Here is a 112,376-nt window from a genome sequence, read left to right on the forward strand (position 1 = left end):
TGTATTAAAAGTTCAAAGGTTTTAGTCACATATTGCAACCAGTCCTGTGTTCTCAGCATTTGAAGGTCAAAAGGTCACTGATGGATTGTAAGACAGTGTAACTCTATTCTTACCTTCGTTTTCATTACTCATGTCACACACTCCTAACGGAGCACATCTAAACTCCAAACCTCTAATTTCACAGCCGTCATTGTACATCATTAATAAGCCCCCACACAGCACGTGCTTCATCCTAATGGAGGGGTGTAATTCACAGAGAGGAGTGTGGCAGATATGAGGTTTGAGCAAATGTTTCAGTCATAATTAGATGACGCATACTCTGACTCTGATAAACCTGTGACAATGGTGACGCATGTACAGTAAATTATAATAAACATAGCGCTAAAATGCAGGTTTTGCATGCAGATGATTTATCTTTTAGATCATTTGCATACTTGTCCACGTGAGCGTGTGCTTTCTTGCCTGCCATATATGTGTTTGTACATAGTATGTGGAGGTGGCACACATGGCATTAAACTTTAATCACCCACAATTGCTGTGGGAGTGAGTCAGCATCTCTAGTATCATCAGAGGAAGGATGCATCTGAGGCCAGCTGCCACCGCCGCACCATGTGCAATTCACCATCAACCACCTCACTCTCTCCCCTTTGTTGTGCCACTGGGCAACTTAATGCACAATTGGCTGGCTTCTGTATATTTAATTCAGAAACCACGTCCAGTGTAAATTCATCCATCCATCCATCCATTATCTGTAACCCTTATCCAGTTCAGGGTCACGGTGGGTCCAGAGCCTACCTGGAAACACACACACTCACACATTCATTCACACACTCACACCTAAGGACACTTTTGAGTCGCCAATCCACCTACCAACGTGTGTTTTTGAACTGTGGGAGGAAACCGGAGCACCCAGAGGAAACCCACGCAGACACAGGGAGAACACACAACACTCCTCACAGACAGTCACCCGGAGGAAACCCACACAGACACAGGGAGAACACACCACACTCCTCACAGACAGTCACCCGGAGGAAACCCACACAGACACAGGGAGAACACACCACACTCCTCACAGACAGTCACCCGGAGGAAACCCACGCAGACACAGAGAGAACACACCACACTCCTCACAGACAGTCACCCGGAGGAAACCCACGCAGACACAGAGAGAACACACCACACTCCTCACAGACAGTCACCCGGAGGAAACCCATGCAGACACAGAGAGAACACACCACACTCCTCACAGACAGTCACCCGGAGGAAACCCACACAGACACAGGGAGAACACACCACACTCCTCACAGACAGTCACCCGGAGGAAACCCACACAGACACAGGGAGAACACACCACACTCCTCAAAGAAAGTCACCCGGAGGAAACCCACGTGGACACAGGGAGAACACACCACACTCTTCACAGACAGTCACCTGGAGCGGGAATCGAACCCACAACCTCCAGTTCCCTGGAGCTGTGTGACTGCGACACTACCCGCTGAGTCACCGTGCTGCCTTGTCCAGTGTAAATCTAGCAAAAAAATGTCCAGGACTTGTAAAATATACATTATTAAAATGTACATTATACATTCATTCATTCATTGTCTGTAACCACGGTTCGTCCAGAGCCTACCCATCATCACATAATGAATTGGGCACCAGTCCATCACAGGGCACTATGTATACTCTCACACATTCACACATATAGAATTCACTATCACAACTAACAGAATTTTGCATGGCCATTCCATCTGCCAATATGTGTTTTTGAGAGAAACCAAGATTCAGAAGAGGCACCCAGGCTCTAAACAGGAGTGAGACCAAAACCATTGTATAGAAAATGGCAGTTTATAAACAGAGACCAGTACTAATGATCAATTATGAACAATGAAATTATCCTGATGTACTGTGGTTTACTATGCGATGCTTCATAACACAAATAAAGTTGACTCTGAACTGTGGGGAATGACCATTTACAGATTTATACATCAGCAGCAAAACTTTGTAATATATTCTTATATTTCTTTCATGGTCAAACTTCCTAGTTCATGGCTACAGTGCCCTGGACTAACTAGGGCTTATTCAGTCTTTTACTGGAACACAATAATAGCATGTAATATTATCTATACGTTAACCAACAGACAAATCAGAGTGGTGTGGTATGCCAAGTTTGCACAAATGGGCCTGACGCAACTGAGAAATTATTCAAAATGAACCTTTTACATGACAGTTTACTTCTAACAGGTTTTAGACCCAGAATAAAAACCTCTGAGTTGAGAAGAAAAGTTACTTTATATCCATTTTACATCTTTCACACAGCACTCCTTTTGAGTATATTGTAGTTCATCATTTGCTTTTGCTGATATAATTGGGTAACATCAGCATAACAGTGAAGTTAACGCCATATTTCATTCTTTAATGATAACATTTACAATGCACATAGTAGAGGTCCTAAAACAGAACCTTGTGGCACACCACATTTAACATTAGTAAGTACTGATGCTATTCTATGTAAATTTACAAACCGATAATGATTGGTTAGGTTGAAACGACACCTAGACTGTCTAGTAAAATGGCATGATCTATGGTATCGAATGCTGCACTCATATAGTGCTGTCTCTGTGCTGAGGTCTGAACCCTTATTGGATTTTTCAGATATATGATTTGTATTCAAATGCAAAATTAATTGTTGGTCCACAGATTTCTTTAAAAGTTTGGCTATGAAAGGTATATTTGAAAAATGTCTAGTTTAACAACATGGATCAAGCCTTGGTTTCTTGATTAAGGACTAATAAATCTTTTTGGCACACAGCCAATGCTAAGAGATGAGTTTATTATTGTCAGTTGAGAGAGTAGAGTCATTTCTGCTAAAATGTTTATTGAGTAAACTGTTGTTGCACTTTATTCAGGCAGTATAAAGCTGGGTAGTAGCTGGGGTTACTTGTGTGGTCGGGTTTTTTGTCTAAAACCTTTAATTTTATAGTAATATGTTAATTTATTACTGTTAAAGGTGTCTGAGGGTTTTATTGGTTGATTCATGGTTTACAAATTGTACTAAACAGAAAACTAGGATTATTCTTACTACTTTCAATCAAGATGATAAATTAACATCATAAAATGAAAGACAAAATATTACTAGATTTGCCATTAGACTGTTCTTTAACATACAAGCTACATTTCTTCACATTTTCTCACATTTTTTCTTTTGTCTGGAAACTAAATCAATAAAAGATCAAGTCTCTGAACTTTGTGTAGTACTGTATTAGAGTAAGATAGTGAAAGGTGCCCCGCAGTTTAAGGGGTTAATTGGTTAAAACTGGACTAGACTGACACTTAGACAGCTGTTACTGTGAAAACCTCTGAGACATGAGCCTTTGTATCTGGCTGATTCCCACCTATAAATAGGACATTTCCAAAAAATAAAAAATAAAAGTAGACAACAAGAAACAGGAAGCCAAAATCAGGATGGTAAACCTGAAACCACACTGCATGCCAAAGCCATGTAAAATGAATAAGCATTAAAAGACATCCAACTCTGTTCACATCTTTGAAAGCCCCCTGTTCTGAAAGTGAAAAACATACTTAAATCAAATCATGATCTTCAGGAGTACAACTCGTGATGTATGCGCCACATTTCATTTTACTTAGTATCATTACTGTGTGTGCACACTTTGCCCTAATGTCATTTACCACTTATTTTGTGCTCTGCCAAGTTTTTAAAATGCTTCCTCCACAAATGCTCCAACATGTCCTCAAATGACTCTTGAAACTAGATTGTAATCAAAACTGTTCTGATTTTAAAGATGCAAAAGGTTTTGGCCGCACGTCGATGTAAAATGCCAAGTCGGTTTTGCAGCACGGAGACAGGGCTTCTGAAAAAAAAAAGGCTCAATCGAATAGCGCTCAAAATATTTGAGAGAAATAATATTTAGACAGTGGCAGAGGGAGCCTGAGGTCAATGTGGCAGCAGACAATGGCTGCCTATCTCACCCACGTCACTTCCCCCTGGGCCTAGAATAACATGAGGGCAGCACTCGGCCGCAATGAATGAGGCTCACATTAGAGCCCTGTCCTCAAACCTGGCTGCTATCCCAACAGGCCAAGTGAAGCATGAAGAGTTTGGACATTAAAGAGAGACACCTCTCCTTTATTCTCTCCAAAGCCAAACTAGAAATATTTGTCCGGGTCGAATGGGGTCTGAGATCATTAAGAGATTGTTCCTGTTGGACTCAGGTAGAGCAGATATGTTATAATATATTTATCCTTCCGTTTCATTACCGAAAACCATTTTAAATACGTCACATTTTGGTAATTGACTGAAAGCATTCAGTTTATAATTTGAATATTGTCCCAAAATGTATTATTTTATAAATTCTTTAAAAAACCAAATGGAAAAAAATGAAATAATGGCACTTTTACACCAAATTTCCATTTTCAAATTTAGCCTCAAAACTGATGTTGTTTCCTGTGAAATGAAAAGGGAAACTTTTCCAGACTTTCTTATAAAAGTGTGTTATTTGGGTTTCGTTTTAGCTTTTAGAGTTTAACTAAAAAAAGCATTCACAAGGATAAAGTGTCACTAATGACTGTCAGAAAATGACATAATCGTTGTCATTACTGACATCGAACAATACTGCCTTACAGGTTGACAGCAGGAGTGGTATCATTTAAGATCCCTCAAGACTTAATTCTTAGCCATCAAGCTTAATTCTGCCATTTTGTGCATTAGTGCTCTACTCTTACCAGCCGGCAACACCTCAATCACCCACCAGCACCAAGACGACTGAATCAAGGAAGAGTACTCAGGTTGGCTTGAGTGAAAAGTAGAATCATCAAATCCCTGTGATGAGAACCGCCAAGATCAAGTCTGCGTATGGCACCCACTTTATATGTCATGCATTTACATTTACTCATTATTTACACATTAGATTCTGGAAATAAGTTTTATGCACTCTACCATTTTCACCAGCATTTTTATATCGTTTGAAAATGCCAGCTTTACATCGTGTTCAATATAAAATTGCATTGACTAATTCAAGAACGGGGCGGAACGGTGGCACAGCAGGTTAGTGTCGCAGTCATACAGCTCCAGGGACCTGGAGGTTGTGGGTTTGAGTCCCGCTCCGGGTGACTGTCTGTGAGGAGTGTGGTGTGTTCTCAATGTGTCTGCGTGGGTTTCCTCCGGGTGACTGTCTGTGAGGAGTTTGGTGTGTTCTCCCTGTGTCTGCGTGGGTTTCCTCCGGGTGACTGTCTGTGAGGAGTGTGGTGTGTTCTCCTTGTGTCTGCGTGGGTTTCCTCCGGGTGACTGTCTGTGAGGAGTGTGGTGTGTTCTCCCTGTGTCTGCGTGGGTTTCCTCCGGGTGACTGTCTGTGAGGAGTGTGGTGTGCTCTCCCTGTGCCTGCGTGGGTTTCCTCCGGGTGACTGTCTGTGAGGAGTTTAGTGTGTTCTCCCTGTGTCTGTGTGGGTTTCCTCTGGGTGACTGTCTGTGAAGAGTGTGGTGTGGTCTCCCTGTGTCTGCGTGGGTTTCCTCCGGGTGACTGTCTGTGAGGAGTGTGGTGTGTTCTCCCTGTGTCTGTGTGGGTTTCCTCCGGGTGACTGTCTGTGAGGAGTGTGGTGTGTTCTCCCTGTGTCTGTGTGGGTTTCCTCCGGGTGACTGTCTGTGAGGAGTGTGGTGTGGTCTCCCTGTGTCTGCGTGGGTTTCCTCCGGGTGACTGTCTGTGAGGAGTGTGGTGTGTTCTCCCTGTGTCTGTGTGGGTTTCCTCCGGGTGACTGTCTGTGAGGAGTTTAGTGTGTTCTCCCTGTGTCTGTGTGGGTTTCCTCTGGGTGACTGTCTGTGAGGAGTGTGGTGTGGTCTCCCTGTGTCTGCGTGGGTTTCCTCCGGGTGACTGTCTGTGAGGAGTGTGGTGTGTTCTCCCTGTGTCTGCGTGGGTTTCCTCTGGGTGACTGTCTGTGAGAAGTGTGGTGTGCTCTCCCTGTGCCTGGGTGGGTTTCCTCCGGGTGACTGTCTGTGAGGAGTGTGGTGTGTTCTCCCTGTGTCTGCGTGGGTTTCCTCAGGGTGACTGTCTGTGAGGAGTGTGGTGTGTTCTCCGCGTGCCTGCGTGGGTTTCCTCCGGGTGACTGTCAGAAGGATAAGTAAATCAACGCATGCTGTTAGCATTCAGATTTAAAGCATTCTTTGAATTCTAAGAGTAATATAAGTAGGAGTGATATAAACCCAGAATACAATGAGAAGAACATGACTTCTAAAAAAGGGATAAAAAAAGAAGTGGGCAACTTTGATGACATGACCTGTTAGTGTTGCACAATTTGATTTAGTTTGAGCTCAATTCATCCAAGTATTTCCGACACTGGTGTTGGCTGTTGAACAGGAAGGTCAATGCACTCTTTCTGTTTGCAGAATGTCTTCCTTATTTCCTGTGAGTTCACTAAATACACTGGCTCTGCACACTGTATCTACACCAGCACCACTTTTATCAGCCCAGGTCCACACTGCACACAGTCCATTAATGAACTTTAGAATATGGGGGGGGGCGCTTTAGAGTTTACTGGAGTACAGCTATTCACACTCGTAGTTATCAGCGAGATGGTAGTTGTGTTGCTTTATATCTATCTTTTCTTTCCTTAACTTTGTGTTAGGCGATATGTTACTATTAGATTGGAATACAATAATGTCTCATTGAATCCCAGGGTGTAGAGTGTTGCTTGGAACGTCTTTATTTATTATATATTTATTTTTTGTGGACTCAATTTGAGAAGACTGACCCACTATGTCTAGTCAAGGTGAATACTATGTCTGCTTATCTGATAAACGCATGGAAATATGATATTTGATCAAAAGATTAAAGATAAATTGTACACGTCTTGGAGACAACACAAAGGATCTTGTTTCACATCTGGCTCTCATTCCACTTAATCACTAAACAAAAATGATCACTACCAAGTGGGGGGTTTTGTACATATTTGGCTTCCTACATAACATCTGTGTTTAGAATACAATGGGGTAAGACATCTGAAGCCCATTGCTTTAAGATATTTACTTTCTCACAGAAACACTTCCTTCTAAAGATATTTTTTAATCTAATTTTACAGTTTGCATGATTCAAAAATAACACTTTCAAGCTGACGGTTTTGATAATTCACTGGATTCACTGGCTCCGCATGTTGGTGTTGCACTGACGACACATTTATCAGCTCAGTTCCACCTTGCTCTCATGGTGCAATAGTGGACTTTAATCATTTGTGAAACTAGACAATCCCAAGAGTTAACAAGAGTAGATTGATATGATATTAAAAGGGTTCCATTTTGTAATCATTTTGAAGTTTTAGTCTTTCTAAATGTATACTCAAATAACAGTAATGGTACTTCCTGAAACATAGCATATTAAAAGCACAGAATAACTTACAAAGCTGCAATCAAACTTCTTAACTTGTCCAGCATCCATCAGCACAGGAACTGTAGAACAATATTCTTTTCTTCTGTTCATCTAAAAAAGATTAGTACCAATATATTAATAAATAAAATTCAAACAAATAAAAACTATGTTTATTTGCTAATACATTTAAGTCTCTGTTGGGCCATATCTGTCATGATCTTCAATCATTATCTGTAATCTCTTATCCAATTCAGGGTTGTGGTGGGTCTGGAGCCTACCCAGAATTATTGGGTGCAAGGCGGGAACACACACTGCACGGGGCACCAGTCCACACTGCACGGGGCGTCCCACAAGACGACAGACACATTCACGACACTTTTGAGTCGCAAATCCACCTACCAACGTGTGTTTTTGGACTGTGGGAGGAAACCCATGCAGAAACAGGGAGAACACACCACACTCCTCACAGACAGTCACCCGGAGGAAACCCACGCAGACACAGGGAGAACACACCACACTTCTCACAGACAGTCACCCTGAGGAAACCCACGCAGACACAGGGAGAACACACCACACTCCTCACAGACAGTCACCCGGAGGAAACCCACGCAGACACAGAGAGAACACACCACACTCCTCACAGACAGTCACCCGGAGGAAAGCCACGCAGACACAGAGAGAACACACCACACTCCTCACAGACAGTCACCTGGAGGAAACCCATACGGACACAGGGAGAACACACCACACTCCTCACAGACAGTCACCTGGAGGAAACCCACGCTGATACAGGGAGAACACACCCCACTCCTCACAGACAGTCACCCGGAGGAAACCCACGCAGACACAGGGAGAACACACCACACTCCTCACAGACAGTCACCCGGAGGAAACCCACGCAGACACAGAGAGAACACACCACACTCCTCACAGACAGTCACCCGGAGGAAACCCATACGGACACAGAGAGAACACACCACACTCCTCACAGACAGTCACCCGGAGGAAACCCACGCAGACACAGGGAGAACACACCACACTCCTCACAGACAGTCACCCGGAGGAAACCCACGCAGACACAGAGAGAACACACCACACTCCTCACAGACAGTCACCCGAAGGAAACCCACGCAGACACAGGGAGAACACACCACACTCCTCACAGACAGTCACCCGGAGGAAACCCACGCAGACACAGAGAGAACACACCACACTCCTCACAGACAGTCACCCGGAGGAAACCCACGCAGACACAGAGAGAACACACCACACTCCTCACAGACAGTCACCCGAAGGAAACCCACGCAGACACAGGGAGAACACACCACACTCCTCACAGACAGTCACCCGGAGGAAACCCACGCAGACACAGAGAGAACACACCACACTCCTCACAGACAGTCACCCGGAGGAAACCCATACGGACACAGGGAGAACACACCACACTCCTCACAGACAGTCACCTGGAGAAAACCCACGCTGATACAGGGAGAACACACCACACTCCTCACAGACAGTCGCCCGGAGGAAACCCACGCAGACACAGGGAGAACACACCACACTCCTCACAGACAGTCACCCGGAGGAAACCCACGCAGACACAGAGAGAACACACCACACTCCTCACAGATAGTCACCCGGAGGAAACCCACGCAGACACAGGGAGAACACACCACACTCCTCACAGACAATCACCCGGAAGAAACCCATGCAGACACAGGGAGAACACACCACACTCCTCACAGACAGTCACCCTGAGCAGGACTCGAACCAAGAACCTCCAGGGACCTGAAGCTGTGTGACTGAGTCACTACCTGCGGCGCCACTGCATCTCCCTGTCATGATCTTAAATTTACATATTTAAATACACAGTACCTGACAATTTTGATAATACATTTAAAAACAGTATGATAACATTTGCTAGCAATGAAGTAACGGAGAGTTCTTAAGCAATGAAATTAGGATAAAGCCAAAACAAGATTAAGCAGGTAGCACTAGGAATATATATTATGCACATACACATACGCATAGTCCAGAATGTTCTTCTTAGTGAGGGTTGTGTCCACTCATGTAAACATGGCACTCTAAGTGGTATATTGCTAATTGTAATGAACACGATGGCCTGAAAACTCCTTTGTCCCTGTGTTAATCACACGGCAGATGCACTGAAAAAATCTGAGGTCAGCGCACAAACGGGCCGAGTCATGTAGGCTTTGCTTTTCCGATGCCAGCCTGTGTCTTATCTGGGCCCTTTCTCTTGTCCTGAATGCACTTTCTGTGCCCCCGGGCAGGTATTACTTTCCCGTTGGCCATGTGCAAGTTCCACATACTGCGCGCCATAAAGGAGTTCACGTCTCAGCAGAGAGAGACGAGAGGGAAAGAGGAGAGAAAGGTTCGCCGTGATAACACAGGAGCCGCGCAGTCTGTAGGCTGTCGCTCTAATTTTTCCCCTCAAACAAAGGGCCGAGTGTTAAATTTCCCAGCCACTCTCACTCCCATTGTCAAAGTGAGAAAGCCAACCAGACCGGCAGACATGATACGTTGTTCTCAGCCTTGAAAACAACAGACCACCTTGTGTGGACTCCTACTACAGGTCAGCGCGGCATGGTCGGCTTCTGAACCAGTTTTCCTTCTTTATGACCTTTTTTTTTTTTCTCGCCTGAAAATAGTGCCCACAGCCCTCTTGGAAGGCCAGTCCAAGATTAAGCTCTTGACAGCCTTTAGATAACTTTCACATCTAAGGCATTCCCAGTGGCTCAGTCACTTCTAGGGCCAAGAGTACTGTCGAATGGCTTGGCCTCAAATGGTACAAGGATGAACATTGGGCCTTTTGATCATTACGGCTGATTATCAATACAAGGATCTACAGTGACAAAACAAGCCTCCTTTGTCAAGTGGTCACTGGGTCTACAACCCCAGTGGGACTCTTAAGATGAATTAATTAACACTTTGAACTCTAAGGGACCAGCATTTTAATTCCTTAATCTTACAGCTACATCATTTATTTAACTTTCATTTTTTTAAACATCAGAAAACAGGTCATTTCAAAGCACAGATTCAATATTTCACTTACGATACATTTTCTTGTGTACGCACCACACAGACAAGTTAACGTAACCGGGTCTTTAATAAACCTGTCATTACTCTTTTACCTTTTATAGGTTTGGACTATGTTAAACAGGTTATAACTAAATAGTTCAATTGAATACAACTGTTTATGAAAAAGGCTGCTATATTTTTCTCACAGCTCATTAACAAGAACATATTGAATAAGGTAATATCGATTTTGCTTCGGTCTGTGACCATTTAGAGTCTCTCTCTGTTAATATGAATGGGAGGACGCTGGTCAAACTATGCTCTACTCCTGGACTGAACTGTGTCACACTGTGCAATATCTACTGTAAACAGGGCCTGAGTTAGGAAAGACATAATTACTCATCTATATCTGTCTTCGGCTGAACTGATTGGGCACTACAAAGACTGTCTCTAGGTGCTCCTCTGTGTTTCAGGGCCAGTGGGATGACTATATTTTCAAGACCTTTTGGACATTTTTTGGGTGGGAGGATGATATCAAGCCGTTCAAGCATGTGCCCTTGAGGCAAAGGAATGTTTGCGCTGATTTGTTTTTTCTGTTGCCCAAAAAGGTCTACCAATATGATTTGCTGCCTCATAAGGGCTCGTCTATCTCCATGCCCATCCCTCAGCACGGCCTTGCACAATCATCAGTAAATACGGACTACGGGACCGACCGATATTAACATTTTGGTGCTGACATAAATACTGATTTTAGAGGGATAAAATTACAGTCAGGGTGAAATACTTTTATGTTTTGTAGTTACTGAATATTGAAGGCTTTCTTCAGCACAAATATTTCATTAATTAAAAAAAATGTTAACAGTTTACTCAAGTAAAACACTACTCAAGTAAACCTTGGGTTTCAGTCGTGTGATTTTTTTTATCTGTGGATGAAATTTTGGGGACACAGTGTCTGATTTTGTAGCATAACATAAATATAAAATGTGTGGAAGAATGATATACTTACACAGTCCCTATCCGTTCACTGAAGAAGGTCTCACTTCATTTGAATCTCCTTATGTCAATGGAGTAAAATAAAATTTTGTCTCTTAATGAGGAGCAAAAAGCCATTATAAACTGTTAGCCACATTAGCATTTTCGTTCTAATGTCCTAATGGAATACTGGTAATATGTTAGCATTTCACTGTGACTAAATCCGAGTTATTCTTACCTAGATCATGTACAAATTTCATAACTTAATTTCAAATGTCATAAAATAACACTTAAACCATTTAAAATAAAGTGTAAAACCATTTACAGTTGGCTATATGCTTCACACCTCCCATTAAAGTAGTGCATTGTATCAGTGTAGTTGTCTTACTTTTATTATCCGTACACAGCAAAATTTCCAGTGTTAAATCAACACTATTAGTGTTAACTTTACACTGAGAGTGTTAAATTATGACACTAACAGTGTTAATTTAACACGGGTGTATTAGCTGTGTGAAGTGCACTATGTAGGGAATATGGCGCTATTCGGGACGCAGCCTGAACTTTAATAAGTGACACGGGCGGAACTGGGCTCTGTTTACAAACATGACGCAGATAAATTGGTTGGGGTTCCTCACTTTAATTTACTTAATTGTAACATCTAAATAAGAACTGGCACGTCGTATTTACATAATGTACGCTTATTACTTTACACTGATGAAGAAATTTAGGACTGAGCTTTGTCAAATTAATAGGCTAAGGCTGAGAGGTTCACTGTTTTGCTAATATGGCGAATACCATTTTATGAATGCCCCATTATGCTTTACATTAAGGATCCTACCATACACACACACACACAGAAATTCCAAAAGTAGAGAATTCTTTCCTTTTCCAAAGGAGTGTGTGGAGGACTTGGCATGTATCATTTGCTCAGTGATGATAGGAGTAATTACCTCTCCACTGCTGGGTCAGCCACTCTTATCCTTACACCACAAGCAGAGCTGCTGAAGTTGTCTCTGAAAAAAAGTGCAGAGATCTACAATCAAAATCTCACATGGACTCTAATAAAATGATTAATATCTACCCAAATCTTCAAACTAATAAGTCTTAAGCTTAGCCTATGAGCCTTTAACAATACTGCTTTCTACTACACGACTGACTGGAAAAATGACCAAAAAACCCTACCCATTTACCCTAGATTTCAGCTCTTTTACAAGGTAAGAGGTTGTAAGACTTTACCTAGTTTCGGCCACAGAGAGCCAAGAGAGTCTGGCAACGCGAGACTAGCCTTTACTCAAAGTACTGTAGTAATTAAGTTTCAGAGATTTTTAAATGAATTACTCTCCTGTTAAATTACTTTTTTTAGTTAGAAAAAACATTTGACTTCAATGTTTTACTTATTTACATAATATTTACACTTTTATACTTTTCAATACTTTTCTTAAGGAGTGAACCACTGTTTTTGCTAAGTATTAAACTTTTCTAACAATCTTCCACAGATTTAAAATAACTTGTGTGATACAGGATTGTGGACTGTTGTCTGCAGTGTGTAGGTTATTGTAGTGAACACGCTCGACACTCTAAAGAAAAGTCTTCTTTAGCAACTGCCTTAATGTGTTCTATCAGAAATCATCCTACATTTTGTTCAATATTCACTCAGAGATAAATAAATAAATAAACAAAATCTTTTGAGCCACGTGGAGAAGTTTGCAGTTGTAATAATTTTAAAGCCTTACTGAACATTGGAAATTTATTCAGTAAAAAAAAGGTACAAACATTAATTTTACGTTTTGTCATGTGAGTACAACAAAATGAGGAAATTAATATCAATAGAACAATGTTATTTTTAGAACTTAGCTTTAATGGTGAAGCAAAGAATATGCTGCAAAATAAATTAGATATAAAACATAACAAGCACATTTTTCCCATTTGTACATCAATGTATTTTCACCACCTCATGTCGGATATCTGTACATACAAAGTTAACATTTTTAATGTCCAAAAGCTTCCTTCAACGTTGACTCGTTTGTTTTTTTTTGTCAGAACAAACGCAGTTAGTTGTTCGTGTGTCGTCTGGCTCAGATACAGTTCGTGTCACCAGACTGTGCGCTAACTGGAAGTATATTCATGGACAACAGGCAGAGACCGAGAGAAAACATTGTACATTGAGAAAGTTGAGACAATGTTAAAGAAAAAAACAAAAATGAAAACTGGAATTTTGTGACAGAGATATATTTTGTTGGCCATGTCGAGTTGCTAATTTCAACTAGTACCACAGTCAGGTGGGGTAGTCTGAAGAGTTGTTCTGAAAGCTAGTTATACGTAGGTTCTTTGGTATACTCTATATATGATCCAAATGTACATATTCTTGTGTGGCTGATATGACAAGAATGTTGGTTTAGTGCAAATTCTCATCATTTTCCATCAACATTCATAATTTATAGGACATGGATAATAATAACAATAATAACAAAATAATAATAATAATAATAGTTTGGCTCCAGTAGCTGGTCAAACTACTTATTTTTCAAGTATTTTTCCATAAAAAGAAAAAGAAAAAGAAAGAAAACCAACTATTTTCTTGTTGAGAAATGGTATTTAAAAAAAAAAAAAAAAAAAAAAAAAAAACATCCAATGACAACACGACAAGTTGCATAGTTCAATTTTCTCGGGGTCATATTTCCGAGACGCTTCTCTTTATTGCAGCGCAGAGAACATGGAATGACATTTTTATCTTGACCATGCACCCATTCCCTCACACCCACCCACCCCCTTCAGATAACAAAAATATATTACGTTTTTGAGTCTTTTTTACATTTATATGAAAGTGCCACAGAGATCAAACCAAGAGTCCCCAGTAGAAGGGTCCACAAACATAACGACAAGATAAACGACAGCGTTAGAAACTGTTCGTGGGCTCACGCAAACTGTTTGTCCACCGAGGAGAAGGTGTGTTAGAGGTTCCTGGCAGCAATTATGAGCAGCCGCACTCCTCTACGATCATATTCTGAATGTCCTTTTTGATGATCTTCTGTTCTTCATTGTAGTAGAGCATGGACATGGCACGAAGGCGCGTTGGAACGCAACACGATTTGATGTTGGTGAAGGGGCTGTAGCCACGCATGCGGTAGTGGTTGATGACGGTGGAGTGGAAAGAGAGTGCTGAGCCTGTAATGCTGGACACATGACTGGGGCACTCGCCCTCGCAATAGTTGGCATGGTAGCCAGACGGCGCGATGATCCAGTCGCTCCAGCCGATGTCCTTGAAGTTCACGTAGAATTGACGTTTGCAGCAAGTGCGGATCTTGCCATCGCATTCTAGGCCACGCTTGTTGCGTCTGTGCAGCAGGTGATCCTCTGCTGGTCTTAGTGCCACCATCAGAAAAGGTCGGTGAGACTGTTCTTTCTCCTTCCCATCCCCTGAGGCGTATCCCAGGATGGGCATAGCTCCAGCGCCAGCGCACAGAGGGCAGGACACCCTCAGCCGGAGCTCAGTGGTGCCTCCTCTGTCCAGCAGCTCCTGGACACTGCGTCCCACAGGCAAAGTGTGCCATCCACTGCGCCGGGCGTCTACCGTCTTTTCAGACAACACCTCCTCCTGCTCCTGGTCATCCGGACTCGAGCCTGACCTGGGACTTCGAGCTTGTAGGAGCTTCAGGGATACCTTGCCTTTGCCTCGAATGCCTTTGGCCAACTTCAGGAAAAGCCATACGTTTGCTTGCTCCACCACGGACATGGTACCACTGTCTTTAGTGACATCGAATTTCACAACATCAGGAGCATCTCCTGCAGAGAACAGAAGAGAAAGGTTCATTAATCACCGAGGGTTGCTACCAACTCAAGTCGGAAAACTGTCACATCTCCAAATTATAACAGTTGCCTTCTTTCTGTCAGCAACCGATACTTGCAACATGTGAATAATACATGTGTCCACAGAGATGGACCAGTACGATTGCCTTGTTAACTTGGAAAATGAAGCAGAGGGGCGAAAAGAGGTCATGGCTCATGGGAGGCTACTGACCTGTGGTAATAAGGACAACAGAATACTGCTGTACCACTACAAAAGAGAATTTCCATTAGCACTAAAACATCCCTCACCTTACCACAGGCACCTTTAAAACAATTATCTGTTCCCAAACTACAGAAACAGTCAACTGATTTATGGTAAAGCCGCACTAATAAAGTGGTATTTGTTGTGTGTTTTGGAGGGCAGCCAAACGGATGAGAAACAGCTGAATGGAATCAGGACCCCAGGGGGCTTAGTAAACCAGCATAAACCAAACTCTCTCACTCTCTCTCTGTGTGAGAGTCAGATTTAGGAGCTTTCACAGTCGTTCTCCACCATCTGCAGTCCTTCGTCAACACCTAGCCCTTCTCCATAAAAACATTTCCTGCTGCTAAAATCCTGGCACTCCATTTGTGTACATAAAGTCTGTCATGTTATGACAAGGGCCTTCCCAATAACTCGCACATGACTGTGTGCTCTAAGCCCGCTCAGATTCAGTTACCACTGATGATTTATTGATCTGTGATACGCGCCGCTCTCGGCCGGCCAGACCCCACCTCCCAAAGAATAGCTGCTAATTCAATTATTTAGTCAACATGTCTGGATAAAATACATGATCTGTTATCTGAGATCGGTGAGCACGGCCCACTCACAAAACATCCCTGTTTTTAGACCCCTTTCTGTCTGACAGTGCGATGCCTCATAATGGGAACACAGGTGAGATTTTTACCAGGAATCCATGATACTTTCTTTCACCTCGTCATCTGATACAGCTCTGAAGAAAAGAGCTCTATGAAACTAAAGGAGGATTTCCTAAGCATCATTCATTCATGATTCAATCGCAACAGGTTGTCCATGCACTTAGAACAATGTCAGAGCGGATTTCTCTACTCCCTGCAGAAAAGTTGGCATGATAAGCCACCGATTACATTCAGGACTTTGTGCTCGCTCGGTGACCTACAGGGTCTGTCAAAAGTTTGGGGACACCTCCGCATCCTATTGAAGGTATGAGAACTTTGGCCACAGTTTGCACTTATATTCTGTTGCAATAATAAAGAAATGTTACTGTCCCCCAACTACAAATTTTGAGAACTTCAAAGGCACTTCACACATATGACAGAAGGAATTATTTTTGAAGTTTAAACAAAGATAGAGTGGGCCACTTTACCCATCCAATGGCGGATAACGCTGTCAAACACACAGCTTAGTGAAAGATCGAGTGTCACAACACTGATGGTGGACTGACTTTACTCAGCTTTAAATTTCCATGACACTCTCTGTGACTGATGAAGCTGTGGACCTCTGCCTTCTTCTGATTTTAGTTTAGGAAGTGTTGGAACAGTCTGAAGGGTCATTGGAGTGGTAGCTACCAGACAGTTTGAATTGTAAACATAAAAATTGCATGTGTGCCATGGTCAGTGTCTTATGCCTGGGCTGCACTATGCAAGAACTCAACCGGATTTGAGGCCAATCTCTCACAGTAATCGCAAATGGCAGATAGTTGTGTTGTGAGGAAAATCCAGTCTTTAGATCTCAGAATATTCCGTATTTAGGACCCAACATTGTGTCGTTTTTTGGGGGGGCAGGGGGCGTGAGGATATTGTGTAGGTCTCTGGTGTATTGTTCAGGGAGAATCTTGTTGTGAGTGTCTCTGATGATTAAAGAACTACAAAAAGTAAAAAACAAACCTGTGGAACCACTATTTGTGGTCCTCAACAATAAAATCATTTAAGATTTAAATATATTGTGTTAAGGGCCCGGTCTAGGTGTTAAAGACAATAAATATTTTGCCATCCCTGCAAATCATTCATGCTAAGCCATTGCCTAATTTTTTATCAATGGGTGCAAACATACACACACACCCCCCAACAAATGATAGCAGAGGGACTCAATATGCTGTTATCTATTTGCAGATGAAATGCCAACTTATTTTATCGACTCTGGTTCCTATTTGAACAAGACGTGACATTTGAGACTGCGAGTTGGACTTTATATCTTAATCTAGCAGGACCTTTTCTGTTTGTTCTCACAAATACTGAGTTTGCCGCATTTGTCCGTGTGTGTGTGTGTGTGTGTGTGTGTGTTTTATTAACCTGTGCCCCATGCATCCTCGGTGAGAAGGGCTCTTTAGTAACACTTAAGTGGCAGGGGCAATGGCAGTGGCAGACAGAGGTCATCTGTGCATGTCGTCACGTAAAAACTCAGGGGCATGACCCTACAACGTCTAATAAACACACAGTGACCGGTGAATGATTATCACTGCAAACTGCCTAGTTTATCTGTGGAGAATGAGCACACTGACCTGCATTTATGGGCAAGATTCAGCAGAGTATTAAAAAATACAACATTTCTAGCTAATAGCTGGTCACCAGTTTGTTTGAAGATTAAACCAACATTGGCGTTCAGCAAAAACAACGTCTGGAAGATCCTCCGGATCAGTCTGAGAACCACCGTTCCCATTTACATTCCTTTAAGTAAGCGCATGAATACTTGAGACAGTCCCCCACATGGTCAGGCAGATGTTCTCCACAATGGAAAATCCCATCTTCCTAAAACCTGGTTCAAATGCACAGGGTTGAACAGGCAGGCGGGGGCATCGCAAAGTGGCCCTGTTATTATTAGTCACTCTGAAACACTCTCACCCTTCTTCATGAATGAGCAGGCAGGTTCAATAGATGGGTTGGAGCGCAGAGGCCACACAGGGTAGTGGAGAACATCACAAATAGCCGTGCATCTTTGGCACAAAGAGAACGGTCCTGACTCAGAGAATGTAAAAATTCCGTTAATGATGCCTTTGCTTCATTTGGGAAAAATGTGGATGAGTCTTCATCTTTCTATTTCTCCCCTGCTTTTCTTTTTTCTTTCAGTCAGTGCCGACACTTTGAAAGAAACCCCCACCACTCCCCCCGGACCCGGCTGGGCCCAGAGTAATTATCGGGGCCCATATTTTGATGAATGGAGTAATTATGTTCGACTAACAACCCTGTGTGTTTGTATGGATTCAAATCAGTCACCCTCCGTTCCGCCTTCCCGGGTGCATCGTAACGCCCTCTACCCTCATAAAGACACGGCGAGGTCCTTTATTTAATCTCAGGTCCACTGAAATGGGCCTATTAATAGCTATGAGCCTTTATGCATATTTATGTAAGCAAGTGAGAGAAAGCATTGTCACGTGCTTTTGTGCACTCAAAGACAATTAAACTAGGTGCCGTTGCAGGACCAGCAGTGGTCACTCCACAGAGGGAAAACATACATGAGTGCCTATCGGCAGCGTCACCGATGGCCACAAGGCACTAAATATAGACGCGCCCCTTGTTATCTTTAGAAACGCTCTCCTGCCACTGAAACGGCTGTTCGCCCTATAAATGAGATTCCGTAAGCTCATTCGTTTGTGCCTATAAGACCGGGTCTGATAGGATAAATGGCGCTGGACTTTTCTGTAGGAATGTCATATTGATTTGTGGCTCTGTGACATTGTTATAAAAAAGTCATGAGGAACCAATTAAAAATGGAATGCCTTCGCAGAACCTTCCCATCCCACACTATCTCTGTTGAACCCACTGGGATAGAGTAGGGCTATTAATGGCTGCTGCAGTGCATTCTGCAAGCCTGCATGCTATTCTTTAATGACTGGTCCCCCCCTTATTTTGAGGGCAGCAAAGACATCCTCTTGTCTGTAGGCTGCACTGTGATTAGAGGATTATTGCTCAGCTTGTCACACATGGGAGAGCACCGTGGACTGGAAACCCAGCAACTCCACAACAGATAGACGCTCTCGTACAAATTCCTGTAACATTTCTTTCTGATGATCTGCTGATTCTATGTAGGGGTTTGTTTAATCATTAACGTGCATCCAGGTAAAATTCTACTAAATTCAAACTTTCCTTTATCTTTCTCCAACACACATGCGAAGTTTTACCTTAATGCATTTCTAGAAAACTCTAACAGGGACCAGGAGAATAAAGTCCAAATGAAATGTATTCTTCACGCCCAACATGAAAAAGCAGACAAATAAGTCAACACTTGTAAATATGTTCAGAAGCCAAACAAAATGGGTAACAACTTGGCCAAAGCTCTCATCTTTAGAGGCAACTTCACAAGGACACAATCCTACTCCAGGAGGTTCAATTTCCAGTCTTTTCCCTACAGGCTTCCCTTTTTACCCACTGGTGTTTCACCTAAGCTGTCTGGAAATCTGAGCCCACATCTCGAAACCTTCTGCCCTCAAATTTACACCTAAGCAGCACAGATACGGATCTTGTTCATGAATGCCCCCTCAAAAGGAACTGGTTTTAAGAGCTGTTGAGAGGAGCACAGATATCTCGCCACATATCGGTAGCAGAGCAGAGAGTCAGGCAGAGTTTCCTGGCTGGATGTTCCACAGCTGGAGAGCATGTGTTCACCCATAGCAATCTTTCTCCCTTTTTTCTTTCTCACAGTTTCATCCTTGGCCTGTTAATAAACAGACGATACAGAGAGTGCTTTTGAAGCTTGATAGAAACAGTGGCCAGTGTTTAGTGATTGATACTGAGCATCGTATATACACAATCCTTTAGTGGCTGTGTTATGATGTCACAGAGAAATTGAGGTATTGAGGAGAATCTTCAGCACCCTACTTAGCATATTTAGGTATTTCCCCTCTCTAACACGACTTATTATTGCTATTAACTCATTTTTATATTCATATATTATTGATATATTATAAATCACAATGAAAGGCTATGGGATTATTTTGATACTGAAGTTTAATGCCAGCACATGCCTAATGGCAATATTCTGCATGATGATATTGATTGTATTGCTTGTAATAAATAGGAATAAATGCAATACTACAGGGACCTGATCTAAAAAAAATCTCTCAGAACTCCTACATGAAGGCATCATTATAAAGTGTTCACAGATACATTTCAAAACCCAAATTCAAAAGTGGGACTCACCTGGCTCTGCAAAGGTGATGATTTCAGAGGGCTGCTCATCCTCGTGCTCTCCAGTCTCCTCTGCCTCCTCCTCAATCTCCACCGTGCCATCCCGGGACACACGGCCCATGTGCAGCTTGCGGAGGGCGTTGAGGAGGGCAGCACGGGGTACCGGATGGCTGATGTTGGGCCGAGCGTTGAGGTGCAGCATGCTGAGGATGTGCCTCTTCACTGCCTCCACCATACCGGGCTCTGAGGCTGCTGGTTCTTGCTGTAACTGCGCGAGGGCACAGGATGGGCATGGGGTGACTGGGTCCCCTGCGTCCCAGGATGCAGCCTCGGGCTCCTGCTGCTGCTGCTTTCGCTGCTGGGTCTGGATTTCCGGTCCCGCAGGTGTTGGGGAGCAGTGGCTGGGCAAGCAGCCGGACAGCAGAAGCAGCAGGGTCAGTGTTAGGGCAAGGGAGGAGGAGAAGGAGAAGGAGGAGGAGGAGCAGGAGGACATCCTGGGCACGGGACAAAAGGAGGGTCAGATGCGGCCACAATCTCACGACTGATGGGTCCTGGCTGCACTGCCAGCAGCAGCAGTGGACAACTGACTGCCCAGCCTGTTCAAGAACTGAGCAGGCGGGAAACGAGGCACGAAGGCTAAAATAATCCTTATCTGCGAGAAGCAGCCATGGTGACAAAAGCAGAAAGACTCAGTCAAGAGGCGGGAGGCAGTCCTGGACAGGAGCGTCCCGGTCAGTGGTTAGATTCTGGTTTGGAGGTTTTGGTTCTGCTTGAGTACCTCTAAGGTTTTAGTCCCTCAGTCCTGCTTGTGGCGCTGGCCGTGGTCCTGATGGTCCTGGTGGTCCTGGTTCCGGTCCTGGTCCTGCCAAGCTTTGGACAGCAGAGGTGCGGAGCTGTGGAGAAACCTGACAGAGTGCAGCTCCCTGTGCCGGAGTTGAATGGTTTTGTGGAAAGTGGGCAGGGTTAGACAGTTCTCTGACTCTTTCTCTCTCTCTCTCTCTCTCTCCCTCTGTCTTCACTGTGTGTACCCTCTCGCTTTCTCTCTCTCTGTAATTATACCTTCCTCCCCCTGCTTTCCTCCCTCTCAGTTTATTACTATCTTCCTCACTACTTCTGAGTCACTAACTTCTACTTTCCTTTTTTCTTCTCTCTCTCTCTCTCTCTCTCTCTCTCTCTCTCTCTCTCTCCTCAGCAACTCCCCCGGTAATATGTGTAACAGTTTTTTTTTCCTTCGTTGGCAAAGGGTTCCTAACACTCACGCGTGCGTTCTCTCTGTCTCACTTTCCTCCTATCCGTACATCTCTATCTCTCTCGGCATTGATCCATCTGCTGCTGTTCTGTGGTGTTTTAACTATGTGTCGGGATGCTGCGTTGGGGGAGGTGAGGTGGTGAGGGGTGGACATGGCTGTGTACACAAAGCACACATCTGCAAACATACAGATTCATTCATTCTCTCATTCTCTCTCTCTCTCTCTCTCTCTCACACACACACTTCCTAGAAAGAAGCACAGCTTGGGCATTTCCTCTACCAATGGGGGTGTTCTCTGCACCAAATTAACTACTCAGCATGATATTACCATAGGCCACATGGCTCAAACCACCAGTTTGCTACATATTTAACATTTAATCATTAAACTGAGAGTCCGACTGCTCCGAGTGAGGAGTGACGCAAACATATGTTATGTCACCTGTTGGACTTTGCTAAAAATAGCCCCACTTTCAGCCCATTGCTCATGATGACTACAGGGAGACTCAAGCTAATTACCTCACTACATCCATGAAGGCAGATGGTTAGCTATCATTTATCACAGATGCTTCAATTACATACAAAGCTTGTAGAGAAGAACATGAGCAAAATACCTGAGAGCACATGCCAGCCACAGCTACACTCCCAACAGGAGGCACGGCATTACTCCCTCTTGTGGTAAGAGTGTACCTTCACTGTGAAAGGCTGCTTTCATCCTTTCCTATGCAGGAGAGAAATAAAGAGTACAAAGACATAAAACAAGCAAGCAATAATCGCTCACTCACAGCTGTAGGGATCCACTTTTCAGTAACACTCTATTTGAGGCCTGCAGAATGTCACTGACCTGAGCATGCCATAAAGATATCATGTCATATTTCACAGGCTGTTATGAGTTCTTATGACAGAGTATGTCAAGGAATATAACAGTATCATGTAGTTTGAAGTCAGGATGGTTAACCTGCAGTGTGTGGGCTGGGGACACCATGTACCAGCGTTTGACAATGGTCACTGTGAACCATGTAGAGTAACACATCATTGCGGTATAAAAGTGAGTGACGGATAGACAAACAAATGAGTGGACAGACAAAAAGACAGCCAGCTGGACCGCTCCATTCCGCTTGCCAATTTTTGTTCCAATTTAGCTTTTTTTTTTAGAGATTATTTTTCAGTGACAATCAAACAGAAAGAAAGAAGCCACAGGAGAGGCCACATCATGCTTTTGAATGGTGAGGATTTTGCTTACATTTAATTCAGCGTACATGAAATTTCAGAGTGAACATATCAATCTTTTTTTTTTCTATTATCTGCAAAGCATGGGGGTGGCACAGTGGCGCAGCAGGTAGTGTCGCAGTCACACAGCTCCAGGGACCTGGAGGTTGTGGGTTCAGTTCCCGCTCCGGGTGACTGTCTGTGAGGAGTGTGGCGTGTTCTCCCTGTGTCTGCGTGGGTTTCCTCCGGGTGACTGTCTGTGAGGAGTGTGGCGTGTTCTCCCTGTGTCTGCGTGGGTTTCCTCCGGGCGACTGTCTGTGAGGAATGTGGTGTGTTCTCCCTGTGTCTGCGTGGGTTTCCTCCGGGTGACTGTCTGTGAGGAGTTGGTGTGTTCTCTCTGTGTCTGCGTGGGTTTCCTCCGGGTGACTGTCTGTGAGGAGTGTGGCGTGTTCTCCCTGTGTCTGCGTGGGTTTCCTCCGGGTGACTGTCTGTGAGGAATGTGGTGTGTTCTCCCTGTGTCTGCGTGGGTTTTCTCCGGGTGACTGTCTGTGAGGAGTGTGGTGTGTTCTCCCTGTGTCTGCGTAGGTTTCCTCCCACAGTCTAAAAACACACGTTGATAGGTGGATTGGTGACTCAAAAGTGTCCGTAGGTGTGCGTGTGTGTGTTGCCCTGTGAAGGACTGGCGCCCCCTCCAGGGTGTATTCCCGCCTTGCGCCCAATGATTCCAGGTAGGCTCACTGAACTGGATAAGCGCTTACAGATAATGAATGGAAGGATGGATACAAAGTATGGAAAAAACAATAAGGATAATGACTGCTGATAGGGATAGGTTTCCTTTTATAATTATTATTATTTATTTAGTAAGTCTGATTCATCTTAAAATTCTACAAGACCCTCTGTTTTTCTACAAACATCCATTAAAATAAAATGATTTTCATAAACGTACAGTGCACTGTAGTTTAATAGTTCCAGAATCATCTTTCACCAAATACCACCCACCTCAGGTTAGTTCTGATTGCTCTGAGCCCCACCTTGAAACAATGTTTTTGCTCAGAGACAAGAGAAGACATAATATATTATGATTTTATGATTCTGAAATGTATGCATTAACTGTAGCATTAAGTGTAGAACTTACTAGATTTCAGCTTTCACTGTTTCCTCTGCTGCTACAAGTTTACAAGCACCAAAAAGGACTCTCAGTGCAAAGGTCTCAGTGAGTGTTGTGCTGTTGTGGGCAGAGCACATGGGCTACCCCTCAACCCCACCCCACTTCAGCATCGTCACATCTATTCTGGGCCATGTTGTTCGGAAGTAGATAAGGACACGATGCTGTACTAGATCAAACATACATATAACTCTTAAAATCTTATTCTTAGCACAGCCACATGTTTGCCTGGGCAGTGTGTATGACTGAGTGTGTCTGCGTGCGCATGTGTGGTGGTGAGTATGCTATTTCTGAAAGCTGCCCATAAGGTGCCATCACACATCCCACTGACTGCAGTAGCTCCTCTCTAAAGCTGACACACACACACACACACTCTCTCTACACTGCGTGTGAGTAAGAGTGTCCTTATTAGTCCTATGGCTCACGTGTTTCACTGTTATGTGTGTCAGAGAAACTTTTTGTCTTGTTCTCTTTTAATATATTTACTTTTAAAAACATTATTGAGATATTGTTTATAAGAATGAACTTACAGCGTTTAATCTTGTGAACGTAAGAATATAAAGCGTCACCGATGAAAAAGTCCAGAGATGTTTTTCGCCATTCTTCCGTGAGACACCTATGAGAAGACAAGTCAATGACACAGGTCTGAAAGCATGTGGACCTGTCAAGGATTTGCAAAATCAAACAAAGAAACAATAGGCTAGCTGCCCCAGAGCCCACACCTCAACATCATTGAGTGTGTTTGATAATACTTGGACCATCAGAAGCATAAAATATAACCTTTTTCTAAGACGGAACTTTGGAGGAATTAATTATTTTATCAGTGTTATATTGCCCATGCTCAAACTGAGACTAATAACTCTGCAATTACATTTATTGAGATACTGAACAATGGGATATTGCAATAATTTGCTGGGTTCCCATGAAATTTTATAAACATATTGGTGTTCACATAAAAAAACAGAATACCATTCCACACCATCAGGCCAAAGCTGAGATTAACATCAGTGTATCTTGTGTATTAACAATGTTTAAATTCTCAACACATTGCCCTGGAATGCTTAGCTGATAATTAGGAGGAAGCAGATGTGGAAATGGACAGAGGAGCCCATGATGTTTTGAGATGGTTTAAATTTAAAAAGAATCTGTCTGCATCCTTTGAGCAAGGCTTCTTTTTAAGTAATAGTCATTTAAATCATTCAGTGTGTTCAAAGCCACATTGTGACAAGGTGCTTGGGCCCCTAGAATTGCTGCTTGTAGTTATATTCAGACCTCACTGGAGTGACACTTAAACATTAACTGACTGTTAAAGCATGTTTATTTCTTTTTATATAAACTAGTGAGTTATTTACTGTTGGGATTGTTTTTTGGGAGAAAAGGTGGAATCCATTCTTATGACACTGTACCTTTTGCAAAGAAGCTGCTCCATATCGTGACGTCTCCACCACCATACTTAACTGTAGGTGTAGTGTTCTTGGATTCCCATCAAACTCTCGTATCTTCAAACATGTGCATTTATTCATTATCTGTAAGCGCTTATCCAGTTCAGGGTCACGGTGGGTCCAGAGCATTGGGTACAAGGCGGGAATACACCCTGGAGGGGGCGCCAGTCCTTCACAGGGACTTCACACAGACACACACACACACAAACGTATGGACACTTTCGAGTCGCCACTTCACCTACCAACATGTTTTTGGACCGTGGGAAGAAACCGGAGCACCCGGAGGAAACCCACGCAGACACAGGGAGAACACACCACACTCCTCACAGACAGTCCCCCAGAGGAAACCCACGCAGACACAGGGAGAACACAGCACACTGCTCACAGACAGTCCCCCAGAGGAAACCCACGCAGACACAGAGAGAACACACCACACTCCGCACAGACAGTCACCTGGGGTGGGACTCGAACCCACAACCTCCAGGTCCCTGGAGCTGTGTGACTGACACCACCTGCTGACCCACAGTGCCGCCCTCCAGCACAGAACACTTTGCTCCAAAAGAGTGCTGCTTGGTGTAAATGCATGGGTGGAAATTTTAGACTTTCCTCTCTATGCTTTTTTGATTAGGGAATAGGGACGGAGAATTAGAAATAGTTGCTTCTTGAAATAGCACTTTCACTGAGAATACACCAATGAATTACATTTGTGGTATAGTGGGTTAGGAGATACAGTATAAATAATGTTTGAGTTAACGGGAGTACAGCCATCCATATTGTCCAATAAGGGATCTCTTATCCTTCTAAGGAAAAGGTAATGATTCTGTCTGCTAAAAGGAATCAGTTGCCAGTTTGACTCATCCAAAGTGAGAGGTACTTGCCATGCCTCTGTAGAGACAAGCCTAGAACTCATTAAAGGTTAACAAAGAAGAACAATCCAAGGTTGTCTAAGTTACTACACCAGTGTATGCCTTATTTAATGTTATTTATCTGAATAAATCTTTAACAGGAGGTTTGACCAACAGACACAAACTTGTAAAAAGAACTGGGAACATGGCTGTGTTACTTGATAGTGGTTAAAGGATCGATAAACCAGACCCTGCATTTTACTCACGTTATGGTGAGGTGTAACTGGTGTATGATGATGATGATGTAAGATGCAGTAAGGAGGTGGCGTGTGAGTTTTGGCAGGATAGTCCTCACCCACTGCTGCTTTCCTCTGAGTCAGAGCCTACGTACTGCTAGAAAAGGCGGGTAGGCGGGATCCCTCGATCTCTCTCTCTCTCCCCCTCCCTCTTGTTCTCTCACACCAACGCTCCTTCTACCTTCGCCTCTCACTCTCTCCCTCTCTCTCTCTACCTGTTCCTTCACACGCAGTGCTCAGAAGCTCCTTGAACACCGCGGATGATTCATTGCAAGTCATGTTTGCTCTCTTTCACCTCCGACTGCCTCTGCATCTCCTGTGGGAATGACATCTTCATCTGTGTTCATTGGCCCTGCCACCAACAGGAAGGAACACCAAACTTTATTATCTTCATCAACTTACATTCAGCATACAAAAGCATCTCAGTTGCACTTATGTAACGCGCACAAAACAACAAAGCAACACCCTGCACTAGACGAGTGGAACAGCCCTCACCTCCAATGAATCACTGAGGTGCATGACACAAACAGATGAAAAACAGCTCGCATATTGATGTTAAGCTCAGTAGCATTCTCATGGCTTTGTGACTAATGTTGCTTCAGCCCGCCTCAACTTTCCCTGCACAAAGAAATAAACAAGAGGCAACAAACACAACCCAGACAGTGACTAAGACTCACACAGAAAGTCCACAGAGTGAACTTCTTTTTAAAAAAAATACTCTCAGTCACTCTGCTAATTCAGAATCCACCTCTCGAGCAGGACGATCTGCATGCAGGTGATGTCATCAGCTGGGGGGGGGTGGGGTGGGGGTGTTGGAGGGGGGCATCCTCTCAGCACTGAGTCAGAGAAGGCAGTGAGGGAACCCTCTTCGTGTCTGTCGTGTCTAAATGTGGACGTCCTCCTCGGCTGCTGAATCACGCCTGCTCTCTAATCTGCACTGCCGCTGTGGGGGGGCTATTTCGGATCACTGCGTGTTTTGATGACATAGCTCGACACGTAGACTTGAGCAGTAAGCCCAAGTCGATCTGGCTGTAAGTTTTTACAAGGTTCTCGTCCATGTTCTTCCACAGGGGCCACAGTTTAGATCCTACTGCCAAAAGGCCAGCCTGAAAAGACATTGAGGGGAAAAGCAAAGTCCTACAGCGCTCCCTTGTGGACAAAAAAAAACCTGATAGGAAAAAAAATTGCTGTAACTTCACTAGCAGAATACTTTCACTTAACAAACAAAGTTCTTCATCCATAGAGTAAACATCTAACCACCAACATAAACAAGTGAGTAAACACACAACACTAATATAAAAAAAAAAAAAAAAAAAAGACACCACCCACAGATCGTGTTTCGTTTTTTGGTTGTAGATCATCAACAGATAAAATATAATAACAAAGGAAAAACTGTCACAGATAATATGACTGGGCCATGACATTTGCACAGTACATATATTAACAATAAAGAAAAGGGTAAAATCATATAGCGTTTAAACCCATGTACATTTATTCAAACATTCAAAACCATTTTCACAAAATACACATATTCACAAAATATTACAGAAGTCATTTTTGCAAAAGCACCTCACAAGCGATCTGAAAACAATCAGACACTGGTGAGATGCTGTGGATTGAAGTATTCTGAATTACAAGGTTTGTATTCACCACATTAGGCTCTGTACTGCTGAATAAATAATGAATTTAGAGATGCTTACTGGCAATCTACAAACTATTCTAGTCACTTATTTTGCAAGCCGTGTGATTTATCGTGTAAACTGCTATCAAATCAATGAGTGAAATCAAAGTAAATATTAATAATGTGAAAATCTTTTACAAGAATGAATACATCCATAAAAGCTGATTTTGGCGGGCGTTAAGAGGCGGTTTGTCCAAGTACAGTACATCATCCCAAAGTGTAACCCATGATTTACCGCGGATGTGTAAGTACACTGACGTACCAGTAAACCTGTAACAAGAGGGGGGCATGTGGCATCTCTGGTTATTAGATGTAGACCTAATAATGTAACTAGTAAAGTAGTTTTGTAGTTTTTTTATTGATTCTTTTTTGAGCTGTATACGTTCATAGCATTGGACAAAGTAACTGTGTATAGTGACTCAAATAAAGTGTTACTAACTTTTCCAAAAGCAAAAATAAAGCTTGCTAATGAGAATGATGTCATGCTCTTTCTGCTGTCTGCCACAAATTAAATGTTCCTCACATCTAGAATATACCAACAGTGCATCGTCACCTGTTTAAACCAGAAACATATTTCATTTGTCGTCTTTAAACTGTGGATCTAATTTACAGAGCTAGAACAATCTGATTTATTTGTACAAGCTCTTGAGAGAAGAAATATTGACTGCAAAATAACAAAAAATATATAATATATTTAATAGAAACACTTATGTTCTTCATATACCTTTTCATAATTTTCTCTCCTACGTGGCTTGGTCAGTGTTGCAAAATTCAGATATTGTGTGGCTAGAGTATTTTAACTGTGGCTTTCTAGCACAACAGAGCAGTATCCCATAAACTCGATCACCGTTTCAGCCTGGGGTTCACTGACCAAGAGCTGGCACAATTAATGACTTTCCACAAAGCATCTCCTTTAGCACGTACCTCTGCATTCAGCTGTGCAACAGTATGGATTAGCAAGGTCATAACACCAGCCCTCCCAGTGGAGAGGGGCAGAGGCTCGGTTACGGTCCTCTGCCTCGGGTAAGACCCAAGCATCAGAAACATTCCCACTCAGAGCCCTGACGTCATCCTCCTCCTCTAGAAATGCTTTTAGAAAGGCATGCCGCCTGTGATTTGTCGTGCCACCTGCTCGTCTGTGCTCTCCTCCTTCTCGCTCCCACGCTCCTTATTCCAGTCCTTTAGGCCCTCAGGGAGCGAGGTGTCTTCATCCATCCCTCCCGTGCCCTCCACGAACTCCTCGTATGTCGATTTCTCCGCAAATGGGCGCTTGCCCAAAAGCTCCACCATGTCGTTCTTGTCCAGGACCTCCTTCTCCAGTAGGCGCAACGCCACCTAGTTGAAGCAGAAACCCAATCGAACACAATATTTAAAATTTAAAGACAATTTAAAGAGCAGACCATCACTCACAGTAAGTGAAGAACCAACATACTTTGTAGTCCAGGAGTCCGTAAATTTGTGTATGCTCAATAGACTTAACCCAATAAAAGTGTAATTTATTTAAATAATGCCTTAAACAGTGTGTATCATGTTTTCCGCAATTCGTCCATACCTTCTCCACCTCTGCCTTCTTCTCAATCAGCAGTTGCTGTGTGCGTTGATATGCTGCGTTAATGAGGCTTCGCACCTCTGTATCGATTAGGCGAGCAGTGGCTTCACTGTATGGCTTCTCTAGAACCATCTCTCCCTGCCGAGGGAGGTCAAAGGACACCTGACCCACCTTTTCATTCATCCCAAACTGCACTATCTGTGGAGGCAAGCAAGCATATCAGCTCATATATCATCAGTTAGGTTCATTTACACAGGAGAACTATCTAAATATTCAATAGAACTGACTTATGACAAGTCTATTCACTGCATCATTGTACTTTTTATCAAAAACAGTTAAATCCTATCAAACCTGTGCGTATGCACTCTGAGTCACTTTCTTTAGATCATCTTGTGCCCCAGTGGTGATGCGACTGAAGAAAATCTCCTCTGCGACACGCCCACCCAGAGTCATGCACATCCTATCCAGCAGCTGCTCCTTGGTATACAGGTATTGCTCTTTGGGGAGGTACTGAGCATAGCCCAGGCCTTTCCCACGAGGAATAATCGACACCTGAGGAAAGATTTCAACATTAAATATTACAGTGTGTACGAGAAACAGAATAGGGCTTAGTTAAGGAATTTAAGAAGGCACAATATCAGAATCCTATCAATTGCTTTAAAAATATCACTTTTAGCTATACACACAGCTCCAGGGGCCTGGAGGTTGTGGGTTCGATTCCCGCTCCGGGTGACTGTCTGTGAGGAGTGTGGTGTGTTCTCTCTGTGTCTGCATGGGTTTCCTCTCATGGTCCAAAAACACACGTTGGTAGGTGGATTAGCGACTCAAGTGTCCATAGGTGTGAGTGTGTGAGTGAATGTGTGTGTCTGTGTTGCCCTGTGAAGGACTGGCGCCCCCTCCAGGGTGTATTCCCGCCTTGCACCCAATGATTCCAGGTAGGCTCTGGACCCACCGTGACCCTGAACTGGATAAGGGTTACAGATAATGAATGAATGAATGAACTGTTAGCTATGTTTAGATTTTAAAGATATTTCAAAACGATATATTATTTCTTAATTTACAGTTTAAGTGACACTGATAAATGGCTGAAATATCTTGACTAAAATATTACTTTTAGCTACATTTCTCCATAATGCTAATTAAGTTACATACAGTACAGATTTGTACATTTTATGAATGCATTTTAATCTTGATCAGCATGAGATATAATGAATATCAGAATGAGTCCACACTTTCCATATCAGTGCATCCTTAAAGCAAGCTTAAACAAAGCTGTGTCCCTACACATACATATCCTAATGAATCCAGTAATATTCTGTGCATTAGTCATATCCTACAGAGTCATGATTTTAAATGACTCTGTATTTTGCTTTTTGAGGTGAATGATTGACAAGGTATGCCCACACAAAATATACTGCATTGTGAGCATTACAGCACTGCTATAGAAATGCAAAATTACCTTTAAAAGAGGGTCTGCATGTTCCAGGAACCACCCAGCTACCGCATGTCCTGCCTCATGGTATGCCACAGTCTTCTTCTCCTCAGGCTGCAATACCTGTGTCTTCTTCTCCAGGCCTGCACACCCACAGAACATCCATAAATCCTCCGCACTTTTATTACAACTCAAGAGGTTAAACACTGTTCTTACCCCACGAGACATTGTAGGGTTTTGAAGCAGTATGCAGCATTTTTTTTCCCATATCAGGCTGTGCTTACATAAGAAACACGTTCATGCACTCACCTCCGATCACGCGCTCGATGGCCTGCTCAAAGTGTTTCTGGGTGATGGCATCGGAAAGGTGGCGAGCTGCTATCAATGCTGCTTCATTACAAACATTAGCGATGTCAGCACCTGCCAACAGTAGAATAATAGGTGAGTTAGCTGGAATTAATTGCTCATGTTACAAAAGATGAACATCGGATTTGCACGGATTTGCCATCCCTTAATAATCTGATATGAGCGCAATACACCAGCTTCAGTGTGTGGAAACAATTGTCCACATTATCTGCAAACAAAACATCCCAATTTACTCTAATATACATTTAGCATAAATGATTCATGCAGAGGTTTCAGCAACAACTCATGAAACAATTATCATCTTCATAGCAGAGAGTGAGTTTGGGGAGAGAAAAGAGTGCATTTGCCACTCTATTGGCAATACATTAAATAGCTGAAAAATATCACACAAGAACTACGGACTGGCTTTACTTGGTATGGTGGAAGGATGTGATATTGTGATGTGAATATTTTCATTAAAAAACTAGAAAAACAACAAATTAGCCACTTACCTGAAAAGCCAGGTGTAAGAGCTGCCATTTTTCTGGCCAGAGTTTCTTTGTCCAGCTCTGTGTCTAGCTTCAGGGGTCTCAAATGTACTTTGAATATAGATGCTCTACCTTTAATATCTGGAGGACCTGGACAGTGAAGAAATGCATCACAGAGAAATGGTTAATGCTCTAATCCATGCCCTAAAGTTGCTTATATTTATTCCATAGACATTCATTAACTCCAGCCATAGATAGAAAGTATGAGTTTATTAAATCTGTGGAGGAAACTTGTAAAAATCAATGCTTAACTAACAAGGGGAAAGATTTATCAGAATATTTCAGGAAAATGTTAAACGTAAAGTCAATGGATCCAGTGTGGTCTTAATAACTGCTTCACACACACAAACACTGAAGGGAAAGTTTCCCCAGATGCAGGGGATAAACCTTTAAATTTTTAACTGTTTGAATCAGATCTGAATCTGTGGTGAATCTGTGGTGAATGACCACTTGCTGTGCAGTTTAATGCAAGACAAGGTTTAAACCTGATGTATGGGAAACTAATGTCCCTAAGAGTTACAATTCTAGACCACGTACCTATATATATCTGCCTGTCAAATCGCCCTGGTCTCATCAGTGCTGGGTCCAGGATATCCGGTCTGTTTGTGCCAGCGAGAACCACCACATTGGTGGCAGTGTTAAACCCTAAATGGAGCAAGTATAGGACAACATTATTATCCACACCATTGATTATGTTCAGGGATGGAAGCTAAAAATACAGCTTCTGTTTAATAACAGTCCCTCTGAGTAATAACATCAGATACATACCATCCATCTCCACTAGTAACTGGTTAAGTGTGTTCTCCTGCTCACTCTGCCCACCAAAATTGCCCCTGCCTCTCTTTCTTCCGACAGCATCGATTTCATCTATGAAGAGGATGCAGGGTGCGTTCTTACGAGCCAAAACAAAAAGGTCTCGAACCTGAGGAAAATAAAAAACACAATGCAGAGTAGGACTCACACACTGATCTAAAACATGTTCAATAAAATTAACGCCATTGTTCAATTCAGATCAATTCCCTCTGTTGTTAACACAACACTTTAACGACAAAAAAGAGGTCAGTCATGAAACTGGTTCATGAGCTTTTGAAAACTTTAAAGTCTTTAAACCCAGCTAAAACCAATCATTCCTCAATTACCAAGCAGAAAAAGATTATCATTGGAGCTATAAGAAGATAAACACAGAGACTGAAAGAGTTGTAGGCATTTATGGAGAAATGGACCAAAACAACCCAAGTAATCTACAAATCTGGCCCATCTTGTAGACTGGCATGAAGGAAGCTATAGACCACCATGGATGATGTTTAAGTATGCATAATAAATACCCACATGCTGCAAATATTTTTCATTTTGTATAGATTCATTGTCTGTAACCCTTATCCAGTTCAGGGTCGCGGTGGGTCCAGAGCCTACCTGGAATCATTGGGCGCAAGGTGGGAATACACCCTGGAGGGGGCGCCAGTCCTTCACAGAGCAACACAGACACACACATTCACTCACACACACCCCTACGGACACTTTTGATTCGCCAATCCACCTACCAACGTGTGTTTTTGGACTGTGGGAGGAAACCGGAGCACCCGGAGGAAACCCACGCAGACACAGGGAGAACACACCACACTCCTCACAGACAGTCACCCGGAGGAAACCCACGCAGACACAGGGAGAACACACCACACTCCTCACAGACAGTCACCCAGAGGAAACCCACGCAGACACAGGGAGAACACACCACACTCCTCACAGACAGTCACCCGGAGGAAACCCACGCAGACACAGGGAGAACACACCACACTCCTCACAGACAGTCACCCGGAGGAAACCCACGCAGACACAGGGAGAACACACCACACTCCTCACAGACAGTCACCCGGAGGAAACCCACGCAGACACAGGGAGAACACACCACACTCCTGACAGAGAGTCACCTGTGACACTACCTGCTGCGCCACCATGCCGCCCATGAAAGTTAAAATTGTTGAACCTAAATGTGAAGAAAGTCTTTTGGCAATAATACTATATCCTTGCAGATATTAATTACCCTCACTGTCAAAATACAAACAAACTAGTTCTTCTTGTGATTGTGAGTTCACCTACCCTGGCTGGACCAACACCCACAAACATCTCCAAGAACTCGGAGCCATTAACAGTGATGAAGGGGACGTTAGCTTCACCTGCTGTGGCCTTCGCTAGCAGAGTCTTTCCAGTACCAGGAGGTCCAGTTAGAATGGCCCCCTAAAGTCACAGTGTCAGAAATTAATCTATTTGACGTTTATTCTTGGGGAAAACAACATGCACAATTTGAATTTATTCAAAGGTCAACTTCATAAGAATGTAATAACAAGGCTGACAATGTAATTTATATTCAATAAAGTATTTGGGAATGTTTTGAAAATGATCAATTTTCAAGACATTTCAGCAACATATTTAGCAGCATACTTAATTTGCTACCTTGGGAATCTTGGCACCCAGGTCCTGATACTGCTTTGGGTTCTTCAGGAAGTTCACAAACTCCATGATCTCCAGCTTGGCCTCTTCACAACCAGCAACATCCTTGAATTTAACATCTATTTCATCCCGCAGCACTTTGGCAGTAGTCTCACTCACACTGAACAAACCACCCATGCCTCTGCCGGGCCGCCCAGCACCTGCTGGTCCCCTTCTCAGCATGAAGAGCAGGAAGCCGATGATCAGCACAGTGGGAAGCATGCTCAGGAGAAAAGACCTGGGGAGAACAGGTCATATTTGAATTCCTCTACCACAATGATAATTATTTTCCTTTAAAGTACTGCAGAAATATCAATGTCAAAAGGCTTGGCCTTACCCATCACTCTCGGTGGAGTAGACCACCGGCAGTCGGTTCTCACCCTCAATACCCAGCTCCAGCTGAGCGTTCTCTAGATTTCGCTCAAAGGTGTCCACACTGCCAATGTTGAACCACACGTATTGCTGTTAAAAGAAATTTGTTTTTTTGTATTTTGGGTGAAGAACAATAATACAAAATCTATATAGAAATTTTAATGCAACAACATGGAGTGTTGTTAGTGTAGCATAGCGGACAACACCACAGGCCCCAACCAGAAGACTATGGTGTGATTCCCAGCCCTGATAATCATATCACGCTACACCAACACCAGCATTTGGGCAAGGCTGCTAACATCACAGACATTTTGTGACATAAGTACACTGCTCTGGACCAAAGCACCTCCTCCCCCCAGATGATACAAATTAACTCTAGAGCACTTGTTATGATTTCAGTTCATATTTAAAGCATCAGAAGAATGTTCTAAATGAATGACATAAGAATCGTCTAAAAAGAACGAAGCAACTAACCCCATCCACTGGTGCTTTCCCTGGAGGGAAAATCACTTTCACATAGCGCTTGTTCACAACTTCCAACCTGTCAACCTGAGGAAACACAAAACAAATTTCAGTCCTACGCTTACAATCAAAATGACTTATATTAATTATGAAATCTACAACTACAAACTCACAACTCCTTTTGCAAGGTAACCGTTCACAAAGTCTTTCCAGGTAACTTCTTTCCCACCGTCCCGTAAGAAGAAGTAATATGTCACCGCCGTCCAGAAAGCTGCAGCACTTATAAAGTACATACGGAACTCCTTATCATCCCATGGAATCTCACCCTGCGAAAAATAATACGACAAATAAAAATCATTATCAAGACTGAATAATGGTAAACATATGATGTACTGTAACAACTGACTTTATTAACGTTTAGGACAGCGTATCCATGGAAATATCAACATCAATCCAATACAACATTAAAGAATGATTCTCGCCTATAAATAAAATTATAGTAGCAGTAAATTATAGTAAACATTGCAGGCATCTTCTAGCACGCTGTATAACACTGTTCTTGAAAAATAACAGACAAACCTTTTGGAGACGACTGTACCAAGTGGAGTCTTCCTTCCTTCCTCCTCTTTTGCCTCCACTCCCTCCTCCACTCCCTCCACCGCCTCCTTCTGATTTCCCAGTTGCCTTTTGGGCATTGCTTGGCTTGCCCTCTGAATGCAAATAGTAAAATTGAAAATACAATAGAGCATTGTTTTATGCCTGTAATGGTGCCTAGCCAGTTGATTTATATGAATAAACTACTTAAAAAAAGAATGCATGCTACTAAAGAAACGATACCTTTGGCCTCTGCACTGGGTGGTTTGGGCTCGCTGTTCTTTGAGCTGCCGTTCTTGCTGTTTGGGAAGTATTTTTCAAATCCTTAGAGGAAAAATAAACATAAGAAAACGGGAAGGAGAACAGTACTGCCTAAATGGAGAGCAACATTTTATGTAAATTGCATACCTTTTGGAGGCTTAGAGCTTAACCTTCTGTAGGCTCCCAGGAACTGGGAGAGCAACATTCCCCTGTCAAAAGTCTGCAGCACCTCTTTGTGAGCATTTATCTGAAAAACAGGCAATTGGACCCATCTGTGATAATGAACACACACAAGGGCAGTAGAGGCAATGATCGTGCACACACATATAGTGATGGGCAACCGGTGCCCAGGGAGCAGCTGGGGGGTTAGGTGCCTTGCTCCCTGGATGTTGAGGGAGGACTAAGCTCTGGTCCATCAGTCACCCAGCCAACAACCTTCCAGTTCCAAGCCAGGTTCAGTATCCATGAGGCCTGTGCCACAGCGGCTGGGTTTACATGAATACATAGTAAGATGCTAAATATTAAGATACTTAGCCAAAGACAATATTTAATTTTAACGCTGATTGATTGTACTATATAAACTTTTTAAACAGAAAGGCATCTAAGAAAGCTTCTGGAGCAGTTAAGCCCAGCCCATTCTTGCTGAAGCTAAAAGGAATGTTTCATCCTTGGATGCATCTTAAAACTAACTACAATATAGGGCAGCCAATCAAAACAGAACTTATTTACATACATGAGTCTTAAAGGAACCGTAGCATAACCTGTGTAATTATAACAGATAAAGAGAGTTGGGAATATGGTCATGCACATTCTTAAGATCAGTAAACCAAACAAGCATTACAAACTGGGCTCCAGCAGAAAATGTCAAAAACATATAATTAAAATTGGACCGTTTTAAATATTAGCATTTATTTTAATGAATATTAAACAAGTGTTTTCTTTTATACGTAGTCCCTACAGCACAGCCAGGGAACGTTTGTCCTCAGTAATACAATCATTAAGTTGGCTCTTCTTCGCCAGCTTTTAATTGGAATTGTCCGTTCCACCTTAAATGCTGCAGCACCGACTATTGGAATTGAAGCTAACTTCAACTCTAACGTTATATCAGCAGTAAGAAGCTTCAGAGATCAAAACAAGAATATTTTACCACTATTGAAACGCTGAGATAGTAATATATAAAACATGGGAAAAGAGGTTTATTACAGAACACTCAGTTATATTACCGTTAGTAAGGTTAACGTTAATGAAGGTTAAAGCTCAGCTGTCATTGCCCAACGTTAGCCTACAGGCTAAAAGCAATAAAATAGCACCTTACCACTTTCCCGCCGTTTGCTGCTCTGTAATGAGGCAGAAAAGCACTGAAAACGCTCCTGCAGCCTTTGGAAAGGCGCAGAAATGTGTGTGCCATGTCAGCACCACACAGTGAAGCCCAAAACCGAACACAAAACTGGACTTAAGGTGGAGGGTGCGAAGCACAAACAACTTCAGGAGCCATACTAACAAGCACCAGCTAAATAATCTACTGCGCATGCGCACTTTGCCTTTTCGCAGATTTTCAAATCATAGATAAATATAGTTTTCCAAGCCTATGATGTGTAAATCGCAGGATTTACACAAGTCTCACGATTTGACCATGCTATGAATGATTTAAAGTGCCAATTTTCTAAATGTCTTAGTGTTTTTCTTTTTCTGAAGTAAACTAATATTCAATTTGTCCACTGAGATGTGTATGGCTTTATGTAGCAAACATAATCCAAGCAATATTTTTTACAAAAACGCTTTTTGTCATTATTTTTGTTTGAGTTTAAACTGCACTATTTTTGGCAGGTCTGGGGAATTAGCATTTTGTAACATGAGTTGTACTATCTTACATTTCCCTGAGAAGGTAAATTTGATTGTGAGCCCATTCATATTTATATTATGGAATCTTATTGATTCAGATCACTTCAGTTGACAATATACACCTTTCAATGTTAATTTAGTTTTTCTGGTTTGTCATTTTACTCAGCGAGCAAGCCTATTGAACAGGACCAATTTTTGAGCCTACCTGTGACATTAAAACATAAAGATGTCTGACATGTCCTGAAATAATTAAAAACTTTTAAAAAATAATATCCATAATATAATTTGCGTTATGACCTTCTTGTGGCCAAATAATCAGTGCTAATACAAGACCTGAGAGCACTCAAGAAAAGACTAATGTGCTTTCTTTACTTAAATCTGTGTTTAAGACCTCAAATCCTGATTTTCTCAAGTTACCAGTCAAACCTTAGGTTCGGATTTCACGTGTGAAATCCTATAATGAATATGATTTGTTGTAGTAAAGACAACAGCTCTTTAAAATGTTTTTATCCACAAAAGTCTCATACACAAAATTATAAAACCAACTACTGATGATGTGTGAATGAAAAATGCTGTGGCTTTTCCTTGAGAAAGCCTAAATAACCGGCTTTTGCTGTCACCTGCTGAAGACATGAATGAACATAAGGTTATTAAATGTAAGCAGCTTAAAAGTGTAAGCTGCATGTTCATATTTTACTTGTGAGTCATACATAACACACTCACTGCTGGACATGTGATTGACCACAGCTGGCCAAACGAGCAGACCACAGGGTATGTTACTAATGCAACAAGGTGACTAATTGGGTAAATAAATGTTAATTACTATTTGATCTATACACTGGTCCTATAAATTGCTTTCATTGATCTGTTCACCCAATTTAAATAACAGCTGGTATTTATAAATGATGTCAAATCTATGTTAAAGTATGTCTTAAGTAAACCATTTTGCATTATTGTTTACATTTAATATCGGAGGAAGATTCACTGCAAATCAATTCAAAGTTATTCTATTTGATCACCTACTCAACAAAAGACAAAATCCTATGTAGAAGATCAGAGTGGGCAAATTCAGGTCCGGAAAGTAAAAATCCATCCCAGGATTGTGTTTCAACTGCTTTGCCATCTGTGAGGCCATTTCGAAATGATTGAATGATGATGCCAGGTATTTCGAATAAAATTATGGAGAACATATTCCATTTTAGTGGTGGCATGGTGGCGCAGCAGGTAGGTGGCGCAGTCACACAGCTCCAGGGGGTTGTGGGTTCGATTCCCGCTCCGCGTGACTGTCTGTGAGGAGTTGGTGTGTTCTCCCTGTGTCTGCGTGGGTTTCCTCCGGGTGACTGTCTGTGAGGAGTTGGTGTGTTCTCCCTGTGTCTGCGTGGGTTTCCTCCGGGTGACTGTCTGTGAGGAGTGTGGTGTGTTCTCCCTGTGTCCGCGTGGGTTTCCTCCGGGTGACTGTGTGTGAGGAGTGTGGTGTGTTCTCCCTGTCTCCGCGTGGGTTTCCTCCGGGTGACTGTCTGTGAGGAGTTGGTGTGTTCTCCCTGTGTCTGCGTGGGTTTCCTCCGGGTGACTGTCTGTGAGGAGTGTGGTGTGTTCTCCCTGTGTCTGCGTGGGTTTCCTCCGGGTGCTCCGGTTTCCTCCCACAGTCCAAAAACACACGTTGGTAGGTAGATTGGCAACTCAAAAGTGTCCGTAGGTGTGAGTGAATATGTGTGTGTCTGTGTTGCCCTGTGAAGGACTGGCGCCCCCTCCAGGGTGTATTCCCGCCTTGTGCCCAATGATTCCAGGTAGGCTCTGGACCCACCGCGACCCTGAACTGGATAAGGGTTACAGTTAATGAATGAATGAATATTCCGTTTTACTTTTACTATTTTTGTTGATTACTAAATGTGCAGGTAGGTGTCGCAGACACACAGCTCCAGGGACCTAAAGGGTGTGGGTTAAAATCCTGCTCCACTGTAAGGAGTTTGGTGTGTACTCACTGTGTCCATTTGGGTTTCCTCTGTGTGCTCCATTGGAAGGCGGATTGCCAATTCAAAAGTGTCAGTAGTGTGTGAATGTATGTGTGTGTGTGTGGCCCTGTGAAGGACTGGCGCCCCCTCCAGGGTGTGTTCCAGCTTTGCGCCCAATGATTCCAGATAGGCTTCGGACCCACTGCGACCCTGACCTGGATAAGCGCTTACAGACAATAAATAAATGAATAAATGTGCATTGTAGCCATTATGTAGTGAGAGCATTTTAAATCCAGTCAGTCATTGTCCCAAAGACTCTTTTTCATGATATTCTTCATGAAAGAACCATAACAGTGACATCTAGTGGCCTGAATGCATCAGAGATTCTGGTCTATTTTCAAAATAGTTAGTGAGGTTATGGAAAAAGATGCAAAAAAAAAAAAGGAAATAACTATTCACTTTCAGAAATATTGTTTGCTATTTTTAATTAATGTGTAAATTAATATTCTGTAGTCACTTCATCGTGATCAGTGTTTCAATCAGGTGCTTACTTATAATATTTGGGCTTGAGGCTGAAAAACACTCAGGACAGGGGGCTCCTTTCATATTGCTCCTTTACATTTGATCAGAAAATGGTTTATTACACTTTAGTGCCACCTGATGGTCGAATGAACAAACACCAGCAATAAACTTAGGAATGGGTCTGGGTCAGGTTTAATGTCAAAAGTCTTAAACTTCACTGTCAGGTTCATGGTCTTATAAAAACATAGGCTTAGACTATTTATAGTAAACGTAAAGTGGGAGTGGGACCTATACAATTTTCTCTGAAAGAAAAATAAAGTAAAAAGATAATTGTTTTTAGTTTTATGTCAGTACTCAGTCACAGTTTCAAACAAATAAAACTAGTTAATAGTAACTATTCACTTTTCCCTCAAAAAAACAAAATATCCCTCAAAATATCAGTTCCTTTTACATTTTCTGACCAATAAAATAACGAGTTTACAACTCAATGTAACCCTGCCTCAACACTTTTACATTACAGTTGCTCTTAATCTTTTAATAAACATCCATCCATCCATCCATTATCTGTAACCGCGTATCCAGTTCAGGGTCGCTGTGGGTCCAGAGCCTACCTGGAATCATTGGGCGCAAGGCTGGAATACACCCTGGAGGGGGCGCCAGTCCTTCACAGGGCAACACACTCACTCACACACTCACACTTTTTGAGTTGCCAATCCACCTACCAACATGTGTTTTTGGACTGTGGGAGGAAATCGGAGCACCCGGAGGAAACCCATGCAGACACAGGGAGAACACATCACACTCCTCACAGACAGTCACCCGGAGGTAACCCACGCAGACACAGGGAGAACACACCACACTCCTCACAGAGAGTCACCCAGAGGAAATCCATGCAGACACAGGGAGAACAGACCACGCTCCTCACAGACAGTCACCCGGAGGTAACCCACGCAGACACAGGGAGAACACACCACACTCCTCACAGAGAGTCACCCAGAGGAAATCCATGCAGACACAGGGAGAACAGACCACGCTCCTCACAGACAGTCACCCGGAGGTAACCCACGCGGACACAGGGAGAACACACCACACTCCTCACAGACAATCACCCGGAGGAAACCCACGCAGACACAGGGAGAACACACCACACTCCTCACAGACAGTCACCCGGAGCGGTACTTGAACCCACAACCTCCAGGTCCCTGGAGCTGTGTGACTGCGACACTACCTGCTGCACCACAGTTTTTTTCACCTAGTTTTGTTTTCCCCATTTGTTGTCACCATTTAATGTAATAACATGTGAATGAGCATTTTGAAGCATTGAATGCTTCAGATGTTTTTTTTTTGTTATTATTTGTTTGATACATTAGACTAATAACTCTTTTTCAAAACTGACCAAACAAACTCCTGCAATTAAACATGTCCTAGCTGATTGTCTACGTTTGGGCTTTGTTCACACCCCAAGGCAACTTTAGACTCAAGTTGAATTTTGTCACTTAGCAATAATGGTTGTCATAGTAACACGGCATGAAGCCTGTAGCGTACATGTACATGAGCTGAAAAAAAATCAGATCTGATCTGTCCATGTGAACAAGGCGTCAGAATGAGAGGGAAATGTTTGATTGATTTTTGACTGAACCCTGTAAAATAACCCTCTGCTCTTGTAACCTAAGCTTCAAAAGCTTCTTCTCCCCATGCCTGGCCCCTCAAACACATGGCTGATTCGGAGAAGCTGCAGACCGGTCCAGTGTTAAAACGCACTCAGCCCAGAGCTGACTCTGCGAGGGGAATAAGCCAGGGATAAAGGGAGTGCTGAGTGGCACAAGAACACACTGACACCCTCCAGTTCACTGCTTTTGTCACAGCTGCCTCAAGCCCGCACATGGATGGACATGGACAGAAATGCAAGACATCTGCACTGAGAATAGTGCACCTGTTTATCACTGCTCCCCTGTGTAGGGATGAATATATTTCCTGAGGCACAGAACATTTCTCTGAAACAGTGACAACTACAAACCTCATTTACAGAAAAGTCCGGACACTTAATAAAATGTGAGAATCAAGGAAATGTAATTACGGGCTGCTGGTGAAGTCTTGTATCAAACCAGAATGAGAAACATTCCGCTTTCAAATTTTATTTGTGCTTTTGTTAGTTAAATACAATTAACACATCACAAAGTTTTTATTGCATTTTACAAAATGTCAGACACATTCTGCCATGATGAGGCCTGGGCTGTGGGATCAGCAGCTTCTGTTTTTGTTTGTCACGTGATCTCGTTTTATGTCTATTTCCATTTCTCAGTAAGAGCTTCCTGACAGCTCTTTCACATCCACAGCATGGAGTGCTATGGTATGGTCACACCTCAGACGTCTGGTTCCTATTACCCCTATAAGGGTCATAGAACGGAGTATTTCACATAAAAATCACCAGACATTAAACTGTTAAACGAGACACTAAACTGTGCTGAACATTTTATAAAACACTGTAATTTCTCTTAAACCCTGCCTTTCAAAAGGAGGCGCTGTTTCGCATAATTTACACTACGCAGGCTTTAAACTCGTCAGTTTGCCAACGCTGGGCAGTGTGTGTGAACTTCTAGGAAGAAAGTGTCATGCAAACTTCGTCTCTGTTTAAACTTTTACTACAAAAATCCTAGTTTTGATCCTGAGGTAAAACTGTGTGGATATTTACTGGAAAATGGAGTCCAATGGCATTATGAACAAACACGGTGAGTAACAATGTACATCTGAGTGTTAGGAAGATATCCATGAGATATGCAAATTTGTTTGCTTTACTTTAACAGAGAAGATATATATCGAAGAGGTTTTATGATCCTGTATTTCCATTTCTGTGAGTTCACATTCTCATCAGTCTTGCTCTGAACTGTAGTCTGTGGATGAATTCATTTGAAATCAGTTTATTCTTAAAGAGGGAAGCCACCGACCTTTATACATTTCAGTGTAAATCAATCACTGTCCTGTAAAGTCATTGTAAATGATGTGGTGTGAAATGCTCTGTTCTAAAATAAAAGAAATGGTTTTCATGGTGGTGTTAATAGGAACCAAATGTCTATATTTAGTTTATTGCTTCTAAAAGCTTCCACATCAAAAGCTGTGATATGTTCATTTAACAAATGTATATTGTGTGAAGTATCTTACTTTGTTGGATGAAAGGATGTGACTTTAAATTTATTTTAAAAACAGTACAGGATTGAGAGGCAAAATAGCCTCTAAATAAGTTTTTGTTTGTTTGTTTATCTCCGCACTTCCCTCCAAAGATATACCATTATATTACTATTTTCAGCATTACATATGAAACTGATAGAACTGCAGATGGTGTGCAGGTTCACTGGTGGTTTCGGATCATAAATAAACTCTTTATATTCGCATTCCTCTCATCAGCACTGTATAGAAATTAGAGTCCGTTAAACTCCATTAAATTTATGTTAGTTTTTTTTTGTAGAAATGCTGAAAGCTGAAAAAGAAATTCATAAAACATGGTGTTAAAACCCCTTCCATAATTTCAGAGAGGTACCATGGACAGCTCCAAGGGGGACGTGTTCATGTTTGACATAATTCATCAAATATTGATGTTGGGCATCATTTCATATTACAATGAACGCAACATCATTGGCTTCACTTTACTCGATAACTAGCAAGGCACCTTGAACACAGTGCGCTCTGTTTTTCTCCTATGGATGATTAACTGTATTCCTCTGTGGCTAAAATGTTGGTTAACCAAAGCCACATACATAACTGCCCTACTTCAAAAACTCCATTGAAAGAGTGACTCCAGAGTTGAAGAGTTGGCCCCTGAGGGAGATTCCAGCTGAGAAGCTGGCGGAGCGGGTCACATAACACATAATCCACTCAGTCACTCCCTGCTCCTCTCTCATTCCCCTGTGGGACAAAGCCTAAAATCATAGGCTCACCTGGGTGATTACACTTGCTTCTTCACAACATTTTACAAATAATTACAAGCTTAGACACACGCCACAAAGCTGTTCTGTGTTGTTGTAGGGAAGTGGACTGTAAAAGAAGCAGGTCACGTTTACCACCAAATATTAGCAAACACTATTCATGACTTTATTTATAATTTTAACACATTTTGTACCTTACATGAAGGAAAAAAATGACTTGCATTGTACTCCCTGAATGAATCGATTTATGCTCCATGCAGCGGGTCCCTCTTGAAGGGCCCGCCATGTTTAATATATGTTTAAATTTTAAAGTTGTGATAATGTAAATAGAAATCATTGGCGAAAATGATTGACTTCTCCTTTAATGCACATAAGCCTCAATATGGTGCACACTGTGGCCCTACCTTATTAAAATATTGTCACTATTTGAATAAAAGTACCTTCCCATTGGCATCTGTTACAAGTATGGTCAAAGTCAATGGAGCTTTTTGCTAAGCACACATACTAAGTCTGTGAAGTTTACAGAGAGGAACACCCTGGTGGAGTGTGTGATAATACGTCTGTTTGCAGAATTTACCAACCTTTCAAGTCGGTTATCATAGTAAATACTTGGTATTTGACATTAGCAAACAGTGGATGCTAAGGAGTTATTTGTGACATTAATTAACACAAAGATGCAAACATGGCACGGCAAAATCAACAGAGATATATTAAGAGCCACCGCGTTAAACTGGTTTCCCTGGCTTTGTTTCAACAAAAACCCTCACATCTACAAAACGGTAGGTTTATACATGACAAGGCAAAATCGTACCATTTTTATTTTTATATTTATATTTTATTGTTTGTTTGTTTGGGCCATTTCTTACCTCTCTTTTTAAATAATCTGCATAGAAATGCATTATAAATTAAAATAGAGCAGCCACACATAAGCCTAAGGTCACCACTCCCAATGTATGATCTAATGTTCTCACAGCTGAATGCCATCAAATCCTCACATCAGTGTTCCAAAATCTAGCGTAATGCCTTCTGAGAGGATGAGTATGTTTTACCATGTGTTTTAACAATTTTCTTTTAGTTAGAAAGAAATGTGATGGCTGAAAGTGGGTCGGTTTATGACCTTTTATCTCAGGACAGGCCACAGCTTATATTTATTTATAAATGATATCAAACATTAGTAAACCACAGTGAATGTGTAAATATATTGTACACGTTACAAAATGTCTAACTAGTACTCATTGGTCCAGTGCTGCCTATCGTTTAAAACAATTTGCATAATTCATTCATTGTCTGTAACCGTTATCCAGTTCAGGGTCGTGGTGAGTCCGGAGCCTACCCGGAATCACCGGGCGCAAGGCGGCAACACACCATCAAGGGGGCGCTAATCTTTCACAGGTCGACACACACTCACACATTTGGACACTATTAAATAGCCAATCCACCTACCAACGTGTGCTATTGGACTGTGGGAGGAAACCCACTCGGACACAGGGAGAACACACCAACAGTCACCTCACTGACAGTCACCCCGAGGATCCTGGAGCTGTGTGACTGTGACACCCCTTGCATAATTCAGTCACTGACTAATCACTTTATGTGGTTGTTATCAGCATTTTCTATTTATGAGGAAGTGCACAGATTTTAATGTGAAATAAGCTGTATATTTCTAAAGAATTGATGATGATTAATGTGCATTTTTTATTCCTTATGCACATGAATTGTTTTGTATTTTCTCAAAGATTAACGTGAGTAAAATGTAATGAGTTAAAATCCCATGTCTTCTGATATGAGAGTATTATTGCCTCGCACTTTAAAACTGTTGTGATTGCTAAAGCGGCCTTTCTCTTGGTGCCCTAAAGGGTTAATTTAAAATGTGTATAAAAAAATAAAGTATAAAAATAGCAATATCCTCCGAGGTATAATCATAGGGTGACCAGACGTCCTCTTTTACCCGGACATGTCCTCTTTTTTTAGACTTAAAAAATGTCCGGGCGGAATTTCACAAACGTCCGGCTTTTGTTTTTCTAGAGCTTACATAGAACTTCGAGAAGTTTCGTTCACAAACTAGTCCCGCCCTCCCCTACTCCGATTGGTTCGCTTGAGTGAGAAGGGGGCGTGGTGAAGTAGCCTAAAATCTTCTGATTGGACGGTCTGACTGTAGAGCTACCGTTATTGGTCGATAACCTTCTCTGTAAACATTTAATTGGTCAGTCTGCACGTCAGTAGTCCTTGTTTACGTCAGGCAAAGCTCATGTACCCACCCTCATCTCGAGCAGCTATGCCGAAACGTAAATGTAAGTTCTCGGATGAATTAAAAAAGAAATTCCCATGTTTTGTGTAGCAAATAAAGGTGTAAAGGACCTAAAAGCACACATAGGTTTAGACGTGTCCTCTTTTTCACCATCTCAGATCTGGCCAACCTTTATAACCTTAAATCGCCTTTATTTTCCGGGTGGCTGCAGTTCCCACAACATAACATCACCAGTAGCAGCGAGAAACCATGTATTACATGCTTTGAACTGTAGGGGGCGCCAAAGCTTAAATATTCAACAGCGAAAATATAAGTATGTTTTTATAGCAGCGCTATTTTATCAATTAATTTTTAATACAGTGGTGGCCTTCCTAGGGCTGTTTTTTTTCTTACGTATAATTAAATATTAGCGGATGCCTTAAACCTACTGTAACCTCGAATAATCAACTAATCTACGGTTAGTACCGGGCTGTTATAATTTCCAGCACTGTGTGAAGTGCAGGAGTTTGCTGACCAAAGATGACTGGGCTCCTCAGAGCTGTGTAACAGGCTGCTCTGAAATACAAGGAGTGAACTTTGGATAGTACACGCCCAAAAGGAAAAAGATACGAGTGCAGACTTCCTTCTGTGAAAACAGAAGCGCGTATTCTCGGTGATATTTCCCGAGAGAAAAAAAGCGCCGCGATGCAGTGCATTAGAAAACAAGCAAGCAGGAGCAAGTCTGAGGAATTACTGCATCAAGCTCAAAGCAAAAAGGTGGCAAGTCTGAACTCGAAGATTCTGGGTAGGTGCTTAACGTTTTCACCTTTCCCTGGCTTTCGTGTCACAGCTGACTGAGCTGTTTTGGGCTGTGTTTTCGCTTAGTCTGGGATTTCTGTTGGTTTCTTGGAGTGTATCTTCCTGTTTTCTTACAGCAAACTGAAATGTGTTTGTTAATTTGCCTCAGCTCTTGCCTTACTTCATTTCTAAGACTCTACATGACACCTTTCAATGGTATTCAGGATAGATAACAAACCACAGAAACATGTATAAACGCTCATTTCAACAGGTCATAAGACTCAACAGCTTTCATGACTAACACTAGAGCTTCATGAATGTTAATATGCTTATACAGATATCATATATGAATGATAACCTAGTCAAGTGTTAAAGTCATTCTTCTATTGTCCTTTGAGGTAAACAGTGTTTAGTGTTATTAACTAGTAACAGACACAGTTCATTTCAGGGCCATGTTGCCAAAAGGTTGTGTTGTTATCATGCCTTATAAAGTGGAATCAATAGTTTGAAGTCGTTAACACATCCTCATGATATGTCTGTGAGGAGTGTGGTGTGTTCTCTCTGTGTCTGCATGGGTTTCCTCCGGGTGACTATCTGTGAGGAGTGTGGTGTGTTCTCCCTGTGTCTGCGTGGGTTTCCTCCGGGTGACTGTCTGTGAGGAGTGTGGTGTGTTCTCCCTGTGTCTGCGTGGGTTTCCTCCGGGTGAATGTCTGTGAGGAGTGTGGTGTGTTCTCCCTGTGTCCGCGTGGGTTTCCTCTGGGTGACTGTCTGTGAGGAGTGTGGTGTGTTCTCCCTGTGTCCGCGTGGGTTTCCTCTGGGTGACTGTCTGTGAGGAGTGTGGTGTGTTCTCCCTGTGTCTGCGTGGGTTTCCTCCGGGTGACTGTCTGTGAGGAGTGTGGTGTGTTCTCCCTGTGTCTGCGTGGGTTTCCTCCGGGTGACTGTCTGTGAGGAGTGTGGTGTGTTCTCCCTGTGTCTGCGTGGGTTTCCTCCGGGTGACTGTCTGTGAGGAGTGTGGTGTGTTCTCCCTGTGTCTGCGTGGGTTTCCTCTGGGTGACTGTCTGTGAGGAGTGTGGTATGTTCTCCCTGTGTCTGCGTGGGTTTCCTCCGGGTGACGGTCTGTGAGGAGTGTGGTGTGTTCTCCCTGTGTTTGCGTGGGTTTCCTCCGGGTGACTGTCTGTGAGGAGTGTGGTGTGTTCTCCCTGTGTCTGCGTGGGTTTCCTCCGGGTGACTGTCTGTGAGGAGTGTGGTGTGTTCTCCCTGTGTCTGCATGGGTTTCCTCCGGGTGACTGTCTGTGAGGAGTGTGGTGTGTTCTCCCTGTGTCTGCGTGGGTTTCCTCCAGGTGACTGTCTGTGAGGAGTGTGGTGTGTTCTCCCTGTGTCTGCATGGGTTTCCTCCGGGTGCTCCGGTTTCCTCCCAGAGTCCAAAAACACACGTTGGTAGGTGGATTGGCGACTCAAAAAGTGTCCGTAGGTGTGAGTGTGTGAGTGAATGTGTGTGTGTCTGTGTTGCCCTGTGAAGGACTGGCGCCCCCTCCAGGGTGTATTCCCACCTTGCGCCCAATGATTCCAGGTAGGCTCTGGACCCACCGCGACCCTGAACTGGATAAGGGTTACAGATAATGAATGAATGAATGATTAAACTTAATGTTGGTAACAGATCTCACATTCATACGTTTCCCCCAGGTAGTTTGACCTTCCTGAGATCTAACGTGTCCCCTCTTGTGCCCTTTCCCTGTCTCCAGACATGGAGGATGATCTGGATCTGCAGTTCCTGCTGAACGGCGCTGGGCTGGTGAAAGTACGTTCCGGCTCCTGGAAGAAGACACGTTTCTATAAGCTGCAGGAAGACTGCAAGACCATGTGGCACGAGTCCAAAAAGACACTGAGATCTAAACAAACCTGTAAGTTTGCACGTTGTTTTTGAGGTATCGGTATATTAGCTACTTATTCTCATGGGCCGTTTACATTACACGTACATCAATAGTTGGAACTCCTTATAATTAGTGAATTATGCCGCTTTAAACTGCACAGAAAAAGTTCAGCTGCACACATAGCTTGTATTATCTCTGTAGAAAAGCATGAAATTGGAAGCCCTGGCCTGGAGCAGCACAGAGTAGAGTAGTAGAAAGCCTCTTACTGGAGCTGTTCAAACACTTGCTTCCCAGATGTTATGAGTCTGATATGGTTGATATTGCCATAGGTCTTGTATTATTATCCTGATTCATAACACAGAAATCATTAGTTAGATTAGGTGCTAAAAGTCATGGTTTATTTGGATCGACTTCTGTGTTGTGATATTTTTTAACATAAGCCTAAGTAGGGTTTTGATTTTGTTGTTAATCATAGGTCAGTAATATTCATTTAACCCTGAATCAGAAGGTGGGTGTCAAGCCAGAAAGTGTGATAGTTGCTATAGAGATGCTGTTATCGCTTTAATGCCTGATAAACCAGTCAGAGGAGGACTGACTTATTCTTTTATGCTGATGATGACATCGTCTGGTTTAATTTAGTGTTCAGATATCAGACCCATTTGGAAAATGTTGCACTAAGCACAGTGCGATTGATGCTGTTAAATGTATGACATGAGTGTGAAAATAAATTAGGTTTATTGTGTTAGACCAAAGTTCACACACATGTTAATTGCTGAGGTTGAGCGGTCACTGTGTTTGTTGAAGCTAATCTCACCATCCAGTAAAGCAGTGTGTTCTGATGTGCACTATGTTTTAGCAAGAATGTAAATCTCTGGGATAATTTGCTTCAAGTTGATTACCATATTTTGGGAAATGCATTCGAGGTAGTGTCGCTGTCACACAGCTTCAGTGTCCTGAAGGTCTGGATTCAAGCCCTGCCTCATGCCACTGTTTTGTGGGTTTACTCCAGGTGCTCTAGTTGTGACTGGGTGAGTGTGTGATGCCCTGTGCTGGACTGGCAACTCAACCAGGGTGATTTCCTTCCTCGTGCCCAGTAAATCTGGTTAGGCTCTGCACCCACTGTGACCTTGAACAAGATGAAACTGTTATACAGGTTGCTTTTGTCAGTTCAGCGTACACAATTTAAAATTAAGTATAAAAATATTAACATTGACAAAGCCAATAGGTTTATATTTGATGTTGATGTCATGTTTCTTGTTTGTTTTTGGAAGTTTTTTAGTGGATTTGTATTGTTCATATCAGTATCGGAATTATATCATATCAACCAAAATTAAGAAATATATCGTGATATAAATTTTGTCCATATCGCCCAGCCCTAGTCTCTCCCTAACACTCTCTTCAACCAAGCTGTGAAACTGAAGATTTGCACATGCATCTGTGAGATTTATGAAACCAGCCACCTCTTCTTTTTGAACCGCTGGTTAACACTGGAACTCAACACACTTGGAGGAGAACACTAGCTGCTCAGATCTGTTATACTAGCTGATAGATGCTTGCATTGGCTAACATTGTGTTGAACAATGAAGGGCAAAGCAGGGCTGTGCTACTCACCCAGAGGATTGTTGCGAGGATTATTGTGTTCTCTTAGACATCATCTCTCTATCATCAAGGTTAATACTTAAGAATATTCATTCATTCATTGTCTGTAACCCTTATCCAGTTCAGGGTCGTGGTGGGTCCAGAGCCTACCTGGAATCATTGGGCGCAAGGAATACACCCTGAAGGCACCAGTCCTTCAGTGCAACACACACACTCACACCTACAGACACTTTTGAGTCGCCAATCCACCTACCAGCGTGTGTTTTTGGACTGTGGGAGGAAACCGGAGCAAACCCACACAGGAAACCCACAGGAAACCCACACAGACACAGGGAGAACACACTACACTCCTCACAGACAGTCACCCGGAGGAAACCCACACAGACACAGAGAGAACACACCAACTCCTCATAGACAGTCACCCGGAGGAAACCCACGCAGACACAGGAAGAACACACCACACTCCTCACAGACAGTCACCTGGAGCGGGGATCGAACCCACAACCTCCAGGTCCCTGGAGCTGTGTGACTGCGACACTACCCGCTGCACCACCGTGTCGCCCTTACTTGAGAATATACAAAATTTTAATAAAAAAAAAAAACAGTTTAATAAACCAAATTGTTATCCTTTATCTAATACTACTTCAGGTGACTTCAGATCAACAATCCACAATCAATGCTGTTGAAATGCCACTTTCAGTCTGACGTGACGGTGAGTGTTTTTCTTGTTTTAACTAGTTTCTGTTGATGATATTGAGTCGGTGCGGTCGGGCCGTCAGACTGAGGGCCTGAGGAAGTTCACAGAAGAGGGTCTGGAGCCGAAGGCTTTCTCCATCCTGTTTAAAGGCCGCCGCAAAAACCTGGACCTGCTCGCCAGCTCAGATGAGGAGGCCAAACACTGGGTGAACGGCCTGCAGAAAATCATCTCCAACATGAATAAACTCAGTCAGCAGAGGAAAACCCAACAGTATCCTTCTGTACAGGCTGGAAAGGCATGTGTTTATGCCTGTATCTTCTTGTAGCATGCAGAAACAGTCTTACTCTTTCCTTTATATTTTCAAATCACTTCATTTGACATTATATTGAATAATGCTACATCAGTCCCATCCATTTCAAGACAACATTCTGTAAAACAGTTGGCCTTACATCAAAGCGTTAAGCTGGATCTTCAACTGTTTGCGGAAAGCTGATATAAACTGTGACAACAAGATGAGTCCAGAAGAGCTAAAGAACTTCCTGCATGATATTAATATAGAAGTGGATGATCATTATGTCAAAATGCTCTTTGAGGTGAGCTTCCTTTCTGAAAGTGGTGCATCATTTATTATAGAGCATGTCAGAGCCATAGGCTTCAAATGTCTGTATTTATTCTAGAAGGGACAGATCATATGCACCACTTATTGCTAACATAATGTCAGCAATTGGGTGCAAAAGTTTAAATTATGATTGCAAGGATACTTTGTTTTTTTGACTAGGGTTTGCCATTAGTTTATGGCCTGAAATGAAGACATAGATATAATAATCAAAGTTCAACCACTGCTTACATGCTAATATCTCTCTTTCTCTCTCTCTCTCTGTCTCTGTCTCTCTTGTTCTCTCTCTCTCTCTGTCTCTCTCTCTATCTCTCTCTCTCGTTCTCTCTCTCTCTGTCTCTCTCGTTCTCTCTCTGTCTCTCTTTGTCTCTCTCTCTCTGTCTCTCGTTCTCTCTCTCTCTCTGTCACTCTCTCTCTCTCTCGTTCTCTCTCTCTCTCTCTGTCTCTCTCGTTCTCTCTCTCTCTCTCTCTCTATCTGTCACTTTCTCTCTCGCTCTCTCTCTGTCACTCTCTATCTCTCTCTCACTCTCTCGCTTGCTCTCTCTCTGTTACTCTCTCTTGCTCTCTTCCTGTCTCTATCTCTCCCTCTCTCTCTCTCTATCTGTCACTTTCTCTCTCGCTCTCTCTCTGTCACTCTCTATCTCTCTCTTTATCTGTCACTTTCTCTCTCACTCTCTCTCTCTGTCTTTCTCTCTCTCTCTCTCTCTCTCTCTCTCTCTCTCTCTTTTTGCAGAAATGTGACAAATCAAAATGTGGCACTCTGGAGGGAGATGAAATCAGGCATTTCTATGAGATCCTGACCCAAAGGGATGAGATTGATGTGATTTATGCAGAGTACGCCAAGACTGAGGGCCTGATGAGTGCTGCTAACCTGCTTGAGTTCCTGCTGAAGGAGCAGAGGGAGGAGGTGGATTTGTCTCGCGCCGTTCAGCTCATAGACCATTATGAAGTGGATGAAACAGGTAACTGTTCTGTTTCTCAGTTTCTTAACTTTACTTCACTAATATATCAGGTGTTATACTGACACACATCCTTTCAGACCCACAGTGTTGTGTTGTGTATAATGGAAGGGTGGATAAAAACAGTGGATGTGTGCAGATCTGAAGCAAAATGAAGTTAATGTTGTGAAGATGAAACCTGTCCTGCCAGGTGCTGGATGTTTCTTGGTATTTGTAATTGTAATGTTTTCATATGGGTACATGGGGTATGTTTGTTGATGCTACACACAGTCAGGGTGGTGTAAGAGGTGTAGCCCACTACATGAAAAAAAAATTCCATTTCCATTGTTTTGCATTTATGCATTTGTTTGTTTTGCCTACTCCTTAACAGCCAAAGCCAAGCAGCTGATGACAAAAGACGGTTTCCTGATGTACCTGCATCAGCCCGAGGGTCTGATCATGAACCCAGCCCATAAGAGTGTGTACCAGGACATGAAACAGCCATTAAACCACTACTTCATCTCCTCCTCTCATAACACTTACCTAATGGAGGATCAACTGAAAGGCCCCAGCAGCACTGAGGCCTATATACGGTACGCTCATCACTCACTGGTTAAGATGTGAATTAAACCTTTCAGAGTGGTTTGGCTGGAAATTAGTCTTAGTTTACAGTAGTGGTGATAGTAACAATGTCTTTTAATACAGAACAATAACTAAAAACAGTTTTCCTATGGAATGGTGAGCATGTTTTCAGGCATTGTATCTGAACCCACTTCATGAATGTACTTGTACCGTAAAGGTTTTCTGCAGGGTATCAGTCATCATTCAGTGCATGTCCATACTGCTATTTTATTTGTTTATCTGCTGGTACAAGACCACTGCAGTTTTTTTCTTCAAACTTCCTCATCTAGAACATGTTTAGCTCACGTTGTGCATAAGAAAAGGTCAGACAGGGATTTTTTGTCAGAACTCACCTATATAGTCGTATGCAAAGTTTGGAGCCCTTCATACATTTTCAAGGTAACAGTAGGTCTCTACAGTTCAAACTTAAATCAAAGTTTAAATTAAAATATTAGAAGTCCAAATAGTAGAAGCTAATTAGCACTATTCATTCATTCATTCATTCATTATCTGTAACCCTTATCCAGTTCAGGGTCGCGGTGGGTCCAGAGCCTACCTGGAATCATTGGGCGCAAGGCGGGAATACACCCTGGAGGGGGCGCCAGTCCTTCACAGGGCAACACACACACACTCACACATTCACTCACACCTACAGACACTTTTGAGTCGCCAATCCACCTACCAACGTGTGATTTAGGACCGTGGGAGGAAACCGAAGAACCCGGAGGAAACCCACGCGGACACGGGGAGAACACACCACACTCCTCACAGACAGTCACCCGGAGGAAACCCACGCGGACACGGGGAGAACACACTACACTCCTCACAGACAGTCACCCGGAGGAAACCCACGCGGACACGGGGAGAACACACCACACTCCTCACAGACAGTCACCCGGAGGAAACCCACGCGGACACGGGGAGAACACACTACACTCCTCACAGACAGTCACCCAGAGGAAACCCACGCAGAATCGAACCCACAACCTACAGGTCCCTGGAGCTGTGTGACTGCCACACTACCTGCTGCACCACCATGCCGCCCCTAATTGGCACTAATTGGTTTCTATTTATTTCTACATATTGTTTTGTTACTTTTAACAGACCATAGTAAGTTGTGTAGTAATTCTGTAAAGAGTGTCATGTCCAGGGTACGTATTCTGGATATAAGCTGAGCTGTATGGGATGTTCATTGGTTTATTACTCATGACCGAGATATTCTCCTAACAGAGCACTAATGAAGAGCTGCCGCTGTGTGGAGCTGGACATTTGGGACGGTTCTGATGGAGAACCGGTTATATACCATGGCTACACCCTCACATCCAAGATCCTCTTCAAAGATGCCATCAAAGCCATCAAGGAGTACGCCTTTAAAGTAGGTCCTATACACTTCCTCAGACATCAGGAAAACGTCTGTCTTCTGTAGAAGTGTGGGCATGACGGGCTGGCTCTGTTTCTCCTCAGACGTCAGAGTATCCAGTGATTCTGTCCTTGGAGAACCACTGCAGTGTGGAGCAGCAGAAGCTGATGGCTCACTATATGACCTCCATCCTGGGCAGCGCTCTGCTCACTAAACCCCTCGGGGAGCACATGCCCACAGAGCTACCTTCTCCAGAGGTTAGTTACAGTCTGTACAAGTTTGAGTGCCAGCACTAACAATGCTGATAATGATTGGAAGCTCATGACCTCCACATTATAATATACAAATGAGACCAGGCTTCGTGCCTGCTTGATTCCTCCAGTCACATTTATTTAAAGTGCCTCCTTATTGAGCCAGGAATGATCATTTTAAGTGCTGCTAAGTGGGGTAGCTATGGCTTAATGAGGCCTGGGACCGGAAAGGCACTGGTTTGATTTCCACAATCAACAGGAAAATTGGGGGAGGGGGAGCATAGAGACAACACTATCTCCTCCCTCAGTCCAAGACTGAAGTGCCTATGAGCAAGGCACGTACGCTCCAACTGCTCCCTGCCACTCACTGGGTGTGTGTGTGTGTGTGTGTGTGTGTGTGTGTGTGTGTGTTCACTACCATGGATGGGTTAAATGTAAAATACATTCGATTCAGACGTTGTACAATGAATAATAAATGCATATTTATGTTTGCTTTGCAAAGTATGGATTAGACATGCGTTTTTTTAAGCTGATAGGCATCTATTACACCTCAGACCTCAGTGTGAGACTGAAGAAACAAACCTTAGAAAATTACACTTTGGTTAAGTGGGGAATTGCATTTATTTCCCCCCTGAACTTTTCCTTAAGCTCTATCTCTAGTCGTGAAGAACAAAGGAGGATTTTTCACTGCCTGCTGAAACAGATGCGTTTTCTCATCAACAAATTCCCTGTGGAATGTGAGGAATGCCTGCAGCTGGAGTTCAGTCAAGTTCAACTCCTCAGCTTCTCTACAGCAGCTGTGTGTGATCAGAATGAATGAAACATTAAATAATAGAATTATTCAAACTATTATATTTTAGTTATATGTACAGATTTATTGAGACAATGGTTTGGTGTCATGATTCTGTCTAAAAAATTGTTTCGCTATTCCGTTGATTTGTAATTACAAAATAGTTACATTTAAATTCAATTTTCAAAGGTCACTTTGACTGAATTTCACCCTTTTTTCCAATTATTTGTTGTTAAAACTTAGGATAAATGTAAATTATTGAATTAGGTTCGGAAGAGGGTGGCACAGTGGTGCAGCAGGTAGTGTCGCAGTCACAGAGCTCCAGGGACCTGGGGGTTGTGGGTTCGTTTCCCGTTCCGGGTGAATGTCTGTGAGGAGTGTGGTGTGTTCTCCCTGTGTCTGCGTGGGTTTTCTCCGGGTGACTGTCTGTGAGGAGTGCAGTGTGTTCTCTCTGTGTCTGCGTGGGTTTCCTCCGGGTGACTGTCTGTGAGGAGTGTGGTGTGTTCTCCCTGTGTCTGCGTGGGTTTCCTCCGGGTGACTGTCAGTGAGGAGTGTGGTGTGTTCTCTCTGTGTCTGCGTGGGTTTCCTCCGGGTGACTGTCTGTGAGGAGTGTGGTGTGTTCTCCCTGTGTCTGCGTGGGTTTCCTCCGGGTGACTGTCTGTGAGGAGTGTGGTGTGTTCTCCCTGTGTCTGCATGGGTTTCCTCCGGGTGACTGTCTGTGAGGAGTGTGGTGTGTTCTCTCTGTGTCTGCGTGGGTTTCCTCCGGGTGACTGTCTGTGAGGAGTGTGGTGTGTTCTCCTTGTGTCTGCGTGGGTATCCTCCGGTTTCCTCCCACAGTCCAAAAACACACGTTGGTAGGTGGACTGGCAACTCAAAAGTGTCCGTAGGTGTGAGTGTATGTGTGTGTTGCCCTGTGAAGGACTGGCGCCCCCTCCAGGGTGTATTCCCGCCTTGCACCCAATGATTCCAGGTAGGCTCTGGACCCACCGCGACACTGAACTGGATAAGGGTTACAGATAATGAATGAATGAATGAAAGGTTCAGAATAGACAGTGCGCTGAATATATTTTATCTTTTCTGATTAAACACCTTTTTTTCTACTTCCAAACAGAAATGTGGAATGAATCGAAAGTTTAAAAAATGCATTGCCATAGAATATCTTTGCTGGTTTCAATTAGCTACAAGGGACAAATAATTCATATTGAATTACAACTCATAGCCCCATAGCTTTGTTAAAGACAGTTATAAATGCAGCGTTTTAAGGGTTAATCATAGCGCCTGCAGCGTTTCATTATAGTAGTGGAGGACATCCTGAAATGACACACTTCACATCACCCATAATGACTGTGGAGTTGTTTTGCAGGGGAAGGGGTAATTGTAGCTGTCCCATTGTTTTGTTCTATTCACCACAGTCAAGGTGTGTCTTCAGTTTTTTGACCTACTTTAACAATGCCATAGAACTGCTGATCTCCTTTGGGGGATTGATCCAAACTCTACTGTTCTTTAAAGAAAAATAGTTCCCCCAAAGATATTCTAAAAGGGCACCAGTCAGTAAAGCGGTTCGTTCCATGTTATTTGCATAATGCTAACGTCTACATTCATGGCGTAAATGTGTAAATGTCCTTAATCAGAGTGACGTATAGTTATATTTTTTTGTAATAACCTAATTGAGTTTTTTATTGTCACTGTCCAAATAAAAACAGTAAATTTACAGCAAACGGAAAAAACCTTCTCAACTCTCAGTGGAAGTGAAAGTAAAAAGAGTTTATTCCAAATAATTTTGGAGCATTTCTATTGGTTCGTTCATCATGAAATTTTCACACGATATAAAGCACAGTTCTATGTTCAAATGAAGTAAACTAAAAATCAACAAAAAATAGAGATACGTGTTTTAATTGGATAGCAACAATATGCAAAAGTAGGTTAACTTCCTGTTAGGCGTCTTGCCCAAGGACTCCAAATGGTATAGCAGTTTCCTTCCCTAAAACTTTTAACTAGAATTATGTGCGTGTGTCTACACTAGCTTTTATTGACTATGAGCTGCACTGTTTGTTGTGCACATTTCTCTGTAATTGAGTTGTGGCTAGATGCCCTCCATAGCTTTGTGTTGATCATTGTATCTCCCTCAGGCGCTGAAAGGCAGGTTTTTGGTCAAAGGAAAACGGCTGAACAAACTGGAACACTTTTTCTCAGAACACGCTGCTGCAGAAGATGAAGAGACAGTGACAGAGGAAGAGGACTGTCGTGATGAAGACGAGGAAAAGACCTCATCCAAGGTTTGCTGGACTTATGGATGTACTTCTCCTAACAACAGCCAATTTAACTCATCCCCAAGGTAGTAGATGGAGCTCCATCACTCCAGGGATGGAGCAGCCCCCCTCCATATTGTCCCATTTTTTTCTATGGAGTTTATTTATCAAGTTTTTCAGTTAATACAATGGGTGTCTACAAACCCTTGGATATAGTTGGTGCACTACAAGCCTCTGTTTGCTTAAGTCTCTACCACGGCTTTGTCAGAATCGCTAATTTTGATCCGTGTATGTGTCCAGAGATCAAAGAAGTTGAAGATGGCCAAAGAGCTTTCGAATATCATCATCTACTGCAAAAGCGTCGCGTTCCATGGATTTGAACACGCACGGGAGAAGCAGGCCTTTTATGAGATGTCTTCTTTTAAAGAGGGGGATGCTGCCAAATATGCAGAGAAATCTGGTAAAATACAAGTGTCAGAAAGTAATGTCAATATCAGATAAAATACGGAATTATAGCTTCCTCATGTCACTGACCTTCTGTTTCATAGCAAATGAATTCATCCGCCATAACTCTGAGAAACTGAGCAGAATTTACCCATCATCCTTCAGGACAGACTCCTCCAACTACAACCCGGTACCTTTGTGGAACGCAGGTTGCCAGATTGGTGAGCTTCAACTGTGATAAGCATTTTTCAGTATACATAGTATGCATTGTATATTCGGAAATGATAACATTACAGGTGTGTGTACAGCATACTGTAATGTTGTATATAGTTGTATTTAAAGTCCTCTGGTCATAGTTTAACCCCTTTAATGCATCTTAAACGGGGTGATTACTTGGGGTTAAGAAACCCTGTCTGGGGTGACACAGTGGCTCAGATTGTAGTGTCACTGTCACAGAGTCCTGTGCTTGTCACTCAGGGTAGGCTCTGGACCCACAGCAACACTAAGCAGGCGGTTGAATGAAGGTATGAACAAAGGAATGAGCCTCCCATTTGAGACTCTTGTTGGAGCTACGCTTTCAAAGCAGAAACGCATAGCCACTGCTCTGATTTCTTATTTCACGCTTGATACATCTTCTATCAGTTAAACACCACCACACGGACACAGTGACAACAAAACTAATATGTATCTCTCTGTCTTTTCCAGTGGCCTTGAACTTCCAGACTCCAAGCTTAGAGATAGACCTGAGCCATGGCCTGTTTGGACAGAATGGACACTGTGGCTATGTCCTGAAGCCAAGCTTTCTCAGAGACCGAGCCACAGAGTTCGACCCCATCACTCTCACCAGGGGACCATGGCTCAGACACAAAGAGTTACATGTGATGGTGAGTTATTCCTTCAGTCTTAAACTGATCGTTTGACTGATAAAACCTACTAGGCATGTTTGTATATTTGAGCCAAAATGTAATGTATCTACAGGTTTCATAAAACTGGGGGCATGAATTCTTGATTTTTTAAGTGAATATAATAATGTAACATTACAACACAAACAAATACATTCTTAGTTTATGTTAAACTTTATGTTTATGTTTTGTTACATCACCAAAAGTGACATTATCAATGGTACTATTCACGAGAAACCTATTTTATTACTCTCCAGATAATCTCAGCCCAGCAATTACCTAAAGTGAGCGAGAAAACAACTTCTATCGTGGATCCTCTGGTTCGAGTGGAGATCTATGGAGTGCCAGCAGATACAGCAGAGAAAGAGACACGGCACATTCACAACAATGGTACTGAAACTGTTCCCTACCACTTCTGCATTTATTACTTCCGTAGCCATAAATTAACTAGAGAACAGTTGCCCCAACCCCTCTCTCATCACTCACTGAGCTGTTAGACAACGCAGAAATGTTGGGTTAATATTCTTCTCCAAGTGTGTTGAGACTCCTATCTCAATAGCTCTGTGTAATTTGGGGAGTCATAGCTAGAGCGGGTCGAAGAAACAGTAAGAAAATGGAGTACATTTTAAAATAAAATTGAAGAAAATACTGTCATGGCGTCTAATGCTTTGAGGACCATTAATGAAACCCGCAAAAGCAAAGCCAACGTTATTCTCAAAGTTTGTGAGGCCTTTTTGTCCAGGTGTGTATGACTTTTGCAGAGGTATTACATTACAACCTGAGGCCTTTATTCCAGGTGTACTCAAGACGTATTGCATGACAGAATGCTTTCTTACTTCAGGAAACTGCAGTGCAGTTGTTTGAGGCATTCCTTCATAATGTGAGAAGATGTAATCCTTAGCTCTGGGTCATTTTGGCACAAGAATGATGTTTTTTGTGAATGCACTAATTAAAGGGAAAGACAAAAGCATGACGTAACACCCACTCTCTTTTTACCAAAGGCTTCAATCCTATGTGGAACACAAATTTCCAGTTTGACCTGTATGTGCCTGAGCTTGCGTTAGTTCGCTTTGTTGTGGAGGACTACGACAGTGTGTCCAGCAATGATTTCATCGGACAGTGCACCGTCCCTTTCAGCAGCCTACAGAACGGTTAGTCAGAACCTTGTGACAGTTCACATTATAATGACAACAGAATGCCTGATTTATGTACATTAGTGAAGCTCAATGATATGTGAAACATACTGGAACCTGAATATACTGTATTCACATAAAGAAAGCCACTCAACACGTTAACATGCAGATAACACTGCTACACTACTACTAGGTTCACCTATTCCAGCAAAAAAGGGCAAATTCCCTACTATTACCCTTCATTTCAGAAGATATTTAGATTAGGTGTCCACACAGTGTTGGCCATGTATTGCATGTGTATAAGCTACAGGGTGGGCCATTTATATGGATACACCTTAATAAAATGGGAATGGTTGGTGATATTAACTTCCTGTTTGTGGCACATTAGTATATGGGAGGGGGGAAACTTTTCAAGATTGGTGGTGGCCATGGTGGCCATTTTGAAGTCAGTCAGCACTTTGAACACATTTCATAAGTGGTCAGAAATTTGTAAATAACTCATGAAAGAATAAAGTTAAAACCAAGCACACCATTGTTTTTCTTGTGAAATTCCCAATAAGTTTGATGTGTCACATGTCCCTCTTCCCATTGACAAAACAAAAGTTGGATCCAAAATGGCCGACTTCAAAATGGCCACCATGGTCACCACCCATCTTGAAAAGTTTCCGCCCTCCCATATACTAATGTATCACAAACAGGAAGTTAATATCACCAACCATTCCCATTTTATTAAGGTGTATCCATATAAATGGCCCACCCTGTGTATCAGATATCAGAATCAGCCCCTAATTCCCACATTACTGCATACCTGCAGGGTACAGTTAGTGTAATATTTGCAATTTCAGTAGTGGGTCACAAATGATAAAAAAATATAGTTTACATAATATGGAAGAGGAATAACACGATTCCCATCATGTTGGAATCATCGCAAAAACTGGAAGTTACTGAAATAGGACACAATTACAATAAAATTACGATAATAAATGGAGGTGTGGGGGTCGTTTCAGGTGCCAAAGCAGCAGCTCTATCGTACTTTTAAAAACAAGGACACAAAGACAGGAGTTTTTCATGTGAAGCACTGAATAGCTCCCCCAAGTGGTGCAGTTCATAAACATGTGTTTGCTTGAGTGGGTGAGTTACAGTCCTGTTTCATAAGCTTTTACATTTACAAATGTAGGGATTTGCAATGATTTATACGGTTCAGAGTGGACAGCCGTGGCCTAGGGAAGAACAGTACTGTCTCCTCTGTCCACATCCAGGACTCAAAACCCCAACTGCTCCCCCCTCTGCTCCATGGCTGACTGCCCATGACTCTGAGTGTGTGTGTGTGTGTGTGTGTGTGTGTGTGTGTGTGTGTGTGTTCTCTGACACAGATAGGTACATAGCAAAGTCTACATATCCCCAATCTCCTATTCTGAAACTGTCATTTTAAACATAGTCCTGGTTTTACAGGGATTTGGGCCAGTGACTTTGCCCATTTTAACTATCATTTTCACTATATTAAGTTTTAAATTACATTAATTTTATGGTAATAGCTTCTATATACATCAGAACACATGCATGTCCACAACTTAACTGTAATCAGTAGGAAGCTCTAGACGGCAGAAATTGTGCAGTTTTCTTAACAGAAACATTTTATTTTACCCTATGTTTCTCTCATACAAAATACAGAAGTTTAGACTGATTCCCTACTCCTTTCCTCGGCAGGATATCGGCATGTGCCTCTCTTCAACAAGAACGGAGACCTTCTCTCCTCGGCCGGACTCTTCGTTCACATCATGGCACTAGATGCTGAATAATGGAGCTGTTAAACGACTGCACTTAAGCCTGTGGTTTCCATTCCAGTCCACATTTTTGTTTTCCACAGACCACGAGGTGATCAAAGACACTAAAAGATCTGATTACAGGGCCCAGGCAAGTTGGAGCTGGAACAGAATAAAAATATGAACTCAGGACATTTTACAAGGCTCTTTTAGGACTGGACTGGAAATACTGCACGTCTTTTACTGCAGGACAACAGACATTTTACAGAATTAACCTCAATACGTCAGCCTTAAATCTAGCGACATACCGTCAACGGTGCTTTGACACTGCGCCTCAGAGAATACGTATATTTTAAAGTCTTTATACAATGACATCACAGGAGAAGGTAGTACACTGGTTTAATACACTGAAAGATATAAAGCTGTAGTTAGAAAAGAATAAGTTACACTACTACTGAAGTACAGCAAATCAGACACCAGCAGAGGTTTATTTAAATTTCCGGTCAAAGCAAACATGAAATACAAAATGCTTTGTAAATGTTCTTTTATTTTGTCCATTCCCTTTCCTCAGTGAGGGCATCTTAACTGTTACAGACACCTTCTTTTAAACTCTTTTAAAGTGGTTTTCTCAAAGTGGAAGTACGAATTTTGAGGTCTAAAGCAAAAATATGGAGCTTGGTCATTCTTCCTTCTCTCAAAGACGTCTCCATATTTTTAAGTATTTTTTTTCAGATCAGTTTTAAAATTTCTAACTTCCCCTTTCTGAACATATACCTAATGCACTCAGAAATACCTTCTGAAAAATGAATAACTTGGGCCTAAACCAGTTTTACTGGAATTAAATAAAGAAGGCTTGGTCTTTGACATTTGCACAGTGGTACATGTGGAATAATATACTGTAAACTATTTTTATATATTATTTTTAGCTCAGAAACCCACTACAGTGGTATAGAAGCGTTTTAATATTTTTAACCTCAAAAGGTTGTCTAAGGTTCATGAACCTCCATTATTCTAAAGGCCTTTTGACTTCATTTTCAGCATAAAAGGTAACTTTTGTGGGTAATGTTGGGGAAACCCCATGTGAAACGTCATTTCTTTGTGAATTCATATGGGAAAAAAATAAAAATAAAAAAGATCCGGTTTTGTGTTGTTGGAGCAAAACAAACAAGCCCTGTGTTTCCAGGACGACCTGCAGGAAGCCCCTTACTGTAACTGAGCAGTTCCAAAATGGAAGGGTCAACACTTGTGTAGATATCTCATAAAAGACGTTGTATGACGGCAGCCTTCACGCCACACCTCCATTTATACCGCTTTGTAATCATTTCCAGATGTTTCCTTACGGATTATCATAGAAGAAAGAAGAAAGCCGTTAGTTTTGGCCAATCTTCAAGAATTCTCAGAGAAACGCGAGTTGCTCTCAACTGTCGCCATCTGCTGGGCTAAAGGGGTAACGTCACTTGGCCGAGGGTAGTCTACAGGCCTTAAAACCAAAACGAAAAGGATCAATAGAGAATGTGTAAAATAGACGTGAGAAAACCACACCCACACAGCCGTGAGAACTGTATTCAACACCGTCCTCTGAAATATGAAACCACAACAGATTCCATCTGACACAGCCATAATAGCTTCTCCCGCATTCTTCCCTCACAACACTGCACTTTTTCCTGCTGCAGTTAGGGGAAAGAACTAAAAAAAAAACACTAAAATGAAGTCGTCCGCCAGTATTTCAGAGTTTAAACAGATAATTCGTTAATTAATTCTGCGTGGTTTGAAATGTTCCATTTTAAAACTTAGATTTAACTCATCTTAAAGCTATAGCACACAAAAACCCCTACACAATTATTACCAACACAATGACTAGTACTTCAGATAGACGTCAAGTCAAAAGTAGCCCCTGGAAAAAATATTATGATTTAGATTAACCAGCATATTCAATATTAAAATACAAAACTTTGGCAGATGTTTAAAATGCCTATTTAGGCTGTTGGATTCACAACCGTGCAAATCTCCACACTTTCTCGTCATAACGCTTTTACATTTCATTTAAAATGCACAAATTACACGGACTACACTAGCAAATGTTAAAGGCTAAGCACCACTTAATGGCCCTCCATAAATATTTCACATTATTGTAGTTACTGACAGATATAAGTATGAATTAAAATGAAAATAGCAGCTTAATTTGCTTTAAAACTGACAATTTTATGAAATTGACGGAAAAACCCGAGCTCGCTACGGAAATTCTTGAACGCGACCGTGACGTCACTGGTGGACAACAGCTGAACAACGCCGCGGTAAAACACCGTTATGACTGACTGTTATGACAGTATCTAGCTAAATAACCAACATTATTCATGACAATAGCCTAGCAATAAGCTAAACTCAAATGTAGAGGTACCGTTATTCTTGTAAATGTGATCGAAGTCGAACTCGAATTCATCCGACACTATAAACCTCCGTAATGCAGCTACGTAGCCGAGTATAATCTGAGACACCGAGTTTAGCGAGTCAAGCTAACGTTAACTAACACCAACTAAAACAGGCGAAGTGAGTGTCCTCACCCTGTTTACCTCCATGTTACAGAGGCTCTTGAACACCTTTCGTTGGTGTCCTTACATGCCCATATTGTTGGAAAAGCGCCAGTGAAATGAGCTACAGATAACGGAGTGAGCGGACGGTCCTTTACAAAGTGCCCGTTTAAAGTGGACAGATTTAGTCCATTTTCTGGATATTTTGGGATCTTTGGGCCATTTGTGCACAGATGTCCCACTGTACATTGAATGATTGCAGCCAAAAACAACACACCTTTTCCTCATTTTGCATTAAATTAAGTGCAACTTCTAGAGTTGTTGTCCACCATCTACGTCACAGGCAAGACGCCTATTAGAGTTTCCCAACACCGTTGGGGGAGGACCAACAGTCTTTTAAACCTTATTCCTTCAATTAGTAAGAAATAACATGTTTTCTGACGATCAATAAACACAAGTTAGGAACTCATTCCACTGTATTTATTTGTTTGACACTTTAATATCGCTGGTGCTTAGCCTTTAAAACCCGAGTCTTCAGGCAAACGATTAAGGGTGCAGTTGGCATGTGTGGCCACAAGGGGGAGACATGCGCTTTAGAATTTTGAGGTAATGACAATACTTCTTTGAAATAAAATCATTTTTATATCCCCACATTCACCACTCATACATGCTGCGTTTTAATGTACCACAGTCAATGTAAAAAATTCTTTATGAAAGTTGAATCAAGAGATAAAGTCATGTTTTCTTAAAAAGGTGCTTTAATATAATGTCATAGTCTGGAATAAAATGTTGCCACAAACCATGTATCATATCACCTTGAAACATACTGCAAATATGGCCCAGCACAGCCCCTTGTCACCGGTTTCAAGCTGCAGTGAACTCTTTCAACCTGTCAACACATCTACATGGCTTTTCAAATAAGCATAAAGAAAAAAAAAACATATATAAATTTAAAAGACAAAACCCCATTTGGAAGTAATGCTTTGCGATAACACAAGTAATGTCAGGACAAGTAACTGTGCCTGTAATTGTTAGTGAAAATACCTGCTGGAAGAACAACCGAACATCCATGGCCAACACCAACACGTGCTCCAACTGTGACTGTTCACTGAACATTAAAAAAGGTGAACTACACAACTGTGGGAAAAAAAAGTATACTCTCCTCAGACTCTAACATGATTATCTAAGAGAGATTCAAAACCAGAAACCACACAAGGAGCTGCACGGAGCCGAAACTAGAAGAAACAACAGCAGCAGGATTATATAGATGTTTAACATTTCAAACCAAATACTGACAGATTATCATAATGAAAACAATGAAATACTCTCTTGCATTGGTTGCAGAGGTTAGACAAGGATGGAGAGAGGTAGCGCAACAAGGGACAAATTATCTGAGGGAAATAAAGAGAGACAGAAAAACACAGACGAGTCAGAGTGAAGAAGTGTGGTGTAGAGGAAGAGAGAGAGAGAGAGAGGTTATTGCGTGCTCTGCGGCATTCTTTTCGATAAAGCCGAGGCTTCTCCTCTCCTAGGCACCGTGGTGAGGGAGGCTCCACACAGACAGCGCTGCCAAATAAACAAAAAAATAAAAAATAAACCACCCTTTCAAAACCAAATTCCATCTAAGTGCTGCACTGACCTGGAATCTAGGGTTCAGCCAGAGCTAATGCTTCAAAACACTGAAAGATTCATCACTTTTGTATCAAAGTTGCAGCTTCAAGGAGTGCACTTTGAACAACATCCTGCAGCTGGACAACTGGAGTTTCTAAAAAGTCTGTGAACGAATCAAACATCCATGCAATGTCATGTCAACAAAGCTGCAACTAGGTGGCAGACCGGCACGCTTTTAAGCTTCAAGCCAGAAAATACGTACGCATTGCCCTTGGCCAAAAAAAGGCCTCCACTTCAACCGATAGAAAAAATACTCCCATGCTTATAACACAGCTAAAATACTGACTTGAAAAATCTGCAATCAGATATCTTGGTTCAGCTCTACTCTGAATGGCCCCTCATTCCTCAAGTGTTCTGGACACATGAGCCCATGGTAATGAACTGCACACTCTGGCCTTGAAGGGCTTGGTCAGCTCTATAACGCCCAAAACACATGCTTCTCCATCTGCTTTGGTGTCTGTGATGTACTGGAATCCACCGCATTTAGCAGCAGGCTGCAGATTCTAAGCAAGTTAAAAACCTAAAATCATAGCAAATCCCATACCAATCAACTAAGTTGGGAAAAGAAACATCTAAAAAAATAAAAACGGATACATCTGCAATTGTGCATCCCAAACGGATGTTCCCCTTTAAGTTAAATTAAAGGGGACAGGGCCTCCACGTCATGGTGCCTAAATTATTTTGGTGAATCTCTGGGTGAACACTGAAACGACCAGATGTGTGCCATACCATCACAGGACTGATATATACCCTACATTTCAATGCTCTCAGTTACCTGGTAAAATGGACCCACACGCTGATGTCGAGCCTCAGCAAGTGAATTTGTGTAAAAACGAGCTGCTGGAAACAACCACCTGTTGGCACAGTACAATCTGCAGTCTGAGATTGTTGCTCATCATCTTTGAAAAAAAAAAAAAAAAAAAAAAGAATCTCAATATAGTGTAAGATTAACATAAGTGCAAATGCATTCCTTTGCTCTTATAACACAAACAAATATACACGTCTACAAAGAGTTAAAGATAAAGACCATTTCTAAAATGATGGCACAAGCTGAAGGAGGAAGAAGAAAAATAAAAGAAAACACAAGAAAATATTAGAAAAAAAAATTATTAAATTCCCCGCTCTGGCCTCTGTGACTTTACAAAATCGTTTCTGACTCGCCTCTCATTTAAAGAGTAGAATTCTGGAAAAGATTCTCTGGAAATATGCCGTGTACAAAAACATATCCCGTTCCCCTTTAAAAATGACATTCAAAAAAGGCACTTGGTTGGGTAAGCGAAGAAAAACAAAGCCCACAGTCCTTTTTAAACGTCTACAGGTTACAGAGCCTGCCTGCATAGCAACAACCCAAAGATCTGCGCTTAGAGTCTCCCATTACATGAGGGGGGAAAAAAAGAAGGAGTTGGTTTTTTTTGGTTTATTATTAAGCACTTAACAGGAGAGCCAAATCTGGGTCTCTTGAACAGTAAAGGTCCATGTGTAGTGGAGTTTTCATCACACTGTCTGGGTCTCCCTGGAGGCTGCTGTTCCTTTGTAGTGAGCAGCGGGCTGCTGTTAAGTGAAGTCTGGGAAAGCAGGGGACGGGAGAAAGGGACCCATTGCCTTCTTCCTGACCACTCCACTGCGCCCCCTTAAGGCTGGGAAGTTCAGCTTGCTACCTGGCTCTGAGGTTCTGCAGAACGTCGTACACATTCTCTTCTTTGCTCAGTCCTTCAAAGAATGGGAGCAGGTCCAACAGTTCGGTGTCGTTCATGTCGTCAAACCACGACTGCACAGGAACCTGTGGAGGAGAAGACACCCCCTGGTTATTTCCATTTTGGTGTATTAAAGGACAAACTACTGAGGAACCTTCTATTTACTAGATGTAGATCATTGAATTAATAAAGGCTCGTCATTGGCCGTCTCATCGGAAGTGACACTACAGAGGGTGTGTTTGCAAAAGGTAAAACGAGGCTCACAGCATTCTCGGGGTGGAAGATGTAGGAAGCCGGGGAGTTGTCCACTATGATGACATTGTGCAAATCCCTCCCGAGTCGGCTGAGGTCTTTGACATAGTTTCCTCTGTGGAACACGCAGGATTCCCGGAAGAGGCGTGCCCGGAAAACTCCCCACTGGTCCAGAAGATCAGCCACGGGGTCAGCGTACTGCAGCAGAACAGTCAGAACTTCAGTGTGTTACAGTAACATTGTGGTTTGGTACTAAACACAGTTAAATTAACAGAAGTGGTAACAGCGGTGAAAACATCTTCCATTTGCTTCTCACAAGCAAGAAAACAATGACACTATTGCCAGATGAAACTAAATAACTTTAAGTTCTTACACAGTCCATCTACAAAAAAAAAATAAAAACAATTCTACAAGGAACCACAGAGGACATGCAGGTATTCCACAAACACAGGTTTGACATTTTGGGGACTTACCTGATTGATAATAAATATAAGATAAATACCTCAGAGAGAAAGGTGCTTAAGGTGTTAAAAAGCATTCAGCCACTTAAGTTCTGTGTCTATCAGACTTCAGAATTGCACGCTAGGGCATCCTAAAAAACCAAAGCAGCTAGGAAACGCAGACTATTCTAGAACAATCAGCCATGGCTCTTAACAGCTACTGTGCCATGTACAACTAACAAGACAAAAAAGCAGCGTCTGAGACATTGTGTATGTTCACAGCAACAAAGGAAACTTCACGATGGCCTGCAAAGCGTCCCAACTAAAACTTTTAAAATAGGTGAAGCTGGCAGCGTCTGTAGCTACAGCTCTGTGGGCTAATGCTACCGGTGCATGGAGTTGTGGTGGCAATAGAGACACTTACCCATGCATTAGCAGCTAAAACAAACGCTGGCCACACAGAGACAGAGAGGGGTGTGTCAGATATTAGGAGGAGAGCAAAATAGTTCACAACCCATTCACAAGCCTTCAGGCATGCTACAAACAAGCATCACAAATCAACAAGCCCTGACACAGTCAAATGTTTTACTGCTTTACAACTTTTTAGTGGGTTAAGAAATAATCTGAAGACTAAATAAAATTAAAGACACAAATAAACTGAGCAAGGTCAAGTTTAACACGAACCGACCCATGAGACCACTGTGTGTTTAAACTTAAGCCATTAGTGGTGGCCAAAATTAGGAAGCGGTGTGTACATAGTAAGTGTGCCAAGGGTCAAAGCAAGAGTAGTGTTTACATTATAAGCCTATCACATGAAACCCCCCTGGTTCTGAAAATGGCAGCATTTAGAATTGGTGAAGCTGTCCAACCTTGGCTAGACTGGCTGTGAAAAGCACACACTCAAACAGCTCTCCCATCTTCTGCAGGAACTCGTCCACGTGCGGCCTCTTCAGGACATACACCTGAAACACAGACGCATTCACAACCATTCGTGTTAAAGGCTGTCAATCTGGAACTAGGAGCTTTTCCTAGCTCAGAAACCAATGACAAACTCTCCAAAGTGAAACATGAGTGAAACGAACACAAAGAATAAGTACATCACACTACAGGAAATAATGACACTACTGCTAATCTGTAACTTCACATTTTTAATAAATGAATAAAACCAAAAAGGCCTGGGAATGTCCACCTCGCTCAGAGGTGAGGCCCTGATTGCTCAAATGTCCTCCCTAACTGATCTAAAACAGTTTATGAAAAAGAAACCTCAGAGTTAGGCCAAACAAAGCCTCAAGTTAACTGGTCATAAGGCCTGCTTCACTGAACCACAGAACTATAAAAATATACAAATAAATAAACAAATAAGAGCAGTATGTTTTGAAGACACAAAGCTGCCACCCAGTGCAAGTAATCATGAATAGGCCAATCAGGACAGACACAGCCTATCCTGGATTACTTGAACAAGGTAACAACCATAATCACCTCTTAAAAAGCAAAATAAATAACTCACCACATAAGTCTGAAAAGAAGCCATTCTCATAAATGTAATATGATTTATTAAAGGAGATTGTACTGCATTATAATCAGGAAAGGAAGTCACTGATACTTAGACTGCAGTACCTGATGTACAGTGCCATCTATTTCCACAGGAACGATGAAGTCAGCATTGCTAATGGGCTGTTTGGATACAAACAAAACACATATCTATATTAGTTGCACAACAAAATTAAAGTGTTGTATCATACTTACACTCATAATACGAACAGGGGTTGGACAATGAAAGTGAAACACCTGGTTTTAGACCACAGTAATTTATTAGTGTGGTGTAGGGCCCCCTTTTGCGGCCGATACAGCGTCAGTTCGTCTTGGGAATGACATACACAAGTCCTGCACAGTGGTCAGAGGGATTTGAAGCCATTCTTCTTGCAGGATAGTGGCCAGGTCTCTACGTGATGCTGGTGGAGGAAAACGTTTCCTGACTCGCTCCTCCAAAACACCCCAAAGTGGCTGAATAATATTTAGATCTGGTGACTGTGCAGGCCATGGGAGATGTTCAACTTCACTTTCATGTTCATCAAACCAGTCTTTCACCAGTCTCGCTGTGTGTATTGGTGCATTATCGTCCTGATACACGGCACCGCTTTCAGGACACAGTGTTTGAACCATTGGATGCACATGGTCTTACTGGTGCAGTGTGGAGTTAATGAAGATTGTCCACCAGGCTGCTCCAGTTTAGCCATGAAACCTCCCACACTACAATGACAGGTGTTTCACTTTCATTGTCCAACCCCTGTATGTCAGTGGAGCTGAGAGAATGGAGAGTGAGTGCAGAATCAAATATGTTATGGCTGTTATGACAAATGCACTATATTCTACATTAAAAAAAAAGCCTGTTATAGTATATATACATATAACAGACAAATTATAACCGAAATAAACTTAACCATACCAACAATTTTAAAATTGAACACCAGGTGGCATCAATGAACTTACAAAGGAAATAATAATTGTGATAATAATGAGATTATTACTAGTAATCTAAAAATGCATTACATTTTTGCTCATTAAATCTGCAGAGAAAGTACAACAAACTTTTAAACTTGTCTAATTTACAGGAAGCCTTTTTGTTGGCTAGTTTTTGACGTATGATTTAGTCACACTGAGGGATATCTCTTCGTATAACATCTGGGATTGTTTAGGCGCATCAGCCTCTTTCTCACCCTTTTTCAACAGCACTAAAACTGGATTAGAAGAGGAGGATTATGCCAAACCCGGACAAATTTAATCGGAACAAGAGGGCCGTTAGGCTACAGGCCCCTCTCGAACCCTGATGCTAATGCTCAGACCACACAAACATAGAAAGCTGCTGAATTGGTGATGCTCTCCAAATCTTCTTCCAGTACGGCAGAAATAAAAGCAGTGAACACTCAAATCCATGTGCATATAGAGCTGATTCAAACAGTCATGGTGGGGTCATAAGCACCATCCCGTTAAAACCCAGCTGCACTTCAGTAGTCCTTTCAGCAGGGTTTTTTAGTGTATGTGCGGTCCTTACACAGCCTACACAGTGATTATGTTGCTGCATTACTGGAGAGAAATCCGTGGTGATACAGCAGTGCCCGTTTATTAACTTGCCTACCTTAAATGAACTGTGCACCAGAGTCTCGTCCAAGTCTATTACAACACACTTCTTGCCGTAGTCGTTGATGTTCACCTCGGGGAGGAGGTATTTCTCTGGAGGCTGGAGAAAGAGAGCACAGGGAGGATGAGCGTGATCGAAACCAAGATGCTATCAAGAGAGGGGGAGGACGGCTGAGAAACTGCACAAAGTGAGCAGCAGTAGCTTAAGGATGTTAAAATGTTAAAAAGGAATGCATTCAAGGCACTTTTTCAGTCCATTGCCACCAATTGCTCAAAAAGGGAAGAGAAAAGGAATTAAGGTATAAAGCAGAAATTAGCTGTTCAACCGAACACGAGGTGAGTCAAACTGATCTCAAAAGCAAGTGATGATGACTAGTCTCCCTTGCAGGACACCGAAGCACTGTTGTCAGAGTACAGAAGCTTATGTTGTTGTGCTAACCTAATCTATAATCCTTGTCTTTTTTAAGTGGATGAATCAAACTAATCTCTTAAGCAAAGTAAACTTGAGTGCACTAATGAACCTGTCCTAGAGGTGCATGAACACAGCTCATGGTGAAGTCGAAAGAAATGCTGTCATAACCCAGACTCTTAGGAATCTGTGAATGAATTGAGACGTTTTTATTCATGTTTACAATGTCTTAATTCTACAGCTCTACATTTGACCTGCTCAGATGAAAACTCCTAGCATTCTAAACAAACTGTAATACTTTTAGTACCTCAGTCAAGACTATGTAAACTGGAGAAGGCTAACTAAATGAGAGGAACAGAATGTGTGAGTCCTCCAGAATTATTTCTGGAAAAAGCCCTTTACCCTGACAGTATGCACTCAGATTTCTGGAGTTTTCTGTGATGCCATTCTCAATTTCAACTCTAAAGGTTTACTACAGCACTAGTGTTTATCTTGTTCCCCTGAACGGTAGGTATGTGAGGGCACATGGCCTATGCCTGTGTTTTAAAAAGTCTTGACACATGAAACACCCCAGTCAGCCCAGCAATGTTGGAAAGGTAATGTGGCACTTAAATCCAAGGCCAACATGAAGAGGTTGGTGCAAGTGCCTTAGTAGCAGAGCCCAGTTCAGAAACATGGCTCTGATTGGCTTCTCTCTCTTCACTCTGCATGCAAAAAAATCACAAGCAGGAGGAAACAGGAAGTGGTAATACATACACTGGGAACAGGGATGACCTCAGCCTGCTCACACTGGGCCACGACACACCAGGAGAGATGAAGACAGAGACACATAAACAGGAAAGTGTGAGGTGATATAAACATAGTGCATGTGTACCAGTCTAGAAAGGTAACAATGAGGTGGAAATGAAGACATTTGAGGCAAAACAGACAAACTGAACATAAACAAGGTCAGACAGCCTGTACACTGTGGATACAGTCCTTTAGGGCAGCATTAAAAGTGTCTCAGAGAATAACACAAATGTTATTTAAAAAATGATTAAAAGCCGATGTAGGCTGTCTGTGATTTGCTGACCTTAGGTGGCGCTCCATTCTCCTCCACAGGTGGAGGGAGAGGGCTGGTGTTGTTGTTGGTTGTGGCAGGAGGATCAGCTTCATAGTTCCGCAAGCAGCAGAAGAAGGAGCTGAAGAGACTCCGACGATTCTTCTTTTTTATGCTGTTGCTGGACAGCGAAACTGGTCCAAAAAAGGCCAAAAAACATGTTAAAAGACAGGCTGTTTAGCTATGTTTTTATTTTAAAGAGCTCTGCTTTACAAACTAAAAAACCCTTCTCTCAAGAGGCTAGGTGGTACAAGTCAGGAACAAGAACACGAGCACTTTTTATAAATTGTAGCTATGAAATGACATTCAAATCATTGATAATCTGTGCTACAGAACTACCTAAGATTTCATTGATTCCTGTAAAAGATACACTGTAAAAACTTTCAGAAGGCCTTTGTGAATTATTATTTTAAAAATAAATAAAAAGGATAACTGTAGCAATGGATGACTGCTAGCATAAATACAGTGCTAAGCCCTTCATGCTCCTTCAAATTTAATGGAAGGCCAAATATGCAATGCAAATATATCTATCGTTGCTGTCCAAAGAAAAAGAAATTGTCAATATTTTTAGATTTTTGGTTTACAACATTATGTGTTCACAAAAGCTGTCATTCACACAGTGTGAACATTTCATGATAAATGGACCAATATAAATGCTCCAAAATTACTTGGAATATAAGCTGTTTATTGACTTCCATTCAAATTTAAGAAGGTTTTATGTTTCTCATGTAAATACACACGTGTGAGAACACACACACACATACACACACACAGAGGTTACATTATATTTTAGTATCATGTCTAGGGTGTGAAATTGAAGCCACAAATCATTAAGCTGAGTGACACTTGATAACATGAGAGGTTAATTTGCCTTCAGGAATAAAGAAATCCAATAACGCAGCTTCAGTTTTATCAGTTATAACCATTAATGAGATGTTCCTCCCTGTAAATCATGGATAGTGTTAGAGTCCAAAAACACTGACTGGGTGATTTAACTGGATTTAGTGCAGGCAGTTTCAAAAGCTGAATATAAATCAGGGTTTCCATAGTTTTGACAGAAATGTTAGGGTATTACTGGTGGCTGTTTTTCAGTTCCAACCAAGTCCTCAGGAAACGTAAATATTAAAGTAATACAATATTATGGTTATGAAATTCTTTGATACTCTACCCCTGTGTAAAACATAGGAGTATTTTCCTTTGGAACAGTATTAACAGGCTAAGAACAGACTGACACTACAGTGCAAAGGAGCAGACAGTGAGATGCCATCAAAGTCACTGCTCTTTAAATCTCACACTAATAATAATCTCTGGCCATACCAAAGCCACAGCAAATGCGCTAAACGGCGACACTGAGGTCACCAGAGAGAGAATGGCCTTTAAAAATAGAGGGGGAAGAAAAAAAAAAAAGGAAAAAAAAAAGAAACTGGACCCTCTTACTTCCTGACTCCACCTTGTCCACTATGGGGCCCAGCACACATTGGCTGATGCCTGCAGCTCCATTTTAAGGGTGCGCAAATATTTTGTTTCTTTCCGGAGCTCGAGTGACGAATCTTGTGGTGGCATGGAGCAGACAGAGTATGCGAATGCTAAGAGGAGGAATGGAGGAAAAGCAGGGGAGAGGGGAAGGGAGGGGAGGGGGGCTGGTACAAAAGAAGGAGGTTCCAGATAAACCCCACAGCCAATAGAATGACTGCATTCCTCTCCTGCCCCTTAGCTCAGTGCTGAAGTTCTTCAAAGCAATTCAGACCAAAGTACCACATTTTGGAGTGAAATATCTCTACATATCTAATAAAAAAATGTCATATTCATTTTTTTTGTTTAAATAAATGGTTTTACATACAGGGCCATGACAACCTATGAACAGGTTTGGCTATTATTATTATTACTATCATGTCTGCGATTATCATGAATAATTTCCATGATGGCAAGCCCACTTAACAGCTGGGAGAAAAAGAAAAAAAAAATGTATAGCTTAGGACCCCCTAATACACACTCTTTGATATCTCTAGCTGTACAAACCTCTTTAAATATAAGGCATTCTAACACAGAACTGGAGAGTATTGACGGTTTGACAAAATGCAGTATTTAAAAACCATCCAGTGGTTAAATACCTTAAATCAGCTACTGTCACAAATCAGAGGGTTACAGAACTCAAGTTTCTGCATTTACTTTTGACCTCAGTAGATGTTGTTGATATTGGTGTACTTGTTTATCATATACCAATATAAAGTGTTACGTTTAAAAACAGGAGCCACTAAACACATCCGTATAATCAGAGCCCTTGCCGTTGCCATAACACTGTGTTCACTAGTGAATAAAATGTTACTGCTCCAGTTGCATAAACATTTCCTTCTAATACATGTTTGACTTGGCAACAGTTAAACAATCAACACGCCCAAACAAATAATCTGATAAGAATATTTGAGAAAGGTTCTTTTTGTTACTCACCTGTACAAGGTGCCCATAACAGAAATGAAACACCTACTAACACCTGAAGTGCATTACAGAGAAGCCCAGGTTACTTACTTTACACAATTTCTTTAACTTGACTGGTAATACATGACCTGTTGACCTGTATAAATGACCTGTTGGCCAAGTTATAGTCATCAATTATAACTTCTGAACAAACTTAAAGGGAAATTTTGTATGTTTTGGAGTTTGTGTGGTGACAGTGGCACAGGAAACACAGCACGAGTAAATGGAAGATTTGGCACTATTAACTTGGTAGCAGCTATGCTACATTCCTCTTATTTATAAAAACAAAATTAGCAACATGTGCCTATATTTGACACAACTGTATATACTCATATACGCCATAAAAGAGAGCTTGAATATGGCCACTTTTCAGCACAGCCCTGGGAATTACTTATGCTACACACATACATGTTGACTGTGCAACAGATGGCAGGGTGACAGCATTTACCAACATGAAAAACACAGAATATGTTTAAGGTTAATGGGTGTAATGTATGAACACGGTTTGGCGCTTCACTAATGAGAGAAACATATCAAGAGTTCATCTGCTCCATTAACACTGCAAATGGAGGGAAAGAAGCTCGTACGGAAAATCAATGCAGTCAAAGGAAGGAGAAACGTTAAATATATAATTGGAGTTATAGTCGCTGCTATCAAAAGAATACACATTAAAGGGCACCAAAATGTGTGTGTTTTTTTATACAACACATCTGCACTGTCATCCACACATCTCAGGTCATGCTATGTAAACATACATTAGAAAATATTCTCTAAACAACACTGCTCACTTCATTAAGCAAAGAGGCACCATCTTAAAATGCAGCTGCCACAAACTGCTCAAACTGTCCTTTACTCTCTGCTCTGTCCCACTCCCTCGCTCTACAACTCCTCACTTCTCTATCCCTATTCAAAGACACTCTGGTGCTATAACCACATAAAGCTTGATTAAATTACAGGAGGGTGATATGTCAAAAATCATCATGTCACGATATATTAGAGCTGGACAATTATTTAACATCAGTATGATATATTACCACATGATATTTCAATAACAATTGTGTGTATACTTTTAAACACGTTTTCTATATTTCCATGTACATTATTTACAGCACACATCACTGACTAACATTCATTAGAGAGCTGCCTGTTTAGTCTACTCAAATTTAAATTTAGTTAAAATAATATCAACAAATTATAATGCAGGGGGTCCTCGACTTACGACGTTGATCCGTTCCTACGTCGTATCGTAAACTGATTTTCGGTGTAAGTCGGAACATACGTACATACTGTATGTAAATAACATACTGTAAGCACGTAGCAGCAAGCTAAAATGCCGTACAATGCGACTGGGGTGACGCCGCCCTCCTTGGTCCCGAGCCACGTAACCGTGTATTCTTCCACCGCGCACACCAAACACGAAGTTCACATTACGACGTTTACGACGCAAAATCACTGAAGTCGAAACAAGGCTTTATAAAGTAAATGGGAGATGTGTCGTAACCACGAAACATCGTAACTCTGGACTGACGTAACCCGAGGACCTCCTGTATAATCAAAGCAAAGAGGTTTATGTTTGACAAAGACGTCATATTTCTTATTTGTTTGTGGTAGTTTTTCAATGGTTTTTATCTTGTTCATATTAACACTGAATTATATTGTATCAACCAAATTTAAGAAGTATATCGTGACAGACGTTCTCTCCGTATCGTACAGCTCTTCAATACGTAAATACTTTCTCACAAAAAAAGCCACACACCTTAAGCCCAAAGTCAAGCCTGACCAAAAGGAAAAGAGCTGGGGTGCATTCTTACAGGACAGTCCTCCACTTTGGGCTTGATTTATCGGTCTGACTGAGAAATCCTGCTTTATGGAAAGCCCCCCCCATCTTGATGGTATGCAAACAAATGTAAAATGGTTTAAGTGTTTCCAACCTTTCTGTAGGGGCCACTTTATGTTACCAACCTGAAGAGTGATCAGTGTCAGTGTCATTTAAACAAATCATGACAGGTTTGTAAGATATCAATCTGGTGCCTAATTTAAACACCACTCTGTACTGAACTCTATCTGGAGTCTATTGAACAGTAGTAATAGAGGTCCAGCCATTGTCTGATAAATAATAAATGCTATAAACTGTGTAGCAACTTTCCACAAAGCTTATTAGCAGCATTACCACATTTTCAAGCCTAAATAATTTCTAAACACAAAAGCAGCTGCTAGAGAGTCTCCATCCTCCAAAGCCAGAGGTCAAAAGGGTAAAAACCTGGAAGCACTCAGGGCCCAATTTGGTCAGCAAGGAGGACAGAGGGCATCTCAAACTGACTCACTGCAGTAACAGGGCAAAAATGCTGGCATCCCTGGGTTATTTTTCACTCAAGACAGCTTACCATAAACAGCCAGAGATTTACGCAAGGTGCAGCATCCTGTTTTAGACCTTACAACTGAAACAAATCTCTGGACACATAACATCAGGGTAAAGAGGAAGAAGGGGAAATGCTTCTTTCTCTGCATGAACAATATGGTATGTCTTTTCACTTTTAGCATAGTTCAAAACATTAACAAGTGGGTAAGAGCTTTCTCGTCCTTTATGGTCATCTGCCCTTTCACCTAAGTTTAAAACAGAAAAAAACCAACAACCCAGGCCTACGATTCGCTTTTCTTTATAGGCACTAGTCCAAAATCCAAGCCTAAATAAATGACACGGTTGTGACCAGTCGACCAATCACAAGACAAGCCCTAAACATCACATTGCTACCTCCAGTCACAGCGCATAAAAATTATGTAACACCCACCTGCGTGATTGGATATCAAGTAATGGACTTTGTGCACTCGCTCACTCTAGAGACTACCTACAAACTCTAATACCAATTAAAAAAAAAAAGAGTCTCTTGTAAAGAGAAGTTTTAATAAAGCCAAAGTGTGGACACGTTAAATAGTGTGGGAGCCTTTGAACTTCAGTTATGAATCTCTGACTAAAGAAGGTTGCTTAATTAACCACTGTTGTAAAACCATAATAAAGTTACATACAGTATTCTAGACATTGCTGTTTGTTCACCAACGAATGTAAACGGGAGAACCGTCTCATGCAGATAATACAAACAGATCATTTTGGTTTTTCTTTGATACCTTAGTTCAAAGAAACAAATTAAACCTGGAAATTGGATGAAATATCACTCCCACATTCCCACAAATCTATCAAAGCTAGACATATGAAATATACCAAGTAGGTATAAGTGGTTTTCAGTGATATAGAGCGGTCTATGTTTATGCCATTTTCACAGTTATGGCAATAGTACGTACAAAGTCTTTGAATGAGAGCTTGAATATGGTCCAGTTAAAGTGTCGCCTGGGGATGTGTTAGGGTGAATTACATATGCTACACACATAGATGATGACTGTGCAACAGATGGCAGGGTGACAGCATTTAGCCACGTGAAAAAGTACAGAATATGCAGAATTGTGTGTCTCAGGGGAATAAGCATTATTAGAATATTGGGCTGTATAACAGAACGGTTTGGTGCCGGATAGAGGAAGAGGAACACAGTTATATGCAGCAGTAACATAGCGAGTAAAAGGTAATGGAAGTTCATAGAGAGAGAGAGAGAGAGAGAGAGAGAGAGAGAGACTGTTTCAAAGCAAAGAAGCAATTTAAACATCTAATTAATCTTATCACTATGCTAGCAGAAAAACATTAAAACAAACAAAATGGCACCTAAACATACATTCATTTATATATATATATACACACACACAACTATTATTTTAATTGTAACAAGAAGACAGGACAGTATTGTGTATTGTATATTATTGACAGGGACATGGCCCTAGTTTTGTTCTATACAGATAACTGTAAAAACACGCAACGTGATTCACTCGGAGCGTCTCAAACCCAAAAAAACAGGCTTAAAAACGTGTAAACATTTGCACTGTAACTCTAAACAAACACAACTTACCTTTTTCAGGGTTTGACGATAGGATCTCCTCCTCCTTTGGATTCGTAACTTGCGTTATTATGGACGTGTTGTCCATGGAAAACAGGGAAGGTTTTCCTTGTTCTTTCCCAGCAGCGAGAGACGAGCTCGGGTGTAGAGGCGAAAAAGCGGAGGATGATTAACTGTACCCGAAACAGACCGAGGATAAAAGAATTAAACGTTTCTAAAATGATAAATTCTTTTACTGTTATTATTCTCGCACCTCCTCGCATGGAGCCCCAGCCGAGCCAGGTTTACCAGGCTATCACTGACTAGCTTCAGAAACCCGATGTGTCCAGCTTTCGTCCCTCACTATCTCTTAAACCTCGCAGTATTTTTAGCACCGAACCTAGCTCTGCACATACTCGTTTTCTAGGTCCAAATATCCCTCTAAACCGTTTCCTAAAAGCTGAAAACAAAACACACTGATTCGCCCAGGCGCTGTTCGCGCAGCTGGCTAAGCTAACTTAGGGCTGTAACGTTAACGTTAGTTGTTAAAACTATAAAAGCAGCGGTAAATAGTGGCTGAGGAAACCAAACCCCTCGGTGTAAAGTTAACGCGCCCAAATCAATAAAACACAAACGTAGCGAGGAGTATCCGATATCATACAATAGTACGAGGTTAGTTTGTCTTAAAAAAAAAAGCCCGTGTTTTGAAGCCAAATGTCTGTTTTCTGTATTCTCCTTCCAATATGGTGGCGGCGAGCGTTTCAAATTCACCAGATAGATAGCATTGAGCCAGGGTGCCTGGGCTGTGTCCCAATCCGCTCCACGCTCCCTAGATAGTGCGCTTTGTAAGCCACGAAGTGTTGGCTTCTACAACCAAACAAAGCCCCTGTTTTCCTAGTATGAACTATTTGCAGACGCAATATCTGCTTACGGAGCCCTACGGGTGAATTCGCCCAATAATATAATTAAGACGTGTGAATTAATAATGCTCAGGGACAGCTTCACAAGGCCAGTGAACGACTTAACGAGGCGCGGGAATGACATTTTAATTTGTAGGAAAAATACATTTAAATACCTCTTTACCTAGGTTTATTAAGTGGGGGGCTTATGTATTATCCCAGATATTTTGTTGTTTTGTATACTAATGACAGTAAAACTCAGTTCCCTCCTAACCATTTTCTAACTCTTTTAAAATTAAACAGGTGTAATACATGCAAATTATCTTTTTTTCCCTCTCATTTGATTTTAAGTACTGTGTCTCATTCTAAAGTAGTCTGGGTCTGAACATGTTCCTTATAACTCAATTAGTGAGAACAAATGGAGATTCTTTTCCATATGAGCTTCCATATTTGGACTGTATGGACTGGTACATTTTAAATCTGTAGAAATATGTATTATAAAGGGGGCGGGGCACGGTGGTGCAGCAGGTAGTGTCGCTGTCACACAGCTCTAGGGACCTGGAGGTTGTGGGTTCGATTCCCGCTCCGGGTGACTGTCTGTTCTCCGGTTTCCTCCCACAGTCTAAAAACACACGTTGGTAGGTGTCCGTAGGCCTTGCCCACCGCGACCCTGAACTGGATAAGCGGTTACAGAGAGGTTATCGACCAATAACGGTAGCTCTATAGTCAGACCGTCCAATCAGAAGATTCTAGGCTACTTCACTCAAGCGAACCAATCGGAGTAGGGGAGGGCGGGACTAGTTTGTGAACGAAACTTCTCGAAGTTCTATGTAAGTTCTAGAAAAACAAAATCCCGGACGTTTGTGAAATTCCGCCCGGACATTTTTTTAAGTCTAAAAAAGAGGACATGTCCGGGTAAAGTAGGACGCCTGGTCACCCTAAATTAGTTGTTCACCGCTTTCAGTATCTGGTGATTAATAAGTTATTCAGAAGCATTATTAAGTCGTACACAAGACTTAATATTATTTTGAATGGATGTCACTACTGGGGCTCCGTATCCACTGTCCGTGAGCAGGAGCAAGCCTCCTGAATTCCTATGTCGCGCACTAAGTAGGGCGTCAGAGGCCATTTTAGACTCAGCCGTTCTCCTCCCCATAACCACAACCACCTCCTCCTCTTCATATTAAAGATAAAAGCATGGTCAATATCATCGCTTACAAAGACTTTTATGACCCTCGGCGAACCTTTCATTGGTTTTAAGCAATAATTTGGGTGTGAATGGCGCAGCTGAATAAAAATGCTCCAATATGACATATGAGCTTCCATATTTGGACTGTATGGACTGGTACATTTTAAATCTGTAGAAATATGTATTATAAAGGGGGGGGGGCACGGTGGCGCAGCAGGTAGTGTCGCTGTCACACAGCTCTAGGGACCTGGAGGTTGTGGGTTCGATTCCCACTCCGGGTGACTGTCTGTGAGGAGTGTGGTGTGTGTGTTCTCCCTGTGTCTGCATGGGTTTCCTCCGGGTTTATTCCCGCCTTGCGCCCACCGCGACCCTGAACTGGATAAGGGCTACAGATGATGGATATATATTATAAAGAAAAAACTGGTAGTCCATAATAAACATCATTGATCCTTTAAAATAACTGCTTTGTATGCCGTGTCTTTTGTGAGATCTTTAAATTGTATAAACATGTATCGATATATTTGTTTCTATAAAATGTATAACTACTGAGACCATGCTTAATCTGGAGACAAAAACGGTGAAAGTGAAAAGAGCGTTGTACGTTTTAGGATAGAAATCTACAAAAAAAAGCTATTTCAGTATATAAATGTAGTGTTTGTAGGTAAAGATGATCTACAATAAGTTCAAATATATCAGTGTAATCTGCTTGTTCTGATGGGGGTTTCCCTCTCTGTACAGTTTAAGATGTAGTTCAGACGCCCTCATGCGTTCAAATATAGTCATTGCACGTTTATTACAGCACATTCAATAACTATGGATTTGAACTCACGGAGTTCAGCTAGAAAACATTCTCAAAGACATGTTTATGTCATATTTGTTTTAGAATATTATGCCATGTGCAATTTAACCCTAACTTTAAAGGGAATCTTCTCCAAAGTTTCAAAATGTCCACTCTTCCACTGTTGGATTATGAGGAAAAAAATGAATTCCACTTGTTCTGATGTTCAGAGTCTCATTTCTTTACAATGGTGGTTACAAGAACCAGGCATCACAAAGTCTACAACAGACACAATAAAAAAAACACAGAGCCTGCACCTCTTTCTCTGGCTGCATATTAATAACAATTTCATGTAATAATTTTCTGCCTGGCTCTTAGAGATATTAAATTCTCCACTCTCTGGTTCCTGTTATCACCACGGAGCACAGAGCAGATTTTTCATGTTTCTATAATCATTATGCTGGATATATATATATGGCAACACACACACACACACACACACAGTGAGCTGTATGTAGAGACAACATATATTTCACTGTAACCATGTAATCAATGTTATTCACTTCATCCAATCAGATGTTTTAAACATGTGGCTGATCAGTGTAGGGTGTGTAGCTCTAGGGTCATGACTAGCATTGAGTAGACTCAGTAAACAGGGTCTATTATCATAACATGTATCAATTGAGCAACTGTATGATCAGAGAATCAATTAAAAGCCGCCTTGACCCACTGTGAAAGGCCTTTGACCTAGTACCAGTGCCTTAAGGAAAAAGCCAGAAACAAAAGATATATAACACAGCAAACTACATCCAACAAAACTTTAACAGTGTTTAAACACTGCACTAAACTCTTACATTTAAAACAGGAATGGGTCTTGTTATGTGGGTCTCTTAATATATTCAGAAAGCCAGGCACCTATCAGGTTTTGTTTTACATTTAGCTGCAGTTCAGTGACAGACAGCACTGGACCCTCCCCCCTTTACTGCAGTACTGGAGTGAAAAAAGAGCTAAATATACTCCCCCCCTCACCACCACCACCACCACCACCACACTCCCCCCCCCCACCACTTCGCAGTTCACAACATCCACACCAGCCACTGCACATACCCACTGTACAATCAGCACGGATGTATTAGGACAAGCCCAACATTGATCCCCCCCCACCTTTTTCTTTCCTTTTTCCCCCCTTTTTTTTGTGGGGGTCAAAATCTACTCTCCAAAACTACTCAGCCTCCTCAGAAAAGCGGACCTAAGGTCAGTATCTCAAAGCTCATCTTCACTTAGAGTGTAGTAATGCATCCCTGTATTAATTAGCCTTATAACGACATAAGCGCTTCTCTTCTCTTGTCCATAACCTCACCGCTGTTGGGACAGTTTGATTAATGCTGACTTTATAGGGGTTTCTTCTGAATTATCTGCTGCTGGAGATCACATAGCACAGCAGATGCCCCGCACTGCAGCTAAAATAGGAAGAGGTTGTGCAGAGCAGCTGACAGTGCTCTTTCTGAGGAGCTGTGAACCAAGGCACTCCCATTTAAGTCACTAACTCTTTAGCCTTTACAGTCCATTGGGGTTTAATGGCCTATTGACTGGGCTTCTTTGGAAATGAGGTTTTGATTCACCTTTCACCTTTTGTTTTTGCTTAACCATTGACTTTGCATCTATTCTGAACTGGTACCTTTGTTTTATATGTTCTTTTAGTTAGTTCGTTTAGTCAAATCAAATATATCATATGTTTTTATCACTTTAATTAAGTCTTTGGGTCACACACATGTGTCTGTTTCTGTAATAAAAAGAAATCTAATTACAATCTAATTTCACTTTAGACCAGTTATAACAAGCTTTGTTGCCTTTTTTCTTATCCAACTCAGTTTATGTGTTGGGTATGAAAGGGTTAAAGGAGCAAGTAAAAGTGGACAGGAAATTTCTTATTATTTTAAGAGTAATTTTTAAATTAAATGCTTAAATGCCAGCAATTTATTTAATCCAGTCCACTCCACAGCCTGTATATTACATTTATTTACATAGATCTATCAACAGGAGTAGCTCCACCCCTCAGAGTGATGTATGTTTTACTGCCCACCGCTTTTTAAACACGGTGCAATAAATGGCAGCCAATCAGAACTTATTTTCATGTATTTATCACAGAAATCTGGACCTCAGGGGAAAGTAAAAAATCAAATATATATATAAAGTGTGGATATGGATTATGTTCCAGTGCATTTTTAACACACACACACACACACACACACACACACACACATTCCAAAATGGCTGAATATGCCTGTATTTACTGTATAAATAATGAGCAACTTATTGTTTCTAAATTTCTAAATGCACATTTCTCAGCTAACATTGTTTACTTAAACCATCCTAAAGTAAAAAAGCAGCTGCTTTTATGAGCTATTCATGGTAGCATTATAAATAGATCAACTTTAAAGAAGGGTTTAATCTGGATGAAAACTGGTTAACCCTGTGATGTTTTTTCATTAGGTTAATAGCTTTTCTGACTGATTAATTTATATCAGTATTTCAGTTAGTCAAGCAGAAGTATCAGTGTGTTGATAGAAAGGTGGACAGTGTGTCCTTAAAGTCCTGCACAACAAAATAATCAGCACCACACAAGCCTATCAATATTAAATTAATTTTGGTGTGTGGGTTTTGGTGGGAACATTTGCATTGGCTGTTAACACATTTGGCTTTGAAGATGGTAGGATGTCAGGTAAAGATGGATTAATAATATTTTTCCTACACAAAGATTTATGACTTGCATTTGCAAGTATCAGGGTGGCACAGTGGTGCAGCAGGTAGTGTCGCAGTCACACAGCTCAAGGGACCTGGAGGTTGTGGGTTTGATTCCCGCTCCGGGTGACTGTCTGTGAGGAGTGTGGTGTGTTCTCCTTGTGTCTGCGCGGGTTTCCTCCGGGTGACTGTCTGTGAGGAGTGTGGTGTGTTCTCCTTGTGTCTGTGTGGGTTTCCTCCGGGTGACTGTCTGTGAGGAGTGTGGTGTGTTCTCCCTGTGTCTGCGCGTGTTTCCTCCGGGTGACTGTCTGTGAGGAGTGTGGTGTGTTCTCCTTGTGTCTGTGTGGGTTTCCTCCGGGTGACTGTCTGTGAGGAGTGTGGTGTGTTCTCCCTGTGTCTGCGCGTGTTTCCTCCGGGTGACTGTCTGTGAGGAGTGTGGTGTGTTCTCCCTGTGTCTGCATGGGTTTCCTCTGGGTGACTGTCTGTGAGGAGTGTGGTGTGTTCTCCTTGTGTCTGCGTGGGTTTCCTCTGGGTGCTCTGGTCTCTTCCCACGGTCCAAAAACACACGTTGGTAGGTGGATTGGCGACTCAAAAGTGTCCGTAGGTGTGAGTGTGTGAGTGAAGGTGTGAGTGTGTGTGTTGCCCTGTGAAGGAGTGGCGCCCCCTCCAGGGTGTATTCCCACCTTGCGCCCAATGATTCCAGGTAGGATCTGGACCCACCGCGACCCTGAACTGGATAAGGATTACAGATAATGAATGAATGAATTTGCAAGTATCAGAAACTAAAAAATTAACATGGAGCATTATTAGCATTTGCTACCAGCTAATACACACAATATTACATCTAAAAAAAATTGATGAAAATAATGAATAATTTTAATTAAATATAATCACTCTTTCACAGCTCACTGATTATCTGGAGTTGCCAAAACCTCACAAAACTCAATTCTATCTAAATGTTAAAGCTTGGGAAGCTAGCTTTGCTAACCAGTCATGACATGGTCAATTCTGTATTCATACCTTACAGATAACGTAGACCTAGCTTGGATATTCATGTTTTGGTCTCTTACAGTTCCCCCTCGAAATTTGGTGCTAAATTTTGACCATGGGGATCAAGACAGCTCTCCCTAGGACTGAGCTCTACCTCTACAGTGCCGTGCTTGGCCTGGCTCTTCTGTGGGCAGGCAGCTGGATCATAGAGGCATCCAGTGGTAAGTCAGGACATCTTTTTGAGAAAAGACAAAAATATGATTAACACAGAGGCGTATTTTATTCCTGGAGGTTGTGTATTATTAACACGTGGAGAGAGGATTAGACTAGCTGTGTAATTCCTTAAGGAAAAGACCCAATTAATGTTGTCCCACTGGTGCTTCTGAACTATTTCTCTCACTTTCACACGTTTAGGAGAATGGAATTTGCTATAAATAATTAGAATATATTTTAAAATCTGTTAATCTTCAGTCAATTGCAGCAGGAGAAAAGAAAGCCATTTGCAATCAAAGTCTTACATAAAATAAAAATCAGATATTTCAGATATTCTGAGTCAGGAATCTGGGGCATAAATTCTCCAATGTTTTTTTGGACACCTACCACCCATCACAAAAACGCTCACCACCAGCACCGCTATGCAGTGACACGTATTATGTAATCCCTTATTATTTGTATTCCAAAATACCAAATGAGATCTTCCTGAAATAGCTCCGATGCTCTGGATTACAGTGTACAACTATTGTCCTGGTGTCCTAGTTATTTTACAAAAGTAGTTACAGTAATGTGCAAAACTGAGAGACAACCCTCTATCAATTTAATTTCCATTCAACACGACCATTAAGCACAAGTTATTCAAGGATAGAGGACTGTTTTATGGAAATTAAACAAATTAGGAATGTCCTGTTACACAAGAACATGTGGCATATGTGTTTATCATTACAGTAAACTGGTGTATTTGTATGTGGATGTCAATGTATGTATAAAATAGTTACGATCACATATGTACAATACAGTGTTTTCTTTTTTTATATAAATCTGAAGTACTAATAACTGATCTTTTGATTTGTAGAAAATGTAAACCGGAAGACCTTTAAGGAGAGTGTGAAACCAGGATGGCACTACTTTGGAAGAAAAATGGTAAATATATATATATATTGATTGTCTCTCTCAAGGATGTGGCTAACTTTGAATGGGCGATGTGGCTCACTATATATATATATATATATATAAGCATATAGGGATATAAAAACCAACTTGTTCAGTGGTTTTGTTGAAGGAAATGCTCCATTTTATTTATATCACGTTGTTAAAAGGAAGTAATCTATATATATATCCAAAGCTTGCACTTTTTTTTACCCTCTGAGATGGTAGATACACGATGAAGGCTTTCACCTTGACACTAGACTTGTGTGGATTTGCTTGCATTCAGACAGTATTAGTGCTGTCTAGTTCTGATGTCACAGATCCAGAGAGTAGAAATTGGAACTCCAATTCATCTGCTCTACAGCCCAGAGTTGGGGGTATAATAACCCTCTAGCTGGCACTTTAAGTTGGGCTTGGAGAACTTAGTCTCATGCGGCTGCTTCAGAGCATCGGATTCTATTAGCATTGCTTTTTCACAGAGATTATTACAGTTGCTGTATCCATTCATTGAAAGGTCTGTCTGAATACCTTTGGGCATAGAACATACATATTTGATGATCCGTGTACTTCATGATTCTTAACAGAGCACTAATCGATTGTCTCTCTCAAGGATGCGGCTGACTTTGAATGGGCGATGTGGTTCACTACCTTCCGCAACCACATCCTGTTTGCCCTCTCTGGTCATGTGATCTTTGCCAAAATCTGCTCCATGATTTCTCCCAAGGTGGGTATGTGTCCTGACATTGTTCTCGAGAGCCATCCCAATAGCGTGATGCAGTAACATCAATACGTATTAAAAATGCATGTGAGTTTTAAGATTGCATTAGCTTTCGTATCCATCTCTTGTGCAAATGTAGATTGTGATGGCTGGAAAAATCTCACTCTAGTGTTACATGAGTTCTTATTTTGTGTTTTCTGCTTCCTCTGAAGACTGGTATAGATGGATATAAGGTAACATTCCTATGGGGGATACCGTCCTTATAACTGCATGCTGATTAAAGGGCCTATATCCTAAAAATTGCTTTTCTAAGTTCCACTCACTGGGTCCACAATTTGTACCTTTACTTGAATTCCCTTTCATTGTATTGTTTTAATGATGTTGTAACCCTCTTCCATGGTCACACCTTCATCAGAATGTCTCTGGACACTCAACATAAAAAATACTCAGCTGTACTTTGTTCCACTCCTGTTGCTTTTCTAAGGCCATAACCTTCCACATCCTGATCCACAGCACAGGTCTCTGATCTACATGCTCTATGGCTGCTTGACTGTGCTCATTATTATGGGCTGGACATACATCTCTCTCATCCTCTCCCACTGCATCGTCCTCTACAGCGTGGCCCTGATCAAGAGGAAGTGGCTCTGTTTCGTGGCTGGACTCACCAGTCTGGCCACATTTAAGATGGAACCCTTTGTCTCTTGGCAGGTCAGTGATTAAACTAATAATTAACCCCTTAGATAGTTTTTAGCTACTAATCTTATGGCCTATCAGTATTAGTAACTTAGTGTATACAGTCAGAAAAAAGGGCACTATAAGGTACATAGTCCCTACCCTCCTCCAAAAGTTTCACAGAGCAATTTCTGCAGTGCTAAGCCCAGAGTGGCAATGACAGGGGCCCTGTTCTTCTAATTACAGGTCAGTGGAGCATGGCAATCATTTTGAAGCTGTAATTGTAGTTAAACATATTATGTAGTGTTACTCTAAAGCTGAGTAGGATCCCTAATCTTTGATATTTCTTGTGGTGGGTTCTAGGCTGGTTTTGTTACTGGCACTTTTGATCTTCAAGATATCCTCTTCTATGGAGGCTGTGGGTTTTCAATCATGCGCTGTATGAGTTTTGCCCTGGAGAACTGTGAGAAGAAGGACGGAAACTACACCTTCATGGATTTGATCAAGTACAACTTCTACCTCCCCTTCTTCTTCTTCGGACCCATCATGACTTTTGACCGATTCCATGTACAGGTGTGTTCACCCCACTGTGAAGGAGAGTGTTCAAGCTTTTATTTCTAAAGGTCTAATAACATCATTCTCTGTAGAAACATAATACTAAGTTCTTGTGTTTTTAGGCTAATGACCCTAACTTGACTCGCAAGCCCAGAGAAATGTGGAACATAATCATCCATGCTTTGGTGCACCTTGGAGCCATCTTGGTGGTAGATGTGTTCTTCCATTACCTGTACATCTTGACCATCCCCAGTGACATGAATCTGGTGAAAAACCTCTCTGACTGGGCTTTGGGTCTGTACCAACATTTTTAACTTCCAACATTGACACTGTTGTACATTCCATAGATATTAGTACACGCACCTCAGCAGTACACACTTTTTTGGTGCTGGACTAAATAAAGGCCTGTCTTTGTGATGTTTCCAGCTGGTTTGGCCTACTCCAACCTAGTGTATGACTGGGTGAAATCAGCGGTCATGTTTGGTGTTATCAACATTGTGTCTCGACTTGATCACTTGGACCCTCCCCAGCCCCCTAAATGTATCACCATGCTCTATGTCTTTGCCGAAACGTAAGTATTCACATTATATTTAACGTTTTATAGCACAGTAAAGTTATCTTTACTTAATCGCCTTTTGCGTTGTTTCCATCTTACAGGCACTTTGACAGAGGAATTAATGACTGGTTGTGCAAGTGAGTAGTGCTAACTTAACACAGAGTACTGTATATCAACAACAGGTAGCTGCTTGGAGTATCCTACTTTACAATCACTATTTCAGAGTTGTTTGGAACAAAATTAGAAGTTAATACTCCATTAATTTGGATAATTTCATTTGGTTTAATAGGCAGCTGGAGATTTCAAACTCTGTATATATACCGTATATTTATATTTAAAAATCACAGTTGGAATCAATTACAATCTAGTTTGGATCTGATCTGGGCCAAGATTTTGTGAGCACTGCTCATGCTTGTAGCTCAGATATCAACCGGTCTTAAAGTGATGTTCTATGTACTCTGAAGGTATGTCTATGACTACATCGGAAAAAATCATGATGGGATCTTCAGGGAGCTGGTTGCGACAATCTGCACCTTTTGTGTGACGACTCTGTGGCTCGGACCCTGTGAGCTGGTCTACATTTGGTCTTTCTTCAACTGCTTCGGCCTGAACTTTGAGCTGTGGGTGGCTAAGCTCTTCTCTTTTCCACCTCTGTCTACTGTAGAGGTAAGAGTCAGGGAGACTCTGGATTTTAAAGCTTGTCAATCAAGTACTTCTTAATCCTTAATGATGGACAGAGTGGAGATTTGGTAAGGAGCTGGACCAGAAGAAGCTTTAAGACCACCTTTATAAAGGAACAACCAAACAGAAAAAGGCAAAGATGATCCTAAATATATATTTAAGTTCAAACTAATTTAGACCCTTCCTATTGGTCTGATTATTCTTGAAACTCTGACATCTAAAAATTGACAACTGGAGTTTTCATGTTATGTCCATAAAATAATGCAATAAAATCAACAGGGACATATGACATTATACTGTTCTTATACTTACTTTCCAAGGGTCTCATGTCAGAGGCAATGTCTCGTCGTATCAGGGGACTGTTCAATGCTGTCAACTTCTGGCAGATCGTCCTTTATAACGTCCTTGCCCTGAACAGTCTGGATTTCGCGAAGCTTGTTGCCAAGAGACTGCTTTTCAAAGGTAAGTGACAACTGCAAACGAATGTAGAATTATTTAAAGAATTGAAGAAGCAATGACAAACCTTCACTAAAGGATTTTTGTAATGTTATGAAACAGCCACTATACTGACACCTCGTGGCCTGGATGTGCCACAGAGTCTGTACACAAAACACATTTTAAATATGGCTTCCTCCATCTGGGGAACTCACTCTGTTGAACATAAACTGCTTCCTTCAGGGACTACAAAGTAAATCGATTCTTCATTTCATGAGTCGTACTTTATAATAAACGATGCAAAAGCATCACTTTCATAATTATTGTTTCCTACTTTTTTAATGGTCAACATAACTCCTTTAACCCTCGCTGAGCAGCAAAGCATTAAAACATAGACCAGTTTGGCTGCTAATCAGTTGCTGAATCTAATTAGGTGATGTGTCTTTTCCTCAGACTGTTAGCCGTGATTCTGGACAAGAGCTAAACATTGTCCCCTTCTAAAACCAGCTGTGTTTGCTTTTGTTTCTCCCTCAGGCTTCCCCTTCTCCACCCTCTCAGTGCTGTTAGTGACCTACAGTGGCATTCAGCTGGTGAAGGAGAGAGAGCGAAAGCTGGCTCTGCTGGAGGAGCCAGAGCCGGCAGCCCCCCTCCAGTCGGAGCCTGGAAAACCCAAAACTGAATAAACGAAGAAAAGTGACGGTTCACTGAGTCCAAGCTTCCATACCAAACCCAAGCAGCCCCGTCGCCATGGCCACTGCTCTCAGCACAAGCCTGTTTGCTAAGCACAAGGCGTTTTTTTAAACTGTGAATAGTCCTCAAGTGCACTTGCTGTGTATATGCCAACTGCCTCACACTGAAACCAAGTGCATTTTTTATTTTATTTAAGACTAGATCCGATATTCAGAGAATGGGCTTGCCAAATATTTTATGCAGATGTAATATATTGAACCATTAAAGGAAGAAATACCTTTATTTATCTTGTCTATTGTGGTTGATCTCCTTAAAAATATGGTTTAAAATTTAATATTTAGTAAATATCAAAAACACGGAAGTAATTATTACTTTTGTATCGTTGTGAGAATGTAAAGTAAGCCTTTACAGACACATACTGGCCCTGTTTGAACTGCAAAAGAAAACATGGCAAAACACAGGCTGTGAACTACAGTGACCCTCGATATCCTTCATGAGAAGGTGAACTGATACTTTTTGTTGTATTATTCGGTCACATGCTACAACATGGACAAATGCTTCTGTGGGAACACCCTACATCAGACTGTGGGTCCCACCGAGGAAACAGGGTCAGTCAATAAACCTGTAACCTGCACCAGCCAATTACCTTTTTCAGATATCAGGAGAAACAATGGAATTTAGGATGCTGTCTTCAAAATCTAGAGGGAAAATTGCTGTCAATTATTTATTTCTTACACAATACTGTGTAGAAGACCCCCCCCCACTTCATTTATTTATGGTCCAGGCAAATGACCAGAGGAAAAACAAGGTAAACAACAAGAAAATGTTCAGAATTTGCAAAACGGAAACTGTATACTCAGAAGAATGGACATGTGTCATCGTTGGCCAAAGGAGGAGGACATACGTGCAAGTAAATTTATTTAAAACAAATAACAAAACCAGAAACAAGACAATTAAAAAAAAAACAAGCAAAGCAGAATGTGGAAAAAAACAGGACAGAAACAAACAGAAGACAACTGTGAACAGATGTGAGAAGCGGAACCTCACACATACACATACACATACAAGACCAGACCAAGGAACAATGAAAACAAGGGGTATATATACACAGGGCCACAGACAATGAACACCTGGGAAAGACTAAGAGGGCACAAAGGAGGCACAGGTGGGAACATTAATGATGAGAAGGGGGAAAGAGCAGGGGCTAAGACAAGAACAAAACAAAACAGAGCCATGTGCTAAAGGAGCACATGACAAACAAGGAAACTACCCCTGATCCCAGGCCTCAGCCTCTCTGAAAATGTTTGGGATTACAGGAGGTATAAGAAGGAGAAAATGCAACCTATTTCTAAGACTAGTTTTCTGTGACATATTTATTGCTCCTCACAAAATGAATAATTTAACTTAATGGTTGTTAGACTGGAAAATTAATAAGCAACTTGTGGTCTCTGATTTTGCACTGTACTTTATGCAGCATGTAATAAATACAGCAATGCTACCTAGCATAATGATGTACTATTGGGTTTTCCTATATGAATATTAGTACACCACTTCTTTTTGAACGAGAGAAGAGAAATTAAGTTGACAGTGTAACTTACTTGCTAATGAAACAGTGTTTAAGGGGGGAAATGTCAAATAAAAGTCCTATGAGTAAATATATGAGGGTTAGTTCACTGGAAGGCTGTTAATTTGCCCTCAAACTTGGGTATTCCTTAGCAATACTCTCCCTGGCATTGTAGGTACCTGTTCTATAGCAGTCTGTTCTTCAACTCTAGTCAACAAGAACTACAGACCCCCAAAAAAAACACGTCTCATCCTCAGGACCTGAGATGTGACAGTATTCTCTGGCGACATGTCAGCTGTCTGCCTTTTGGTGAAGATGGCAGAGAAGAAGGGGGAGGGAAGGGGCAGGATTCTCGAGTTTCAGCCTCTCCAAATGTAAGTCCTCCAGCTTTGCTCAGAACTAAAAATAAACAAAGCTGATGGTCCATGACAGCTGTAGTGAGAAGCCACACCACCACGCCAGCCTCCATTTCTCTCTCTTTGGGTCACACAGTTAACACAATCAGTCCAGCAGTGGGAGAGAGGACGCAGACTCTCCTACTGCCCTATCACGCTAACGCTACACAAACCCTGACAAGATGGCCGCCGAGCCAGTGGATCCAATGACGGAGCCGAGGATGTACCAACAGACGCTCCTTCAAGATGGGCTCTGTGAGCTCCTGGAGAATGACAAGTTTGTGGACTGTGTCCTGAAGATCAAGGATCGGGAGTTCCCATGCCACAGACTGGTGCTGGCTGCCAGCAGCCCGTACTTCAAGGCGATGTTCCTTTCAGACCTGGAGGAGAGCAAGAAACGAGAGGTTGTGCTGAAAGATGTGGATCCGGGTATAATGGGGATGATCCTCAGGTACATCTACACCTCAGATATTAATCTCACTGAGCAAAATGTTCAGGATATCTTCATGGTGGCCAACATGTACCAGATCCCTTCCATCTTCAGCGTTTGCGTGACCTACCTGGAGCAGAAAATGGTCCTGAGCAACTGCCTGGCCATCTTCAGGCTGGGGTTGCTTCTAGAGTGCCCCAGGCTGGCTTCCAAAGCCCGGGACTTCATATGCGACCGTTTTGAGCTCATCGTTCGAGACCAGGACTTCCACCAGCTGGGGTCTGGAGAACTGGCTGCTATCATCACCTGTGATTCCCTAAACGTGGAGAAGGAAGAAACAGTCTTCGAGGCTCTGATGGACTGGGTTGAGCATGATCAGTTTGAAAGGATAAAAGACGTGCCCGACCTCTTGCATTGCATACGTTTCCGCCTGATGGCGCCGGATTATTTCAAGCAGAAAGTGGAAGGGCACAGGTTGATCAGAACCAACCAGGACACCAAGAAAGAGCTGCAGCTGATCAAAGATGCGCAAAGAGGGCTATTACCTAAAGTCAAAGGGTCCTCAGGCAGGAAGGTGGAAGGCGCTGCTGTGGGTGGGGGTGATGAAGAAGAGGATGATGAAGAGGAGGAAGGCCTGCTTCCAGGAATCCTGAATGATAACCCACGCTTCGGAATGTTTCATACGGACTTCATTCTCATGGTTAGCAACACAGGGACAGTCGCTTATGACCCTGCTGAAAACGAGTGCTACTTAGCATCCTCGTCAACTGAGATCCCAAAGAGTCACTGCAGTTTGGTGACGAAGGAGAACCAAATCTTTGTGGCTGGGGGCCTTCTTTACAATGAGCAGGACAAAGAGGACCCCTTCAGCTCTTACTTCCTACAGGTAACTTTACAGAAACACTAGTCTTCTGATTTTAATTATTCTTATCTGTGTCTTGCGATCTTCATAGCATTTCCAGATTTGTCTTTGTTACAAGTGCATACGGCATGTGGTACCTCACATACTCTAAACATAATCAGTGATTCATCTATTGCTCATCAGGGATTAGCATGCTATCTAAACAGGTGCTATGACTACATAGTACATCACAGTAGCTCTAACTCCATTTACCATGTTAGAAATGTCAGGGATTATCATTGTTTTACCAAGCTCAGTGGCTGTGTTGAAAAGTAGGCCAGTCAGATTTTGTGCACAGGAACTCAGAGAAGAATAGCCCATGCTAATTTGTATGCTCTGTCTTCTCTTGTCCAGTTTGACCCCATGAGCTCGGAATGGTTGGGGATGCCCTCACTGCCCACCCCCCGCTGCCTGTTTGGAATGGCTGAGGCCAACAACTCCATTTTCATCGTAGGTGGAAAAGAGCTGAAAGAAGGAGAACACGCTTTAGACTCTGTTATGGTCTATGACAGACAGTGAGTAGAGATTCTCTTACAAATGGAAGGAAAATCCATTCAGTTTGTTTCTTGTCCATTTACGTCAGTACTGTGTAATAGCTGGCAGTTATACTTGGGAAAAGAGATGTGATTCTAAGTAATTCCAGACAAGTGATATGGGCCCATTTATCATTAAAAGGAACACTGCGTAGTATTTTTACCTTAAAATTACAACTTCAGAAGAATCATTGTGATACTGCACTGACTTATAATAATAAGACTAGGGCTTCTGTCATTGCTACTCTGGGTTTAGCACTGCAAAGACTGCACTATATAACATTTGGATGAGGCACAGTGGCGCAGCGGGTAGTGTCACACAGCTCCAGGGACCTGGAGGTTGTGGGTTCGATTCCCACTCCGGGTGACTGTCTGTGAGGAGTGTGGTGTGTTCTCCCTGTGTCTGCGTGGGTTTCCTCCGGGTGACTGTCTGTGAGGAGTGTGGTGTGTTCTCTCTGTGTCTGCATGGGTTTCCTCCGGGTGACTGTCTGTGAGGAGTGTGGTGTGTTCTCCCTGTGTCTGCGTGGGTTTCCTCCGGGTGACTGTCTGTGAGGAGTGTGGTGTGTTCTCCCTGTGTCTGCGTGGGTTTCCTCCGGGTGACTGTCTGTGAGGAGTGTGGTGTGTTCTCCCTGTGTCTGCGTGGGTTTCCTCCGAGTGCTCCGGTTTCCTCCCACAGTCCAAAAACACATGTTGGTAGGTGGATTGGAGACTCAAAAGTGTGCGTAGGTGTGAGTGTGTGTGTCTGTGTTGCCCTATGAAGGACTGCCATCCCCTCCAGGGTGTATTCCCACCTTGCGCCCAATGATTCCAGGTAGGCTCTGGTCCCACCGCGACCCTGAACTGAATAAGGGTTACAGATAATGAATGAATGAATAAATGAGGGTAGGAAACCACTCCCATTTAATTTCAGTACAGTGCTGTGAAATGTATTACACCAGGAGAAGCCCCAAATCTTACCCAGTGTTCCTTTATTGAACAGCAATGTACTGTGTACTTTAAATTATTATTATTTTTACATTAAATCATCTTAATTCAGAAATATAATTTGACAACAAATACATGTTATTCAGATTTTACATTTGGGTGTTGATTATTTAATCTCATGCTACTCTTTGACAAAAATAATAATAATAAAAAAAAGTAAATCCAAAGTGTCAGGGTTAGAGTGTAATACAGCTTCAACAACTGCCATTAAGTCTCTGTATGTGTCTATAATATCACTGTATATATTCTTCTTTCTTGTTGCCCATAGGTCATTCAAATGGGGTGAATCGGATCCTCTGTCATACTCAGTCTACGGCCATGGCACCATCTCACATAATGGCCTCGTCTATGTACTGGGTGGAAAATCTGAAAGCAAGTAAGTTTGTTCTTTTATTTTTGGGGGTGTGAACATTTTATCCAAAATCGGGGGCCAGTCTGCACAATGCCACTGATATAAATCTAGTGTAAACAAACACATGCTTTCTACAACCGTATTTTCTGTTACCTATGACAAAATGTCTGTCATTCTCTCACCCAATGGTTTTCTAATAAAGGAAGTGCCTGAAGAGGGTATGTGTCTACAACCCTAAAAAGTTTGAGTGGAAAGAATTGGCACCAATGAAAACTGCCCGCTCCCTTTTTGGCGCTGCCGTCCACAAGAACAAAATCTACGTGGTCACAGGAGTCACCGACAGTGGCCTAACCAGCAGCTCAGAGGTGTATGACATCGCCAGCAATACGTAAGTTACACACTTATTTGAAACTGTTTTTTAGCAGTGACTTTAGCTTAAATAAGATGCCTCTTCATAATTTTTAAAGAAAATCTTGCTCTAGAACAAGGGTGGGCAATCTTATCAGGAAAGGGCACACCGGCCCTTTGTGGATAAGACTGTCCACCCCTGCTCTAGAATCTACTGTGGCACCTCTGTAAAAGTGAGGGTTCTTTTTATCTTCAGATATATAATTTTGGCTGAAGTGCCCCTTTAATTTATGGGACAGCCATATTTCAGTGCTACCCCTGGCTCAATTTGTGAAAGGTTCGGATTGAATTTATTCTTCTTTCCAAGATAGTTCCCTACAGTATCTGAGCTGTTTTTTTTTTGGCTGAACAAAATCATCTTTGGCTTGTACATGATGCCGCAGGTGGTCCGAGTTTACTGAGTTTCCTCAGGAGAGAAGCTCTCTGAACCTCACAGAGTTGGCTGGATGTCTGTACGCTGTGGGGGGCTTCGCAATGATGCCCAACGACATCACTGAGAAGCTGGAACCCACTGAGATGAACGATATCTGGAGGTGAGTCCACCCCTCAAATTTCCAGAGTGGTTTGGTATGTGTCTGTGATAAGAGCCAGACGCCTGAACAGTTAAAAGTTTAATGGGCCCATAAATCTAATAACTATGATGATAATAAGAAGATGTACTGTGCTTCCCAGGTTTGATGAAAAGGAGAACTGCTGGAATGGGATGCTGAGGGAGATCAGTTACGCTTCCGGAGCCACAGTGTTAGGAGTGCGCCTCAATGCTTTACGACTTACCAAGATGTGATCAGAGATGTGATCAGCAGCACGAGTGGACAGAAATGTACATACGTTTTAGAGTGTGGAGAGCAGCTGAATTAACATAAAAGGCCTCAGTCATTAACTGTATGTGGAGTTAATGGATGTTCCTGGAAGACGTCTTACTGTAAAAGCTGGACACAAGAGGGAGACAAAGAATGGACCACTACAGTGTGAAAAGATTTCAAAGTAAAGAGTGGGAACATGAACTGCAGGAGGGAGAGACTGATGCAATTGCAATGTCCATGTCTGTGTATTTGTATTACTCACATATTTATTAGAGTTATGCTGGATTTGAATAATATCTGCCCCATGATTTCCATGTTTAAAACACTGAATGGAGCAGTTACAATGAGTGTACTGTCATCACAACAGACTAAAATTTGAAGTTCATGAAAATACAGAGATCCATATGCTTTCCATACGTCGCATGAATAACATCGGACAGTGAAATGCACACAGTCAGAGACCACCCTTGATTAGATTTTCAATCAAACAAGTCAATCTGTTTATCTGTTTTATACATTTATATATAATCAATTCAATTTTACAGTGAAAACAACTAAATCTTTAACATAAAGTTTTTCAAAAGAGTTCCACTCTTCCAATGCTAAGTTTTAGAAGCTGGCTGCGTTATGTTCTTCTCATGATTGATGAAATGAAGTAAATAAAGGGGAGTCTCTGAGTGGTGCAGGTATCTTAAGTACAACCGAAAAGGAAAGGACAGGACTGTGCACAAAAGAATTACAATTTGAGTCAACAAGGATGTTTCCATAGGGTTTTACAGATATAACAGGCAGCACAGTAGACAGAGTATAGACCAGTATAAACATCACTTTAAATCCTATAGTTTCTATAAAAGGTTGCCTTTCATGTAACAACACAACAGTAACATTGGACATAGCAGTACCACCACAGAAACAGTTCAAACTCTCCATTTTAACGCCTTAAATCTGACAAATGAAACCACTTTCAACAACATTTTTCCCTCATAAATTCTTCTCAGCCTGTGTTTTCCAACAAAAACTGCTTCAAAATCAACCAGAGCCACAACAAAACCTTAACCGTACAAGTCTTCTGCTTCTTCTGCTACAAAAAAAAGCAAATGTAGTTCCACTACACTTTTCCAATTGTGTTTGTCACATTTCAAGACCATTTAAAGTTCACCTAAGCAAAAACCCAAGATCTAGAATAGAAAAAAACAAATCTATGTGGCAATATTTGGAAGAATAAAAGCTCAGAGAGCAGCGTATAAGCTCCGACTGCTGTTATAATGTGCAAGTAATACAATATAAAAGACATAAGAGTAGATACATTTGGCTACAAAGCTGTATACAGAGATAACTGCATACAGTGCAGGTTAAAAACACTATTTTAAAGTGCCTACTGCAGTGGCTCTCACTCTCTGTGCACTGTGTAGTTTAGTGTTTGTTTCAATTTCAACAACAGCTGACAAAACACTGTCAACTGACGCATCCATGCCCCACCCACAAATGTCTAGGTGCTGCTTAATGTTTCATTAAATATGGGTCAAATATGCTTTTGTCCAAACATGGATATTTAAATGATTGTTTCATTCATTCACTCGTCTTCCTTCATCAGTCCATCTGGATCAGGTTCCTTGGGCCCGAGGAGGGAACACACCTTTGACAGGGCACCACCCCAACTGTGAATGCCAATGAAACCCATGCAGACATAGGGTTAAAGCTGGATGAAACTGGTGCAGGAAAATTAGCAGTTACTGTTAAGAAATCTCCATATCCTGATTTTTTCTGCTGACTGCTATTGGTCTCACAGAAGCATCAGCAAAAAGGGAAACACCAAACCACACAGTGTAGAGGTGAATTAGAACATAAACCACTGCCCTGTTGTATTACACTTACCCTAACTCTCAACCTAATTATATTAGGACAAAGGGCAATCGTGAAATGATGATTTGACTTGGACAAATTAATATGCCGTCCTCGAACATAAACACATTCAACAGTACAGACATAGAGTACCATGTAGCTACATCCACTTAACATCGATGAAGAACAGTCTTTATAAAAAGGTACAGTATTGAATGCTATTTAAACTCCAGTCTGTTTTAAGGGGATGTGGGGAATTGCCTTGGCACTGGGCTTAAAGATAGTCTTTCGCATTCTTGGCCAAATATCCAACCCCATCCACACTGAAATAAAACATTGATTTGTACAATAAAGTGCAGTAAGCATTGAGTGTGAACTCTGAGATTATATGCAGCCTAACTTTCTATTTTATTTATTGATTTCTGTAAACATGCACTAGTACTCAAAAGATTGGAATCACTAGAGTTACTGACTCTTCCTGATCAGGGTCAGGGTGTGTCCCAAGCCTACAATTGGGCACAAGGCAGGAACGCACACTGCGCAGGGTGCCAATCCATCACACACTCACTCACTCATTTACCTAGTCACACCTGTGGACAATTTCACACGACCAATCACCAAGAGCTAAAAACATGTTTTGGGGCTGAGGAAACCCTCACAGATACAAGGAGAACACACCAACTATTGACTCAAGGGTTTGGAGCTGTGTGGCAGTGACAGTGACCCCCATTAAAAGTAAAATTAAAATTCGCTTCAGTTATGATTCCAAACTTTTGGGTGCTAATGTATATTTCTTGAAACTGTAATAATGTTACAATAATACAATTGTGAAGAAGAAAAAAATATATATGTGGGATTCAATGGGAAAGACACTTCCCCTTAATGCTTTCATTCCTTCACTTAAGGGTTGTCATTTACAGCCCGATTTTCAGTATGAAAATAGACATAAAGACCATAAAAGTCACTTTTACACAGGCTTAGACTGCATTAATGAAGACTGCATTTCAACCTTGAGTATCTGTGGAATGCTAAGGTCTGTGAAATGTCTGCGATGCAAAACATATACAAATGATCTCAATACTTTACCTGTAACTCTTCAGTATACTGAATATATATTGCAATATATAACTATAATTACTTATACATCAAGAGTTGTATTTACCAAAAATGGCACAATCATGTTGTTTGCAAATTGAGGTGATTTTCGCTATATAAAACTTAATAATAATAATAACTACTGTATTTCTCCTAGCTGTGCAGATTACACACAAAGAGAGACGGGCAGTGTAACCGCATTTGTACACATTAGGGATGGGCATGAAATATCAAGTAATTTGATCAGATGAAATGGACACAGACGTGTTTAGATATTCAGCGCAAACCAGACTCGGTGTGAAGTATAATGGCAGTAAAATTACATTAATTTCACACAGCCCCTGGTTATTTATTTACTCATTAACCACCTTCAGGCTCAAATGCATCCTTTTGTAGCAACGGTTGCATAATTGTGTTGAATATTAACTGCTACATAAATAATAGTGATTAGACAGGTTCAAGCTCAGATATATTTAAATGTAACTTGCCACAACCCTCTGAAGGTGCCACAGCCAGGAGCCAATTAATGTGCTTTCTTCTTGCATTTAAACGTATTTAAACATACCTTATGGGCAGCTGTGGTTCAAAGGCAAGAGAAGAAGGCATGGAAGTGTGGGAATGTGCTGTTTCCTCCCTCAACATCCACAACAGGGGTGACTTTGAGCTCTCTGGGGGCTGCCCACTGCTTGGTGTGTGTGTGTGTGTGTACTCACTGGCCCTAATGCACTAGTTTGTCTCTGTGTGTGAACGTTCTTAATGTATTTTATTTGATTAAAAACGTTTGTTCTTTTGTCAGTGGAACATTTCTATGAGGATCTGATGGCATTCTCTCACCAACATCTGGAGGTATAATGTACGTAGTTGACTCACAATGGTACTGGCATTTTAATGGTGCTTTAATGACGTGTAACTGAAAGCTAAGTTAATATTCCATTACTGATAAATAAATGCCCATCCCTCACACGTTTTCATATAAAAGGCATACATGCTTTTGTTCCTATTTCTTTACTGGAACACAGAACGCTATCTAGGCCTCATTAGAGTCAGTCCTTGCAGAGGGGAACAGAGGTGATAAAGGAAGTAGGTGCGAGTGTGAGGGGAACTGTGGCAAAGCTGCTGATAGGCCAGTGTCCTTACATGTTTCGGTCCCCACTGGATAAGAAAGGGCCTGATTTCCTACAGCTTGCCCAGGCATGGTGGCAGGGTTATATGCGTTGGGAGGAGCCTCTGAGGTTGGTGTTTTGTTCACTGAAAAACACTTTTCTCGATGAGCTTTCAGCATGTTGGAGAACCGGAAGCGTTGGCCACACGTTTCACATGGATATGGCTTCTCTCCTGTGTGGGTGCGCCGGTGCCGTTTCATGTTGGGTCGACTGGTAAAGCTCTTCCCACAGATCTCACATATGTACGGCTTTTCTCCTAGGAGACATTAATATAGGAATAGTTTGATTACTTGTCATAAATGATTTATTACATGTAATTAAATATGCTAGTTCTAGCCTTAGATGCAACATATAGGGGTGGGTTCTATGGACGCGGAGGTGCTGGTTTCCAGCCCACCTTCAGAAGATACATAGTGCAGTTTCTACAGTGCTGAACCTAGAGTAGCAACAACAAAGGGCTCTGTTCTTCCTATTACAGGTCGGTGGAGCATCACAATTATTTTGAAGCTGTAAAGTTAAAGTTATGCAGTGATCCCTCGTTTTTTGCAGGGGATGTGTTACAACAAATTTCCGCGAAGTAGAGGAAAGATATTTTTTTATGTATTTAACGAGTATTTGGACTTTTAAACCCCTCCCTGTGCTGTTAACAACCCACCCTTTGCATTAAACAGTCGTTCTCTAATGTTTTTCAGCTGGAACTACATGTGATATCCGACCAGTTTCTTTAATAGAGTCATTCCTAAGCTGTGATTTAGCGTCAGTAAATTTCACTCAGATGTGGACATGAACAATATATGTACTGTACGTCAGAAACACTTGTAAATGATATATTTTGTCTCCTACAGGCCTAGTATAATACATGTAAATAATAAAAAAATATATTTTGGCTATTCATCTTTCATGGTTTTCCTAGATTTTCCCTCAGTATCCGCGATATAGCGGCCATAAGCCCCTTGAAAAAACCCGCGAAGTAGCGAATCCGCGAAAGATGAACCACGAAGTAGCGAGGGATTACTGTAATTACTACCCAGTGTAGCTTTAAGCTGGACAATAATGAAAAAAAATGGCTCCACTATGTGTTCTAAAAGATCTAACTGATCAAAGCGCCTTCTCATTGTATCCTACCTGTGTAAATCTTACCTGTGTGGGTTTTCATGTGCTCATCGAAGTACTGCTTCATGTTGAAGTCCTTGCCACACCATTGACACATGAACTGCTTATGTCCAATGTGGATACTCATATGAGACCGCAGCTGGTACTTGTACTGAAAACGCTCATTACAGTTCTGAAAAACAGAGATTCAAGAAGTGACTGGTGTAGGGAGTATGATATATATAACGGTATACACGGCAATAAAAGGATTCTGGTTTTAGAAACTCTTTTTTTTCTTTTAACACTCTCCTTCCATATGTAGGTAGATTTATGTATTACCTCAGGAATATATTCTGAACTTCTGCAGGAAATTAAATAAGCAAACGAGGGTCTCGGGCTTTAGCTGAATTATCAGACGTAGCAAAAATAACTGAATAGGGTTGAGACTATTTTGCTCTTTGAGGCAGAAAAGGCAAAGTTATCTTCATTCATTCATTCATTCATTATCTGTAACCCTTATCCAGTTCAGGGTCGCGGTGGGTCCAGAGCCTACCTGGAATCATTGGGCGCAAGGCGGGAACACACCCTGGAGGGGGCGCCAGTCCTTGCAAAGTTATCTTCTAGAACATTTTCAAATGTCTTTTTTAAAAACAGAAAACCTGACCTGAACCATTTCTTTAACTGTGAGTAGCCAGGGAAATGTATTTACCTCACACCGGAAGGGCTTCTCTCCAGAATGCTGGAGAAAATGAACTTTCAGAGACATACTTCGTTTGAAGGACTTGCCACATGTCTCACAGGTGAATGGCATCTCCTTCGTGTGAGCTGAGAGCACAAAGGACTGGTCAGGAGAACTCGGGCCATGTGATGTAGATGAAGAACCAAGTGAGAGAATGGTCTGAAAGCTATTAGCGCGACTCACCGATCATGTGTTTCCGAACATGTGCCATGGTGAAAAACTTTTTCTCACATATCTCACAAGTGAACTTCTTCTCCGCGTAGCCATGGACTATTTTATTGTGCTCATGCAGAGACCAAAGCTTCTTAAACTCTTTGCCACACATGAGACACTAAAGAGTGTAAGTAAATAGAAAAGAAATAGAGGTTGATACAATGACAGTGACTGTAAAAACGATAGATACATTTACATATATACATTTTACAGTGCATGGTTATGTTCCATGAGATGGTGCATTTAATGGGTATTTCCACCAATTCCTCCCTCTCCCACGTAACTTAGCACAATGCTAATATAACAAAAATGGCAGATAGCATTATCCTCCGAGCATGATGAGCTGTCCAATGATCATCAAAATTCGAGAGCTGTGGACAGACCCACTAGCCTTCAACCTCACAGTATTGTTTCAGTAAGTGACCAATCAGGACACAGTTTCTGTGAACACAATTTGGCCAAGACAACCGGCAATTTCATCCCCTGCAGGTGTGTGTGTGCATTCATACCTGGATGTTCTTCTCACAGTCAGTCTGCTGATGCAGCAGCAGCTCGCTGTCCAGAAGAAAACGCTTTCCACACTTGTCACACACCTGCATTTGGCTGTGTGCAACATTCACGTGCTTCTCCATGTCCCAGCCGTTAGTGAAGATTCTCGGGCACCTCATACATGGGAAGCTCTGCCTATCCTGTATCTGTGAGTCCGGCTTGAGCCCTTCACCGTCCTCCTCCTCACCACGCCTACTCCCACCTCCGTCCCGCCTCACTCTCATGCTCGTTCTCATGGTAACTGTAGCCATGGTGTCCACAGATGCCCTGGTTTGTCTGCGTGGCCTCTGAGGGAGGAACTCAGGCAGGTTGAGGTCACGATGTCCTACCTCTGCTCCTTCTTCTTCGCTGGTACCTCCAAGTGCTTCCTCCTCACATTCACTTTGATCTTCTTCTTCCTCTGAGTCCCCAATGTCCTTCTCCTCTGTCTCAAAGGCAGATGGACCTCCTGTGGGGGGCGAGCTGCTGCCATCCATGCTTTTGGACACATTGAGGGTCTGGTTATTCAGGTTCAGTTCCACAATGATTTGCTCTCTGTTGAAGGCCGCAAGGTCTTCTGGATCTCTGGCTACTTCTGCTTTTGCTTCCACCTTACATGGCTGTCCCACCTGTCCATCGCCAATGTGAACAGCATATGGGCTCTTCTCACTTTTCCCAGCAAAGATCTTAGCGCTGGACAAATCCTGCTCCTGCTTGATCTCCACGTAGAAGCTGGTGCCTAGGGCCAAGTAATAAAACCACAATAATATTCTTCTTATAATTATTTTTGAAGACAGTGTCATTATGAAGCTCTTATTCAGCCTGCCCCCTTAAGGAGAACTGTTAGCCTGCTAAACATGAGTGAGTGAGTGAGTTTTAGTTTCAATAGGTTCTCTGCATTTAAAATGTGTAGATCCTTCTCAAATTACCATCCTTAAATAAAAAATGTCTAACCTCAGAATACAGCTTACTTAAACTTATTTTAAAACATACATGTACAATTATTTTGACTCATCTATTATGATTTTAACTCTATTTACATTTTAATGAGCAGTACCTGTTGGAACACTGCCTCCCGAGCTGCTATTGCCATTGCTCCAGGCTTTGCTGCTGGTGTCCTGCTGTTGGGGCTGATCAACTGTCGCTGGACGTGTGTTCAGTGAGCCGCGGGAGATGAGCTCACGGCAGGACGAGACGATGTTGGTCATCTGCAGCACGGTGGCAGCGCGAAGAATGTCTTGGGCGTTGCCGCTGGTCACAAGCAGCTTGGATGTGTAGATAAAGTTGAGGATCTGCAGCAGGCCTTGGGGTCTGAGAGCCTCCAAAGAAAGCTCCACACGTTGCAGCTCCTTGCTGGAAGCGAAGAGTGAGTGGAAGAAGGGGCTATAAGCTGCCAGAACACCTTTGTGTGCCTGGAAAGTGGCTTTGTGGCGCAGCAGCACGATGTCCACGTCACAAAGGTCTGGCTGCAGCAGCCTTTGCTCATTCAGACGATCCATCAGGAAGGTGCAGTGGAGGGCCACATCCTCCACCACAGAGAACTCCACAAATGGGTGGTCAGCAGTCTTCTCCACTATCAGCTGAAACAGGAGCAAGTTATGAGCAGGGATACACTGATCACTCTTTTTTTTTCATTTTATTTATTTATAAGTTTTTCCACATTACATAATACACATCACATTAATCTATAGAAAACGTAGGGGGTTCTGGCCTAAAAATGTTCATTTTAGTAGCAAATTACATCTTGAAACTGGTTTGTAAATCATTCATTCACTAAAATTCATACTCACTCATGTTCAAAAATGCACCACAAGGGGTAACTAATAGTCACACACTAGCTTTTAGAAACTACCCTACAATTGGGTGATATTCAGTGTTTTGTAACAAAACCCTAATGGTGTTGGTTCCTATATAATAAAGCTGGCATACTTCACTATAATTAACTACTGCACCATTTAACATAAAATCACCCTAAATTACCTTGTTGTTTTAAAAACAACAACTCAACAACTTGGACATGTCGTGTGGGCTGAAATGGCAATATAATTTTGCATAAATCTTGTGTTCAATAGGAAATAATCTGCCGTATTTCACAGAAGGTAGCACTGCGGTGAACGGACCCACATTTCTAGTGTTTAATACAACATATATTTTTTCAACCTATATAATAACCTTTACAAAACCTTTAGAAAACAAATGGTTGACTGAGGTATTTCACAGTAAATAATATGACTTTATTGGCATTGTGACCCTTGGTTCCTATCACCATCACTATAAAGACATCTGAGTCTGTGCATTTCTCTACATTTAATCACACCAAATCCACTAATAACAGTGAACTCTGTAACCTTCATTTAAATCTCAACTACTGCAGATTGCACAAAAAAAAACGAGAAAAATGAATGGAACTTCCTCTTTAATCAATCATTGTTGCTCTGAGGTAAATAAAAAACTAAGAAGCGGTCAAGTTTCACTCTAGGTTTGGCGGCTTTACAAGCTCAGACTTGGATAAAACCCGGGGAATTTTAACTAGACTAATTAAAACTATTTTAAAAAGGTATAACTGTGGAACAATTCGATGTCAGCTAAAAAACAACCACTAAAAAGTTACACAACTGTAGACCGCGAACACGGTTCAGCAGTGACCGTTAAAAACTGTGGACTAACTGTACAGCGACGAAACATCAACACTGGCTGTGTGACATGTATTAATCCGCCGAGGCCTAAACCGAATTCCCAAATGCGCAGAGCAACCAAAAAGCCCTCGGACAAAACGCAAAAAGAGACGGTGCTGCTACCATTGCGGTCCGGTGGCGATATCAGCGCTTCAGCGGAGCTCCGTGTGTCCTCCTCAGGACCCGCACCCTTCCCTTCCATGAACAGAAACGCGTTACTCTTTGTATTTAAACGGCGTCCTTTGATTTGGTCGGCGGGTCTTTCTCGCCATGTTTGCTGATCGGCGGCTGCCTTTGGCGGAGGGCAAGTGGTGATTGGAGCTCCAAAATCATATGGGGCGCTCCGTCTGGAGCGTTAAAGCGACAGGGATGCCTTAATCCAGGAAAGCGGTTTCACTAACTGCCCTCAATTCGGGTGTTGGTGTTTGCTGTGAGGAGCATGTGTGAAATATTGATGGGAAGAAAGGACAGAAGGCGGAAAACTGGGCGCTTGTCCCCTGCTCCCGGGGCGCTGTGCCCGGCGGAGTTCAGAGACGCTGCTCGGGGTCAGCGAGTCCACCGCGGAGTGAACCGGTTCACCATAATCCAACAGCTCCGGGTGTAAAACCGTCCTCCTCCACACAGCGGCAGCACACCACTGTAGAATAATGGGAAGCTTTTCGGGGAATAATGGAGGCCTGTGCAGGTTTATATACACCATAGTGTCGATTCAGAGAACACCCTTCATTTTATTTCCAGACAAAGCAATCTTTAAGTACAAGTCATTCCTATCTGATGACATATTTGTAACTTAGTTATAATCCACTTGTACAAGGAAGGGAAACAAAGGAGGTATTTGTACTGGACTGGCCACCTCAGACCTCAACATCATTGAAATGTTTTGGGATTAGCTTGCACTATGAAAAATGCCACCATTTTTCATAGGCCTTTGTAAGTGTGGAAAAATATCCCCACAAAATGGAAATCTCCTGAGAAGAAGGGTGGACACACTAAATACAGTGAAGCTTATGTGTAATTAATTCTCTGATAAACTCTTCTATCATTTTAAACCACAAATAACTCAGTACTTAAACCCTTTTGGCTGTACGTTGAATATATAAAGATTGGTCTCTGACATTAGCACATTGCTGCATATGCCTTTTTCCAAAAGCTGAGGCAGATGCTAAGGAATTCAGATTAGTTTGTGAATATCTTCCACAAACACTGCCTCCTGCTAGATAACTCCCTAGGTTATTAAAACAGTGGGATGTTGAAGATGTCTTATCTGACTGGCCATCAAGCCAAAGCATGCTCAGGCCGGCTCATGTCTGATGGGGTTGAGCTCTGAAAGATGGACAGCAGAATGTCACTGAGGCATGGGGAGAGACTTGCGGGAATCATTTATGAAGGGATTTAGAGGATAAATAAATAACAGATGGGATGTATTTCAGAGGAGGGCTAAACAAAGATGGTATCGTTTTCATAGGCTCGCTGGCGATCAGTCCACCTTAGTCCTGTTTGCTCTTTTCTCACCCTCCTTTTCTGGTTATACTTACTCTTTAAGACTTGGGTGAAGAATGAAATTTATTTACAAATGTTTTACTCAAAATATATCAATTCAAACACAAATTACAGCCAAGTTATTATTGTTATTTTGTTGTTGTTTATATAATGTTGCTATAGTTTAGTTTATTTGTTTCAAAATGATCTACACATTGATTCCAAGCTAATTCAATCCCAGTAAACATTTAGTTGTTGATTCAACGTTGAAATAACGTAATGATTATAACGTCTAATCAACGTTCTCTTAATGTTGAAAATGAAAGTTGAAAAGACGTCCAAACACAGACATTGAAAAGACGACTATTAGACGTATTTTGGACGTCCATTGACGTTATTAATTGGTCCTGAAATAAATTACTTGTATAAAACGCGTTTTGGACGTCCACTGACGTTATCGATTGGTCACCACTTAACTAACTTATTAAGATGGATTTTGGACGTCCACTGACGTTTAAAATATGTCCTTGACGGACAGACTACTTTTAAACCTATTTTGAACGTCCAGGGACGTTCCTTGTTTACTGGGATGGTTTACTTGGATGGTTCATATTTTTGAACTTGCATAATTGTTGAATCATATATTTATAAAGCACATAACTATTGTACTACTGCTTCCTCAATGTCACATTATGAAGCTTATGTAAATGATTTCATTCAACAGAATTGATCCAACATAAAATACATCAATTATTGTTGTTTATTAATGCTATATACACATTGATACTAATATATACCCTATAGAGGGCGGCACGGTGGTGCAGCAGGTAGTGTCGCAGTCACACAGCTCCAGGGGCCTGGAGGTTGGGGGTTCGATTCCCGCTCCGGGTGACTGTCTGTGAGGAGTTGGTGTGTTCTCCCCGTGTCCGCGTGGGTTTCCTCCGGGTGCTCCGGTTTCCTCCCACAGTCCAAAAACACACATTGCAGGTGGATTGGCGACTCGAAAGTGTCCGTAGGTGTGAGTGAATGTGTGTGTGTCTGTGTTGCCCTGTGAAGGACTGGCGTCCCCTCCAGGGTGTATTCCCGCCTTGCGCCCAATGATTCCAGGTAGGCTCTGGACCCACCGCGACCCTAAATTGGATAAGCGGTACAGATAATGGATGGATGGATATACCCTATAGATTCATGCACTTGTGTGATGTACAATAAAATGAAACCTCTTAATAATGTGCAACATCTGCAAATCACTTTAATTGACCATTACATCAATACTCTTTATATAACACAACATTTACATCAGCATAAATATCTAAACCTGTTGTAGGAGTGTGAATGTAAACGTACAGGAGATATGTCCCAATGTAAGTGCTACAGCATGTGTTCCTTTGATCGTTTACAGAACAACAGGTCCAAAGAATGTACACTATATACAGTTCTCTTGAAATCAACCATATGAATGGAGTTGGTTTCCTTGTTGCTGCGGTAACAGTGTCTGCCTCTTCCAACTCATGCTACTGAAGAAAGTAGGGGTTTATGCACCTCTAGCCCACTCTTGGAATAGGAGTTTTTGAACTTGAGCCTTGGAGCATCCCATTTCTTAACAGGGTCCTCTATGGAGATTAATGAAGCTGCAAGTGCCCAACAATGGGGTCACCATTAACCAGCTGAATTCCCTTTTTATAAGGGGTGTCTACAAATATTTCTGACGAATATTGTACTTCGCACATTGTGTACTGTTCAAACTAATGTAACACAAATGCAGCACAGGACTTGACACAGATTACAATAAACAATGTAAACATTTACAGGGAACTGTAAAAATGACTGACTATAAATCACATGGCAAGAAAATGTGCAGAATGATATATACTCTGGCATTCATGTGACAAAAACCTTATGACCTTCAGTGAAAGAGACTGCTGTCCACGTTTATGAGTAAACTGAAAAAAGGAAGGACAGCACAAGTGGGAACAAACATGAAACAAAGACTAGGGACTATATTACAGAAACAGGCCAATATCTGAAAAAAGGCAAGTTAAGATTGTTCACAAATTCTTATTACAGAAGTAATCAAATGAGGTTGATAATTCAGTTTTTATGCCCATTATCAACCAGCCAAAACCAACCATACATGGACAGTGGAAGTGTAAACACAGAATTGAAACAACCTTTAAAATGCAGCCTAGTTATATATATTTACTGATATAAAAAATAAAGAAAAATGTGTAAATAACTAAAGAGCAATAAGCTGTGAGTGCAAAGAACATCATACAAACACCGGTAATCACAGTGGAGACAAAAAAAAGATATCAAACCTAGCTTCTTTTTGTATTCTGTCCTCTTCTTCTAAGAGTCATTTCTGTGTTTGAGGATGCTCCTGTGATACTCTTTTTAGGATAAAATAAATATTATTCTGTAATATTGGCATGACACAATAGCTATTGTGTCTGCCACACATTTCTTAGGATCCTCTATTTAATGCGCCAACTTAGGTCACCGTGTGTGAGAGGTTTTGTGTGTTTTCCCTGTGTCTGTAAGGGTTTCCTCTGTATGCAATAATAAATAAAAAAATAAAAGTAAACATGTAGCTGTAGGTCAACTGGCTATGGCAACATTTCCCATAGATGTTAGAATGTGACTGACCAGGTGACTGTGTGGTGCCCTGTCCAGGCTGTTTTTTCTGGTATGTGCTGTCCTTGCGCTTCGCATGTCATTGCTGTATTGTGCGCAGTGGTGTTGGTTGAAATGACTCCCAAATGTTTAAAAAATATAAA

At 41.9% G+C, this 112,376-nt stretch overlaps 7 protein-coding genes across 9 annotated transcripts; 3 read left to right on the forward strand and 4 right to left on the reverse strand.

The window, feature by feature from the left end:
* Positions 1 to 14,092: 14,092 nt before the first annotated feature.
* On the reverse strand, positions 14,093 to 21,171 carry LOC136675767 (inhibin beta A chain-like). Its single transcript, XM_066652515.1, has 2 exons — positions 20,319 to 21,171; positions 14,093 to 15,161 (listed from the first exon to the last, which is right to left on the reverse strand). Exons 1-2 carry the CDS (start codon positions 20,797 to 20,799, stop codon positions 14,350 to 14,352), a joined length of 1,293 nt encoding a protein of 430 aa, XP_066508612.1. The 5' UTR covers positions 20,800 to 21,171; the 3' UTR covers positions 14,093 to 14,349.
* A 6,797-nt stretch (positions 21,172 to 27,968) lies between these two features.
* LOC136676076 (mitochondrial inner membrane m-AAA protease component AFG3L2-like) lies at positions 27,969 to 37,735 on the reverse strand. The gene is made up of 17 exons (XM_066652926.1): positions 37,556 to 37,735; positions 36,388 to 36,487; positions 36,223 to 36,303; positions 35,965 to 36,095; positions 35,559 to 35,711; positions 35,398 to 35,472; positions 34,889 to 35,013; positions 34,516 to 34,789; positions 34,162 to 34,299; positions 32,833 to 32,986; positions 32,602 to 32,709; positions 32,029 to 32,154; positions 31,481 to 31,591; positions 31,199 to 31,314; positions 30,091 to 30,291; positions 29,743 to 29,937; positions 27,969 to 29,525 (listed from the first exon to the last, which is right to left on the reverse strand). Exons 1-17 carry the CDS (start codon positions 37,646 to 37,648, stop codon positions 29,283 to 29,285), a joined length of 2,424 nt encoding a protein of 807 aa, XP_066509023.1. The 5' UTR covers positions 37,649 to 37,735; the 3' UTR covers positions 27,969 to 29,282.
* A 9,636-nt stretch (positions 37,736 to 47,371) lies between these two features.
* On the forward strand, positions 47,372 to 63,811 carry LOC136675564 (1-phosphatidylinositol 4,5-bisphosphate phosphodiesterase delta-1-like). The gene is made up of 15 exons (XM_066652183.1): positions 47,372 to 47,508; positions 49,244 to 49,402; positions 51,710 to 51,938; positions 52,132 to 52,261; positions 53,018 to 53,246; positions 53,614 to 53,815; positions 55,074 to 55,218; positions 55,308 to 55,460; positions 58,374 to 58,520; positions 58,794 to 58,953; positions 59,042 to 59,158; positions 59,643 to 59,821; positions 60,097 to 60,229; positions 60,841 to 60,990; positions 62,680 to 63,811. The coding sequence occupies exons 1-15, from the start codon at positions 47,409 to 47,411 to the stop codon at positions 62,769 to 62,771; spliced, it is 2,325 nt and encodes a 774-aa protein (XP_066508280.1). The 5' UTR covers positions 47,372 to 47,408; the 3' UTR covers positions 62,772 to 63,811.
* Positions 63,812 to 66,020: 2,209 nt separating this feature from the next.
* LOC136675948 (CTD small phosphatase-like protein) lies at positions 66,021 to 81,099 on the reverse strand. 3 transcript variants are annotated; one of them, XR_010796232.1, is made up of 10 exons: positions 80,392 to 81,099; positions 73,940 to 74,100; positions 73,624 to 73,656; positions 72,457 to 72,558; positions 70,938 to 70,994; positions 70,190 to 70,282; positions 68,893 to 69,078; positions 68,593 to 68,714; positions 66,903 to 67,833; positions 66,021 to 66,829 (listed from the first exon to the last, which is right to left on the reverse strand). XR_010796232.1 is itself a non-coding variant. In XM_066652769.1 (9 exons), exons 1-9 carry the CDS (start codon positions 80,465 to 80,467, stop codon positions 67,830 to 67,832), a joined length of 834 nt encoding a protein of 277 aa, XP_066508866.1. In that variant the 5' UTR covers positions 80,468 to 81,099; the 3' UTR covers positions 66,868 to 67,829. The 3 variants fall into 3 exon arrangements, 2 of the variants coding, with proteins under 2 accessions (XP_066508866.1, XP_066508869.1); XM_066652769.1 differs by lacking the exon at positions 66,021 to 66,829 and having other exon boundaries at positions 66,868 to 67,833; XM_066652772.1 differs by lacking the exons at positions 66,021 to 66,829; positions 66,903 to 67,833; positions 73,624 to 73,656 and having other exon boundaries at positions 67,842 to 68,714.
* A 3,267-nt stretch (positions 81,100 to 84,366) lies between these two features.
* On the forward strand, positions 84,367 to 92,554 carry LOC136676012 (protein-cysteine N-palmitoyltransferase HHAT-like protein). The gene is made up of 13 exons (XM_066652860.1): positions 84,367 to 84,478; positions 87,039 to 87,177; positions 88,026 to 88,093; positions 88,710 to 88,823; positions 89,030 to 89,050; positions 89,331 to 89,525; positions 89,853 to 90,062; positions 90,167 to 90,338; positions 90,471 to 90,615; positions 90,702 to 90,737; positions 91,065 to 91,266; positions 91,602 to 91,743; positions 92,251 to 92,554. The coding sequence occupies exons 2-13, from the start codon at positions 87,072 to 87,074 to the stop codon at positions 92,397 to 92,399; spliced, it is 1,560 nt and encodes a 519-aa protein (XP_066508957.1). The 5' UTR covers positions 84,367 to 84,478; positions 87,039 to 87,071; the 3' UTR covers positions 92,400 to 92,554.
* A 1,993-nt stretch (positions 92,555 to 94,547) lies between these two features.
* Positions 94,548 to 98,795, forward strand: LOC136675773 (kelch-like protein 40a). Its single transcript, XM_066652520.1, has 6 exons — positions 94,548 to 95,681; positions 96,051 to 96,211; positions 97,482 to 97,589; positions 97,768 to 97,953; positions 98,357 to 98,506; positions 98,646 to 98,795. The coding sequence occupies exons 1-6, from the start codon at positions 94,548 to 94,550 to the stop codon at positions 98,755 to 98,757; spliced, it is 1,851 nt and encodes a 616-aa protein (XP_066508617.1). The 3' UTR covers positions 98,758 to 98,795.
* Positions 98,796 to 99,039: 244 nt separating this feature from the next.
* LOC136676131 (zinc finger and BTB domain-containing protein 47-like) lies at positions 99,040 to 108,548 on the reverse strand. Its single transcript, XM_066652999.1, has 7 exons — positions 108,247 to 108,548; positions 106,506 to 107,028; positions 105,430 to 106,187; positions 104,891 to 105,038; positions 104,678 to 104,793; positions 104,017 to 104,161; positions 99,040 to 103,132 (listed from the first exon to the last, which is right to left on the reverse strand). The coding sequence occupies exons 1-7, from the start codon at positions 108,247 to 108,249 to the stop codon at positions 102,741 to 102,743; spliced, it is 2,085 nt and encodes a 694-aa protein (XP_066509096.1). The 5' UTR covers positions 108,250 to 108,548; the 3' UTR covers positions 99,040 to 102,740.
* Between the last annotated feature and the right edge of the window lie 3,828 nt (positions 108,549 to 112,376).

This window comes from Hoplias malabaricus, chromosome X1, assembly GCF_029633855.1.
Source record: "Hoplias malabaricus isolate fHopMal1 chromosome X1, fHopMal1.hap1, whole genome shotgun sequence".
Lineage (NCBI taxonomy): Eukaryota > Metazoa > Chordata > Actinopteri > Characiformes > Erythrinidae > Hoplias > Hoplias malabaricus.

Excerpts from the sequence above, each read along its gene's own strand:
- LOC136675767 (XM_066652515.1), bottom strand. The coding sequence starts at position 20,799 with ATGTCCTCCTGCTCCTCCTCCTCCTTCTCCTTCTCCTCCTCCCTTGCC. Across the intron at positions 15,162-20,318 it reads CATCACCTTTGCAGAGCCAG|GAGATGCTCCTGATGTTGTG; the intron begins GTGAGTCCCACT and ends TGTTCTCTGCAG.
- LOC136676076 (XM_066652926.1), bottom strand. The coding sequence starts at position 37,648 with ATGGCACACACATTTCTGCGCCTTTCCAAAGGCTGCAGGAGCGTTTTC. Across the intron at positions 36,304-36,387 it reads AAGCTCTAAGCCTCCAAAAG|GATTTGAAAAATACTTCCCA; the intron begins GTATGCAATTTA and ends TTTTCCTCTAAG. Across the intron at positions 30,292-31,198 it reads ATGCAGACCCTCTTTTAAAG|GTGTCGATTATTCCTCGTGG; the intron begins GTAATTTTGCAT and ends ATCTTTCCTCAG.
- LOC136675564 (XM_066652183.1), top strand. The coding sequence starts at position 47,409 with ATGCAGTGCATTAGAAAACAAGCAAGCAGGAGCAAGTCTGAGGAATTA. Across the intron at positions 47,509-49,243 it reads TCTGAACTCGAAGATTCTGG|ACATGGAGGATGATCTGGAT; the intron begins GTAGGTGCTTAA and ends CCCTGTCTCCAG. Across the intron at positions 58,954-59,041 it reads CAAATATGCAGAGAAATCTG|CAAATGAATTCATCCGCCAT; the intron begins GTAAAATACAAG and ends TCTGTTTCATAG.
- LOC136675948 (XM_066652769.1), bottom strand. The coding sequence starts at position 80,467 with ATGGACAACACGTCCATAATAACGCAAGTTACGAATCCAAAGGAGGAG. Across the intron at positions 70,995-72,456 it reads TGGTGCACAGTTCATTTAAG|CCCATTAGCAATGCTGACTT; the intron begins GTAGGCAAGTTA and ends GTATCCAAACAG. Across the intron at positions 68,715-68,892 it reads TCTTCCACCCCGAGAATGCT|GTTCCTGTGCAGTCGTGGTT; the intron begins GTGAGCCTCGTT and ends TCTCCTCCACAG.
- LOC136676012 (XM_066652860.1), top strand. The coding sequence starts at position 87,072 with ATGGGGATCAAGACAGCTCTCCCTAGGACTGAGCTCTACCTCTACAGT. Across the intron at positions 88,094-88,709 it reads ACTACTTTGGAAGAAAAATG|GATGCGGCTGACTTTGAATG; the intron begins GTAAATATATAT and ends GTCTCTCTCAAG. Across the intron at positions 90,063-90,166 it reads TTGACCGATTCCATGTACAG|GCTAATGACCCTAACTTGAC; the intron begins GTGTGTTCACCC and ends TTGTGTTTTTAG.
- LOC136675773 (XM_066652520.1), top strand. The coding sequence starts at position 94,548 with ATGGCCGCCGAGCCAGTGGATCCAATGACGGAGCCGAGGATGTACCAA. Across the intron at positions 96,212-97,481 it reads GTTATGGTCTATGACAGACA|GTCATTCAAATGGGGTGAAT; the intron begins GTGAGTAGAGAT and ends TGTTGCCCATAG. Across the intron at positions 97,954-98,356 it reads TATGACATCGCCAGCAATAC|GTGGTCCGAGTTTACTGAGT; the intron begins GTAAGTTACACA and ends ATGATGCCGCAG.
- LOC136676131 (XM_066652999.1), bottom strand. Across the intron at positions 104,794-104,890 it reads TGTTCGGAAACACATGATCG|CTCACACGAAGGAGATGCCA; the intron begins GTGAGTCGCGCT and ends TTGTGCTCTCAG. Across the intron at positions 103,133-104,016 it reads GCACATGAAAACCCACACAG|GAGAAAAGCCGTACATATGT; the intron begins GTAAGATTTACA and ends AATGTCTCCTAG.